Source organism: Rosa rugosa, chromosome 5 (assembly GCF_958449725.1).
Source record: "Rosa rugosa chromosome 5, drRosRugo1.1, whole genome shotgun sequence".
Taxonomy (NCBI): domain Eukaryota; kingdom Viridiplantae; phylum Streptophyta; class Magnoliopsida; order Rosales; family Rosaceae; genus Rosa; species Rosa rugosa.
In genome coordinates this window covers 45,450,321-45,594,499 of record NC_084824.1, presented here as the reverse complement: position 1 = coordinate 45,594,499, position 144,179 = coordinate 45,450,321, and the positions used below count along the sequence as shown (strand labels likewise).

General features: G+C 40.5%; 4 protein-coding genes, 2 long non-coding RNA genes and 4 pseudogenes across 23 annotated transcripts; 6 read left to right on the top strand and 4 right to left on the bottom strand.

Annotated features, from left to right (window-relative positions):
* Window positions 1-39,570, bottom strand: part of LOC133710969 (uncharacterized) — a 62,105-nt pseudogene extending 22,535 nt beyond the window's left edge.
* Window positions 11,124-37,688, top strand: LOC133710967 (disease resistance protein At4g27190-like). 3 transcript variants are annotated; one of them, XM_062137120.1, is made up of 10 exons: window positions 11,125-11,310; window positions 11,543-11,646; window positions 11,785-11,927; window positions 26,461-26,599; window positions 28,258-30,656; window positions 31,283-31,621; window positions 31,726-32,193; window positions 34,140-34,919; window positions 35,163-35,327; window positions 35,762-37,688. In XM_062137120.1, exons 5-10 carry the CDS (start codon window positions 28,266-28,268, stop codon window positions 36,719-36,721), a joined length of 5,103 nt encoding a protein of 1,700 aa, XP_061993104.1. In that variant the 5' UTR covers window positions 11,125-11,310; window positions 11,543-11,646; window positions 11,785-11,927; window positions 26,461-26,599; window positions 28,258-28,265; the 3' UTR covers window positions 36,722-37,688. The 3 variants fall into 3 exon arrangements, 2 of the variants coding, with proteins under 2 accessions (XP_061993105.1, XP_061993104.1); XM_062137121.1 differs by lacking the exons at window positions 11,785-11,927; window positions 26,461-26,599 and having other exon boundaries at window positions 11,124-11,310; XR_009846986.1 differs by lacking the exons at window positions 26,461-26,599; window positions 28,258-30,656; window positions 31,283-31,621; ... (2 more) ...; window positions 35,163-35,327; window positions 35,762-37,688 and adding an exon at window positions 13,891-14,323 and having other exon boundaries at window positions 11,138-11,310.
* An 885-nt stretch (window positions 39,571-40,455) lies between the features above and the next one.
* Window positions 40,456-45,241, top strand: LOC133711740 (uncharacterized; annotated as a pseudogene).
* Window positions 45,242-46,920: 1,679 nt separating this feature from the next.
* On the bottom strand, window positions 46,921-48,010 carry LOC133709114 (uncharacterized). The gene is made up of 3 exons (XR_009846151.1): window positions 47,735-48,010; window positions 47,318-47,469; window positions 46,921-47,032 (listed from the first exon to the last, which is right to left on the bottom strand). It is a non-coding gene; the product is annotated as an uncharacterized LOC133709114 (long non-coding RNA).
* Window positions 48,011-65,232: 17,222 nt separating this feature from the next.
* Window positions 65,233-69,908, bottom strand: LOC133713181 (uncharacterized). 7 transcript variants are annotated; one of them, XR_009847857.1, is made up of 9 exons: window positions 69,227-69,906; window positions 68,819-68,948; window positions 68,495-68,622; window positions 68,360-68,411; window positions 67,710-67,805; window positions 67,260-67,369; window positions 66,496-66,663; window positions 65,766-65,992; window positions 65,233-65,605 (listed from the first exon to the last, which is right to left on the bottom strand). It is a non-coding gene; the product is annotated as an uncharacterized LOC133713181 (long non-coding RNA). The 7 variants fall into 7 exon arrangements; XR_009847858.1 differs by having other exon boundaries at window positions 68,826-68,948; XR_009847859.1 differs by having other exon boundaries at window positions 68,838-68,948.
* A 2,639-nt stretch (window positions 69,909-72,547) lies between these two features.
* LOC133711739 (uncharacterized) lies at window positions 72,548-73,882 on the top strand (annotated as a pseudogene).
* An 18,436-nt stretch (window positions 73,883-92,318) lies between these two features.
* LOC133711738 (uncharacterized) lies at window positions 92,319-95,741 on the top strand. The gene is made up of 3 exons (XM_062137836.1): window positions 92,319-94,777; window positions 94,891-94,996; window positions 95,100-95,741. Exons 1-3 carry the CDS (start codon window positions 92,319-92,321, stop codon window positions 95,739-95,741), a joined length of 3,207 nt encoding a protein of 1,068 aa, XP_061993820.1.
* Window positions 95,742-106,116: 10,375 nt separating this feature from the next.
* LOC133712828 (glutathione S-transferase T3-like) lies at window positions 106,117-106,683 on the top strand. The gene is made up of 2 exons (XM_062138943.1): window positions 106,117-106,462; window positions 106,540-106,683. Exons 1-2 carry the CDS (start codon window positions 106,250-106,252, stop codon window positions 106,621-106,623), a joined length of 297 nt encoding a protein of 98 aa, XP_061994927.1. The 5' UTR covers window positions 106,117-106,249; the 3' UTR covers window positions 106,624-106,683.
* A 3,731-nt stretch (window positions 106,684-110,414) lies between these two features.
* Window positions 110,415-130,533, top strand: LOC133712444 (disease resistance protein At4g27190-like; annotated as a pseudogene).
* LOC133712445 (uncharacterized) lies at window positions 130,313-131,820 on the bottom strand. Of its 10 annotated transcripts, XR_009847409.1 has the most exons (5): window positions 131,589-131,728; window positions 131,474-131,509; window positions 131,299-131,354; window positions 130,583-130,665; window positions 130,330-130,438 (listed from the first exon to the last, which is right to left on the bottom strand). XR_009847409.1 is itself a non-coding variant. In XM_062138553.1 (4 exons), the coding sequence occupies exons 1-4, from the start codon at window positions 131,712-131,714 to the stop codon at window positions 130,408-130,410; spliced, it is 366 nt and encodes a 121-aa protein (XP_061994537.1). In that variant the 3' UTR covers window positions 130,313-130,407. The 10 variants fall into 10 exon arrangements, 5 of the variants coding, with proteins under 5 accessions (XP_061994537.1, XP_061994538.1, XP_061994535.1 ...); XM_062138553.1 differs by having other exon boundaries at window positions 130,313-130,438; window positions 130,583-130,620; window positions 131,474-131,714; XR_009847408.1 differs by having other exon boundaries at window positions 131,299-131,509.
* Between the last annotated feature and the right edge of the window lie 12,359 nt (window positions 131,821-144,179).

Genomic DNA, 144,179 nt, shown 5'->3' with positions numbered 1-144,179 from the left:
GGAACCGTAACCTGCTGGACTTCAGACTTCTGACTGGCTGGGAGTTGCTAGTCGACCAGAAACTTACTCGCTCCGTTGGTAAGAAATTTCCGTCAGACCGATGTTTCGTTTGTAATTAGTCGAGACTGACTGGCTTGATGTATATTTTCCCTGAAACTCCGCCAGGAAATAAGTCGAGTCGCGACGCTTTCGAAAAAGCAATGGACCGCGCCGAGGTGGACAATTATCTGGAGACCATGTACGCCGAAGGGCTGGCAGCCCAACAGACGCTGGTGAACCCCGAGACACTGGCGCTGAGCCAGTCAGAGGTTCCGGTAGTGCTGCCAATGCCACACCACTCCCATCTTGGTGAGGATGGCCTGCCGGTAGTGCAGGCGGGGGTCCCAGTGGCTGGCGGGAAGAAGGGAGGCGCTGCGGCTGGGCAGCAGAAAGATCGGATGCCTGCCAACAGGCGTGGCCCCCAAAAGGAAAAGGCGGTGCCGCCGGCGGATACTGTCATTGCAGCAAGGGAGGAACCGCCGGTGAGGGTGACAAAGACTGCCGCCGGGAACCAGAGGGCGCCGGAGAGAAAACGTCGGCAGGCTGACTCCCCTGACGAGGAAGAGGGGGAGGACATGGAGGTGATCGGCTCGCGCCAACAGAAGAGGGCCCGAGGAGCTCCGTCGAAGACTGCTGTGGTGGAGGGAGAAGAGCCCGCCGCCAACGAGCTAGACTCGTTTGCCGAGTACGCACCGTTCATGACAAATGGGGAGCGGGAGTTTCTCTTCCACCTATGCGAACGGCTAGGGTTCGGCGGCCTAGCGGGTATCTCACGCCCGACAGCAATTGACCAATCGCCCTTCAACTTGGCGTTTGGGCAAATATCGGCGGGACTGTACGACATGTTTGCGGCGGCGTCGAAGCAGCCCATGGTCGAGGGGGAGTTGCGGGAGGAAATTCAAAGTCTCCAGCGGGAGTTGGCGGAGGATAAGGAGAAGCTGGCCGAGGCAGAGCGGCGTCTGACTAAGGCAGAGAGTGACCTTGCCGATGCCCGCGGTAAGCTCCGCGTGTCCATCGAGCGTGACTTGGAGAGGAATGACCGCGTCTCCAAGTTGGAGCGGGACGTTGCGTTGCTGGAGGAGCGGATTGCCGCCAAGGATAAAAAACTTATTATCGTACAGCGGGAGTCTGCCGCCAGGGTGACGGAGTTGAAGCGGTTAGAAGGTGAGGTTGCTCGTCTGAGAGCTGAAGGGAATACCGCTGCGGCAGCCGCTGTCGAGGCATTCAAGCGGTCTGCGGAGTTTAAGAAGGCGATGACTGAGTCGGCGAAGGCCGGGGCCTTGGCAAACATAGATATGCTGAAGCGGAAGGGTGCCATCGACTTTGCCAAAGCGTCGCAGCCTGATGCGCCGCCAACCAGGAGTACGCCGCCGGAGAAAACTGTCGTGGCAGCCCCAGTGGGAGGCGCTCGGTCAGGGAGCGGGGAAAGTGGTGCATATCCGGCGGAAGACTCCCAGCAGACTCCCAACCCCACCCCATCGGAGGTGTCGCGCGCTGGTTTCTTGGCGGCGCACACCCGTGCGGATGGTACCATAGAGACCCCAAGTCCGACAGCGCGAGGGTCCGATCAGACGAGTCGAGCGGTCGTGCCGCCGCCCGCCGGAGCAGAAGATGCCGAAGAGAACCCCTGAGGCCAGTTGGACCGCTCTAGATTTTGCAACTTCCCTATTTCCTTTGTAGCCGTTGAGGCATATCATTTTGTAATGTTTTGCTGAATAATATGAAATTCTGAGTTTATGTTTGCCCCATGTGTTTATACTGTTAGTACTTTGAGTTACATTTTGCTTTTGTCAATCAATGACACATTAAAGGAATTAAAATTGGTCCAAGTGCACCTCGTAGCGGACGAGGTCCGCTGACGATCGCTGGCGTTGCCAGTTGCCCTCAGTGCTAGACTTGGTAACAATGGTTTGAATAATTCCTCGTTTCATTGATAGCTGATTGATCAACGTACAAAAGTGGGGTAGTACCCGTCGGGTAGCTTCCCTTAGCTAAATATTAAACAAAAATTTAGTTAAGTCAAGATGCTCTTGGGTAGCGGTCTGACTATTTGTAATAATACCGAAGGTGTTCAGTATTCCAAGGGTGAGCCGATTTGACGCCATCCTTGTCCATTAAGTAGAAGGTGCCTGGGCTCACGACTTCCACAATGTTGTATGGGCCTTCCCAAGTTGGGCGGAACTTTGTCGGAGGTGGAATGACTTCTTTCATTACCCAGTCCCCCAGTTGGAGGTTCCGGGCCTTGACTCTGGCGTTATAGAAACGCGACACCAGCCTTTTGTTTTGCAAGTTGCGCAAATGGGCCTTGAGTCTTTTCTCTTCTAGGAGGTCCCTGTCCATATTGATGCCGTCACCGTTGGTGTCTGGGCAGTAGCCCTCGACCCTAGCGGTAGGCTGAGTTACTTCAATAGGTAGGACCGCCTCTGCGCCGAACATCATGCAGAAAGGAGTTTCGCCGGTGGCGGTAGTTGGAGTTGTCCGGATGGCCCATAGGACTTCTGGAAGCTTCTCCGCCCATAAACCCTTGGCGTTGTCGAGCTTCTTTTTTAGCAGCTTCTTGATTATCTTGTTCGCTGCTTCGACCTGGCCGTTGGTTTGGGGATGGGCGACAGATGCAAAACTTAGTTTGGTGCCCAAGTTGGCGGTGAACGATATGAGTTCCTTGTTGTTGAACTGTGTACCGTTGTCTGTAATGATTGTGTGCGGGACGCCATTGCGGCAGTAGATGTTCTTCCAGAGGAAGCGAATGACCTTGGCGGTAGTAATTGCCGTTAGTGGCTCCGCCTCTATCCATTTACTGTTGTAGTCGATGGCTACAATGATGTACTTGAAATGGCCCTTGGCGGTTTGGAATTTTCCCATCAAATCAAGGCCCCACGTGGAGTGAACCCAAGGGCCGATGATTACTGACAGAGGTTCTGCCGGTGCATGTGGGAGATCTGCGAACTGTTGGCATTTGTGGCAAGACCTCGAAATTTTCCGGGCGTCATCACCCAGTGTGGGCCAGAAGTAGCCTTGTCGCAATGTGCGGTTGGCCAATGATCTGGCACCTGAGTGGTTTCCACATTCTCCGCCGTGGATTTCCACCAAGACGATCTTTCCCTCCTCTGGGGTTAGGCAGCGGAGGTTGGGGTAGGTGAACCCCTGGCGGTACAGCTTGCCATTCTGAATGTTGTAGCGGGTTGCTCTCCGCTTGAGCTGTCTTGCCTGGATCTTATCCTCTGGCAATGTGCCGTTGCGCTTATATGCAATGATCTCGTCCATCCAGCTGGAGTTGACTTCAATGTTGAAGATCTCCGCCAGGGTCTTTGTGATGCTTGGCCTGTCAAGGTATTCTACCCTTGTGTCCGCTGGACTCTGATGTGGCTGGGCGGTTGCCAGTCTCGCCAGTGAATCAGCCTTGGCGTTCTTTTCCCTGGGGATTTGTGTGATGTTGTGGAATTTGAACTTTTTTAGCAACGTTTTGACGTACCCCAAATATGCCGCTAACTGCTGGTCCTTGGCTTGGAAGCTGTCGTTGACCTGGTTAACGACTAGCTGGGAGTCGCTGAATATGTTGACGCTGTCAGCCCCTGAGTCAATGGCGAGGAGTAGACCGGCGATGAGTGCCTCGTACTCCGCCATGTTGTTCGAAGCTTTGAAGTTGAATTTTCACGCATACTCCGCGTTCAGTCCCCCGGGTCCTGTTAAGATGATTCCGGCGCCGCTGGCCTTGGCGCTGGCGGAGCCGTCCACATGCAGGTTCCAGTCTGACTGTGGGGGAGCTACCTCCTCAACGGTTACCATTTCTGTTCCGGGACTTGTCTCAACACCGGGCTCCGGCCGTCGCTCGGTTAGCTCAGCGATGAAGTCCGCCACTGCCTGGCCCTTCATGGCGGTTCTTGGCCTGTAATCTATGTCGAATTCGCTGAGCTCGATGGCCCACTTGCTGAGGCGCCCCGAGTGCTCAGGGTTCTGCATCACCTGCCGCAGCGGCTGATTGGTTAACACATGGATCGTGTGAGCCTGGAAGTATTGCCGGAGGCGTCTGGCAGCAACGATAAGTGCGAGGGCCAGCTGCTCCAAGGGAGGATATCTTGTTTCTGCTCCGTTCATGCCTCTGCCGGCGTAAAACACTGGAAGCTCATCTTGGCCTTCCCGCCGGACAATGGCGCAACTTACCGCCGACGCCGAAACCGCCAGGTATATGAATAGTGTTTCTCCTTGCACAGGAACATAAAGGAGAGGGACTGCCGCCAGGTATTCCTTTAAGCCCTGGAACGCCGCCTGGCACTCCGGGTTCCAGTCGATGACCTTCTTGTGCGTTGTTTTGAGGAGTTTGAAGAATGGGGCGCACTTATCAGTGAGTCGAGAGATGAACCGAGAAAGGGCGGTTAACTTGCCTTGGAGGCACTGGACGTGTACCTTATACTCAGGGTCCGCCAGGTCAAGGATGGCCTGGACCTTGTCTGGGTTAGCCTCGATGCCTCGCTCGCTGACGATGTATCCCAGGAATTTGCTAGCGGTGACCGCAAAGAAACACTTCTCTGGGTTGAGGCGCATGCCGTAGGCCAAGAGAATGGTTACTATGACCTTGAGGTTTGCCACATGTCCGCTGGCCTTTACGCTTTTGACTAACATGTCGTCCACGTAGACCTCGATGATTTTTCCCAGAGGCTCAGCGAACATGGCGTTCATCAACCGCTGGTAAGTTGCACCGGCGTTCTTCAGACCGAAAGGCATGACATTGTAGCAGTAGAGGCCTTTGTCGGTGGTGAAGGTGGTGCATTCCTGGTCGCTGGGGTGCATCTTGATCTGATTGTATCCGGAGAAAGCGTCCATCATGCTGAGGAGCTCATGTCCGGCAGTTGCATCGACTAGCTGATCGATACGAGGTAGCGGGAAGCTATCCTTTGGGCATGCCTTGTTGAGATTTTTGAAGTCGACACACATCCGCCACTTGCCGCTAGCCTTCTTGACCATTACCAGGTTTGAGATCCACTGGGGATAGATAACTTGGCGGATGAACCCAATGCCCTGGAGTTTTGCGACCTCCTCTCTGATTGCCCGGTATTTTTCCTCATCAAAGGCCCTTCGCTTCTGCTTGATGGGATAAAAGGAGGGTTTGATGGTCAGTTTATGAGTGATAATGTCAGGAGAGATACCTGGCATGTCCGCGTATGACCATGCAAAGACGGCGGCGTTATCACGTAGGAACTGAGTGAGCTCTGCCTCCACCTCTGGGTTTAGATGGGCGCCTATGCGGACTGTCCGCTCAGGGTGTTCGTCCGAGAGGCAGACAACCTTTAGTGACGTGTCAGGGTCGACCGGCTCCTTCCTTACATACTTCTCCTCTTCATCCCTAGGATCCTCAAAGATGTTTGGTGGCGGTGCCTCATTACCCACTGTCAGAATTTCATGGCGGCGCGTCGACCGCGCTATAGTTGTTGAGTAACATTCTCGTGCCAGCTGTTGGCTTCCCCTGACACAGCCCGTGCCGTTGGGCGTGGGGAACTTCATAAGGAGCATGTACCCGGCAATGATGCACTTGAGCTTGTTAAGTGCTGGTCGACCGATGATGGCGTTGTACGAACTGAAGCAGTCGACAATAATGAATTCTGTATGTACCTCCGCCATGCAAGGGCTAGTACCAATAACCAGCCGCATGTAATCTGACCCCAGCGGTTGTGTGACGTCACCGGAGAAGCTGAGCAGTGGCTCGTGATCCTGGAGCAGTTTTTTGTTCCGCTTGAGATGGTCGTAGCAACCATTGAAGATGACGTTGACAGCGGATCCACTATCCACCAAAATTCTCCCCACCGAGAATTTGCCCAGAATGGCATCGACCAAGAATGGGTCGTCATGGGGTAAATGCACTCCGCGCTCTTCCTCCTCCGAAAAGGTAATAGGTTCCCAACCTGATTTCGGGAGTTTGGCGGATCTTTCGTAGCGGATATTGCAGACTTCCTTTGGGTGATTAGCGCGTGCATAGCGCTTCCTTGCCCTGTGAGACATGCTGGTGATTGGGGCACCGCCATCGATGGTGTTGATGCGGCCCAAGGTCTCAACGTTGGCAATTACTGGTGGTGGCTGACGCACCTTGAACTGGTCCATCTTGCCATCACGGTACAAGGTCTCAATGGCCGTTTTGAGAGCATTGCAACTGTTGGTATTGTGGCCGCTGTCCTCGTGGTATTTGCACCACTTGCCGGTGTTCCTGGGCTTGCCCGTTTTTGGGTATTTTGGAGGGGGTGGCGGTGGGATCTGATCCTTGCACTGATTGTAGATGTCTTCATATGAGGCAGTCAGGACCGTGAAAACTGCATACCGCTGCGAGGACTCCGCCTGCTTGTTGCGGTTATCCCCATGGGTTGGGCGGTTTCCCTTATGGTATTGCTGGTCCTTCTGCCGCTTGCTCTGGTGGTGGCCCTGTTGCCACTCCCTTTTCTTGTCAGTTGATGGTGCTGAGGGGGTCTTGCTAGCGGTTTCCTGATGACTGGAAGATGGCTGTGTTGATTTTGGTGTTAGTGGTGGCGGTGGGGTTTCTCCGTATGTGATGAATTCCGCCTGGGCGTGAATGACCGCCTCACTCATGACGTGGTCATACGTCGCATTGGGATGATTGTAGTTGAGGTGATAGAGGAACGGTCCCTTGAGCTGTCCCTTCCTGAAGGCCGCCGACGCCATCGTTTTGTCTAGGTCACGGCACTGAGATGCTGCCGCCCGCCACCTTGTGACGAAGGCCTTCAGTGACTCGTCCTCCCCCTGCTTGACGCTGAACAGCTGACTTGTGTTGTGATGACCAGCGGATAATAAGATGAACCGGGAGAGGAAAGCATGGGATAGTGCATTGAATGAACTGACAGACCCCGGCGGACACTCAAAGAACCAGTTCATTGCCTCGCCATCCAACGTTTCGCTAAACAAGTGGCACAAGGTGGCGTCGTCGAACCCCTTGTTGTTGGTGACCTTCTTGAAGGTGTCCATGTGGACGAAGGGATCAGACATTCCACCGTAATGCGCCATCTTTGGGGTTTTTGCATATGCCGGTCTGACAGCCTGCAGAATGGCAGCGGTGAAGGGCCCGGGTCTGGAAGCGAAGAGCGGATTCTGAGTTGGCGCTGGGACGCCTGACTCCGCCCGGATCAACCTCTGCTCCAGCTGGTGCATCCTTTCCAATATCTGGGCGGTTGCATCGTTGGTGGAATCAGCCTGAACAACCCGCTGGGACAGCCCGCGCCTTGGCACATGCGGAATATTCGCGGTCCTTGCCCTAGCCTCCGAGCGGTTGGTGTGCGGGAGTGATTCCGCTTCTTGTTCTAACATGGGTTGGGGTATGGGCGGTGGTCCCATTCCCAATAACTCGGGTGGGTTCAGCGGCACCTGCATCTGTATGACCGGCCCCGGCCCCAACGTTTCGGTGCCGGGTCGGCTATGCCTGGTGCTATGTGACTGCTCGCTCTGTGCTGGGCGGGCGGTGGCCTCCAGCGTCTTCTTTAATTCCTCGAAACGTGTCATGAGCGTAGCCACCTGCCGCTGGGCCTCAGCCTTTTCCTTGCGTTCCGCCTCACGCTCCTTGTTTGCCTTGTGAAGATCCGCCAGTGCTAGCTCGTACATAGTGACGAGATCTTGGACCGGCGGGCGGCTGCTGCTCTGATTTGCCTCACCGCCGGGGTTGGCCGGGGTTGTGAATAGTGCGCGGTTAACGCCTACTGCTGGGTCGGGAGGTTGGGGGACGGCGGGATGGTCTGCCTGCCCTTCAGCGTTTCCCCCGCTACCGTTAGTCATGGTGATTGTGGTGGGATGGCCTTTTGTTCAAGGATTCCCACAGACGGCGCCAATGTTAATGTTTAAAAGTTCGGCGGTAGCTGAACCTTTGTTAACGCTGATCCGGTGGGCGGATCGATACTTATGGTGTTCTCAAAGCCTCCGCTACCTGTCAAGTAAAATACAAAGGGCGTCAGAGGGAGACCGCGTTGGGCGGTCTTCAACTCTCCGATGCCCAAGTTAGTCAATGTATTTATGTTGACAAAGTAACAGTAGGTAAAGTATTGAATGCGTAATTAATGAGGAGAGAGGAGAGGACCTTTTATAGGTGAGGAAGAGGTTGATCTTCTCTTTGTTTTCGATGTGGGACTGATATGCTTCAGTTCCCAGTTTCAGAAGCTTCTGATGCCATCTTGGCGCGGCGCGTGGCGGCGCGTTGGCGGCGATCTGGAGGTGGTCCGACGTTGGGGCTGTAGCCCGCCTGGCGGTGTGTCTGCATGTCATTCATTTGATTGGAATCAGTACCTTCGGCGGTACAATGAGCGTAGCCCGTTAGAGCTAATTATGCTTGCAAATGTACATGTATGTACAGTTTTTAATCCCTTATTTTAAGAAGGATTTTAATTGCACTCTCATATTGGAAGTGAAGGAATTTAAAGAGAAAATTGATGATAAGTCATATATAAACTAAAGAGATAAGGTACGTCCTTTGTCCTTTAATTCCGATCTTTAATTCTATTTGTTATTTTATTTATTTATATATATTTATATATCTATTCTTTAATACAACAAGCAAGACTGTGAGGACAGCTTCCTCCCGGCAAATTCAAAAAAATGCTGGGGACATAGAAATGGATAGACAAGTACACCAGACAGTCTATTAGGACTTTGGAGAAATATGGCATAAGTTCGTAATTTCATCTGCTTTTGTGTCATGGCACTGCAAGAGGGATTAAAGAAAAAATAAATAAAGAAAATAGCATTATTTAAAACTTGAAATTAAGCTGCTGGGAGCTGTTTTGCCAACCCATGCCCTATCTGATCTTCATAGCCAAATCCCACCATTTTATACGCTGATGGCATACAAACTTACCCACCCCCATAGAAATCCTTTAGTTTCATAAAGTGTTATACATAATCATGAGAAATAATATTTGAACAGAAGTTCACTCCGGTAGAGTTATGCTGTTCTTGCCTGCCTGGTCTCCACGGGCAAAAAAGAGACTGGTCTCTTTCTGACCCAGGTCACTCACCAGGTCAGTTTCCTGACTCAGGTGGTGACCCAGCATGCCCAGCTTCCAGCGTGGGCCAACTGAAAACGTGGCTGACGCCAGTAAAACAGTCAAAAAATAGGAAGCGATTGCAATGGCGTCATTTAGCTAAAGGTCATGGGAGTTACACAACTCATAAGAGCTGGTTGTTGAGTCATTTAGCTAGTTAGAGCAAGTCGAGAAAAGGCAAAGTCGAGAAGTCAAGAATTCGACCAGTCAAGTTACTGTTCACTGCCACTGGATATGGGTTTGCACCCGTTGTTTTTCTTGACCGGTCAAGACTGTTCATCTTTCACTGTTCATCAATTTTAACTATATACATGTTAATTGTAAGCCGTAGGATTGCCCATTTAATTGAAATGAAGGGCTGAGATTAATTGACCGTTAGGCCCGGATTTCAAATAGGACCAATGGCTACCTTCCACGTGGCATGCCGGCCCCCCTCTCTCTGTCGCTACGCGACAAGCGACTGGCTTCACCTTCTGTGGGTTGCGGCGCCACGCGTCGGCTTGTTGTCCTCTACTTCCCTCCCTCGGCGCGTCGTTGGTTGCTGAGAAGTGCTAACGTCAGCCACGTGAAGCGCTTGGCTTGTGTGGCATGTGAGCTTGGCCGGTCATCAAAATAGTCATGGAGATGACTATTTCCTTGGCTGTAGTCATGAAGGGCTGGGTTTTGCCCGGTCAAACTTCTTCCGCTGCAAACTGATTTCTCCTTCAGTCGGTCACCACATCAGCAATAACTTGACTATGACCAGTCAAGTTCACACCGCTGAACTTGCTCTTAGTCAAGCTCCGTAGCTCCGTATTTTATATCACGGCGAGCTCTACAAGTACATCAAACTACCATGATTATTAGTTGCTAATAAATAACAAATACTAGTTGGTAACCATGAAGACTTGAAATTTTTTATTTACAGAAGCAACTGATCATAATCCATAGAAAAAGACTTCTACTATAGGTATTAGTTCATAACTTCATTTTGGGATTCCCCGACTGCTTTATATTACCAACTTATCATGCATGTGAAAAAAACTAAGTGAGAAATTACTGTCAACTTCTTTAATTCCGAAGAACTGACTAGCTTTGTCTTACAATATTTAGTGTCATTCACAAACTGAGTGCTATCTCATACTTTCATGTATCTCCATGAATGCTACAAATCCACATGATCTAAAATAATAAGTTCTCAGATACAAAATGCAGTGCACTGGCTTTCACTATATATAGAATTGTAGATAAAGGTTGGAGGCAACTTACAAGAGCTGGTTTGAGACTTTGAGTTGTGTAGCTAGTAAGTCGGGCTGTACGCATCTTATAACATGGCAACTTGGCAAGCTCTACAAGTAGATCCAAACTCAACTGGCATGATTATTAGTTGCTAATAAACAATAAATACTATATTTTCCTGTTTATTTAAGAAAAATTTGTACGCAACTGATCATAATCAATAAAAAAAATGAGTAGAGAGAAATTAATATTTGAATGCTACAAATTCACATGAACAAAAATAATAAGTTTCCAGATACAAAATGCGGTCCACTGGCTTTCTCGTTTCTCCATGGCATTGGAGCTAAAGGTCGTAGGAGTTACAACTTTACAAGAGCTGGTTGTTGAGTCATTTAGCTACTATTTTATAAAAATGGCGAGCTCTACAAGTACACCAAACTCAACTAGCATGATTATTAGTTGTTAATAAACAACAATACTTGCTAGTTGGCAACAATAGTATTAAAAAGACTTCAAATTTTTTATGTAACGAAGCAACCGATCATAATCTATAAACGAAGACTTCAACATAATCTGCAAAAGGAGACTTCAACTATGAGTATTAGTTCATATTGAGATCCCCTGTACGTGACTGCTCCATTTTACCGACTTATGTGGAAAAACTAATTAATAAGAAGTTGATGTCGAATAAAACAGCCATAGAGCAATGTGAACATCAAGTAAATATAGCCCTAAAGTGCGTGTCAAGGTGGCAATTGTCAAAGCATGTGATTCAGAAGTATATACAACCGGCTTTTTTAATTCTGAAGAACTGACTAGTTTTGTCCTGCAATATTTAGTGTCATTCACAATCTGAGTATACTCTCATACTTTCCCGTATCTCCATGAATACTACAAATACACATGAACTAAAATAATTTCTCAGATACAAAATGCAGTGCACTGGCTTTCTCTATGGCATCGTAGCTAAAGGTCGGAGGAATTGCAACTTACAAGAGCTGGTTGCTGAGTTGTCTAGCTAGTCGAGGTACGCATCTTATAACATGGCAACTTGGCCAGCTCTACAAGTACTTCTAAACTCAGAAGTTGGAAAAACATATGATTCAAAAGTTGAGGACTCATTTTTTCTTCTTGTTTTTGATAATAATATATATATATATATATATATATATATATATATATTTTTTTTTTTTTTAAAAAGACTTTGTATTGCAATATTGCCGAGTACTCTCTCATACTTTTCTCTGTCTTCATGAAAGCCTTTGTTCTTGATCTAAGCTAAAGCCCAAGAAAACAGCTCCCATGCTGAAAGAGCGTTACGCTGATTGATTTCATGTATCCTGCTGATTCCGGTCAACAACAGGTAGTTTTTGGTAGCTTTATTCTCTTTCTCAAATAAGTCTTGGTGTTCCAAATTTCTACTTTGTTGTCACTTGATTTGATTGTCCATTTTGCTTTTAGTTTCTCTTTAATTAGCCGGAATCTGCCTTTTACTTTGTAGTTCAAAGGTGAAAGAAGAGTCCTAATCTTGTTTACGATCAAGGTAGTTTAAGTTCTTAACAATTCAATTGGAAGAAGATGTCCTAAATTCATAATTCCACCCGATATAAAATTCACAAGTCATATATAAGCCAAAGAGATAAGGTACATTCTCTAGTTCCGATCTTCAATTTTATTGATTATTTTATCTTTTTGAGAGTCATGGAGATCCAATTTCCTTCTTCAATTTTGCTCTGCATCATAAATTCTTGCCCTTTGACTTTTTGATTAATCATTTATACTCATTTTTGAAATGTTGATGTAAAGGACATCTTTCTATCGTATATTCCTAATTATATGTAGAATATGATCTCAAAACTTTTACGATGTTAATGGTGGGTTTATTACCACCCAAACAGTTACTCATTAAACCACCATACATGCTAATTAGTCTTTACAAGTGTTTTTCAGCTTCTAAAAAGGTTCATTACACCATACGGAACTTACCAAATACCCTCACCTTCATCTCTTATCTTTTGACATTTGTTTCCTTTTCTATTATCTCTATATGCATTATATCTATGTATCTTTCAAGGTTGGGTGATCAAATCAGTAACATAAAAAGGAATTGGGTGACTGAAATTGTCTACTAGTTCTTAAACAACTCTTTTCTCTTTTGTTTGGAATTTTGATTTTAGTTTTGTAAACACGGTTTGAGGTGATTCATGTGAGTTTTGTTGATCACTGATCAAGTCCGCATGTTTTTTTTTTTTGAAAGTTGGTATGTGTTTCGCATTATTACTAGAATTAATTATATTTTATCCCAAAATAATGAGGTTGTTTTATCATTTGATTTTCATTTGAATTGTTAGACATTTTCCTACCTGGAGTTAAATACTTTGTAAAAAAAATATGTATGTTGCTTTTGTGTCATGGCACTGCAAGAGGGATAAAAAAAATATTAAAGAAAATACCATTAATTAAAAGTTAAAAGCTGCTGGGAGCTGTCTTCCCAACCCATACCCTATCTGATCTTCATAACCAAATCCCACCATGATTATATGTTCTCAGATAAGATTTGATAGCATACAAACCCACACACATAGAAATGCTATAGTTTCAAAAGAAGTCTCATACAAAATCATAAGAAAAATATTTGAACAAGAAGTTCACTACCCTCCCTTAGAGCAAGTTCAGCGGTGCTGTTCTTTGCCTGGTCTCCACCGGCAAAAAAACAGACTGGTCTCTTCTTGACCAAGGTCAGTTTCCTGACCCAGGTGGTGAGTGGTGACCGAGCATGCCCAGCTTCCAGCGTGGGCCAACTGAAAACGTGGCTGACGCTAGCGAAACAGTCAAAAGATAGGACCCAATTGCAATGACACCTATTGCGCCGTTTCTTGTCTTGTAGTGCAATATTAACCTTCTCCCATGCACGTGGCTTCTTCTCATTGGATGGGCTTCAATTTCATGCTGCTACGTGGCTTCGTCCCAGAATGAATATGTATATTCACATGAGGAGTGAGGACTAATGAAATGGCTGTGCATGTTAATTGTTGAGAGCGATAAATACAGAGAGCATTCTTTGAAAATTAACAAAATATCAAGATACAGCTTCATTAAAATATTCTAAAAAGTTGTAAAAAATTCTACATAAATACCTAAAAAAATTTTAAAAAATTTTAGGTAAAGAAAATTTATTTACATCAGTAGGTTTTCCAAAATGTTCATCACTACTATTTATTTACATAATATATCTCTCATTTACAATATATAAATTAATAAAATATTGAACGAACAATGTCCTGATCCAGTGATCGACTCAGACACAACGGATGAAAACATACATAAAATAATAAATAGTGTTCTGACTAAGTGACCCAACGGATAAACTTGCCCTTATTTTGCGAGGTGCATACCTCAGTCCTTATCGTGCATTAACAAGAAACATAGTGGCGTCATAGTGGTAGCCCTTTCATTAGCTGGAAAAAAAAAAAAAAAAAAAATTCATCATAGCTTCATAGCAAAAGTCCACCTTTTTCTAATCTCATTGCAACAGATATAACCAAAATCTGTAGAAACATAAATCTTTTCACAAAACCCATATTTTTATTTTCTTTTTTTACCTCAGGCTCGTTCAATGTCTCTAAAGTGTCTCCCATCCCAGTCAACCGATTGCTGCTCCCATCACATGTTCCCAGCCTACAAGAATCGACGATCTGAGGCAGTGCATCATAACCTCATAACCTACCTCAACAAGCTCTCCGACCGAGACTTTGGCCATGGCCACAACTGACCTCGTGTCTATTCCTTATCAGGATGTTGGCATTTGCATCGTTCTTTTTGAAGCTATTCATGGACGCTAGCCATTGGCGGATCCTGTATCCAAAATTGGGATGTGTTGAAATTGTTTTCTTTCTCAACATATAGAGAATTAGTGCAGAGCCAAGAAACTGAGTTGATAATTTCATGATACTTAACTTACTATTTGTTTGGATAATATAGTCTGCCAGAAAAGACTTCAACTATACTTTAGCGTATTAATTAAATGTACATTTAAGTTAGATTGTTTTGTGTAGTAGGAGGCACTTGTAGTCGTTTTCTTTCTCAAATTAGGGTGCATCCTAATTTTACTCTCATTCGGAAATCTCTTTTATTTGCCTACATTCGGAAATCTAAGTTCATAATTTGAACAGTCAAAAGTTAAATCAATCATTAAAGACTATCTATAAAATATCAATGTAATAAAAATTGTTAACTCATTCAATTGTATCAAACAAATGAACGCTTGATTATGAGATTGTTAACTTCCACTAAAATTGCTCATTTGTTTGATGTAATCGAATAAGTAAATGATTTTTGTTTACATTGATTTTTTGCAGAAATGATGTTTAATGATTGATTTAACTTTAAACTGTTAAATCATGGATTTTGATTGCCGAATGTATGCAAATATGAGAGAGTTTGGAGAAATAGGTCCAAACCAGTTTGGAAATCTCTATCTCTCTCTCTCTACCTACCTACGGTGGCTATGTAGGGCCCAACTTATGAGAAACAGTATTGAAAATTCTTCGGCAGTATCACTCTTAAAACTAAACTGCCCAAATCCTGTAAAAACGATTTCAACACTTGGCAAAAATTACCAACCCCAACACCTAGTGCCAATATGCTCCCCAAATAGTAGCAAAACGATTTCAACACTTATAACATCACAAATTACCAATCTCAACATCTAGCCCAACTTGGGAGAAACTGTACCAAAAATTTGACAAAATCACTCCTAAAAATGGACTATTGAAATCATGTAAAAATGATTTCAATACTTCTAATAGCACAAGTTACCAACCTCAACACTTGGACAGGTTTCGGTGACCTTGCAACCAATGGCGGAGCTAGGATTTTGAAGTTAATGGGGCAAAATAAAATAATAATAATAATAATATCAAATATAAAATTCTCTAAATGAAATTTACATCTTATCTATTTTAACGAGATTTCATATTTTAAAATTATTTCATATTAGTCTTATAACTTATACTAGTAAAAATGTATTCCTTAATATGAAATAATATAGAAAATTTTGTTTTTGAGAATTATAGATAAAGAAGATAGGTGCAATGAAAACTAAAAACTGGCTACGACAATTCACAAAAAATTAGCTCACTTTAATATATATAGAGGCATAAATTACATGACGATTATTATTAGGGAAAATCGTCCAAACAGTGTCCAGACTTTTTATTGTGAAATTTTAATTAAAACTCTCAAGTACACAAATCGTCGTTAGTATAGTGTGCAAGTACAAGGTCGTTCCAACTGATGATTGATAATCAAATTAAATCCTAACCTAATTAATCCAAATACAAAATCACATAAACAATCAAGCTAAAGAAGATATGGCTTTTGGATTTTCAAATAAACAAATAATGGGAAAATTAAAGAAAGAAACAAACAGCAAAGTTTATAAATTACAAAAATGATAGAACCTAGAGTATCGAAATAAACCACTAACAATCCTATTTATGTTTCAATACAATTAACGGATTCTTTTGTTTCTTTTGATGACAATTCCCGTATCTAAGTCTAGGTACGGCACTTAGACCATAGCTTTCCTTAAGTGTATGATTCCCTCCAGGTACGGCAGAGGCCGTATATCCTAGCATGCAGTTTATCTAGATACGGCATAGATTTAACACATAGGACTCATTACGTTCTAGAAAACAAGGGAATCATGCAAACCATTACTTCAGGTATGATAATAATGTAATTCACAACACTTAATCACAAGAAGCTAATTTGAACTATATTGCAGGTACGCCTCAAATTCATCTTCTAATTACTAGATGCAAAGCCCTAAGGTGATCAATCAAAGAACTTAAACATAAAGCGTCAATTCAAATAGTGACTAAGAATTCATCATAAAAAATTTATAAATCCATCAATATAACATCAAAGTACATAAAATATCATGATAGGGCACCATCCTAATCCTAGAAAAAGGTTTAGCAAAAGATAATTAAGTAAAACATAAAAAGAATGGAAGGGAAAAGAAAGGGAAGATAGATGAGCCGTCTCCACTCCTTAGGCATCTTCAATGTGCTCTGGACACGTTCTCCTCATGTAAAATTCATGCTCCTTTATCTAGGAAAGATTTCTGCTCATCTTTGGCTTCATGTTTCCTTGTAAAACTTGGGTTTAGATTCCTTTCTTCATTTGGAATTGGAAAACCTTGAAATATCTCTTGTGGAAGTAAGAATAAGTTCCTCATTGAATTCTCATCTGAATTAACTTCCTTGAAACATTAGGATTGATGATCTTGTACTACGGAACTTGAGTTCTCCACAAATGTTTGTAAATTCCCGAGCAGATTTCCTGTTCTGACCTATCTTCGCTCAAACAATCATAACTTTCCATGCATATAAGACTCATTGTCTAGTTTGATCTGGTACTTTCTCAGTAATTCAGAGAAGTTGGATGTTCTGCACAGGCAGATTCCCAGTCTCAGATTGCACATTGCCGTTCAATCCTACTTGGCTTATTTTGGCTTCTTTTCTTCTTTCTATGGAACAAAACCTACAAAAACACTAAAAAATGTAAATGAATCATAAATAAGGAGAATTAAACATAAAAACCAAGATTACGAGGCATAGAAATATAGGATAATATGAGCACATCACTTTTCTGAACTTTAAATTTCATACCTATACTTCAAAAAACATCAAAATGGTACCTGAATGTTTGAGCCCGACCCAATTTCCATACCTAGCAACAGAAAAATTGTTAACCCTGTTAACTTTCAAGGGGTAAATCCGGTATTTCATGTGGTTTGAGATCAGATGCGGAGCTCTATAGGGAACCCTTTACCTGGTTTTGCCTCTCAATCTCCTCGAGCCACCCCGAAACTCCTCGTCTGGCTCATCTTCTTCGTCTCCGTCACTTACATCGTCTACACCGTCAATGTCGTCTCCACCTTACAGACTAGCGGTATCCGGATTAGACTCATCTGCACATCCTCTTCATACATTGAAGCTCTGGCCACATCATAAGGCGCCGACGAGTCAGTCATACTCGGATTTTGTGGGTTTGAAGAACCAAATTGATGCAGCTTGAAATTCTGGGTTTCAAGAATGAAATTGAGCCCAAAACCCGACTCCACCGCTCTTCAATGCTATGTTTATATACTCACAGTTCTAGGTTTGAAGAAACAAATTGATGTAGCTTGAAATTTTATTCATGTCCCAAGTCCCAACCCTCTAGTTATGGAGGATCGCGAAGATGTGTATGCATATGATGATCCTGAAGATTATTATCCCTACGATGATGAAGAAGATGACCTAGATGAAGCTTACTTAAGCAATTCATCAAGTATTAGTATTGGTAATCAAATGTAGGAAGATACTGGGTATGTGAGCGCTGGACTGCAAGAAGCAAGGCATGTCCACAAATAAAATATCCAGGAAGCAGGAGCTAGTTCTTCTCGTGAACCTAGAAAGAAACAGGCTTCAATGGATAAAAGTGGGAGATAGGCAAATAAGGCACTTAAGCGAGTATCAACCATCGCCAGCCACCATCAACCACCCCAACCCATCTTCTTGCATCAATTTTATCAATTGGGTGTGAACAAATTGGACTCTTTCTCTCTCAAATTTCTGGGATTGCAACTTGAGATTTGTTGTTTTACAATCCACATTTTAAGGTTCCTCTCTCAGTGGTATGATATTTGAACCTTCAAATAATACTTCATGTTCAATCTAGGATTGAATTCAGTTAATTGGTTGAATTTGGGGTCAAGATTCAGTTAAAGGGTTCGATTTGGGGCTAGGTGTTCCATTATAAATGGAAAAGAGGGATATGGAAGATATAGTATCAACTTGGTTTGGCTTTTTGGTGAAGCTGCCTTTTGGGGTTATGGGAAGGTCGTGGAGGGAAATAATGGTCTGGCTAGGTGGAGAAAAGGGTTGTTGATGAACGCTGAATGAAGACTTGAGAGAGGGCCGAGAGAAGATAGAACAAAGAGAGTAATTGTATTTTCACTATTTTGAATTTTGATGAAAAGAATCAGAGTCGATGTGGTGGCCAATAGGTGGTTTCAGAGGCGGCCGGGGGGGGGGGGGGGGGGGGGGGGAGGTAGCAAAATGGGGAAGGTGTTTATAGTTTTGCTTGTCACACATGAAGTACCAGATTTACGTACCCCTTGAAAATTAACGGGATTAACGATTTTACTGTTACTAGGTATGGAAATTGGGTCAGGCTCAAACACTCAGGTACCATTTTGATATTTTTTGAAGTATAGGTATGAAAGTTAATAGTCCGAAAAAAGTCCAAACACTGTTTGGATGATTTTTCAATAGACTAGCGCAAGGGCAAGTCTGTGACTCTATGAGTAATAACTAGTAAGAAATGGAATCTAAATTAGTATGCTAGTTAAATATGTTTAATGTTGACCAGTGAGTATATATAATAGGGGGCTGAAATTTGCACACCCTATTTTGCATCCTACAAACCCCTTGTGGTGCTTTTACCAAATGACCCCTATACTTTTCTGTCTCATCCTCTCCCTTCCACAGCCTAAAACTAAAACTCTCCCTCCCTCCCTTTCTCCCTCCTCTCCAAATCTCAGACCCTCATAGCAATGGCAGCTAGCCCACTCGACTCAATCCTTACTGCCTCAACCATTCTCGATCGGAAAAGATTGGTACCCAAACTTATCGTCGGCGCAAATATCACAGACGGACCCGGTTGTAAAAGGGTTTGTTCTTCGCTTTTTGAAGTGGGTTTTGGTGGGTTTGAATCGGAGGATCCGAATCTCCTCCTCGTCGCCATCGCCATCGTCGGGTTCATCGGAGAGGTCGATAAAGGTGGGTTCTTTGGTCAGGGAGGGAGATGATCTGGGGGCAGATGGGTTTTTGCGATCGTCGTGGAGGGCGATCACGACTGCTGAGGAGCTGTGGGTTTGAATCAGAGGATCCGAATCTCCTTGTCGTCGGGTTCATCGAAGAGGTTGATAAAGGTGGGTACTTTGGTCGTGGAAGGAGATGATCTGGGGGCAAATGGGTTTTTGCAATCGTCGTGGAGGGCAATCGTGGCGGCTGAGGAGCTGTGGAGAATCGGAGGGAAGATGACGTCAGCGTCGACGTTGTCGTCGTCGACAATGATGTTCTTCCTACGACGTATTGAAGAACATCAGTGGGCTTTCGATTCGGAGTTGGCCGAAATCTTTGACGAGTGGAACAATTTCATTATATACCTTTTGATTATTGATTCCATCACAAAAATCAATTTCATTCAAGACATCAGACACATGATATGCAGCTTGCAAGGGTCATCATTAGGTTAAACAATCATCATCATTCTGGGTTCTGTGGATGGAAAGAGGAGGGAGGGGGAGAGAGAGAGAGAAGGGTAGTTTTGGAAGAGATTTATATTGAGTTGATAAGAAATATTAAAAAAAGGTAAAGGGTGTGTAGAATGCAAAATAAGGTGTGCAAATTTCAGCCCCCTTCCCCATATAATATATTAAGAATCATGGTTTGGTTGCTGTTTGGAATGGGTTCTATGACTTCTATCATCTATGAGCAAAATTGTCACTGGTTTTGGTGTCTCTCGAGGAGCTCGCTCATTTCAACTACTCCTTTTGAGAGTTGCTTACGTCAACCTAATTATGGGTTTCAACTCATGGGCTAGCAGTGCGTGGGATTACCTTATTGCCCTCTACAGTTTGTTTCCATTGCAAGCTTTTTTTTTTTTTTTTGGATAATTGAGGGCCAAAAGGCCCAGAAACAAAGAAGAAGAAACTACACATCATAAACTACATTTCTAAATCTAGGACTTTCACACAAGTCGTCAAGGAAGGAAGGCATCACTTGTGGAGGAGGTTGCTCCATGAAATGCACTCAAATGTCAGTGTCCAAACCAGCCTTGGAAAGCACATCAGCAACCTGGTTAATTTCCCTCTAAACATGTGTTATCTCACAACTCCATAACTGTCTTCTCAAAGAATTGTAGCAGTCAATGATGGTTTTTAGAGGATGTAGCTCATCCACTCCATGATTGATTAAACTCACCAGGACCTCATAATCACACTCAACCAAAAGATGGTGGCATTGGGAGGCAGAAACCATCTTTAACCCAAGCAATTAGACCCACGCTTTAGCCTGCAAAACAGATCCACAACCTAAATTTGCGGTGAAACTAGAAATCCACCAACCTGTGTGATCCCTTAAGACATCACCAGCAGCAATATTACCATTTTGTTGCCTAGCACCATCAACATTTAATTTGTAAAAATTTGTAGGGGGCTTAATCCAAAACATACCAATAAAAGTTTTCTTGGATTTCCTTGTAATAGTATCATTTGCAGACATCCATTCTTTAGCTGCATCAATAATCACCTTGCCCGGATTAAATAGGAAATGAAAATCATTGTCAAAGACTGATTTGTTCCTCCATTTCCATAAGTACCAACATGTATACACAAAGATAGTACACCATTTCAGATTGCCATAGCAGGGTTTCTTGTAATGAGTATTAGCAAAAAACCATCCAAACCAATTTAGCTGCATAGTTCTTGAAATAGAGTCCAGGCATATGATTTGACTCCATACTCTCTTAGCAACAGGGCAATCACGGAGAAGGTGAGTAAGGGTCTCAGGTTGATCATGAAACACAGGGCAGTAACATTTTGTGGTCAACCTCCTTTTGCTTCTTTCAACATTAGTGAGAATCTCACCATGACAAAGCAGCCAAAGGAAAGTCTTCAACTTAGGAAGAATAGGAAGTTTCCATAGGAAATACCAAGGGAACTCCTCATAGTGTTCTTCATTCAATATAATATGATAAGTAGATCTCATAGTGAAGTGACCATTACTGGTACCCTTCCAAATTATCCTATCAGGACAACAACCCTCCAAACTAGCATGTATTTTGACAATTCTATTAATAACATCATCACTAAAATACATCTTGAGAAAGTTCAAATTCCATTCCCCATCGCTGCAACACTCATTAACTTTGGTGTCAAGATTGACATTAGTCGTATCAGCAATAGTTTGAATCAAAGGTCTATTTCCATTGCAAGTTGCATCAGCATTATCAGTATAATATACATTTGGTCAGAAAAATCTACTAGGTCACGCGACACATTAGGCCCTTTACTGCCTCGGCCTCTGCTTGCAAGTTGCAACATAGGTGGACGGGCTTCGATGACTTCTCCACCAAGGCAACGGTTCACCTCGCACACAACTGGATGTTAAGCTGAAACATGCTTGAACAATAGTGACTTTACCAATCATAATCAACAGTACGATGATATACGAAAAATCATGAAAATATATTTGAAAATATATCTTCCCAAAATCTCACAATAAGGATTTAATCCATTAACATAAGCATTACTATTGTGCGAAATAGTAATAAACTTCCATGATCCATTAAAAAGTCTGAGAATTCATGAATCATAACTAAAATTCAATCCCCAAATATTTATTGATTCAAATAGTCCAAATCATACTCAAAGTCCAATTATAAAGCATTTATCGGAAACCATAAATCATCAATAAAACTCAATTACGAAACTCTTGTCGAAAATAAAATAGTGTTCATGGAAAATTAGTATTTCTTGAATCAAATTCAATTCAATACAGAAGGGACTTCAGCAAAATAAATTCAAACACAAAATTATCAACATTTAATTATTCCAATAGAGAAACTAATAAAAAAAAAAATTATTTCAGAAATATAGAATCGCAAGCAATTAATTTAAAATAAATGTCCACTCACATAATTACGCTTAGCCATCTGTCAAAAAACTGCTCAAACAAGGGCTCTACTCGACGTCCTATACAATACACTAATTCATAACACTTAACAGGAGGGTTGAAAATTAACTTAGAATATAAAATGAAACCCAAAACTCTATGACGATAATTCGTCGACCGGCTTGAATTACAAGGGCTTCATCGGCTCTACAATTCTAACAACCTAACACAAAACAATGCAATCCAACGGTCGGATCATCACGAATCTCGATAACCAAATGATCTAATCTTGCTAAACCAAACATATGTACAAGTTCGTAACATCGTGCTCTACCTAACGAGCCAAAATGCTCGACCTGAGAAGGCTTCACGGGCCTTCACCTGCCGACGCTAGTAGTTGCGTGTGGACCACAAGCGCCGCCGGCAGAACCCACATGCGCCACCACCTGAACTCCAAACTGATGATAAAGACCTATATCAATATTTTTGCCGTCACATAATTAGGAACAACATTCATACCTACCCTGAAGTCTAATTTTGCTTAGAATGACAGGAAATCGAAATCTCCGGTGGCGAAAAATCTTCAAATTCGAACTTTGCCTTCCTTGGGTTAATCGTGATGTGTGACTTAGTTGTTTGTAGAGAATCTCAAGACAGACAAAGTCCAGTTGGTCTCCCATTCCAATTATGCCAGAGTTGGTCGGAATTTGGAAAAAAAAGAAAGAAAGAAAAAAAGGGTCAAAAAAGGGTTGAAACTTCTCTTTTTCAATCCGTCATGTATGGTGAATGAATGAATGCTAGGCTTATTTGGTTGGAAATATGGTTCGAAGACGAAGAGAATGAGATCTGTTTCATGGATTGAGGTGGCTGAAATCATCGCCATGAGGCCAAGAAGTATCAGCAGAATCTAAACATCTGCTCGACTTTTTAGAAATGGAGAGTTTCAACATTAGTAATTTTTCATTTATAGAAATTGGTATTAGGAAAGGTTTTTTGGAAATTACAACTGCCACGAACTTTAACCTTTATATCTCATTCGTTACAACTCCTATGTTTGCATTGTTTGTGTCAACGGACTCCATTTAATGTGATCTACAACTTTCGCAATAGAAGTTTTCCCAAAACTTGGACTGAAAAAATGTCCTTTTCTAGAGGCCCTAAATGGCTAAATGTGTTAAGAAACTCAAAAGTGAATTTTTTTTTTGTCGTTTACCGTACAAATGACTAGCAAACAGGTAAATATAAGTACAGAATGTAATACACACCCTCCCTCCTCCTCCCACCCAAAACCTCAATTAAATTAGGTCTGTATTAATAATTTCTCCTCACAAATAAAGGAATAGGTAACTTTCAATTTTAAAACGTAACTACAATTATAGTTGTAGGCTCTTCACTTGTTTGGTGTAAAGATCTTTTTGTGTCTTCCGTGTGAGGAACTACTAATCTTCTTATTTTCTCCAACACCATTTCTTATAACAAATTGGGCATGAGTAGTGTAATGAAATTCTCTTTAAATGAATCTTTAATTAAGTTTTAGCTATATGACTCTCTAGTATAAAGAACGAGAGAGGCTTTGTATTATTTTTGCTAAACTCAAAACATTCTTGTTTAATTTTGTGTTTAATGTGTAAGAACCCTTGAACATCTTTTCTTAATTTAAAAATAATATATGCTTCGAATATTGCAAATAAAATCAAAATTTTAGAAAGAGCAAAAACACTACGTCCCGAGAGAGAGTTTTTCTCCTCATCCTTTCTTGTAGCCGTCAAGCCGATCCTCATTTGTTGACTACCTTCTTTCCCGATCTCTTTTCTCTCTTCCTTCTCTTCATTCTCCCTTGCTCCAAATGGCTGGTATGGATGATGCCACGTCCAAACTTGCGGCGACATTGGTTATTAGGGGAGACGAGTTCCACAGTGAGGATGCTGTGGAGGATTTGACCGAGCCAACCTATCACTGGTTGGTGGGCCATTTGGTCTCGGTGGAGCCAATAAGGACGGCGGCACACCATTTCATGGCCCAAATAAGCCAGGTTTGGCCCTTCTCGAATCATGGTTTGGTGATTCGTGAACATCCGAATGGTAGATTCTTCTTCCGCTTTGTTAATCCGACAGACAAACAACGAGTTTTAGCAAAATCGCCATGGTATTATCAATCGGCGACCTTGGTTTTAGCAGATTATGATGGAGTGGGTGGGGTGATGGATGTGTCTCTCAATCGGCTGCCGATTTGGGTTCAGATCATCAAATTGCCGCAGGCCTTCATCACATCAGCTTGGGCTCGGAGGATCGCTGGGTGTCTAGGTCGTGTTGTTCATGTTGATGAGAGGTAGTTGTGGCGCTATGAGGAGGTGAAGGTATCGGTGGTGGTGAGTCTGGATCGTGCCCTTTCAATGCATTCAGGTATTTGTTTCTGGTTCAATTGTCGAGGACCTGGATGTTGAATACTTGAATGTGAGAGGGTTGTGTTTGGTCTGTGGTTTGTTTGAACATGGGGTGGATGGTTGTGGTGGTCCTCCGTTAGAGGATTGGGGTCTGAATATGAGAACGGTTTCGTTTGGGAGTGGGACGAAGGGTATTGTTCTGCCGGTGGGATCATCGGCGGTGGTGGAGACCGCACCTCGACCTAGAGGGGTGGGTATACCCATCGGGTTTTGATGCTTTGCTGACACCAAAAAGTGTTGGGGATTATTCTGGGGATGGTCCACTGCTATTGAAGGGGAGGGTGAACCCATTGCTCCTAGACACTAAGGAGGTTGTTGAGGAGGTGCAGATCATGGCTGGGTCTGCTCTTGGGAAGCGGGGTGGTGGTGGAGCTGTTGCTTCTCTGTTGAAAAAAGGAAGATTGGGCTCTGGTATTGATCTTGGGTTGATAGATTCAGGTGGGTTGTCAGTTGGGGGTGTGCCACCGGTACCTGTTAGCCCGGATTCTTCTGGACAAAAGGAAACACTAGATGAAGGCTGCATCCTTCGGCTTTGGATCAAAGGCCTCCCCTACCAAAAGCCTGCAATTTGAGGTAGGGAAGCCTTCATCCCCTATTAGTGGAAAGCTGGGTGTTGGGAAGAAGCACAAACCTAAGATCCTCTCAGTTGCTAAGCATCGTACATTGATCTCCAAGCTTGAAGAGGAGGCTACTGCTCTTTCAAGTTCTTCTTATAGCTTCAGCTTTTGTTATTTTTCCTTTCTTTGTATTTTAGTAATGGAACGGAGCTCAGTAAGAAGGGTTTAGGGTCCAATTGAGGTCTTTTTTTGAGTATTTCCCTACTCTCTTTCCTTATCGTTTGAGCGTGTTGTGTTTGTCAGCACAGAGTTATGTTTAGGTTCTCATTTTATCGGGGCTACACATCTGGCAGTTTCCTATGTAACTTTGTTAGCTGGAGTAATGAAAGTGTTCTCGTTTGTTCTAAAATATATATATATATATATATCTTATATAATTAAGTCAATTCTTGAGGGAATGGTTAAATTTTTGAACTACCATATATGCCCTCACATAATATAAGTATTAAGAAGTATTAATAAATAAATTATTTCTAGATGAGGATAGGATAGTTAATTGACTATATCAAATTTCAAAAAATTGCAATACCTCTCACGAAAAAAAGAGAAACTTCCCTAAAATCGGGAGAGATAACTTTTTTAATTTAAAAAAAAATAAAATAAAAGCTAATTGACATGTGCGAAGCACATGTTAAGGGGCTAGTATATATATAATATAAATTTAAAACCAACTAAAATAAGGGAAAATCTCACAAACAGTACCTGACCTATCGGCCACTAATAACTTTCGTACCTCAAGTTCAAAAAATATCAGATTGGTACCTGAACTTCTGACCCCGACCCAATATCAGTACCTGGGAACAGTAAAATCATTAACAGGGTTAATTTTTGAAGGATAAATCTATCATTTCACTGTTTATCATCTCCAAAACTGTCCCCTCTCTCTGCAATACCAGATTTCTTCTTCTTCTTCATACCTCATCACCACTATCAACCAACCTTTCACTTCTTCAATAGCCACCGTCCCATCCACCACCAACTCCTCTCACCTCTCACCTCTCCTTTGGTCGATTTGGGTTTGTGTGTGTGAGGTATGAAGAAGATAATGAAAAATCTGGGTTTGCAGAGTGAGAGAGAGTTTTGGGGATGATGAACAGTGAAATGACAGATTTACCCTTCAAAAATTAACTCCGTTAACGATTTTACTGTTCCCAGATACTGATATTGAGTCGGGGTCAGAAGTTCAGGTACCAATCTGATATTTTTTGAATTTGAGGTACGGAAGTTATTAGTGGTTTGAAATTCAGGTACTGTTTGTGAGTTTTTCCCTTAAAATAAAGTAAACTGCCGGACAAGTATATTAAAATTGGCTCATAAATGTAAAGATCCTCAATGGACTTGCTTTTACTTTTTACTTTTCTTAGCTAATTCTCCTTAACTTGCAGGTAAATTGTCCCCATACTCTGTTCCAAGCTAAGGAATTTGAAGAGTATCCTCTGTCCTTAGAAGTTTGAAAAGTGGATATCTAAGTACTTTATTCTCTCTTTTTGTGCGAAGTACTTCATTCTCTCTTGAGAGACAAAGGTACATTCTTATTTTCTTATTTTATTTGCTATATTTTTATTCCTTTTTGGACAACTCTTATATCTTTGTAATTAAGGAATGCTTATCTTATACATTCATAATCAAAATCTCTTTTTCTTCTCAAAATTTCTTTTTAAAGATCATGGCTACAAATCAAATAGCTTTCTCATTTTAACTATATTTGAACATTCCCAAAATAAAACAAAATGAAATGAAATAATATTATTGAATAAATTAAACAATTTATTTTACTCGTTGGCCTTTTACTCTCTCACAATATATATTTATATACCATTACATTGCTTTTCTTTAACTATTAGGACCATATTAGCGTATAAATGTAGGAATGGCTCCTTGCTTGAAAATGTCGAAAATCTAAAACACAGTGTTGCGTAGTAAATTTCAATTAAAAAACAAGAAGAAAATACTTGCAAATAATTCCCTTATAGCCTACTCAAGTGGGTGGACTGATTTGAATAAAAAACAACATGTCCTTATGAGTTTAAAACCCTAATTAAATACCTGAGTATGCCTGTACAATGGACTAGGCTGAACCGATGCCCAAATATATGACTACCTAAGAACTACCTGGCATAGGCCTTTTCATTTCCAAGTGTCTGAAAGTTTAGAAGTTTAGCGGAGAGAAGAATTTCTCGGAGGTTAGTCGGATTCTAGATGATTGTAAGGATTATATGTCTTCTTTTCAATCTGTTAGGATTCGTCATATCTACCGTGAAGCTAATGGTGTTGCAGATAGGCTTGCACACCTAGCTAGTTTGTTTTGTATTGATGATGTGTGGTTAGAGGAGACTCCTGCTATTATTCAGGATGTTCTCTACGAGGATTATTGTAATAGTACTTATGTAGCTCGGGGTTCAGGTTATATGTCCCCCCCCCGATGCAAGTTTTAAATTCAATAAATGGAACCGGGCGTGGGGCTGAGCCTCCCAGCTAGGCTGGGTTCCAAACCCCTTTAAAAAAAAAAAAACTAAAAAAAAGTTTAGAAGTGATCATTCCTGTCACAAATATGTTAGGCTAAGCACCTGCGCATAGGCCGATAAAGTGTGGGCTTGCATGTGGAATGTAGGGCCTGCTTTAATTATTTTCTATACCACAATCTTATTAGTTACATTATGAACAAAAATTTGAGTTATACCTAGGTTCTTTTAAATTAATGTCATTTGAATTAAAGAATATCTTTGGTTCTACATATCAATTTATTTTTAGTTTTGCTATAAAAGGTTGGGCATAGCGATCTGACTGTAAGATGCTTTACAAGAAAAATTCAAAATTAGAGTTGATAAGTAAGAGACTTATCATCATAAATGCTCTCAAAATGTCTTAAAACTTTGTGAAGTTGATATCAGATCTGGGATTTATTAACGAACTGAACTTACTAGACCTCTTAAGAAAGTAACTGGAAGGGTGATAAGAGAGGAAGAAGGTGACGGACAATGGAAGCATGGTTTAGGTGTGTGTGTGTGTTCTGTAAATGGGGATTAAAAGTAGCCATCCTTATAAGTAAAAAAAAGTTACTTATTTTCATCAATAGAAAAATTGTGGGTTTTTGAATCTTTTTTGTTTTGTTTTTTGTTCAAATGTAGTCTAAGGCCTTTTATGTTTCCTATTAATTTTATCTGATTATTTTTTCCATTCAGTAACAATCATGGCGTTTCTTATTGATATTGGTACCGGAATTGTTGGAAAAATTGTGGAGTTAACTGTTGCACCAATTGGACGCCAAGTGGGTTATCTAATCTACTGCAATGATAATGTCAAAAAACTAAAGAAGCAATTGAAAAACTTGGTTGATGCGAGTCAGAGTGTGGAGCACAAGGTCAGTGAAGAAAAGAGAAACATAGGAGAAGTTGAAGCCGAAGTCAACACATGGCTGACAGATGTCCAAAAGATCACAGAAGAGGCAAACGAGATCTTGAAAGAAGGACATAAAGAAAAGATGAAGTGTCTTTATGGATTATGTCCTAATTTAGTGCTTCGTCACCAGTTAAGTCGAAAATCAACAAAATTAGTTCACGACATTGCTGAACTCTATGGAAAAAGGGATTTTAACACTTTTGCACATGCTACCACCCCACATGATGTACCCACTACAGATTATGAGGCCTTCGCTTCAAGAACTTTAGTGGTGAACCAAATAATGGATGTGTTGAGAAAACGTCCTGATATCAACATGATAGGAGTGTACGGGCTTGGTGGTGTGGGAAAGACCACACTCGTCAAAGAAATTTATCGGCAAGCTACAGGAGACAAAACATTATTTGATGATGTGGCTATGATACTGGATGTAAAACAAAATCCAAGCATCGAAAGAATTCAAAAAGAAATAGCTGAGAAGCTAGGTCTTGGCCTTCCTGAAAGTGAGACTACTATTGGAAGAGCACGTCGTCTATTTAGCCGGATAAAAGACCAAAAGACTCTTGTAATATTAGATGATGTGTGTAAAAAAATTAATTTGGAGGATGTGGGACTTTCTGGTGTGGCGACTTGTAAAGTATTGCTGACATCAAGAATGCAAAAAGTATTATCTAGTGAGATGCATACACAAAAAGTGTTTCCGCTTGATCTTTTAGGGGAAGAAGAAGCTTGGAATTTGTTCGAGAAGAAGGCAGGTGATGTTGTTAAACATCCTGCCATAAAAAAAAAAGCAACCAAAGTAGCCAAAAAATGTGGAGGTTTGCCGGTTTTAGTTGTCACTGTTGCAAGTGCCTTGAAAAATAGAAGTACATTACATGCATGGAAAGATGCATTGAGACGTTTGAAAAGGTTTGACAATGAAGAATTCACAGAAAAGACATATTTGGCTCTAGAGTGGAGTTATGGTCAGTTAAATGATGAGGAGCTTAAGCCATTGTTCTTGCTCTGTGGAATTAATGCTAATTCTTCGAAAACTATCCCTATCGATTACCTTTTTAAATATGGCATTGGTTTGGGTATGTTTAAAAATCTCAATACGATGGGAGAAGCATGGGATGCATTAAATTCATTGCTTGAGAAACTTAAGGATTCATGTCTATTGCTTGACCATGCAAAAAGTGGCTATGTCAAGATGCATGATCTTGTGCATGATGTTGCTAAACGTATTTTATTAAAGGATCAGAATGTGTTGAGAGAAGATGGTAATGAGTTGAAAGAATGGCCAGATAATAAGGATTTCTGTGAAAAGTGTACTAAGATCTGCCTCCAAACATCCAATATCCCCAAACTTCCTGAAGTTTTGCAATGCAAAGAACTAAAATTGTTTTATCTTAACACTACTGATGATGTTCTGGACTACTCCCTGGAAATCCCATGCAACTTTTTTCAAGAAACGACAAAACTCAGAGTGTTGGATTTAACTGGTCTGAGTATCCCATCACTACCTCCATCTCTTCAGTTCCTAAAATGTCTGAAGACATTGTGTCTAGATTGGTGCACCTTGGGAGATATAGCTTTAATTGGCCAACTACAAAACTTAGAAATGCTTAGCTTTCAAGGATCCAAGTTTAAAGAGTTGCCCAAAGAAATAGGGCACTTGACTGGTCTACGATCATTGGATTTGACTCATTGCTCTCAGCTCGAACTAATTTCACCTAATGTTATATCAAGTTTGAAAAGACTAGAAGAATTGAAAATGGGAAATAGCTTTAACCGATGGGAGGCCAAAGGAGCCATCAGTATTGAGAAAAATAATGCAAGCCTTTCAGAGCTCAAGAAATTGTCTAGGCTAAGCGCCTTGGAAATACATATCTTGGATGCTAATATTCTTCCAACAGGTTTGTTCTCCAAAGCATTGAAAAGGTACCGAATTTATGTCGGTGATGTGTGGAACTGGAATGATGAGGATACAAACCTCAACACACTAAAGATCAAGCTCACTACCGGCAATGAATTGTACCAATCTGGTGTAAATATATTGCTGAAAAGAACTGACGAGTTACACTTAAATGGGATGGAGGCTGGTAATAATACTGCGTATCAATCATATTTTGACGGATTTCAGCAAATGAAACATCTCCACGTCCACAATGCTGAATTTAGAGATATCATTACTGGGGAGGTACGCTTTTTAGTTTCAATTTGACTCGTTTTTCTGTCTTTTTTTTTGGTCCAATCAAGTTTATCTTTCATTAGAATAGGCATCTTCTTATGAAAATATTTAGTCAAATTCTTTCTTTTTGCAAACACATTATTGTTACACTACGGATATTAAGTCCAGGAGAAATGCACTTTTTTTGGTCTTCCTCACTCCATTTTCGTTCTTTTAGTTTCTAGACTTCCTATTTAACCATTTTCTTTCTTTTAGTTTCGAACGAAACCTCCTATTTAGTTATTCAAAAAATATACATGTGTTGAGAACTTTTCATAGATGCAAATTTTTGTAACTTAATATGTATTCTTTGAGTTTGAAAAGTTTCTATTCAGTCAGTCAAAAAGGACACATATGTTGAGAAATTTTCATAGATGCAAATTTGTGTAACTTAAAATGGTATAATACGTACTCTCCTGAGCACACCTATCCCAACATTTTTTTATAGCCGGCCTATAATGTGTTGCTGTATTTTTTTGGCTAAATAGAATATTTATATAATATCGATCCGTAATTACAGGCAGTGAAGTTATTAGTCTACATTTTAAATTATAATATTAATTCAGTATCATAATCAGAATTAATTTGTGTTATAGGGTGTTTTTCCCAACTTAACAAGGTTGGTGGTGAGTGACCTACATGGTTTGAAATGCTTATTATCATCTTCCATGGCTAGAAGTCTTGTACAACTCACACATCTTGAGGTATCTAGATGTCAAACCATGGAAAAAATAGTATCAACAGACGAATCTGATGAAAAGCATATGAATGACATGTTCTCTAAGCTACAACATTTGGAGCTAAAAGATCTTCCAATCCTCACAAGATTGTGCTCAAGATTTCCATATTTGGAGATTTCGCAACCAAAGAACTACAATGAAATTGAAGAAATGGACTCAAGAGAAAACCTTGGGAATGCTTTCTTTGACAAAAAGGTGATCGAATTGTTTGTCTTGTTTATGTTTCTTTCATCATTTATTTCTAATCTGTTCACTTAAGAGAAACATGCATCTTATAAGATGAATGGTTCTGTATACAGGTAGTATTTCCAAGCTTGAAGAGATTGTTCATCAATGGCTTGACCAAGTTAATGACATTATGGCACAGCCAACTTTCTCCAGAGAGTTTCAAAAATCTAGAGACCGTAGACATTCGCTCGTGTCAGAGTTTGAAAAGTGTTTTTCCATCCTCAATGGTCAAACGTTTACAGCAGTTAACACATCTGAACGTGGTCAATTGCAGAGTGGAGGAAATCCTTGAAAATGAAGATGGACTACCAATAACACATGAGTTTGTGTTCTCAAAAGTAAACTCTCTCGGATTTGAGGATTTGCCCCATCTGAGGTCCGGAATGCATGCTTCCAGGTGGCCGTCACTTGAAGCTTTGAGGGTACTTAGTTGTTGTAAAGTGGCATTTTTGGCCCAAGAATGTTCAAGCTTTGAGAGAAACTGTGAGCTAATGAATCCTACTCCAACTAATAACCAAGCTCTCTTTCTAATGAAGAAGGTAAGCTCATCTTTACTTGGCACTACATTGCATGCGGCCATTTGTTTTTTTATTTTTTGTTTTTTTAAGCTGTTAAAAGATTTTTAATTTTTAATCACTTTTTTACTCTTTTGTCTTTTCCAATGAAATGGTTTTACTTCAATAGCACTAGTTGGGTTTAATTTCACAAGACTTTCTAGATATATACATAGCGTTCGTTTTTTCTTTTTTTTGATCAGGTAAATAATATTTCGTCAGTCGAACTCACAACCTCCAACTTACGAAAGGGAGACTATGCCACTAGACCAAATGATACTGGGCATGTTTGGCCATTTTGGGTCCAAACAGGGCATATACATAGCGTTCGTTGGCAGTGACTTTGTTAGAAATACGAATAATTTATTATATAATTTAGAAATACATTTTATATTTTTTTGCCAAAATGCTGTAAACACCTCCCCTCCCCCAACCCCCCCCCCCCCCCTCCCCCCCCCCCCCCCCCCCTCCTCCTGCAACTATAAAAGCAATCTCAAACGAGTCCACCTCATTTGGTGCGTTTCCAAAGATTGAAACAAAACATGGGACTTTTGGCTTAATCAATTTACATCTCTATCAAAAGGATAAATATTTTGACAGAATATTCGGGCTTTACAAGAACTTACATTTCCAAGCGAGTGATTCCAAGTGTTCAGTACTTCAGTCCCCTCCCCCCTCCAATGACCAAACTACAAACAGCTTAGGATCCTGGCTGATTTCTAATTTTTTTTTTCCTTTCGATTAAGAAAAATTAATATTTTGTCTTTCTATTGTTTTAGTGGAAGTGAAATGAAAATATATAATATATATACTACTATTAAGATAAGAGAGTCTGTCAGCCAAAACAGAAAAATTTTACCAAAATTTCCCTCAAATATTAAAAAAAATTTGAACTGAAATATTTGAGAAAGACAAAATGATCAATTCGCAGATAAAAGAAAAACAAAAGAAATTTAACAAAAAAATCAAAAATCAAAAACATGTTAAAGGAAAAGCACATTATGTGCCTTCGTCAAAGTAATTAACGAAGAGGGAATCGAGGAATTACAAATCACAGCTCAATCAGCATTTAGTATCATTATTGTATTTGATATTTCCATTGTAATTCTATCCCTATATAAAGGGACTATGAAATGAAATGAGTAGACCAATTCCAATTACAATTCCATTTTACTTTTACACGTTATCAGCATGCTCAGAGCAAATAGCCAAGAAAAAAAAAACCATAGTTTTCTAGTATATACTTGAGAGAGCCCGCCTAGCATTAGTTGTTGTGTATTATTTTTCATTTTGGTTTGTTTCTTGTTTTAATCCAGGATAGAATGACATTTTAATGTTGATCCTCCTCCATCAAAGGAGATAGAAACAACACTAGACCTTTTTCTCTTTCTTTCTTTTTTGGGTAGATCACTAGACTGTTGATACTAGAGTAGACACCAATAGTTAGTTGATAACTGAAGCAGCTAAAATCATTTTCCAAGTTTTACTTGAAATGAAAGTAGGTAGTTGTATTGTATGATGATATGCCCTGTTTGGGATTTGTCGTCCTTTTCTACTGTAGTTTTTAGTATTTAAGAGAACATATATTGTCAACTAAAACTGAAAGTTTTTGACAAAACATGAACTTGAAAAATTATAAGATTTTGAAAATCAATTGTATCATGAACAACAATTATGATAATTATGAAACAATTTTTAATTAAATAAGTAATTAAAAACAGCTCACTAACTGACTTTATTTCATTTTTTACTTTGACGGTGTTCTGCATGTGAGAGATCTAATAGAAAGTTTTGTCTCACGACATACAGAGCATGTGCAGTCAAAACTAGTATATATTCAATGAGATTATGCTTATTTATCAATTTGACATCTGTGTTCAGAAAGTACTCTGTGTTGTTTAACATTCATTAACACATTGAAAGCACTTCAGGATTCATTCCCCAACTTGAAACTAGTCAGCATGCGGGACATGGAGATTTGGGATGGTCCTTTCCCGGTAAAGTTCTTTAGCAAACTAGAAATTCTTCAAGTCGGTAACCAACACTGCGAGTCAGCTGCTGTACTTGAAAAATTCCTTGATCTCGACAAACCCAGTGTAACGAGTTCTGCTCATTCCAATGAAATATCTTTCCATGAAAAAAGCCGTAGTGGGGATATAAATGCAGTTGGGGCCCTCCCTCAGTTAAGTACGTTGTGGTTCTATGGCATGGAGAAGCTGATGCATTTAGGGGAAGATAACACCCAATCAGCAGGCCGAAATTTTCCAAACCTGAAAGCTTTGGTAGTACAGGAGTGTCATAGCTTAAGGAATCTAAGATCATCAGCGATATCCTTCAAAAATCTGACAAATCTGGAAGTATATGGTTGTCCGGGATTGGAATACTTGATAAATTACTCCACAGCTAAAAGTTTCACGCAACTCACAGTCCTAGCAGTTAAGGATTGTGCAAAGATCGTAGAAATAGTGGGAAGCACAGAAGATGACGATTCAGGAAATGAGATTGTATTCAGCTGCTTGGAATATCTTGAACTTTCTAATCTACCAAGATTGCGAGGCTTTTGCTCGAGAGATTGCATTGTCAAATTCCCATCTTTGGAAACTTCATCCATAAGCAAACGCCTCAAACTGAAGATTTTTCATAACGATGAAATGGTACGGGTAACCAACGAAGAGGTTGACACAGATGTTGATGCTGATGATGACGAAGCGGTAAGTTTTTATTCATGACAATTATAGACCAAACATCTTTTATTCAGGTTTCCAATACCTTAAACGTATGTCCACTATATAGAGAATCAATATGCCACAGTTTCCATATTAGTTCAATCTATATAACTGCACGTTGTCAAATGAATTTAGCAACTTAATTTCATTTTTGTTTCTGGTCTGACGAATTTCGTAGTTCTATCTAATGCATTTCAAATGTTTTTATAAATGATGGTAACGGTACAGGTAACAAAGGAAAAGGTCGACATAGAAACTGGTGTTGGTGGGGAACAAATTGATGTAGCTACAAAGATAGCAAACAAAGATATAGATACTGGTGTTGGTGGTGAACAAATTGATGTAGCTACAAAGATAGCAAACAAAAACGAAGACGCAAATGTTGATGGATCGGTAACTTTTCATTCACCAAACATCTTTTCTATTCCCTCTCGATTTCTTTGGTCTCCATTATACAGAGACAATAATATATACTATCACAACAGAGACTATAATCCATTTTTTCGTTCCTTTTACATGTACACATAATACACTCGTGTCAATAAATTTCAAAGTTCCCATATTGTTTTCATACACAAATAAAAAAATAATAATAAAAAAAATTCCATATTGTTCATAGTTTTCAACTTCTCAGATTCAAATGTTCTTTTCGGATATATGTCCATTTGATATCTTTACCACATTTCGCACCTGGAAGTAGTATATGCATGTCCTGTGGCACACAATAAACACCTGCTTCTATTATTATGTATAATAACACTGCTTGCTTCTACTTTGAAATTGATTGTAACATGATTTTGATGCCTAACCATTGCCTGACATCTTAGGAACATGTTCAGCCCGTTGAGACCACTGCGACTGATCAGGGGGTCAAAACACCAGTGGAAGAAAATCTGGCCATCATACCAGCAGGCGAAGTCACAACCCCTGTGTTCCCAGTCATCGAGTCTGCTCCTGTCGCCGAAGTACCTCATACTGAAGAAGTTAGGGAACAGAACCTAGAGCCTCTAGCTGAAGAAGCAAAGCCTGATGTTCATCAAACTCCCAATGCACGAGAGCAGCCTGTTGAGGAACAAAGTGATCCCTTGGAGCCTTCAGCTGCTGCTACAGGAACTCCAACACCTACCATTCCTGCACTGCCTCCTCCAAGTTCTCCGAAGTCATCTGAGACGAAACGATCCTTGAGAGAGAAACTTCAAGCTCTGTCTGCCAAAAAGGCTGCTAGCAGTTCCGGCCTGTCCGAGGAGGCGAGGGCCAAGCTCAAAGCTCTTATTGCTACTGCTGACTTGAAAGACCCCCACACCAGACAACAGCTCTTGGCAGTGCTGCCCACTCTCCAACTGTCTACTACCAAATGGATTGCTGAGCTTGCTGTTCAAGAGCTATCGAAGTTACCACTGGTCTTGGACAAAGAGGAATCATTATGCCAAGAATTGGCTGCTCTTAAAGCTCAGGGCTCCAAGCTTGATGTAAGGAGTCACATACTCCTCTCTGAAGGTCCCTTAGCTGAAGAAAACATCCAGAAGGTTCAGGAGCAGAAGGTGGTGCTACTGGCTCTGGAAGAACAGATCAAAAAGCTTGAGGTGCGAGCAACTTCAATCCGGGCTGAGATCACCCTTGGCGAAAAGAGGTATTCTGGTTTTGAAGCGTCCTTGGATCAGCTAGTTAAGGAACAGCAACTCAACCAGCTCTCTGTGGATTCAACAAGCCAAGAGTTGCTTAGGACTCGAGCTGTGAGTGACAGCTTAAGTACCGCCATCTTTACTTATCTCCGCCAGCTGTTGTAGGCCTCAGTTTTACATTGGGCGTATGTATTTATTAGGAAGAATTATACCTCATGCATTGCGGAAGATTACTATGACCACTTATAAACTGTAAAAGACGAGCATCTCCATCACTTATGTCAAAAATCCACATCTAAAGACACATAAAGAGTCAGATCTTAATCAATGATACATTAGCATTTTAATCTTGGTTATGCAATACTTTTTTATTTTTTGAAAAGTAAAAATGCCATCAATATTATTACATACCGGTTGAAGTAGCATGGGAAATAATAACAAATCAGAAGAAACCTCGAGCAAGAAATAAAAACAGCGAGAGAGCCAAATAACTATGATCTAAAGTACAAAAAAGATTGATGTTGAACAAATATTTAATTCTGCAAAAAACAAATAGGGTCATGTTGGACGCAAAACAAATAGGGTCATGTTGGACTAAGGAAGAAAACAGTCATTAAAAGGGATAAACAAAAACTTATAATTTGATAATTACTTTTGCAATTCTAAGTTAAATTAACAGGCCTGTGCTTGTAGAACTACTATCAGCAGATATAGATATGCTAAGGCAGCAGAAACAGTATATGGTTGGTTCATGGAGTAGATAAGCTCAAGTTGTCATGGTACTCATAGAAAGGCTTCTTTGCTTGATGAAGAAGGAAAAGCTCAACAAACAACTTATAACGACTGACTTACAATCATCAACTTATCTCCTATGGTCCCACCTATATAGTCCGACAACCTATATGTGTACAAAAGAAATAATTAACGAAAACCAAGAAAGAACACTGAATTACTCTTATTTTAATAGAATTGTCTGATGATGAACTCATTAACACTGGTTCGTTCACAAAAAAGTGCACTGAAAGTATAGAACCATCGTGAGCCTCTTTTATAACTGATTGAAGCCTTCTTTTTTTCCAGATTCCATATGCTTATGACACCAGAAGAACCTCCAGATGCTAGAAGAAGCTGCCCATCTAAAAAGGAAGAATACATGGCATAAGCTAGTTCGCAACTTCGCACATATAATAGTCAACACACTTCAAGATTGATTTCCACATATAAACAGAGAAAATGGATTATGTTAAACAGGAGGGAAATCAAAATTATGCCAAATGTTTTAGTGTTTGGAAAATGCCAGGACACTAAGCACAGAACAAATAGAGACAAACCAAATTGTAATACTTGTGAAATATAATTGTACATCACCCACTTTTGACAATATGCTAGTACTGTATAGTACTAAGAAAAAAAAAATCCAGCTGCATCATGTAAAACAGTACTGCACAAAGAATTAGTATTATAAACCAACAGCCTGACGTTCTTACCTGTGCTGAAAGATAAGGCAGTCACAACACCTCATGGTGAATCAGTAAACGTCAAATAGTATGTTGTTAACATGAATTTTTTTCCATCAGCACAACCAACTGCAACAACATCTAGCGAAGGAGACGAAACACAGCTGCATACAGAAGATTTCCATCCCTTGAACTCATACAGTTTTTTCTTTGTGCTGATATTCCAAAGCTGCAGAGAACCTTCTTGACTCCCAATGATAACCTGTGCAGATCACAATGAGGGTTTAATTTTAGATCGACAGGGAAACGAAGTCCACCTGAACTTTATTGAGGAAAGAGTTTGAGGTTAATTTATACTGAAAATATCACAAAACTTCTTTAAGAGAAAAGAAGTTTCCTTATTTAAGTAGGTATCGGGATGCATTATACAGCTAGGAGTAAAATTTTCGTCCAACCGCATCAAGATTCACATCAATTCCTTTAAATGTCCATATATACAGATTACCTTCAACATCAACACTTAGGATGTGCTCTCCAAACAATAGCAACAAATTGACCTTCGCATTATGGGTGTTCCGCGTAGCGACCTGTAAATGTCCATATAAAGAGGTTACATCCGTCCAAAGTTTCCAACAGAACAAATGCAAATGACTCCCTAAAATTTCCAAAATTTCATCTACGTAATAGCAGATCTATAATAATAAGTCACAGAGTGACAATATAGGCCATTGGTTTGACACCACTATTTCCACTAAATTGCATTTCAATCACTGTCAAAGTGGATCTTTTCAAGCTTTACTCTAATTTTGATTTCAAAGAAACAACGCATCCGTCTCGCTCATATAATATCTCATCTACTATGGTTAGCTTGAGAATGCAAAGATTCAATTCCCGAGTTAAGACGCTCGCAAGGAGATTAATTTAGTCACAGTCCTCCCTATCCAAACACACTCACAGAAAAGGAGCTGCCAACCAACCTGAAGAGATCGTTAAAAGAGCTATATCAGTCCCATACGCAGCAAATGTGTAGTCCCGATACGAAGCAAGAGCTCGAATCTTTTTCGGCAATTGCAGAACTTCAGAAATGAAAGCAAACAGAGTTCACATAACCACACAAACTTGATCGAAACACCCTAAAACCACACCAAAACGCAGTGAAGTTTTATCTAACAACATAAAAAAGTATTCTCCTTTGTAATAAAGCTTGGAAATTTAGAAACTCGAAAACCAAAACAAGAGAAAGGAACTCACCGACGAGGACCAGAGTGAGTATTTAATCAGAATCAAAATTGAAAATTTACAATAGGAAGTGAAAGATTACATTGTAAATTTGGAAGGCTTTGCCGACGCCGACGCCGACGGTGACGAAGGCTTCAGTGCCGAGGCGCTGAACGGAGAAGGGGACGGAGGTGGTGGTGTAGCCGATTGCTCTGAAGGGCTCGAAGATTCCCATATTCTCTCTGGTTCTTGGTATTGCTTAGGGTTCTTCGGGAGGTTTTGGAAGGACGAATTGAGGAGACGCCGAGGGAGAAAGAGGGAGAAGATACAGAGAAGGGTTTAGGGTTTAGGGAAGAGGAGGGCTTTCGGAGACCCAAGCTCCGAACCCATTCATTGATGAGGCCCAAATAGGTATAGAGGTTGAGAGGAAACGATAACAAACAAAAGGCCTAAAGGCCCGCATCCCTGTAATAAGCAAAAAAAAATATTTTTTTTTCAATTGCGCGTACCATACTATTCTAAATAAAAAATTGCGGGTACCATACAATCGGTGAGCTGTGTGGTTTGTTGGTTATTTAGAATAACTAATACTATGAGACATCATAGGTTTGGGTGGAGAGAAAATTATTTACTTTTTTTTTTTTTTTTAGAAAATGTCTATCTATTGAACATTTAACAAGATTAATAATAACTACTGAGGGGTCAGAAAGAATTATCACCGTAAGTAAATCATTTTTGCAAGTTTTTAAGCGCAGCCAAAAAAGCCCTTACAATAGACAGAGCGAGAGATATATAGATTATGATGAGATGATCAGTTTTCATACTTAGATCAATATTAGAATTGATCGGAGTCACTGAAACACAGTGAAAAACCGCTAAGAGAATCAAGCTTATGAGGGTGGATCAGTCATGATCTAGTGAATATATCATAGTGTGTGTGTATTTATTTAATTTTTTGTTAGAATGGCAATAGTTTTTTCCGGAGAATGACAATAGTTTTTCGATTTTCAGTATAGTGATAGTAATTCTTTTAGAAAATGTGAGTAAAATCTTATCCAAAAATATTCGGGCTTTGTATCAACTATCCAGTAGCCAATAGCCATGTACCTAAAATCTCCCTTGGCGTTGTGGACACCATCCTACCACACTCCTTATATGCAAAGCCACTTCTCCAATTTCAAAAACAACATTGTTCCCGTAAGATTTTGATTTAGGCATGAACGTATGAACACCGAATGGTTAAAATCAGAGCCAAAGAGGCCTACATTGAACGAGCACTCATCCCCGGGTGAGGACGAACAGATAAGACGACAGAGCCGCTAAATTGGTGTAAGGAGGGATTGCCCATATCTGGATTCCATTAACCGCCAGGTTTTGGATTTTGATTTCGAGAAGTCTTGCTCTCTGTCACTATCAAACTTGAACGTATACGCATCTTTAATTTGTGGCAAATATTATCAAGGAAGAGGAAGAAACTCTCATGCTAATTATTCACATAGCCTCGAATTAGGGCACCATATTTACATCAATCTCGTAACCGAAAAGTTTTATTGCCTTCCCGATGGATACGAAATCAGTAATCCATCATTGGAAGACATTCGGCATGTTCTGAACCCTAGGTTTAGTGAGGAACAAGTTAAGCAGATTGATAAAAACGTTATGGAGAGGACTGATTTCGTGAATGTCACTGTTCAAAGTTTGGTGAGGTTTACGCCACTTTGAAACTTCTCGCTCCTAAGAACTATATATGAAGGTTGCAAGTCTCCGCTTGTTCATCGATTCGGGAGCTCACAAGGAAGATATGGAATGGGAGAAACTTCAAAGGACATGTGAGCCCGCATGAGTTTCTGCAGGCGGTTATGGAAGCTAGTAAGAAGCGTTTTGGAGTAGGGTTGCAGTCTGATCCAGTTGAGTTGATCATGTCATGGCTGCTCAATGCACTTCATGAAGGTTTGATTAAAACTAATTCAAAGAAAAACGGCAGCACTAGGATCATCCACGGGTGCCTTCAGGGGGAGCTAGAAGTTGTGAAGGAGATGAGTGGCAGAGCTGAAACTTTCAGAATGCCCTTCTTAATGCCAGGCCCAGCCCTGGGAAGTTCAAGGCTCGGGGCGAAGAATAAAATTGGGCCCTTTATATAAAAAAAAATAAAAATTAATGTTTCATATTGATGAAAAAAATATGATACAACGGGGGGGGGGGGGGGGGGACGTAAGACCAATACCCCGAAAAATAAAACATCACTTTATATCAATCAAATCTCGAAGACTTCTTCTTGCATTTTTAGATGCAAAGTCATCAATTATGTGCTCAACCTCAACATTTTTCAACATATTCTTTTCAATACTCAAGATTGCCAAAGCATTCAACCTATCTTGAGTCATCGTTGTCCGCAAATAAGATTTTAATAACTTTAATTTTGAAAAACTTCTTTCCGCAGATGCTACTGTAACAGGTACAGTCAATAAAATCCTATAAGCAACCAAAATATTTGGAAACATATCCATTTTTTTTGCAAACTCCATAATTTTAATGGAATTCCATGGTTTTCCTGTTTCATATGCTTCATTTGGTAGCATTTCCTGCAATATTTGTAACTCAGAAAGCAAATATTTTGCATCAATATCAGACACCTCACCATGTTTCAAAGCAAGTTCAAGTTTCAAACAACAATTTTTTATTTCTTCATCATCCAATGAAACCAACCGTGATGCATCAAATAAGAAGCCAAATACATATTCAAAACTTTCCATTTGTTCAAATCTACTCTTCAATTGAGAAAGAGCCATATCAACTAAGACAAGAAAGTAATCAGTTCTAAAATCTTCTTGAGCTGATTGTTGTTCTCTATCTGTATCAGGAATCTCATCAAAATGTCTCTTTCTTATAACCCTACGCTTCACAGGAAATACAGACTCAATTCCCATTTCATTTGCAATTTCTTTAGCATCAATTATAGCAGAATTAAATCCATCTTCTCTATATTTTTCAAAAAATGAAATCAACCCTTTTAAACTTTTAATAGCAACATCAAGAATCATATCTCCAGCCTGCAAATTTTTGCTTACCATGTTTATTTTGTGCAAAATATCATGCCATATAACCAAACTTAAAATGAAATCAAAACTTGAAAATTCACCATCTAATAATTTCCCAACTTCCCAACTCAAATGATTATCATATGCATCACCAACTTCAGCAAGTTTGATTAAAGCTTCTTTTATTTTGGGAAATTGACTTTTTATTGCTTTCACACTTTCAATACGACTTTCCCACCGTGTAGCCGACAAAGATTTCAAAGTTAATTCATCTACATATTCAAGTAAAAGGTTCCATCGCTTTGTTGAATTAGCAAACACATTGTAAATGGCCTGACATGCTCCAAAAAATGATTTTCCTTTTAGACAAGAGTTTGCCATATCACAAAGTACTAAATTAAGAGAGTGACAACCGCATGGCATATAAAAAGCTCTAGGATTTATGTCAAGTAACCTTTTCTGAACACCTTGGTGTTTTCCTCTCATATTGGAACCATTATCATAACCTTGTCCCCTCACATCATCAATATCTAAATCAAGAGAGCTTAGAGCAGCTTGTAGTTCATTAAAAAGACCCAAACCCGATGTATCTTCCACATTTAAAAACTCCAAAAAATACTCTTCTACTTTTATTGGGCAACTTGCAACATCTACACATCTTATTATCAAAGTCATTTGCTCTTTGTGACTAGCATCAGGGGTGCAATCAAGAATCACAGAAAAATATTTAGCCTCTTTAATCTTCTTTATAATCGCACTCTTGACACTTGATGCCAACATAGCTATCAATTCATTTTGTATTTTATGACTAAGATAATGATAATGAATATTTTTATTTTGAATGAGTCGAAAATGATGCTTCATAATTGGATCAAACTCTCCTATTGATTCAAGAAAGCCTAAGAAATTTCCATTTGAATCCTCATAGATTTTTTCATTTGTTCCACGAAAGGCTATATTATTCATAGCAAGACGTTTAATAACACTAATTACCCTAACCATGACTTCTTTCCAATGCTCTGTATCTTTCTTGATTTGCTCTTGTAATTCTTTATCAATTGTTTGATTTGTGCTCAATCTCACTCGTAGCTCATTCCAAGCTCTAAGGTTAGAGAGGTGTTCACGACTCTTTTCATGTTGTTTAAGCTTATCCCCCAAATGTTTCCAATCATTAATTCCTTCATTTGCTAATTGACTCCTAGAATGAGCTTTTCTTACAACTTTACAACAAAAACAAAATACTTTATCCAAATCTTTTGAATAAACCAACCATTTTCTATCGGAAAGTTCACCATTACTCATCTTTTGAGAAAAATAATCCAAAGAGAACCCCCTATTTAGATTATCCTTAGGAAAAACAATATTGGTTTCTCTAATAGGACCTTTTTCAACAAGCAGATCTCTCATTTTTCCATCTAAACTATCCCAAACTCTAGGATCATATATATTCAAAGGCATTGTACCTTCTAAAGGTTCACTCACACAATTTATTTCAATATATATTCTCACTTTCAAGCACATTTGTTAATTTCTTCCATATTTTCTGTTTGATCATTTTCATGTTCACCTATATCTTCAACTCCTTCGGCTACCTCATTTTCATTTTCACCTATATCTTCAAATCTTTCCGCTACCTCATTTTCGTTCTCACCTATATCTTGAACTCCTTCAGTTACCTCATTTTCACCTTGATTTTCCGAAGAAACACCTCTTTTCTTAAAAAACTTATCTAAAGAACCTCTTTGGGAGCTTATAAAATCTTCTTGCTGTTTTTTTCTTTTTCTTTTTTCACTACCAGATGCGTATTTCTTAGGAAACATTACTCTAATAAAAAATATAAGGACAAATATCAATCGAACAATAGAACCTGGATGTGAGAAATCTAATACGTTGTCTACGCAAACCGCCCTCCTTGAGTCCTTGACTTTGTTCACAGTTTCACACCAATGACACCACAATGCTGTAAACAATTGAAAAGAAAAATCAAAACCCATGGCCGATGCACAAAATTCCATTGCTAAAGTTCAATTGAACAAAATAGTATCATATTTCTAACCTGAATCACTTGATTTACGACTTTCCTTCTCACATCATTGTGGTGGTCTGGTGAGTGATACAATTGGTCTGATAAAGCACTAAACTGGAATTCTGGAAAACAAAGGAAGTTAGACATTGAATCAAACACACACATAAAAGCAATCAAGAACTGCACCATTCCAATCCTCATCTTCAATTTCCAAAGCAACCAAACAGAAAAAAAAGAACAAGAAGTGAAAATCGGAGAGTGGGGTACTACCGAATCAAGATAGTTGCGGAACAACTGCACAGATCGTCGACGAATTCGTCCCAGGAAACAAAGCCCAAGATTTGTGATTTGTGAACAAGTAAAACAACGAGATTGAGAGGTTGAGAGATGGAGATTGAGATTGAGATTGTGAGAGAGTCAGAGCAAGAGACTGAGATTTAGATTGAGGAATTGCTAGCCTATTTATAGAGAGATTGTAGAGAAGATGAATTGTCTTCTCCATAAATTGGTAACGGGTATATTGCTCGATTTGCTCCATGATTAATGAGACTTGGGAGCTGTGAATTGAGAGGAAGAAGAGAAGAATTAGAAGATGAAGAGTTGAAGAGAGGTTCTGCCGAAGAGAAAGAAGGGAAATGTGTCAGATGCGCGACTTTCTTTTTTTTTTTGAAAGGATGCGCGACTTTCTTTAGGGATTTAGGTTTTTTTTTTTTTTTTTTTTTTTTTTTTTTTCTCTCTCCCAAAATTTGGGCCCTGGGCTATCGCCTTGCCTGCCCTGGGCCAGGCCCGGGCCTGCTTAATGCTTAGATTGGATTTGCCACCGCCGCCTCTTTTCATGGATGTGATAGAGAGAAACATCATACCGCAGGTCCGGCTGTCTAATGTTTTAAGGAAATGTGGGAAAATTCTAAGGTGCTGGGCTGTTTGCTATACAACCATTTTTTAAAATATTTTAGACTGTTGGATTAATAATATATTATATATCAAATGGCCTTATATATTTAAAAGGTTGGTAACCTGTTTACCCTTAACTAAATCATTAGTAATTAATTATAGAATCTTTTTCTCTAAAAAATAAAAAAGTAATGAGTCTTTTATTACTAATTAAGTACATCATTAGTACTTTCCTTAATCAATTATAACTGAGGTCTACTTTGAGTAATTTATCATTAAATCAAATAATTACTTATATGATGACAATATGTTACCTTATAGGCGTGGAAATTTAATTCTATTAATCTATTATGGTACTTATTCCACATACGATCATATATTATAAAAATAAAAAAAATGGGAGAAATGACAAAAAGTGTTGTAAAAAATGTCCTCTTTTTGGTAATTACAAGGCCTAGGAGGCTAGGACCACATTTACGAGTTGGGTGGTTCTAGTTGGACCTCTAAATTTGATATTTGGACCTCCAATTTTTTTTCAATTATTAATAGATTTTGTCAAGTCATATGAAAAGACAAATAAGGACAAAGTTAGAAAAATGAAAAAAAAAAACTCTTCTTATATACCTTCCCCAAATATAACATTCAATTAAATTGTTTTTTTTTTTTTTTCCAAATTTCCTTATATTGTCATATAGTTTTATAATTTACCTAAAACAATTAGGTAAAAATAATAATTTCTATACATGGCCTACATTTAATACAAAAGTAAATTCAAAACAATCTGATTTCAAATTTCCTTAAATTATATTCATTGAATATTATGATATAGTTATTACTCGATCTTTTAACCCAAAACCCATGAAATCCTTCTTTTAGTAAATTCAAAGGAATTCCAGGAACATATCAAGATCGAGAACCAACCCTCTGATTAATTTTGGTGGAGGAGAGATCTACTCATAAGAGAACAATATCATGTGATTTAGATTCATTCCTTTTCTCATGGTTGAATATAGAGATAAAAAATAGAGTAACAGATTATTGTATCTCACGTTCAAGGGTGTTTTGGTAAAAATAAGGAGGTCCACTTAGCTTTTTAAGTATTCTAAAAAGTAAATTAGAGGTGTACTAAGTATAGGAGGTCCAAATAACAAATTTGGAGGTCCAACTAGAACCACCCTTACGAGTTTATGAATCATTTTATAAAATTAAAAACGAATGTATTGTACAAGTGATAAATCTTCGTATTTCATACCAAATAGAACATTCACTACAAAAAAAAATTGCATTAGCCACGGCGCCATGCCGTGGCAAAAGCCCCTTTTGCCGTCGCAAAAGAGTATTGGCGACGGCTCTGCGTTGGCAATGCTTCCGACGCGAATGGTGGCGTCGCCAATAGTATTTGTGACGGCAAATGCGCCGTCGCAAGATTATTAGCCACGGCAAACCATTTGCCGTTGTAAGAATTTTGCGACTAAAAAATGCCGTCCCAAATACCAATGGCGATGCCACCAACTGCTACTGAAGTTTTTTGTCGTCGCCAAAAGTCATTTGCTACGGCAAAAATGCCGTCGCAAAAATATTATTTATGAATAAAAAAAAATTGGCATGCAAATATGCATGCCATTTTTTATTTTTTTGGATAAAAGCTATACAAAAAGGAATAAAGCTAATATAAAAGGACATGTTACATTTTAATTTTCCTCATGAATGAAGCTTCAACCAAAGTTTACAAGATACTTGAGTTTTACAAGTTAGTTATTTTGCTCTACTTCAAGATAAACTTTGCAGGAATCTTCCTCGATCCACTTCACGAACCAATTACTCTAGTGTTGTTGCAAGCCTCCTATAACAGAAAGTTAGAAATCTTCAAGCATTCATTAAGGAAAAATAAAAAAAGCTAGAAAATCAATGGGAGATACATGCAACACAACACACCAATACATTATTGGCAGTTCAATTACTAAGGCCTTTGGTAAAGTATTCCACTCACAAAAATCGACTAAACTACTGATTGCTTCTAGGAGAGTGATGGCACATGAAGCAATTGAAGAGGACAAAGGCACTAGATTGACCATATAATATAACTAAAAGCATATATACAAGACAGATTTGTGAATGGCATACATACCTTTGCTATTTTCACTAGCAGATCATAGTTATCACGTCCATAAAAAAATGGCTTCTTACTAAATATCTGTATAGAACAAGGCTCAAGCATAAGCATCACAAGACAGCAGTTCAATTCTTGACATGGTATCAAATTATGAACCTCCTTGCCATCTGCCAGTCATGGATGAAGGCAAACAGATCACGATCCATGGTCCATGCAATACTAAGATAAACTTTCTCTTTGCATATAAAGTAATAGTTGTAGATAGAAACGTCATTGCAGATATTGAAGTGCACCCCGACCAAAGTAAAAGATCATAAGATCATACTGTCAGGGTTGATTGGGGATGATATAATATACCAGCAAAAAACTACAATAATATAGCAGTATCTAATATATTTGATGACAGGGGGAAAAATGTGGAGAAATACTTACCATTCCAGGAAACATACAACCAAGACTCCACAAGTCCAAAGAATAGTCATAATCTTGTAAATCAACAAGAAGCTCAGAACCTTTGAAATACCTGCAAAGTGTGCCATCAGGGAACAACATAAGATAATGAACAAAAACAAACTACATATACCAAAATTGAAAGCCAATAGGTTTCAAAGTGCTAGTTCAAATGTAGGTGTAGTCAAACCATAAACAAGAAACGTGAGTAATCCTGAAGGAACACGAAAAATGAACGACTGAGACCCAAGTTCATGAGGAAGAACGAAAAATGTGTCTGCCCTGTGACGAGAGGAAGAGAACGAGAGAGGAAACCAAATCTGGATCTGTTTTATCGTTTTTCTTTCTTATTTTTTTTCCCTCATACTCGCATCTTATTACTTAAAACAAGCTGTCTGCCCGTCTGTCGCAATTGATATAAGTACATGCAACGACATGTATATGCAGTTGCAATTGATATATATAAGCCCAAACGACGGTAATGCAAAGCCGTCGCATCTTATTCAAGTATTTTCGACGGTAGTAATTGCAGTTGTTAAAGGAGGACCATTAGCTACGACAAATCTGCACCGTGGCCCTTTGGTGAAGCCATTTGTTGGATCATAATTCATGTACATATTTGTGCCCTAAAACAAGAAAATTACTTGTTTTAAAGTCTAATTTAATGTTGACTAATCCAATTTCATGATTTTCCTAATATTGTACTTTACTTAATCTTTGTTTTTATTTATATATATTTATTTTTCTTATCATGTTAGGAAATAATGGAGAAGAGAAAGTGAGCTAGACATTTTCCTACTCCGGCTAGGAGAAAGTGAGCTAGACAAGAAAGGAGGGGTAACCGCCTGACCAAATGAACTCCGAATGAGTTGAAACTTTTTAGTTTCATCCAAGACATCTCAATGATCATTTGTTATGAAGAGTGCCAGAGCTAGTTTTGAGTGTAAAGCCTTCAAACAGTCAGTCCAATCTTCTGAAAGACGAAAACTGGAAAACCTGACCTGTAGGTATTTCAGAAGCATTTACGGCCGAACCACAGTGAATTTAACTCTGAGATTTTACCAGGATGATCTAAACTCATGGAGGAACATTTGATATGAAGAAGTCAGAGGCCCATTCTGAATTCTTGGTGGAGATATAATTGAAGGAATAAAGGGGCAGAAAGTGACCTAAAACTAGCTCAACATTCATCATGTTCATGTTTCCACCCACATAAAGAAAGCTAGATGTTTTTCTCTTTTTCCTTGGATATATTTTTCTACTCCATTTTCTTTAATATATCATCATCACTTCCATATTTCTGCACCTTCATGCTTTGCTTTCATTTCATCATTACTCCATCTTTTCCATATTTTACAAACCACTTCCATACTCCACTTTCATTATTTTTATTTCACTCATCATTTCACTCTTCTTTTTCTTCCCTATATAAACACCTTCTCTTCTCACTCTCAACACCACCCATTCCACCCCATTACATCTGTTTTCTCTCTTCATCTCCTCTACAAAACTTCTATCACCACTACCATCAATTCATAACCTCCATTACCACCACCACAACCTTCATCATCTTTTCCATCTACCCATTCCATTTCATAGACAAAAAGCTTCACTACTCCACCACTTCACCACTTGATCATCTCTACACCTCATATTCCATCATCAACCTTTGAAGAAGAAGGAGAGGAGTCAAGCATCACTTGAGGAATCATCACCACCATCACCATTTTCACCATGTCAATGCCTTCATGAGTTCATCTACACCATCCTCAACTTGATTATCACTAGTCGCTTCTCTATCCCTACTTTTTAGTTTGATGTTCATGATACGCTAAAAGCAAGCGCGCGATTTAACCTTATAAAATGTCATCGTTAGTATAGAATAAGTAGGGATCGTTCTAGCCCGGGATTGAGGGTACACCTGTAATTGCAAAAATAAATAAAGAATTAAAATAAATACAAAGTATAATATTTACAAAAATAATACAAAGAATAGAAATATATACATGTTAATGTAAAAAGGGGGGATTAGGATTTTTAAAATCAAAAATTAAAATAAATAAAATAAAGAAAATGTAAAAACACATTTACAAGGGTGGAATGCAAGGAACAAAGATCAAAACCACAATTATATGAATGAAATCCAATTACAATTCCTATAGTTGATTATCTATGTCATGAGAAATAAGTTGACCATGTGAAACGTTAGTAAGCAAACGATTTCCCATATTTTACTTTCCTTGAATATTTAATCTAAGTGAAAGCACCTAAATTAAATCTATTGAACATGCAATCATAGTCTAGAAAGCTAGCTAATCAAGAACACATTCAATGCATGAAGAACAAAGAAAGGATGTCAACCAAAGTGCACAACCTAGTTATGAATAAGTTCACCTATTTGCAATCCTCCTTAATTGATTTCGACTTTTGTCCAAAGCCTTTACTACTTAAATCTAGCTTCAATTACATGCATATATCCTAAGTTGGCCGCCAAAGAACACATACATATAAAATTTTCTATAATCCAAAATCAATTAAGCAATCTCACATAAGCAACATAAAAATCAACACAAAGTGTAATACCCCGGAAAATCCAAATTAAATTCCGTGGATTTTTAGAAATGATTTCACGATAGTGGGAGCGAGTACGAGGCTCGGAGAAGTTGTGGAATTAGTTCGAACGATTTTATTTTCGAAAACGAACGTTTTTAGGGGGTCAACAAAGTTGACTTTTTATACGTTCAAAATTTGGGAAAACTTCCTTCATGAAAGTTGTAGAGCTCGTCGATACGAGTTCGTGGACATGTGGAACGCAATATTCGGAGTTCGTATGAATAAGTTATGAATTTTTGAAAATTGGGAATTTTCTATAAATAGGAAATTTTCTGATTTTTTATTTTCATTTAAGGACGAAAAAAAGTTCTTTTTGCGGAAAAGCCCCCGGTTTCCTCCGTTCTCTCTCTTCCTTCGACCTTCAGAACCCTCGGGTTCCGACCGACCCGACCCGGCCAAACGGTGGTCCTCCGGCATCCTCCGGCCACGACCCGGCCTTCCCCGAGCTCGCCGTCGCACGCACAGCCTCCCTCTGGCCTCCCCTTGCATCGCCGCTGCCCCCAGACGTGGATCGAAGCCCCCCCCCAGCCTAGCTTTTGACCCGATCGGATCTTGGCCGTGCCGGCGTTGCACGGGCCGATCCTCCCCATTTTCGTGATCTCCTCCTTCCCCTGATCATCCTCATATCCTCCTTGCTTGACGATTTGGAGTGTGGAGTGAAAGATCACGAGTTGAAGATTTCGACGTCCCTGATTCAATCTGGAATCTGATCAGACGCACGAGATTAATCCAACTTCAACGCTTGATCTAGGACGATCTAGGCCAAACCAGACTTAGCTCCAGGTATGGAACTCGATCACCCTTTCATTTTGAACCAGTTTGTAGTTGGTCACTTTGCCATCTGAGGTGGTTGACCGGCGTTGACCGCCGCGTTGACCGCCCACTGACCACCGCTTGTGGCGGCGCATCAGACCATATTTCGAGTTTTCATTATCTAGGCGATGATCTATGCATCCATACGAGCGTTTTGATATATAACATGGTCATGTTAGAAAAAGTTGATAAATAGTGGATTTACGTTTTGACGTTACTATTTAACGTTTTTACGTTTATCTTCGGTTTACGATCTGTGAAGATCTGACCATCGGTTTTGCTTCAATTTTGGATATGTTGATCGTATGACTGTCCCGGTGACCTTGTGAGGTCACGGGCGAAGATCCGACCGTTGGATCTTCGTATAATTGAGAAATAGTGATTCGGAAGGCGATTCGTGAGAATCTGACCGTCGGATTTTCATATAATTTTGTGGAGATGTTAGTAAAAGCGATTCAGGAAGATCTGACCGTTGGATCTTCGTGATAATTTTGGAGGATGATCCTAAAGGCGATCCGTGAGGATCCGACCGTTGGATCATCATTAAATTCAGATCCGACCGTTGGATCATCGTTTAATTTGAATCTGAGCGTTGGATCGTCGTTTAATTACATATTTGAGTTGTTGGCTAAGTCAAGATCATTATTGGACTAGGTGATTGACGGTTTGAGTTGGTGGACGATTGTGGATCGTATTTTGAGCTGAATTGAAGACGCAGCGGGATTATCGAGGTGAGTAAACCTCACGTGGTTCATATTACGAACCCAATACAATTAATTGCTTTATTTTGTTGCAATCATATGAACTATTGTTGGTGTTACTAGACATTCCTGTGTGAATGTCTGTATATATATTATTACGTGAAATAATATGTATTGTTGGAGTTGTGTTGAGTTATTGTTGAGAAACAATATATTGTGAGAGATATTGAGTTTATTGTTGAGAAACAATATATTGTGAGAGGTGTTGAGTTTTATTGTTGAGGAACAATAAATTGTTGTGATCTGTGGAGATCACTAGGTCACGAGGTGACCATGGCATCTATTAGTGAATCACGCTCTCGTACCGGGCTGGTGGTTATTAATAGTATTAAATCGTAATCACGTCTGTGGCCGGACGAGTGGTTACGTTCAGTTAGAGCTCTAGTCTGTCTGCCAAATGTGGAGTGAACTTATGAGTGAAATTGAGAGTAACTCATAAGTGTCAATATATATATGGTAACCTTATGAGGGAAATTGAGAGTAACTCATAAGGGACTATATATATATATGAGTCTGTCTACCAAATGTTGGGAAATCTTATGAGCGAATTTGAGAGTAACTCATAAGTGTCTATATATATATATGAGAGTGAGTGATCTTATGAGCTAAATTGAGAGTAACTCATAAGTGTCTATATATATATATATGAGAGTGAGAAAGTAACGTGGGTTTGTGGTAGTCTTGGAATCTAATAAATCAACAGTTCTTTCTTGTTTACTCATACTGGCTGTAAAAAGCTTACCGGGTTTTGTGTTGTTGCAACTCCCGGTACACTATTCAAATTGTGTAGCGGGTAATCCTACAGGACAGGAGAACCAGGACGGTGATCGTGCGGTTAGAGCAATTGTTAGAGTTTTACAACAATTGTAAGTTGTGAGGTGTGTTATGCTCATTTGAGCTTTATAATATATTGTGAGAGTGAATTGTAATAATGAACTCGAAGTTTCGAGATTTGGTTTTTTGTAATTGTAATTATTCAGGTTTCGGATTTGAATTTATTATTCAAAATCCGGGGCGTGACAGTTTGGTATCAGAGCGTAAGGTGCATATTTGGTGATGTGTCAATACCTTCCGAGTGATGGCCCGTCTGCAGCGGATCCCCATCGTGTGCTCTTCGGTATTGGCTAAGTCATTGGGTATGCGTGAGTGTTGGGAGTTGTTTAGGCCGCTAGGTCGTTTAGGGAACGTGAATACCTTCCCTATAGTATTGACTTGGTTAATATGAATTTGTATTTGACTTATACTGTGTTTTAAGTGTTATACATGTATTAGCCAAGCATACTATACTCCTTAGGTGATGGAGATTCGAAGGGGTTGTACTTAGAACCTTACAGTTGTCTTGTAGGTTCGTATTGGAATAAGTTCAGTGGCCGCGAGTTACAATCCTTGAGGAATAGGAACCTCTTGATTCAACTCTGTTAAGTCAACGAGGATTGTTTTATGGAAATGAGGTTCTTTTGATTGTTGAAGTGTTTGGTTGAAGGCATGATGTGGATCTATGCACGTACCTAGTGTGGATACGAGTATTGATTGATAGAAGTTTACCTTCTTAAGTTAGACGTACATATGTTTTTGGATGAGATGTACATGTCAAATAATAGATATCTTGTTTTGTAATGAGATGTCCTTGTGGAGTTTGTTAGTAGGGTTGAGGTTAGGGAAGAAATTATTGTGGTTACTTCTTCCTTGTGCTTGTAAGTTGTTAAGCAGGGTTTAAGGTGCGAGACAAGAATTTTATTTTGTGCTCGATGGTTAGAGATGAGAGACCATTGTTTTGGGTTGTCGTTGAGTACTATAATTCCTTCAGAATCAAGATTGTTGGTAGAATTGGAATTAGTAGTAGTTTTGGTGATTCGGAATTTGAATTGAGTTCGCGAGATGTGTCTTATATACGTGGTTGATGTTGCTTGCATCATTTTGGAACGATACGTTACGATTCACAAGGAAAACTGGATCTGAAATTTATTCATTTGAACACCATGGGTTGATGACCTGACCGTGACTTGTGAATATAGTTTTGTTCAAGTGAATGAAATTGAATTTTGAGGCCTATGTATGGTGCAAGAAGAAGCATGGAGGACATGTTAGAGTCAGGCAAGGGTTTGCCTTTGGTGATTGATTTTAGGTGATATAGTTAAACGCAATTTCAGATATTGATTTTAGTGACTTTGTTAGGTATCCATAGTGGTTCAAGTGAATTACTATGTGATATGGAGTTTGATTCGATTTCTGAATCGCTAAATGTTAGGGATTGAATTGTGGTGAGTTTTTGTTGAAGCAATTGATAGATCGAATTATCGAGATTCTATAAGAGTTGTAAGAGTAACTCTAAAAACGTGGGTTTTCCTAGCTAACTCAGGATGTGTTTAGCTTTATAAATCCCTAATCCTATCGATGAAATTGTTGTGTTTGGTTTGACTCAGAGGATACTAGCTAGACCTCGATGCGACTTAATTGATTGTTGGATTCTTTTTGAGCGATTGTTTTTATTACATCATTATGAAAGATGTGTGCAGTAGAGTTGTTTATGGTTTTGAAAATAGTATTGGGTGACCAAGGTTCGATCCTTGGTGTTGTTGTTGGTTAAACAAAAAGAAAAGAAAACATGCACACCATCTTATTGATTTTACATTACAAAAAAAAAAAAAAAAAAAAAAAAAAAAAAAACGAGGACTATGCTATACTAAGCCTAGTCAGCAGCTCCGGATGGATTGAGGCTGAGCTCAAGAGAAACGTTTGAGCCACTGTGGTAACCGCCTGAGCCACCAGAATAGTAACCAAAAGCGCTACCTTCCTCGGAAGTAGCCTTCAGGTTACCAAAGACGTCCTCGCCGTGCACGGGGAACAGAGGAAGAGTTTGAACCTCCTGGTGATCTCCTCCTCGTTGTTGCAGGGATGTTTGTCCTCCTGTTGTGCCAAAAGAGTTGTACTAGTATTAGTGTTGAAGTGTGAGGAAGAATATGAAACAGAATTTAAATCAAGAAATCCTTCATTACCAGTAGAATAGGTGGAACCAAAGTTGAGATCAATGGATCTACCATCATCAGTAGAACTAGTGGACCCAAAATTGATGTCAATGGATCCACCAGCTGGCCCAAAATTGATGTCGATGGATCCACCAGCACCAGTAGAACCAGTGGACCCAAAATTGAGATCAATGGATCTACCAGTACCAAGAGAACTAGTTCTCATGGGCACTGGAGCAGCCTGATTACACCTATTCATCTGCTTCTCTCGAGCCCTGACGTTCTGGAACCAAAAGTAAATGTTCTTACCCTCAACATGCCCATACTGGTTCAGCTGGAGACAGATCTCGTGAATCTGCTCTGTAGTTGGGCACTTAAATCCCTTGACATAGTAAAGATCCTTGAGGATTCTTATTTGTTCTGGAGTAGGAATCCACCTGGTACGGCTTCGCCAGAAATCCATGTTGGCACTACTTCCAGCTGCTTGGGTGTTTCCTCCCTCCTCTGTTGGTTGCTGTTGTTGTGGTTCCATTTGTTGCGGGGTTTGGAGCTCCATTAGTTGCAGAGTTCGTGGCTCTTGGGTCATGGGGTGAGAGGATGTGGAAATCGAGGAATACATGGTTTAGTGTTTGAGGGAGATTTTGTTAGAAGGATTGGAGTTGTTGAACTGGTGATTGGAGATCTGAGATTCTCAGAGGAAAGATGAGATCGAATCTTCAAATGGAAGAAAAAATCTGAGAAAGAAGGATTGAAGATTTGGAGGAAAAGATTGAAGATCTGAAAGTTCAGAGGAAAGATGGGATTGAATCAACTAGATGGGAGAGAAGATCAGAAGAGAAGGATTGAAATTGATGAAGAAAGGATTTGAGTTTCGAGAGGAAGGCTGCAGAGTTTGAGAGAGAATGGCTGGGGAAAATTTCTTTTCTTTGGTGTGAACAGTTTTTCTCCAGGATGCACCTATTTATAGAACGAGGTGAGCAGATCTCCACCGTTGGATGGACGATCTCTGAGATTCAATCCACGCGTTGGATTAAAGTCGCCCCGAAACCCGGAAAAGCTGTTGGCGCGTGGAGAGCGTGTAAGGGGACCGAGGGAATCTCGAGGCGCTGTGGCAGACAGCTGTAGCCGAAAGCAGATTTGACTGCCGTAAATCACGGAAGGGATAAGCCGTGACACAAGTGGGCCGTACTTGGGCCTGTCTCGGATCAAGGCATCACTGTAGCTGTGGGTGGAGGCCTGATGGGCCGAGTTTCAGAAACAGTTTTGGACATGATGGGCCGAGTTTCTGAAACAGTTTTGGATGAGTTGGGCTGGATTTCTGTAACAGTTTTGGATACGTTGGGCTGGGTTTCTGCAACAGTCTTGGATGTTTTGGGCCGAATTGTTTAAACAGTTGAAACAGTTGGTTTAAATAAAAGGATTTGTATGGATAATAACGTGAGCAGCCGTGCTCGAGTGGTTGAGTGTACAGTTCGTGTACAAGAGGTCTGAGGTTCGAACCTCGCCTCTCGTTTATTTTTATTATGTTCGTTATGACATAATAAGTATAAAATTTGTACACATTATATTAAGCACAGCTTGTGCTCCAGTGGTTGGGGGACAAAGGTTTCGTGCGGCAGGTTGAGGTTTCGAACCTTGCCTCCCCCGTTATTTTATTTATGTCGCTTATGACATAATAAATATAACACGTGAGCATATATTAATGAAGGCAGCTCTTGCTTCAGTGGTTGGGAGCAAAACCTTCGTGTTTGAGGTCGGGAGTTCGAACCTTACCTCTTACAAATATTTTTGGATCTCGTATATGCTTGATATACGGACGTATATACGGTATGTACGGTATACATACGTATATACGGTCTGTACGGTATGTATACTTATATACAGTTGTACAGTATGCATACGTATATACGGTCTGTACGGTATGCATACGAATATACAGTTGTACGGTATGCATACGTATATACGATCTGTACGGTATGCATACGTATATACGGTATGTACAATTTCATACCGTAGCCGAGCTGGAAGTTGGTGGGCCGATTGGTAGGCCCAAATAGTAAGCCCAAATAGTAAGCCCAAATGGTAGGCCCAAATGGTAAGCCCAATTGTTCGGCCCGAATAGTAGGCCCAAATGTTAAACCCAAAGTGGTTTGGGCCGGTTCGAAATGTGGATGGTCCGATTTCTTCAGGCCCAATTGGCCAGCCCTAGTGCTTAGCCCAAGGATTGAGCAAGCCCAAGTCATCATCATTGGATGACATAATTTATTGGCGTGCTTTTGGGGATGATTTGTTTTGAGTGATGCATCTCTATGGTTGTGAAGAGTGGTGCATGCTTAAGTTTTACTATGGAGATTTACCGTGATGCTAATTGAGTAGCGAAACACTTTGTGGGAGTGTTTACTGTGCTTGTATGCCAGTACAGAGTGATGATCTATGTGATGATCTATGTGAAGATCTATGTGAGGATCTATGAGATGATCCATGTGACGATTTTGTGTATGTGATGTGGAGTGTTGTTGAGCAGTTGTTGTGTGAGTTTACGTTTGTGATGAAAGGATTTAGTGGCCATAGGAATGTATTTTTATACAAAGGATTGTGGCTCTGTAGATTACTACAGATTTGGAAGAGATGGAGATTATATGGTTAGGTCAACCTTAATCGAGAGGAATTGACTTACGCTCAAATTTCGGGACGAAATTTCTTTAAGGAGGGTAGACTGTAATACCCCGGAAAATCCAAATTAAATTCCGTGGATTTTTAGAAATGATTTCACGATAGTGGGAGCGAGTACGAGGCTCGGAGAAGTTGTGGAATTAGTTCGAACGATTTTATTTTCGAAAACGAACGTTTTTAGGGGGTCAACAAAGTTGACTTTTTATACGTTCAAAATTTGGGAAAACTTCCTTCATGAAAGTTGTAGAGCTCGTCGATACGAGTTCGTGGACATGTGGAACGCAATATTCGGAGTTCGTATGAATAAGTTATGAATTTTTGAAAATTGGGAATTTTCTATAAATAGGAAATTTTCTGATTTTTTATTTTCATTTAAGGACGAAAAAAAGTTCTTTTTGCGGAAAAGCCCCCGGTTTCCTCCGTTCTCTCTCTTCCTTCGACCTTCAGAACCCTCGGGTTCCGACCGACCCGACCCGGCCAAACGGTGGTCCTCCGGCATCCTCCGGCCACGACCCGGCCTTCCCCGAGCTCGCCGTCGCACGCACAGCCTCCCTCTGGCCTCCCCTTGCATCGCCGCTGCCCCCAGACGTGGATCGAAGCCCCCCCCCAGCCTAGCTTTTGACCCGATCGGATCTTGGCCGTGCCGGCGTTGCACGGGCCGATCCTCCCCATTTTCGTGATCTCCTCCTTCCCCTGATCATCCTCATATCCTCCTTGCTTGACGATTTGGAGTGTGGAGTGAAAGATCACGAGTTGAAGATTTCGACGTCCCTGATTCAATCTGGAATCTGATCAGACGCACGAGATTAATCCAACTTCAACGCTTGATCTAGGACGATCTAGGCCAAACCAGACTTAGCTCCAGGTATGGAACTCGATCACCCTTTCATTTTGAACCAGTTTGTAGTTGGTCACTTTGCCATCTGAGGTGGTTGACCGGCGTTGACCGCCGCGTTGACCGCCCACTGACCACCGCTTGTGGCGGCGCATCAGACCATATTTCGAGTTTTCATTATCTAGGCGATGATCTATGCATCCATACGAGCGTTTTGATATATAACATGGTCATGTTAGAAAAAGTTGATAAATAGTGGATTTACGTTTTGACGTTACTATTTAACGTTTTTACGTTTATCTTCGGTTTACGATCTGTGAAGATCTGACCATCGGTTTTGCTTCAATTTTGGATATGTTGATCGTATGACTGTCCCGGTGACCTTGTGAGGTCACGGGCGAAGATCCGACCGTTGGATCTTCGTATAATTGAGAAATAGTGATTCGGAAGGCGATTCGTGAGAATCTGACCGTCGGATTTTCATATAATTTTGTGGAGATGTTAGTAAAAGCGATTCAGGAAGATCTGACCGTTGGATCTTCGTGATAATTTTGGAGGATGATCCTAAAGGCGATCCGTGAGGATCCGACCGTTGGATCATCATTAAATTCAGATCCGACCGTTGGATCATCGTTTAATTTGAATCTGAGCGTTGGATCGTCGTTTAATTACATATTTGAGTTGTTGGCTAAGTCAAGATCATTATTGGACTAGGTGATTGACGGTTTGAGTTGGTGGACGATTGTGGATCGTATTTTGAGCTGAATTGAAGACGCAGCGGGATTATCGAGGTGAGTAAACCTCACGTGGTTCATATTACGAACCCAATACAATTAATTGCTTTATTTTGTTGCAATCATATGAACTATTGTTGGTGTTACTAGACATTCCTGTGTGAATGTCTGTATATATATTATTACGTGAAATAATATGTATTGTTGGAGTTGTGTTGAGTTATTGTTGAGAAACAATATATTGTGAGAGATATTGAGTTTATTGTTGAGAAACAATATATTGTGAGAGGTGTTGAGTTTTATTGTTGAGGAACAATAAATTGTTGTGATCTGTGGAGATCACTAGGTCACGAGGTGACCATGGCATCTATTAGTGAATCACGCTCTCGTACCGGGCTGGTGGTTATTAATAGTATTAAATCGTAATCACGTCTGTGGCCGGACGAGTGGTTACGTTCAGTTAGAGCTCTAGTCTGTCTGCCAAATGTGGAGTGAACTTATGAGTGAAATTGAGAGTAACTCATAAGTGTCAATATATATATGGTAACCTTATGAGGGAAATTGAGAGTAACTCATAAGGGACTATATATATATATGAGTCTGTCTACCAAATGTTGGGAAATCTTATGAGCGAATTTGAGAGTAACTCATAAGTGTCTATATATATATATGAGAGTGAGTGATCTTATGAGCTAAATTGAGAGTAACTCATAAGTGTCTATATATATATATGAGAGTGAGAAAGTAACGTGGGTTTGTGGTAGTCTTGGAATCTAATAAATCAACAGTTCTTTCTTGTTTACTCATACTGGCTGTAAAAAGCTTACCGGGTTTTGTGTTGTTGCAACTCCCGGTACACTATTCAAATTGTGTAGCGGGTAATCCTACAGGACAGGAGAACCAGGACGGTGATCGTGCGGTTAGAGCAATTGTTAGAGTTTTACAACAATTGTAAGTTGTGAGGTGTGTTATGCTCATTTGAGCTTTATAATATATTGTGAGAGTGAATTGTAATAATGAACTCGAAGTTTCGAGATTTGGTTTTTTGTAATTGTAATTATTCAGGTTTCGGATTTGAATTTATTATTCAAAATCCGGGGCGTGACACAAAGAAATCACAACTTTTATCCAAACATAAGAATGGGCTTAAACTTTGCCCTTAACATTATTTGTTAACTAAAATTCATAGTTCTACAAATCCAAACAAAGAAAACCAAAAGAAGTTACAAGGAAAAAGATAGAATTACACCGTGAGTTGGAGTGGATGATGAAGAGCTTGAAACGTTGATCTTGAATCTTGAAAGCAAGACTTCACTATCACGGCACAAGGTGGATGATGACGGCTAGGAGGCTTCATGGCTTCTTCTTCTCTTCTTCTCTTTGCTTGAAAATGCAGATACTTGAAACTAGAGAGTGGAAAGGAAATGAAACTAAGAACTAGAGAAAAATGGAAAGGAAATGGAGAGACAAAGAAGATGAAATGGATGAAGGAATGTTTAAAGGAAAATGGAGAGGAAATGGAGAGACAAAGAAGATGAAATGGATGAAGGAATGTTTAAAGGAAAATGGAGAGGAAATGGAGAGACAAAGAAGATGAAATGGATGAAGGAATGTGTTTTTCTTCTTTGTTGTAGCCTCTATTTATAGGCTACCAAGCAAAACTATTTGGCTTTAAACAAATGATGATGGGTTAGGTTTGAGCATTTAAACATTAATGGAATTTGTTAGGTTTGAATATTTAAACACTAATGGAATTTGTTAGGTTTGAGTCACTTTCTACTCATTTTTCCTTCAATTAATTCTCCACCAAGACTTCAGATTTTTCCAGTGAGTTCTTCATATGAAATGATCCACCATGAGTTTAGATCAGTGTATCAAATTTTCAGAATTTATTTCCATGCCATTTGGCCGGAATCGCTGCTGGACTCCTTACAGGTCCAGTTTTCCAGTTTTGCTTCTGCATAAAATTGGGCTGACTGTTTGAAGGCCTTCCACTTCTATTTGGCTCTTTCACTCTTCATAAGAAATGTTTCTTAGGATGTCTAGAATGGATCTGAAAGGTTTCAGCTCATTTGAAGTTCATTTGGTCAGGTGGTCGCTCCTTCTTCCTTGCTTGGCTTGGTTTCTCCTAGCCGGAGTAGGAAAATGTGTAAAGTTGACATTTTTAGTGCATTTCCATTTTTCTCCATCATTTTATGGACCTAACATTTATTTCATCATCATCTACTCCAATGTACCTAAAAAATAGAAATTGAGTTAAAAAAACGATTCGTTAAGGAATTAACTAAGCAAAATATGAGGAATTAGCTATTAAAATACCACATTAAAATGCTCCTATCAGTTCATAAATATGTTGAAGCTTATAAATTTGATTATGAGTGAGTAGTTAGTTTGTTAGGGCTAGGGTTGAAAGCCCTAGCCAAACTTATAATGAATTAATGTTTGAGTCTTATTTGATGCATTTTCCATGATCATCTTCACATGCTAATTCAAGAAGTGAATGCTTGTATTTGAATCTAGCTAATTTGAATATTTTGCATTTGTCATGTCACGCCCCGGATTTTGAATGATAAATTCAAATCCGAAACCTGAATAATTACAATTACAAAAAAACCAAATCTCGAAACTTCGAGTTCATTATTACAATTCACTCTCACAATATATTATAAAGCTCAAATGAGCATAACACACCTCACAACTTACAATTGTTGTAAAACTCTAACAATTGCTCTAACCGCACGATCACCGTCCTGGTTCTCCTGTCCTGTAGGATTACCCGCTACACAATTTGAATAGTGTACCGGGAGTTGCAACAACACAAAACCCGGTAAGCTTTTTACAGCCAGTATGAGTAAACAAGAAAGAACTGTTGATTTATTAGATTTCAAGACTACCACAAACCCACGTTACTTTCTCACTCTCATATATATATATAGACACTTATGAGTTACTCTCAATTTAGCTCATAAGATCACTCACTCTCATATATATATGTAGACACTTATGAGTTACTCTCAATTTAGCTCATAAGATCCCTCACTCTCATATATATATATAGACACTTATGAGTTACTCTCAAATTCGCTCATAAGATTTCCCAACATTTGGTAGACAGACTCATATATATATATAGACCCTTATGAGTTACTCTCAATTTCCCTCATAAGGTTACCATATATATATTGACACTTATGAGTTACTCTCAATTTCACTCATAAGGTCACTCCACATTTGGCAGACAGACTAGAGCTCTAACTGAACGTAACCACTCGTCCGGCCACAGACGTGATTACGATTTAATACTATTAATAACCACCAGCCCGGTACGAGAGCGTGATTCACTAATAGATGCCATGGTCACCTCGTGACCTAGTGATCTCCACAGATCACAACAATTTATTGTTCCTCAACAATAAAACTCAACACCTCTCACAATATATTATTTCTCAACAATAAACTCAATACCTCTCACAATATATTGTTTCTCAACAATAAACTCAACACAACTCCAACAATACATATTATTTCACGTAATAATATATATACAGACATTCACACAGGAATGTCTAATACACCAACAATAGTTCATATGATTGCAAAATAAAGCAATTAAATATATTGGGTTCGTAATATGAACCACGTGAGGTTTACTCACCTCGATAATCCCGCTGCGTCTTCAATTCAGCTCAAAATACGATCCACAATCGTCCACCAACTCAAACCGTCAATCACCTAGTCCAATAATGATCTTGACTTAGCCAACAACTCAAATATGTAATTAAACGACGATCCAACGCTCAGATTCAAATTAAACGATGATCCAACGGTCGGATCTGAATTTAATGATGATCCAACGGTCGGATCCTCACGGATCGCCTTTAGGATCATCCTCCAAAATTATCACGAAGATCCAACGGTCAGATCTTCCTGAATCGCCTTTACTAACATCTCCACAAAATTATATGAAAATCCGACGGTCAGATTCTCACGAATCGCCTTCCGAATCACTATTTCTCAATTATACGAAGATCCAACGGTCGGATCTTCGCCCGTGACCTCACAAGGTCACCGGGACAGTCATACGATCAACATATCCAAAATTGAAGCAAAACCGATGGTCAGATCTTCACAGATCGTAAACCGAAGATAAACGTAAAAACGTTAAATAGTAACGTCAAAACGTAAATCCACTATTTATCAACTTTTTCTAACATGACCATGTTATATATCAAAACGCTCGTATGGATGCATAGATCATCGCCTAGATAATGAAAACTCGAAATATGGTCTGATGCGCCGCCACAAGCGGTGGTCAGTGGGCGGTCAACGCGGCGGTCAACGCCGGTCAACCACCTCAGATGGCAAAGTGACCAACTACAAACTGGTTCAAAATGAAAGGGTGGTCGACTTTCATACCTGGAGCTAAGCCTGGTTCGGCCTAGATCGTCCTAGATCAAGCGTTGAAGTTGGATTAATCTCGTGCGTCTGATCAGATTCCAGATTGAATCAGGGACGTCGAAATCTTCAACTCGTGATCTTTCACTCCACACTCCAAATCGTCAAGCAAGGCCTATATGGGGATGATCAGGGGGAGGAGGAGATCACGAAAATGGGAACGATCGGCCCATGCAACGCCGGAAAAATGGAATTCCGGTCGGGTCGGATTCCTCTTGGCTGGCTTCTTCGATCTCCATCTGGGGGCAGCGGCGGGGCAAGGCGACACCGGAGGGAGGCCGGGCTTGGAGCGGCGATCACCATGGTGTCCGGGTCGTGGCCGGAGGACGCCGGAGGAGGAAGGAAAATCCGGGTCGGGTCGGCTAAGACCCGTTGGGTCTGACGGTCGAAAGAAGAGAGAGAACGGAGAGAGCTGGGGGACTGTTCAGCAAAAATGAAAATGTTTCGTCCTTCAATGAAAAATCAGATATTTTTCCTATTTATAGAAAATTCCCAATTTTCAAATATTCATAACTTAATCATACGAACTCCGAATATTGCGTTCTACATGTCCACGAACTCGTATCGACGAGCTCTACAACTTTCATGAAGGAAGTTTTCCCAAATTTTGAACGTATAAAAAGTCAACTTTGTTGACCCCCTAAAAACGTTCGTTTTCGAAAATAAAACCGTTCGAACTAATTCCACAACTTCTCCAAGCTTCGTACTCGCTCCTACTATCGTGAAATCATTTCTAAAAATCCACGGAATTTAATTTGGATTTTCCAGGGTATTACATGTCATTACATGAACAATGTTTAGAGAATAGCTAGCTTTGGACATTGAAAGCATGATAGCACACTAGGTGTGTATGTGAGGGTAGTGAGTTAAAATCACCTAGATTTAGGATTGGTTTGTTTGCTTGATTATCTAAACTCAAATCTTCATGCATCTAGGAGCAAGGAATTGATACTTATCCGGTAATATAACTTGTTCTTGGGTAGTTAGTTTCGCACTTATCCGGTGGAAATTGATAAAATAAAAGGAGTTTAGGCCTTAGTAGTCTTATCCGGATGCTAAGAGGCACTACTACACAAAAGGCTTCACACGACGGTTTAAAACTGTCATCTCACGTTTTCCATTTCCGTGGTCTATCGAGGCGTCATCTGATGAAATGCCGTCAGACGACGGTTTTCAACCGTCGTATACCGATCATTGGGTCGACGGTGTGCAGCTGACTCCGTCGTCTGATGGACCGGCAGATCTGTCGACATGCTGTCGACAGAAATTTTCCGTGCTGTGACTTTTATTCATACCACGGTTTTATTTTTAAGACGTTGTGCAAATTGTATCCACACGACAGTTCTTCCAACATAGATGTGGTGTGACGACTTAAAAATTCAATGCATATGTGCTTTCACACGACAGATTTAACTCTAACCGTTGTACCGTGACGTTTGAGACAATGGTTTTTGCTAGTACTTGTTGTCTTTGTGTGTATCACACGATGATATTAGTAAGAACCGTGGTGTGAATTGTAGAAATTTTGTTTGATTCCACCCTATAATCTTCATCAGACGACATATTTTCCATTTTTCCTACTGTGTTTGATTTGGTAATGGTAAGATTCAAATGAAGCTGGAACCAAAAATTGACCAAATGAACAGTGATTCTCTCATAATAAATAGCTATTATAATTCCATAAATAGATCCGATAATGGTAATTGTATCCGCAAAATAGAAAGGATCGTCTATGGATCTCTAATAGCAAAATACATCCACAAATGTGGCTAAAATAGTCTCATCCTACATAATCACATCTATACAAGACATACAATTCAAGCCAATCCAAAAAGGACCAACATCTAGCCTAAATGCACTTGAGACCTTGCATATATACACCCAAAAAAAAAACCAACACTTCATAGCTTCATCAGCAGGTTCTTCATCACATAATTTGCAAGCTCATTATGCACTTCATCAAGTTCCGCTTGACCATAAGTATGGTTGGCTCTCCTATCCCACTGTTAACAGTTTCAAATCGAAAATTTAAACTCATACACATTCAACAATAACACTTTGGAAACCAACAGCAACCATAAAACTTTTATGTGCAAACTTTGTCACTGTCCTCAGACTTTACTATATGAAAGAATGCTTTTGAAAATGAAAATTTATGGTTACCTTATCTGCAAATGACAAAGTTGTATCATGGATGATATCCCTCTTGTATCTCATCACAAAATAGCCGCACTGTTTCTAGCAATATGTGATTGACAAAGGTAGCTTATGTTCTTCAGTGACATTGTCTGTCAATGAGAGAACTTGTAATCAACCATCCATCTATAAGTCTGCAAAAAAGTTGTGTGAACCCATAACATGATCTTTGCTTGCATTTTTTCTCTTTGTTCCTGCAAGGATTGTCACACCACTTAAACACAATTATACAACACAGAAGAAATGCCTCCACCAATATGATATGATGTAGACTTGGAGCAACATAATCAAATAATTAGATCCATGTTGCAGAAGGCATAAGCAACAATATCCTCTGATTGCTGGCATTTCCACAGGGCAATCAAGTTCTAAATTATTTTAACTAGCGCATTTAATTTGTCGCAAATCAGAGATGGAAATGGAGCAGATACAAAAAAGTCTGAGTATGAGAAAGCTGTTCCTCAAATTTTGGAGGATCCATTTATAAACTTAGTCAGAATATTCTGATAAATATTCTAACCACCAAAGTGAGGCCTAAATGATGTAGAAGATATCAATCATCTGTAACTATATTAACTTAAAAATATATTTACAGTGAAGAGATTTAATGAAAGGGCCTAAAACTTATCATTGTGGCACAGATCAAGGGCATCTATGGACACAATATGATTATTTATTTATATATAGTGCTGCATACCTTTTCTGGTCTTTGGAGTATTAATATCTATATCCATCTCATCACTATCACTGTCCCCCACAGTTGCTCGAGTCCTTGAAGTATTTCCGGAGCCTTGCAATATATCATCCATATCCCACAGCTGCAAGGATGAAAATCAGGAGAGAGCATAAAACTGCTAGACACCACCTAAAGATATGATATTTAATCAATACTAGAAAGTAAGAGAAAAGTAAGAGACAACAGAGGTTGTATCACAAAACCATAAAGATGACTTATTGACAAAATCCTTAATACAGACATCCTGATAATTTACCTATTTGTGAATCTTCAATAGCATTCCAGACTCCATATTTATTAAGTGGAACATCCGTTTTATCAGAACAATATATATAAAATGAGCAGAGACCATATTTTTTATTTTATCAAGTCCAAAATAAACTACAAACTACAACTCAACGAAGGCCATTTAAATATCAAAGTTACATTAACAAGGATATGGTTTTGATATGATTATGATCAGAGCATCTTTCAACATGTTTTGCTGAAACTATAGCCTTCATAGTGAATGTTTTATTTGTTCTAAACAAAAACTCAGTTTGACAATCATTAAGTGAAGAACAAGTGATTATAGTGCCTGCATATTACCACAAAAGTTCCCATACTAAATCTAAACAAAACATAAAAGTGACATAAGTGATTAATTCTCAGCAAATGCTCAATCCAGTTTTATAACTTCAACCAATATATGTAAATGTGACAGAGAGGGTGGACTGTATGCTAACCTGGTACTTGTAGTATTGCCCATCTTTAAATCTGAACACCAAGTTAATTTGTGTTTGGGACCTTCCTCAACTTTAATTGCTTTCTCATTGCCCATATATAAGGTACCTCACTAACAAAAGGCAAACAAGCAATAAAAGAATAATAGGCAAACAACGATATGTGTATATATTTGATTCCAAAGGATTTTATATATAACAAAAGAATAATTCGCAAATGCTATGCTTTTCTTTCTAGTAGATACTACTTCTCAGATGCAGAAAATAATGTTGGAACTTTATCAATTAGAACTTTGAACCATTGAAGTTTGAGAGTATCTAGTTTCCTAATACCTATCCAGACAATCTTTTCAATGTCCTAATCATATCATTTCGATTCAATTGAAAGTGAAAAGGATGCATTTAATTAGTTTCCAAGTGTCCAAACACAGAAGCACAAGACGAGATACTTACGTAATCACTGCTGGTAAATCTAAACAGAGTCTCAAGACCACCATCTACCTCTCTGTCCACTGTCACTACCTACTTCTCCTTATCTAGCACAACCTACTGGAAATGTTTAGTCATAAAAAGTAATTCATAAACTGTGTTGTATGAAAATAGGCCAAAGAATATATATATATCTCATTCATTGAAACCTCTTATTCAACTCCAAGAGGAATTAGAATACGGAAAATAAAGCAACACTAAGACAAAAATATTGACTTTACCTTCATGTAGATTTGTATTTGTTTAGCTTCAGATACAGATTCAAAGTGGACAAACATTCTAGTTTTTTTTTTTTTTTTCTTTCATAAGACAAAAAATGACAATTTCGGAGGATAGGGGAATGATAGATGGAAACAGACAATTAGTTCTAGTACACCCCAACCACACCACTATTTATTCCAGGTGCTTGAAATACCTAAGTTCTGTGATTCTTATTATCAGATCTGACCAATTCAAACTAAGACTATCAATGAAAAGAAATGTCTTAGTAACCTTAACTTCCTGAACTAATTAAGCAAAGTCATCGACTTTTTCCCACATCAATATAAAGGATTATGAACAAAGCCCTTCAATTAAAAACCAACAATCAGCAGCATGAGCAAGGGATTGTATACCTGAAACGAGCATATGGGAAAGAGTAATGAAAAGTCCAATCCTAAGTACGACCTGCAATTTCAGCAGAAAAAAAAAAAAGTTGTTAAATTTCCACACCTTCACCAAAAGAAAAACCAGATCTAGAGAGGTATTACCATAGCCCATTGCCCAGAACCAAATAGCCTGCCGAAATCCTTGCTAAACCAGAAGAACAGCGTGAGAGAGTGGCTCAATAAAGATACAACGGATCGAGACGCTTTGGGAGAAGTCTCCATATGTGTATCTAATTTCAAAAGAAATTGAGAGAGAGTGAGAGAGGGCAAAAGCTAGAGTTTGAGGATGGTCAATCGAGGGCCTTCTATGAATTTTGATCACAAAGGAGAGCACTAGGAAGACCGAGAAGATGTAAGGAGGCCCGTATGAAGGTAAAATGAATAATAAACATTAGTAACTCTAACTCAAACCAAGTCACAACTTACAACTCACAACAAAATATACCAATATGCAGTAAATATATAGATGAAAGGTTCTGCGCTTATGCCAAAACCAACATACATATGAAACAGCCCAGATGTTGTTGACTGTGCCATGCACTCATCATTGCCCAGCCTGCAATACAATCATATAATCATCAGTTTCAGATATAACTAAAATACACAATAGGAAGCTTCCCACCAAAAACCATGTTTTGGAGAAGCCAAGCAACAAATAGAACTTCCTACTCAAAACCATAACCAGATTCATTTCGCCTAACAATCCCACAGAAATTCCAACAATTTAAAAAATTTATCTTAGTGATTGGAGAGAATATATGACAACCACCACATAAAATCCCCCAAACTAAAAACCCTAGAAATTTCAATTGAAATTAAATTAGGGATGTTTACCTTTCGGGAGGGATCAGCTTTGGAGCTAGAGCGCTGCGATGAGGTTGTTCGTCATCTGTGCTAGGCACCGACTAGATCCTCTTCACCCGTTCATGGGGTCGAAGGAGTTCACCCTTCAGGTTCTTTTGCTCCTACGTAGAGAGACCAAAATGGACTGTGAGAGAAAGAGATTCGAAGAATTGGAGAAGAGATGGCTTCCAATCTAGGGCTCTCTCCAGGCTACCCATTAGGTTTTCAATCTAGAGGCAGATATGGTTTTGGTCGGGATTTGTCGAAGAGAGAGAGAGCTTTGGTTGGGGTTTGTCGAAGAAGAGATAGGGTTGGGGTCTCTGGAGGAGATAAGGTTGGGGCTTGTCAAGAAGAGGGGGGGAGACTTGTGTCAAAGAAGAGAGAGGGAGAGGGTAGAGGACTCGAGGTCTGTCGAAGAAGGGGTTTCTCAAGGAGATAAGGTTGGGGTTTGTCAATTCTTTCGTTCCCAAAATGAAGTATCGGCCGGCTAGGTGGCGTGGTTTTGAATAACATTAAGAAGCCCTCGTTTAATTCATGGACAAGCCCTCAGAGGCTCAGACAATGGTTTTTCATATCTGTTGTCTGAATGCCACTTGAAAATTTTCAATTTCACCTCCTCATGCTGCCTGGTGGGAGGGAAATAAATTTGGGGGGAGAATGGTGGGAAATGTTGGAGGGAATGTCGGTGAGCATGTTTTGACTTGCAAATTTATAGATTCACACCACAGTTTTAAAGAAACCTTCATATAAACACTACATGCTGAGGAAATTTAAATGGTGCCAATTGGTGCGAAACTTGCCGCCTCTATAACAATTTAACCTCACACCACGCTTCCATTTATAAACGTTTTCTGAAGCAATACATAATTCCAGCATGAAAAACACCCGTTGGTTGAATTCATATTAGAAGACGGAAATTTTACAACCGTCGTCTCAATAATGAGAAATTATTCACACCACGGAAAACAGTGTTACGTCGTATGAGAGGTGTCGTGTGATTCATTTTCTGTAGTAGTGAGGGTAATTGGATATTTGGGATTGCATTACTTATAGTTTGAACATCAATGCATGCAAGGGAGGCTATGGTGAACAACCTAAAGCTCTAACTTCCATCCATTTTATCACATCTAGTTTAACATAGCCTAGTTTACATTTCAAGTTTCATTTTGTGTTAATTTGATTCGAAACCATTTTCAAAGCCAAAAAAATCAAACCACTACACCATCTTGCATAAATTCACCATGAACTTTGGTTCACTTGTGAGCTCTTGTTTATGACTTGTACATTTGCATATTCATCTAGCATCCTTTAGGTTTTCCCTAGCTAGAGTGGGTTTTCCAATCCCTTGGGTACGATATCCCCTACTCATAATCCCTACACTATAACTTGACCCTTATACTTGAGGGTGGCTATTTGGCTAACACCATTGCAATTCTTTTTTGTAGTGATGTGTCCTCATTCACATAATAGAGTTCTCGAATGTGTAATTGGGTGATACCTTGTGTAATCTTCCTCATTGAGAAGATAATTACATCTTTGACAACGCTTATTACAAATATAAGGACAAATGATCAAAAATATTGTAATAAATGTCCTGTTTGTGGTAATTATAAGGTTTAAGACAACATATACTAATTTATGAACTATTTTACAAAATTGACAACAAATGTGTTGTACAAGTGGCAAATCTTCATATTTCATACCAAATAAAGCATCTGTTCTCATTCACGTAATAGAGTTCTCGAATGTGTAATTAGGTGGTATCTTGTGTAATTTTTCTCATTGAGAAAATAAATACATCTCTACAATGCTTATTATGAATATAAGAACAAATGATTAAAAATATTGTAATAAATGTCTTGTTTATGGTAATTACAAGGTCTAAGACAACATCTACCAATTTATGAACCATTTTATAAAATTGACGACAAATGTGTTATACAAGCGGTAAATCTTCATATTTATACCAAATAGAGCATGTGTCTTCATTCACGCTTCATTCACGTAATATAGTTCTTGATTGTGTAATTAGGGTAAACATTTTGGTATTTACTCCATTTAGGACAAAATTTACAGGTATATAGACAAAATTACAAATTGATGACAAATGTGTTTTTAAATTGGTAATATTTTTTAAAAAAAATTGTCATGTGTTAAAATTTGAATGGGTAACCTGATGACCAAGTCATCAGGTTACCATCATATTAAATTGTTATATATTAAAAAAATAAAAATAAAAGGTATGGGATACGGGAGGGTACTGTAGCATGTCTCTTGAGTTATGAGGTGATAGATTTGTAATTGCTATGCGTCTGCATGTTTTGATTGTTCTGTTTTTCTTTGATAACATTATTCTCTTAGAGTTTGATTCAATTTTTATTTTTGTCTCTGTTTATGTAATTCCCTTTAGCTCCGCATTTCCATACATCGGAGCTTTTAACTTCATATTCTGCATGACTGCATTTAGTTATGATACGTTTCTCTCATCATTTTACCAAAACTTCAAGATTGTTAAACACAATGTAATTCATTTGCACCCGAAGCTATTGGTAAATGTGGGTAACAGGTTATGGCTTATCATTGAATCAGTCTAATAGCTATCGTCTACTAGGACCTTATGTCTTATGTTTGATATTGTTATGGTTTTATACATGCATGCTTTTAAGTTTTAACTAGTTGTTGGTTTGACAATAATATGAAGATGTTACTCTTCCTTTCACAATGTAGTTAAACCAGTTCAAAATGAAAGTAACTGTGATGATTAACATTTCTTCTTTGATTAATGATCGATCCTACTACTTGCTGATTTGTACATATATGATATTGTTTTTTTTCATGCTTCAAGGTGGTGCAGAACGAAGAAATAGTATGTAGAGTTGATACTCGTAGGCAGCAGATGATTAGATACTTTGAGGTATGTCATTGTACTTAAGGTGTTTTCTTTTGATTCTTTTCTTCTTTTACAAAATGAGCTCAAACGAACCGACTATATATGAGTCGAAATCAATTGGGATAGAGCCAATTTACAGCCCTATCCTCAATCTTCAAAGTGTAAATTATAGTAAAAGGGATGTATTTGAATGCTACAAATTCACATGAACTAACGTATATAAGACCATCTTCAACAGATGGGTCTTTTGCCATCTGGACACAGGTTACCTAATGAGTATTTTTGACCGACCAAACCATTCTCCAACAGATCTGCTTTTTACACGTGGATTTGACATCCACCTCTCCTCTGTCAAAAATGACAGAAACCATTGAAGCTGTCTTTTAATTTTTTATTGTTTCTTTCTCTCACTCTCTCTCACACTCTCTTTCCCTTTCACGGCTTTCTTCCTCTCCTCTCACCCAGAACAAAATAGCTTCCACTAAAAAATCACCCAGAACTTCAAGCTTCAATCTTCCTCTTCTCAAGATTCTTTTCTCTTCTTAGGATCATGGATCAAGAGAATTCAGCTTCATCTTCAGATGGTGCAGATGAGGAATTTTGGGATCTTGCCAATTCATCATCAGACGAAGACTTGATGAATCTGCAGATTGAAGCTCTACAAGAGAATGGGAGAAGAAGACGCCGGGGCTCAATTCCTGGTCGCATATATAAAGATAGACAACGACTGCAAGGCCACGAAACACTGTTCAAAGATTATTTTGCAGAAAATCCTGTTCATGAAGAAGTTGTATTTCGGAGAAGGTTTCGGATGCATCGAGCTCTTTTTCTTCGAATTCTAGCTGCAGTAGAAGCTCATGACTCATATTTTGTTCAAAAAAGGGACTCAGCAGGACGTCTTGGGCTATCATCTCTACAAAAAGTTACCGCTGCAATGAGGATGCTTGCGTATGGAATTGGGGCAGATGCTGTGGATGACTATCTTAGAATCTGTGAAAGCACTAATTGAAGCTATGAAAAGGTTTGTCCAAGCTGTTATCTCTGTATTTGGAGCTGAATACTTAAGAAAGCCAACTTCTGATGATATTTCCAGATTGCTATTGATTGGTGAGAGTCGTGGATTTCCTGGAATGCTTGGTAGTATCGATTGTATGCACTAGAAGTGGAAGAATTGTCCGGTTGCATGGAGAGGTATGTTTTCTCGTGGAGATCATCGTGAACCTTCATTGATTCTTGAAGCTGTTGCTTCACACGATATTTGGATATGGCATTCTTTTTTTGGATTACCAGGCTCTCATAATGATATTAATGTCTTAGAGCATTCGCCTTTATTTGCTGACCTCCGTGAAGGTCGAGCCCCTCCAGTCACTTATAAGATCAATGATCATGAATACACAATGGGATATTATCTAGCCGATGGCATATACCCTTCGTGGGCCACTTTTGTCAAAACCATTCCATGTCCACAAGGAGAGAAAGCAAAGAATTTTGCTAAAGCTCAAGAGGGATGTCGGAAAGATGTAGAACGAGCATTTGGAGTGCTGCAAGCAAGTTTTGCAATTGTTCATGGACCGGCTCGTTGTTGGGATCGTGAAACACTTCAAAAGATCATGAAAGCATGTGTTATAATGCACAACATGATTATTGAAGATGAACGAGTTGAGCGTATTGCACACGATGATCTTGAAACTCTTGCAAGGCAATATGCTGAACCAGATATGGAAATTGATGATGTTCTTGTTTCACGTAATCACTGATAGGAGCATTTTAATGTGATATTTTAATAGTTAATTCCTCACATTTTGCTTAGTTAATTCCTTAACGAATCGATTTTTAATTCAATTTTTATTTTTAGGTACATTGGAGTAGATGATGATGAAATAAGTGTTAGGTCCATAAAATGATGGAGAAAAATGGAAATGCACTAAAAAGGTCAACTTTACACATTTTCCTACTCCGGCTAGGAGAAACCAAGCCAAGCAAGGAAGAAGGAGCGACCACCTGACCAAATGAACTTCAAATGAGCTAAAACCTTCCATATCCATTCTAGACATCCTAAGAAACATTTCTTATGAAGAGTGCAAGAGCCAAATAGAAGTGGAAGGCCTTCAAACAGTCAGCCCAATTTTCTGCAGAAGCAAAATTGGAAAACTGGACCTGTAAGGAGTCCAGCAGTGATTCCGGCCCATAGGAATGGAAAAAAGTTCTGAAAATTTGACAGCATGATCTACACTCATGGTGGATAATTTCATATGAAGAAGTCACGGGAAAAATCTTAAGTCTTGGTAGAGAATTAATTGAAGGAAAAATGAGAAAAAAGTGACTAAAACCTAACAAATTCCATTAAGTGTTTAAGTATTCAAACCTAACAAATTCCATTAGTGTTTAAATATTCAAACCTAACAAATTCCATTAATGTTTAAATGCTCAAACCTAACCCATCATCATTTATTTAAGGCCAAATAGTTTTGCTTGGTAGCCTATAAATAGAGGCTACAACAAAGAAGAAAAACACATTCCTTCATCCATTTCATCTTCTTTGTCTGTCCATTTCCTCTCCATTTTTCTCTAGTTCTTAGTTTCATTTCCTTTCCACTCTCTAGCCTTCTAGTTCTGTATTTTCAAGTAAAGAGGAGAAGAAGAAGGAGCCGTGAAGATCATATCCTCCATCGTCCACCTTGAAGGCTTGCTTCCAAGATTCAAGATTCCAACGTTTCAAGCTCTCCATCTCCATCTCCAACTCACGGTGTAATTCTATCTTTTTCCTTGTAACTTCTTTTGGTTTTCTTTGTTTGGATTTGTAGAACTATGAATTTTAGTTAACAAATAATGTTAAGGGCAAAGTTTAAAGCCCGTCTCTATGTTTGGATAAAAGTTGTGATTTCTTTGTGTTGATATTTATGTTGCTTATGTGAGATTGCTTAATTGATTTTGGATTATAGAAAACTTTTATATGTATGTGTTATTTGGCGGCCAACTTAGGATATATGCATGTAATTGAAGCTAGATTTAAGTAGTAAAGGCTTTGGACAAAAGTCGAAATCAATTAAGGAGGATTGCAAATAGGTGAACTTATTCATAACTAGGTTGTGCACTTTGGTTGACATCCTTTCTTTGTTCTTCATGCATTGAATGTGTTCTTGATTAGCTAGCTTTCTAGACTATGATTGCATGTTCAATAGATTTAATTTAGGTGCTTTCACTTAGATTAAATATTCAAGGAAAGTAAAATATGAGAAATCGTTTGCTTACTAACGTTTCACATGGTCAACTTATTTCTCATGACATAGATAATCAACTATAGGAATTGTAATTAGATTTCATTCATATAATTGTGGTTTTGATATTTGTCCTTGCATTCCACCCTTGTAAATGTGTTTTTACATTGTACATACATGTACATTTACAAGCATAATTAGCTATAATGGGCTACGCTCATGGTACCGCCAGAGGTACTAATTCCCGCCAAAGGAATAACATACAGATACACAGCCAGGCGGGCTACAGCCTGAGCCTCGGATCACCCCCAGATCACCGCCGACGCGCCGTCACGCGCCGTGCCAAGATAGCATCAGTAGCTCCTAGAGCTGGGGACTGAAGCACATCAGTTCCACATCGAAAACAAGGAGAAGATCAGCCTCCTCCTCACCTATAAAAGGTTCTCTCCTCTCTCCTCATTAATTACGCATTTAATACTTACCTACTGTTACTTTTTCAACATAAATACATTGACTAACTTAGGCATCGGAGAGTTGAAGACCGCCCAGCGCGGTCTCCCTTTGACGCCCTCTGTATTTTACTTGACAGGTATCGGAAGCCTTGAGAACATCACGAGTATCGATCCGCCCATCGGATCAGCGTTAACAAAGGTTTAGCTACCGCTGAACTTTTAGACATTAACATTGGTGCCGTCTGTGGGAATCCTTGAACAAAAGGTCATCCCACCACATTCACCATGACTAACGGTAGTGGGGGAAACGCTGAAGAGCAGGCGGACCAATCCGCCATTCCCCAACCCTCCGACCCAGCGGTAGGCGTTAACCGCACACTATTCACAACCCCAGCCAACCCCGGCGTTGAGGCAAATCCAAGCAGCAGCCGCCCACCGGGCCAAGATCTCATCACTATGTACGAGCTGGCACTGGCGGACCTTCACAAGGCAAACAGAGAGCGTGAAGAGGAGCGCAAGGAGAAGGTTGAGGCCCAAAGACAGGTGGCTACGCTGATGTCACGTTTTGATGAACTGAAGAGGACGCTGGAAGCCACGGCCAATCCAGCGCAGAGCGAGCAATCACGTATCACCAGGCGTAGTCGACCCGGCACCCGCACATTGGTACCGGGGCCAGTCATACAGATGCAGGTACCGCTGGACCCACCTGAGTTATTGGGGATGGGACCATCGCCCATCCCCCAACTAATGTTAGAGCAGGAGGCGGAATCACTGCCACATACCAACCGCTCGGAAGCTAGGGCGAGGACTGAAGGCACTCCGCCTGCGCCAAGGCGCAGACAGGTCCAGTGGAATATCCAGGTTGGTTCCACCGGTGATGCAACCGCCCAGATATTGGAAAGGATGCAACAACTGGAGCAGAGATTAATCAGGGCGGAGTCAGGCGCCCCAGCGCCAACTCAGAATCCACTTTTCGCTTCCAGACCTGGGCCCTTCACCGCTGCAATTTTGCAGGCTGTCAGGCCAGCGTACGCAAAAACCCCAAAGATGTCACATTACAGCGGCATGTCTGACCCCTTCGTCCATATGGACACCTTTAAGAAGGTCACCAACAACAAGGGATTTGACGACGCCACCCTGTGCCACCTATTCAGCGAAACGTTGGATGGTGAAGCAATGAACTGGTTCTTCAAGTGTCCGCCGGGCTCCATTGACTCGTTCCATGCACTGTCACACGCCTTCCTCTCTCGGTTCATCTTATTTTCCGCCGGACATCACAACACAAGCCAGCTGTTCGGCGTCAAGCAGGGGGCAGACGAATCACTGAAGGCATTCGTCACAAGATGGCGAGCGGCAGCATCTCAGTGCCGCGATCTAGATAAAACAATGGCATCGGCGGCCTTCAAGCAGGGACTCCTCAAGGGGCCATTCCTCTATCACCTCAACTACAGTCATCCAAATGCGGCATATGACCACGTCATGAGTGAGGCGGTCATTCACACCCAGGCGGAATTCATCACATATGGAGAAACCCCACCGCCACCAGCAACACCAACAAAGTCAACACAACCATCCTCCAGTCAGCAGGAAACCGCTAACAAGACCCCTTCAGCGCCGCCAACTGACAAGAAGAGGGAGTGGCAGCAGGGCCACCACCAGAACAAGCGGCAGAAGGACCAACACTATAACAAGGGCAACCGCCCAACCCATGGGGATAACCGCAACAAACAGGCGGAGTCCTCTCAGCGGTATGCAGTGTTCACAGTCCTCACAGCCTCGTATGAGGAAATCTACAATCAGTGCAAGGATCAGATCCCACCGCCACCCCCACCAAGGTACCCAAAAACGGGAAAACCCAGAAACACCGGCAAGTGGTGCAAATACCACGAGGACAGCGGTCACAATACTAATAGCTGCAATGCTCTTAAAACGGCCATTGAGACCTTGTACCGTGACGGCAAGATGGAGCAATTCAAGGTGCGCCAACCGCCACCTGTGATCGCCAACGTTGAGACCTTGGGCCGCATCAACACCATCGATGGCGGTGCTCCAATCACTAGCATGTCTCACAGGGCAAGGAAGCGCTATGCATGCGCTAATCATCCAAAGGAGGTCTGCAACATCCGCTACGAGAGATCCGCCAAGCTCCCAAAGTCAGGTTGCCTTCTCAGAGGAGGAGGAGCGCGGAGTGCATCTACCCCATGACGACCCATTCTTGGCAGATTTTCAGTGGGGAGAATCCTGGTGGATAGCGGGTCGCTGTCAACGTCATCTTCAGCGGTTGCTACGACCATCTCAGGCGGAACAAGAAATTACTCTAGGACCATGAACCACTGCTCAGCTTCTCCGGCGACGTCACACAACCGCTGGGGTCGGACTACATGCGGCTGGTTATTGGCACTAGTCCATGTATGGCGGAGGTACATACGGAATTCATAATTGTCGATTGCTTCAGTTCGTATAACGCCATCATTGGACGGCCGGCACTCAACAAGCTCAAGTGCATCATCGCCGGATACATGCTTCTCATAAAGTTCCCCACACCCAACGGCACGGGCTGTGTGAGGGGAAGTCACCAGTTGGCACGAGAATGCTATTCAACCACTATAGCGCGGTCAACGCGCCACCATGAAATCCTGACGGTGGGTAATCAGGCACCGCCACCAAATATCTTCGAGGATCCTAGAGATGAGGAGAAGAAGTATGTAAAGAAGGAGCCGGTCAACCCAGAAACGTCATTGAAGGTTGTCTGCATCTCGGACGAGCACCCTGAGCGGATAGTCCGCATAGGCGCCCAACTAGACCCAGAGGTAGCGGCGGAACTCACTCAATTCCTACGTGACAATGCTGCCGTCTTTGCATGGTCATATGCAGACATGCCAGGTATCTCTCCTGAAATCATCACACACAAGCTGACCATCAAACCATCCTTTTATCCCATCAAACAGAAGCGGAGGGCCTTTGATGAGGAAAAGTACCGGGCAATAGGAGAGGAGGTTGCCAAGCTCCAGGGCATTGGGTTCATCCGCCAAGTCATCTATCCCCAGTGGATTTCCAACTTGGTTATGGTAAAAAAGCCCAGCGGAAAGTGGCAGATGTGTGTCGACTTCAAAAATCTCAACATGGCATGCCCAAAGGATAGCTTCCCGCTACCTCGTATTGATCAACTGGTTGATGCAACCGCCGGGCATGAGCTCCTTAGCATGATGGACGCTTTCTCCGGCTATAATCAGATCAAGATGCATCCCGGCGACCAGGAATGCACCACTTTCACCACCGACAAGGGCCTCTACTGCTACAATGTTATGCCTTTCGGTCTGAAGAACGCCGGTGCAACGTATCAGCGGCTGATGAACGCCATGTTCGCGGAACATCTCTGAAAAATAATCGAGGTCTACGTGGACGACATGCTAGTCAAGAGCATAAAGGCCAGCGGACATGTGGCAAACCTCAAGATCATAGTTACCATTCTCCTGGCCTATGGTATGCGCCTCAACCCAGAAAAGTGTTTCTTTGGCGTCACCGCCAGCAAGTTTCTGGGTTATATCGTCAGTGAACGAGGCATTGAGGCTAACCCGGACAAGGTACAAGCCATCCTCAACCTGGAGGACCCTGAGTATAAGGTACACGTCCAATGACTCCAGGGCAAGTTAACCGCCCTTTCTCGATTCATCTCCAGACTCACTGATAGGTGTGCCCCATTTTTCAAACTCCTCAAAAAGACTAACAAGAAAGTCATCAACTGGAACCCAGAGTGTCAAGCGGCGTTCTAGGGCCTGAAAGAATACCTAGCGGCAGTCCCTCTCCTCTCTGTCCCTGTGCAAGGAGAAACACTGTTCATATGCCTAGCTGTATCAGTGTCAGCGGTAAGCTGCGCCATTGTCCGGCGGGAAGGCCAGGACGAGCTCCCAGTATTCTACGCCGGTAGAGGCATGAACGGAGCAGAAACAAGGTACCCTCCCTTAGAGCAACTCGCTCTCGCACTCATCGTTGCCGCCAGGCGCCTCCGCCAATACTTTCAGGCCCACACAATCCATGTGTTAACCAATCAACCGGTGAGGCAGGTAATGCAGAATCCTGAACATTCGGGCCGCCTCAGCAAGTGGGCCATCGAGCTCAGCGAGTTCGACATTGATTACAAACCAAGAACCGCCATGAAGGGCCAGGCAGTGGCGGACTTCATTGCTGAACTCACTGAGTGTCAGCCAGAACCCGGCGCGGAAACGGAGCCCGGAACGGAAATGGTCACCGCTTAAGAATCAGCTCCCCTGCATTCAGACTGGAACCTACATGTGGACGGCTCCGCTAGCGCCAAGGCCAGCGGCGCCGGAGTCATCTTAACAGGACCCGGGGGACTGAACGCGGAGTACGCGTTGAAATTCAACTTCAAAGCTTCAAACAATATGGCGGAGTACGAAGCACTCATCGCCGGCTTACTCCTCGCCATCGACTCAGGTGCTGACAGCGTCAACATCTTCAGCGACTCCCAATTGGTCGTTAACCAGGTCAACGACAGCTTCCAAGCCAAGGACCAATAGTTAGCGGCATATTTGGGGTACGTCAAGACACTGCTCAAAAAATTCAAATTTCACACCATCACACAAATCCCCAGGGAAAAGAACACCAAGGCTGATTCACTGGCGAGACTGGCAACTGCCCAGCCACATCAGAGTCCAGCGGACACAAGAGTGGAATTCCTCGACAAGCCAAGTATCACAAAGACCCTGGCGGAGATCTTCAACATTGAAGTCAATCCCAGCTGGATGGACGAGATTATCGCATACAAGCGCAGTGGGACATTGCCGGAGGACAAAGTCCAGGCGCGACAGCTCAAGCGGAGAGCAACCCGCTACAACATCCAGAATGGCAAGCTTTACCGCCAGGGATTCACCCATTCCAACCTTCGCTGTCTAACCCCAGAGGAGGGAAAGGTCGTGCTAGCGGAAATCCACGGCGGAGAATGTGGAAACCACTCAGGCGCTAGATCCTTGGCCAATCGTACAATGCGACAAGGCTACTTTTGGCCCACACTCGGTGATGACGCCCGGCGGATATCGAGATCTTGCCATAATGCCAACAGTATGCCGATCTCCCACGTGCACCGGCAGAGCCGCTGTCAATCATCATCGGCCCATGGGTTCACTCTACGTGGGGCCTCGACTTGATGGGAAAATTCCAAACCGCCAAGGGCCAGTTCAAATACATCATTGTTGCTATCGACTACAACAGCAAGTGGATAGAGGCGGAGCCACTGACGGCAATAACTACCGCCAAGGTAATTCACTTCCTCTAGAAGAACATCTACTGCCGCTATGGTGTCCCACATACAATCATTACAGACAACGGCACACAGTTCAACAACAAGGAACTCATCTCTTTCACCGCCAACCTTGACACCAAGATGAGCTTTGCGTCTGTCACCCACCCCCAAACCAACGGCCAGGTCGAAGCAGCAAACAAGATAATCAAGAAGCTGCTAAAAAAGAAACTCGACAACGCCAAGGGTTTGTGGGCGGAGAAGCTTCCAGAAGTTCTATGGGCCATCCGGACAACTCCAACTTCCGCCACCGGCGAAACGCCTTTCTGTATGATGTTCGGATCAGAGGCTGTCCTACCTATTGAGGTCACTCAACCTACCACTAGGATCGAAGGCCACTGCCCAGAGACCAACAGCGACGGCGTCAACCTGGACAAGGACCTCCTAGAAGAAAAACGACACAAGGCCCACTTGCACAACTTGCAAAACAAGCAGCGGGTATCGCGTTTCTACAACGCCAGAGTCAAAGCTCGGAACCTCTAATTGGGGGACTGGGTAATGAAGGAAGTCATTCCACCGCCAACAAAACTCCGCCCAACTTGGGAAGGTCCATACAAAATTGTGGAAGTCGTTAGCCCATGCACCTTCTACTTAATGGGCAAGGATGGCGTCACAACGACCCACTCTTGGAATACCGAACATCTTCGGTATTACTACAAATAGTCATACCACTACCCAGGAGCATCTTGACTTAGCTAAATTTTTGTTCAATATTTAGCTAAGGGAAGCTACCCAACAGGTACTACCCCACTTTTGCACATGCTGATCAATCAGCTATCAATGAAACGAGGAATTATTCAAACCATTGTTACCAAGTCTAGCACTAAGGGCAACTGGCAACGCCATCAATCGTCAGCGGACCACATCCGCTACATGGTGCACTTGGACCAATCTTAATTCCTTTAATGTTTCATTGATTGGCAAAAGAAAACTCTAAGTCAAAACCCTAGCGGTACAAACATATCATGGCAAACACCAAAATTCAAAACTTCATTCCATATAGAAATGTTCATTACAAAAATTTGTTACGCCTCAACGGCTACAAAAAACAAAAAGAAGAGGTTCCAACATCTCAGTGGTTAGCCTCAGCATCTTCACCTTCGGCATGCGGCGGCGGGTGTGCGCGGCTTGTTTGGTCAGACCCTCGAGCGGTGGGACTTGGAGTCTCTATGGTACCATCCGCCTGAGTATGAGCCGCCAGGAAACCAGCACGGGATACCTCCGACTGGGTGGGAAGAGGAGTCCGCTGGGAGCCATCCGCCGGGCGTGCACCACTCTCTCCGCTCCCCGAACGAGCGCCTTCAGGTTGGGCGGGGACCACACCCTTCCCGGCGGGGCATTCTGAGCTGGCGGCACGTTGGGATGGGACGCCTTCGCCCAGTCGATGGCGCCCTTCTGTGTCAGCATCTCCACATTGGCTAGGGCCCCAGCCTTCGCCGCCTCAGTCATTGCCTTTTTGTAATCCGCCGATTGTTTGAATACCTCAACAGCGGCGGTCGCGGCGCTGCTCCCTTCAGCTTTTCAAGCGAGCGACCTCACCCTCCAGCCTCTTCACCTCGGCTAGTCTGGCGGCGAACTCCCGCTGCAGAATGTCGATCTTCTTATCCTTAGCGGCCACCTGCTCCTGCAGCAAGGCCATGTCCTGCTCCAACTTGGAGACGCGTTCATTCCTCTCCAAGTCCCGCTTGATGGCCACCGCCAGCTTGCCGCGGGCGTCTGCGGCATCACAGTCCGCCTTTGTCAGGCGCCGTTCCACCTCCGCCAGCTTGTCCTTTGCCTCCGCAAACTCTCTTTGGAGACCCTGAACCTCCTCCCTGAGCTCCCGCTCAACCCGGGGCTGCTTCGACGCCGCCAGGAACATTTCATGCAGACCAGCTGACAATTGACCAAAGGCCGAGCTGAAGGGCGACTGGTCAATGGCCGTTGGGCTCGAAATCCCCGCTACGCCGCCAAACCCCAGCCGCTCGCAGAGTTGGTAGATGAATTCCAGCTCACCGTCGGTCATGAATTCTGCATAAGCGGCGAACGAGTCCAGGTCACTCGCGACCGCCTCTCTCTCCTCGACCACGGGCGCCTCGAGCGGAGCTTGCCACGTTCTCTTCTGCTGGCGGGCCCCAATGGTTTCCACGTCGTCCCCCTCTTCCTCATCGGGGGAGTCAATCTGCCGGCGCTTTCTCTGGAGCACCCTTGTGTTCCCAGCAGCGGGCCTCGACCCCTTCGCGGGAGGCTGCTTCCTTGCAGCGGTGACGGTCTCCGCCGGCTGCACCGTTCTCTCCTTATGAGAGCCGCGCCTGTTGGCAGGTGCCCTCTCCTTCTGCGGTGCGGCAGTAGCAGATCCCTTCCTCCCGCCATCCGCATTGGCCCCCGCCTGAATGACCGGCAGGCCGTCACCACCAAGGTGGGAGTGGTGCGGCATTGGTAGCACCACTGGAACCTCGGACGGGCTCAGCGCCAGGGTGTCGGGGTTCACGACTGTCTTCTGGGCCGCCAACCTTTCGGCATACATGGTCTCCAGGAAGTTATCGATCTCGGCGCGGTCCATAGCCTTATCAAAAGCGTCGAGGCTCGCTTTGTTACCTAGCGGAGTTTCTAAAAAAAAAAAAACCAGTCAGCCCGAGGCACTCTGATCGATGGTACAATGTGGCGGAGATTTCTTACCAACGGCGCGAGTCAGTCGTTGATCGACCAACAACTCCCAACCGGTAGGAAGGCGAAAATCCAACAAGTTGCGATTCTGCCAGCAGCCTCTGATGCGTGCCACGCGACACTCTTCTTCATGCGTCAGGTTATACCGCAATCCCGCTGCACAAACACAATAATCGTTAGTAAAAATACAAGTCTACGCATTGGAGAAACCGCCAGCTATGTTCAGCGGAGACCGTTAAACAACCTCGGATATGTTGAAACTCCGACTTAATCCTAAACGTCGGCCCCCCCTCGTTGGACCCAGCTTGATACTCCCACCCCTCTGTGGCAACGCAGAAGGTCCCCCGCGAGTAGGACATGGAATCCCTTAGGTTCTCAATCAGCTTGGGCACTCCCTGGCGGCGGCTCAAATTCACCTGCCCTCTGCAACCTTAGCGCTTCACATACACCAGCTCGTAGAAATGAAGCACCTCCGGCATAGTAGGTCCCTCACAACCGGACAACCGCCATAGTGAGTTCAGCGCCAGCATTAACCGCCACATATTGGGGCAAATTTGCCCAAAAGCAAGGCCAAATTCGCACACCAAGATCAGAAGATTTGGCACCAGCGGGAGTGTCACTCCTTGGCGGAATATCGCCTCGTGCACGGCGGTAAACCCCTCTGGAAGAACCGATACCTTCTCGTCCACCGTCGGCGGACGCAGTTTCACCGAACCTGGCAACCGGAACATCCGCTTCACCCGATTGACGGCGGCAACATTCATCCGCCCTCCTGCCTCGTCAACAAGGGTGCCGTCCTGGAGGACCCACGCTGACTCAACATCCTCCCCCGCCATCTCTCCCCCGCCAGCGGAGCCACTGGCAGCGCTGTTACTCGCCAACCGCTCATCACGCCTATTTTTGGCAGCGGCGGCCTCCCCTGTCCTAGAACTCTCTGGACGCGAAGCACGACCCATGGCTACTTCCCAGGGTATGGTCTGTAGCGGCTCAACCTCTAGCGGTTCTGGCAGTGAGTTTCCTGCATGGGCAGACGGACGCAACGAATCAATAAATATTCTATTCGCCACGCTGAACGACACGTCAGACCCGGAATCCTCACTGCTCGAAATCTCTACGACGTTAGCCATCCCAAACCCTAAAACCCAAATCAGTTAGCTCAAACAAAGATCTAGCCTAAGCCTATATCAGTTATAGCCAAGAACACCAAGAACAGTTTACCCAGAAAAATCCAAAACAAGCACAAACACACTCAACCCAGATTCGACCATCTAGCAAATCCCTAAACACCAACCCTCTGCCACACACCATAACCCACCCCCAAATCTCACTTCACACCTCGGAGCACACTAAAGAAGACCAAATAACACCCCAAAAACAGAAACAAACAAAAAACCCGGCAACCAACAGATCCAATGAAACAGTGAAAGGAATCAAAACACCAACCTTAGTGACGAAACCCCGGTGTGATGGTGAGCAATAGTCTTCAGTGCGGAAAATCTTCGTTTCTCCGGGAACGATATCTCCAAACTCCGGCAGTCTCGGACGAACAAAGCGCGAGGACGACGAGTACGAGTTTAAAGCAAAGTGTCAAATCTCGCTGAGTTCCCCCCCTTTTATGTCAACATCAACGCATTCTAAACCGTCCACTCAAAAACGACATCGCGCACCAGCCGTACACGTGTCCCACGTCTCCACTTACTCTCCGGATTAACCGAGGTGTCGCCTCGGTTACGGAATCCATAATTACTAGCATTAATGGCGAGAAGATGGCCAGGCTTAGGAGACAAGCCTCCATACGCTAACCCTCTAGGGGTTGGACACGTGTCGACCACCATCAGACGAAGCGTCTAATGGAAGTAACCACTTGGGAAGAATTCACCAACCGTCCGAAGTGACGAAGTCTCCGCTGAGTGAAACCCCGCCAGCGGAACTTCTCCCTTGACATCTTCCAAGTGACGAAGTCTCCGCTGCGCGAAAACCCCGCTAGCGGAACTTCTCCTTTGTCATCTTCCAAGTGACGAAGTCTCCGCTGCGCGAAAACCCCGCCAGCGGAACTTCTCCCTTGTCATCTTCCAAGTGACGAAGTCTCCGCTGACCGAAACCCCGCCAGCGGAACTTCTCCCTTGTCATCTTCCAAGTGACGAAGTCTCCGCTGACCGAAACCCCGCCAGCGGAACTTTTCCCTTGACATCTTCCAAGTGACGAAGTCTCCGCTGAGCGAAACCCCGCCAGCGGAACTTCTCCCTTGTCATCTTCCAAGTGACGAAGTCTCTGCTGAGCGAAACTCCGCCAGCGGAATTTCTCCCTTGCCATCCTGCAAGCGGGGCGTCTTCCGCTACACACCTCTAGCGGAACCCCCTGTTCATCTTGCAAACAACGTACTTTGTTCAGCGCAATACGCTCAATAAAATACCGCCAAGCACGTCTACTGGACGCTGCTTCCTGCTACAGTCAGCGGGGGGACATCCGCCAGCGGCGGATCCCGAGGCCACGCCTCACTCTGACAACGACCGCCACGCGGCGTTACGGTCAGACGGTCCCTACGGGACACGGGGACTTGTCAACAGTCTACGACGGCCCTGATCAGGCACGTTGACCCCCGTCACTCGGGTACTAAGATTGGGCTCGCTACCCAACACCCTCTGCTCCGTGCAGCTCCCCCTCAACAAACAATTTGCCGACCATCCGGAGGTCTATCTTAGCCGGGGAGTGGGGGACTCCCTGGGGGGCCTAGCAGGGGCCCACCCGAAAGGGTATAAAGCGTTTGCTCAGTAAATCCATGGTTGACAACGCACTGACGCTAATTATGCTGTTGCAAGTCTAGCGGAAGACAACACTTCAAACCGCCGAACAACTCCCCAACCAAGATTGCCCTCCTTGACTGGGGACTTGGGGGACTTGTACATACATGTACATTTACAAGCATAATTAGCTATAATGGGCTACACTCTTGGTACCGCCAGAGGTACTAATTCCCGCCAAAGGAATAACATACAGATACACAGCCAGGCGGGCTACAGCCTGAGCCTCGGATCACCCCCAGATCACCGCCGACGCGCCGTCACGCGCCGTGCCAAGATAGCATCAGTAGCTCCTAGAGCTGGGGACTGAAGCACATCAGTCCCACATCGAAAACAAGGAGAAGATCAGCCTCCTCCTCACCTATAAAAGGTTCTCTCCTCTCTCCTCATTAATTACGAATTTAATACTTACCTACTATTACTTTGTCAACATAAATACATTGACTAACTTAGGCATCAGAGAGTTGAAGACCGCCCAGCGCGGTCTCCCTCTGACGCCCTCTGTATTTTACTTGACAGGTAGCGGAAGCCTTGAGAACATCACGAGTATCGATCCGCCCATCGGATCAGCATTAACAAAGGTTTAGCTACCGCTGAACTTTTAGACATTAACATACATTTTCTTTAATTTATTTATTTTAATTTTTGATTTTAAAAATCCTAATCCCCCCTTTTTACATTAACTTGTATATATTTCTATTCTTTATTTTATTTTTGTACATAATACTTTTTACTTTATTATTTTAATTCTTTATTTATTTTTGCAATTACAGGTGTACCCTCAATCCCCGGCTAGAACGATCCCTACTTATTCTATACTAACAACTACATTTTGCAGGGTTAAATTGCACGCTTGCTTTTAGCGTGTCAATCACACAATAGAGTTTGAGGAGTTTATCAGCAATCATTTGCGAATTCGTGACAAGGGAACACATACTATGCTCCAAGCAGATCTAGTTGAGCACTTGTGGCAACATCACTTGGCTAATATCAGTAAGTACATATTGTAATCTGCTTGTTTTGGGGCACTTTGTGTTTGGTGGTTCATCTATAATGATATTTATGTTGGAGCTTGTTTTCAAGATATAATGACATAGTGGTCTATTTGTATATTTTGTACTTGACTCTGAGAATGACTCATTTACTTTTATATTGGCATAGATAATTGAGGCAGTGGAGTGAGAGGCGAAGTCATTTTAGCTTCAATTGATTCTCAAGAGGGATAAACAATGGTTTGCCGACAATTGGCGATGATTGGTTTTCATTTGAATAATGTTGGATGATGGTGGAGGATATCTTAAAGCAGATGGAGTTATTTTGCAAGGCTGTTGTTGAGGTACATTAGTTGAATGCTCATTTGTATAGAGTGAAAGAAGTATAAAATGCAGCATCCACCAAGAATTTTGATTTTGTTGGTCTTGCACCTAGAAATGTTGAACATGAATTAACAACAAAATTAGGTAATTTCTCTTTAATATTAAAGTTGATTAAACGAAGTTTATGTCCTTTTTATCTGCTTAGATTCCTTATTGAGATGCATTGAATTTCACTTTCTTTCTTTTTTCAGCCATGAAGTTTTTTCTCATCTCTTGAAAGATTTTTACCCTCCCCAAGTTCTTTTTCTTTTTTATTTTATAATTCATAAGCAGGCAGAAGGTAATAGAGGGTAATAGAAGATGTTCAGATGTAGTTGTTGGATCATAATTCATATACATATTTGTGCCCTAAAACATGAAAATTACAGGTTCTAAAAGTCCAATTTAATGTTGACTAATCCAATTTCATTATTTTTCTAATCTTGTAATTTACTTAATATTTGTGTTTATTTATATATATTTATTATGTTTTCCTTATCATGCTAGGAAATGATGGAGAAGAATAGAAATGCACTAAAAAGTCAACCTTAGAACATTTTCTTATTCCGGCTAGGAGAAAGTGAGCTAGACAAGGAAGAAGGAGCGGACGCCTAACCAAATGAACTCCAAATGAGCTGAAACTCTTCAGATCTATTATAGACATCCTAAGAAATATTTCCTATGAAGAGTGCAAGAGCCAGATAGAAGTGGAAGGTCTTCAAACAATCAGTCCAATTTTTTGCAGAAGCAAAACTGGAAAACTGGACCTGTAAGGAGTCCAGTAGAGTTTCCAGCCCAACTACTATTCCAAAAATTCTGAAATTCTAACACGATAATCTACACTCATAGAGGAACATTTTATATGAAGAAATCGGAGGCCCAGAGGAACATTTGATATGAAGAAATCGGAGGCCCATGATGAAGTCTTGGTGGAGAAATAATTGAAGGAATAAAGGGGCAGAAAGTGACCTAAAAAAACAGCTCAACATATTCCTACCCACATGAAGAAAGCTAGATGCTTTTCTCTTTTTCCTTGGATATATTTTTCTACTCCATCTTTTCCATATTTTACAAACCAATTCCATACTCCACTTTCATTATTTTTATTTCACTCATCATTTCACTCTTCTTTTTCTTCTCTATATAAACACCTTCTCTTCTCACTCTCAACATCAACCATTCCATCCCATTACATCTTCTTTCTCTGTTCATCTCCTTCATAAAACTTCCATATCCACCTCCCAAAATCCAAACCCACAATACCCAATCTACTCCATCTCCTCCATCATCACCACCCACAACTACCATCACCACCACCATTACTCCATCACTACCACTCAAAATTGGCCAAAGGAGCATCATATCTTCATCCACTACACCAATTTCGGAATCAGACAATACATATCAGACGACAGCAAACATTTTAACTGTCGTCTGAAATAATCAGACGACAGCAAGAAAAATTCTGTCGTCTAAGTTTTCGAATCCAACAATAGTTTTTTCTTGGCTGTCGTCCAAAATCATTTCAGACAATGGTTCATTTTTTTGATGTTGTCTGAATGAATCAATTCAGACAACAGCTATTATGTGATGTTGTCCAAGGTTCAGTCATACAATGGTTTATTTTTGCTGTCGTCTGATTATTTTCAGTCACACAACTGTTTTAGTTTATTTTAGGTGTCTGTTGTTTGATATCTTTTAAGTCAATGGCTACGGAAAGATGTTGTCTGATTTAAGTGGTTCAGACAATGGTTTTTAATTTGTCTGTTGTTACATGAGTTTCAGACAATGCACCTTATTTGATGTCGTCTGAGTTTTCGATTTTTTTTTTCGATACAATGAATAGGTGACTTTAGTTAGGGTTTGACTTTTACTTTTAACACTTATACTCTTTCAACTCGTTCCCTCTCCATTCCATCGAGCAAAACACCCAGTCCGCCTCCAGCTGAAAATCACTCTCTCTCACTCTCATCCCTCAGTCCCGCTCTCAGCCCAGCCCTCAGCCCCGCCCTCAGCCCGCTCTCAGACCACGAACCCGTCTCTCTCGATCAGCCCCGCCCTCAGCCCTCCCTCAGTCCCGCTCTTAGCCCCGCCCTCAGCCCGCTCTCAGACCACGAACCCGTCTCTACTAAGCAGTTTGAAGGCAGATCCTCTCAAACTTAACCTCCATCAACAACAGCTTCATGGTCTGGAACCCGCCGGAGTTCGTCACGGATTGTATGGATGATGGGGAAACCATGAGAAAAGAGAAGAAAAATTAGTGTGAATCCTGAAATCCTATTCGATATCATGTCCCAGTAGGTTGTTAAGAGATTTCAGGCAAATAGGCTTGAAGTGCGAAGTGTTGGATGTGTTTTTTTTTTTGGGTTGCCCAAGCTCGATCTGCTCCGACTCATTCACCCTGCTCCCTCTGAACTTTAGGTACTCAACTTTGTTTGATTTTACTCTCTAGGTATTGCTGAATAGCCATTTGTGTGATTAAAGTCTGAAGCTTTTGATAAACTTTAGAAGAAAGATTGAAACTTTGGTTGCTGTCATTCAAATTTTGCATATTTTTAAGTTATATGCTTAGCTTTTGATAAACCCATTTGATATATTAAAGAAAGAATGAAATTTTGGCTGCTGTATCATTCACATTTACAGTTCTGTTTTATAACAGTAGGTGTAATTAGCCTTTTTAGCCTATTGATGAAGTTGATTCCATCTGAAGCAGAAGAGCTATCTTACCCCCACCCCACCCCACCCCACCCCACCCCACCCCACCCCACCCCACCTTTTTTTTTTTTTTTCCAGATTTTGCATATTTATTACGGACCATTTAGTTCTAGCATTTGGTTGGGCTTAATTGTTTACAGTTGAGATTGGTTGGGAGTTTATGGATCCCTAAGTAGTAGTAACAGTTTTTAAAAAGGGTTTATTTGGCTTTATCAAATTGAAGGAACTTTTGTGGTTTCTCTTTATGTGCATAGTGGCCTATACTACTTGCTTGTCATGATCGTTGTGCTATCATTACCAGTTGTTCGAAATATTTGTCTGATGATCATGAGTTTTCAGATTTTATTTTAAACTCCTCATGGAACAATTTAAGATTGTGAGGTGTTCTGTTTTCAAGAATGAGTTCTTAACATTGTATTTCTAAATCATTATATTACTGATTGTTCTATTCTGTTCCATCGATGATTATAGACTTTAGTTTCAAAGAGTTCAATCAGTTCTATTCTTCATGGATAACCAGCTGTTATTCCTTCTGTTTTTCCTATAGAATAGAAACTAAAGAGTTTATTTGTTTGGATAATAATAATAATAATTGTGCTAGCAGACTCTAAAGGAAAAACTAAATGATAAAAGAAATTAATTACTTTCTGAGTTAGTTTGTCGACTTGATTGTTACCCTATTCGAAATCAGACGTGCACAGCTTATGGCCATCTTTGTAGCATCATGGAAATGCTCTGTCTCCTATTTGGCTTTCAGTCTTTCGCTATTCTGTTTTTAATGGGGGTTTTGGCATTATGCTTTACTACAGCCACAAATATAGAATAAAATTACATAGGGTTTAGAATCTTGGGTTTTTGAAGTGTTACTACAACCAAGATTACAATTTCAACATTTTTCACAATTAACTACTGCTCTTTCTCTTTTTTTTTTTGGATATAAATTTCAGTCATGAGGACATAAATGATATTCAAATTTGGTTCGACATAGATATGACTTGGACTTTGATTCAGTTGGCTTCCCTTATTTTGTTTTCCAATTTGAACTTTTTCAAAGCAATACTCAATTATCTGAAATGGTTGGGACAACAGGGTAGTTAATTAGTTAAAGATAGGTCATGAAATGGGGTTAAAGGGTGTATGTCGAAAGAACGATAAACATATAGCTGTACTAAAGTATATTGTACTAAGAAAAGATTGATTAAAGACCGTGGACTTTACTTTCAAAAGTGTTAAAGTTTTGAACTTGGAGATAACTTTTGTATGTATTGTAAATTTGTCATAGGTAAATTTGATGATTGAAAAGGAATCTCGGCGGATGATTTGTGGAGGCTGGTGGAGGTAGATAAGCTTATTGCTGTGGCAAACTAGCTTAGATAAGCACTTTTGGTGAGTATTGCTAAGTTCTCTCTTATTTTGTACTAGTGTAGCATATAGGTTTATAATATATGTTGTTGTGTTTGTTGATGTGGTTGTTGATTTCGTTATCATTAATATGATGCAATTTATAATATACATGTTCGTTGCTGTATATTTGTGATGATTGCAATGGCTGCCTAAGTGCTCTATGATTCTATGACATGCATATATATAGTACACTTGTGGTTGCGATGAAATGTTAGGTATATTAAGTTGTTTTGTTTTGTGGTTGCATCCTTGGAATATTTATATGTTGTCTGCTTTCATTGTAAGATGGACAAATCATGGATGCATGCTGATAGGAGATCGCGAGCTTTTGAGTTAGGGGTTGAAGAATTGATTATGTTTGCATTAGAGAGTGGTTGTGATGTCAATAAGGTTTGCTGTCCTTGTATGAGATGTGGTCATGGTAAATCTTGGAAGGCTAGGGTAGTAAGGGATCATTTGGTTGAGTTTGGTATTGATAAAACTTACACAAAATGGATATGGCATGGGGAACTCTCGTCAAATGAGAGTAGCGCACCCGAAGGGAATTCTGAAACTGTAGAAATGGCAGGTAATGACACTGTGGGGGGGTCTGATGATCATGAGTTTTCAGTAGACTCTGATGAGTTTTTAAGGTTTGTTGAGGATGGCGACAAACCTCTTTACCCTGGCTGTACGCGTTTTACCAAGTTAAATGGACTTGTTAAAACTTATAACCTCAAAGCAAAGCATGGGTTGAGTGATGCTTGCTATTCTGACATGTTGATATTGATTGGAATATTGCTTCCAGAAGGTAATGAAGTGCCAAGTTCTTTTTATGAGGCCAAAAAGAGTTTGTGTGCGTTGGGAATGAATTATGAAAAGATACATGCGTGTCCTAACGACTGTATCTTATACAGGGATAGTAATGTTGATGCCACTAGCTGCCCTACTTGTGGTCTCTCTAGGTGGAAGTTGGGAAAGAATAAAGTAGAAAAAGTCGGGGTTCCAGGGAAAGTGTTGTGGTATTTTCCACCTATACCTAGATTTAGAAAGATGTTTCAGTCGACTAGTACAGCTAAAAGCTTGACATGGCATGCTGATGAGCGACTGAAGGATGATAAAATGAGGCATCCGGCTGACTCCCCTACTTGGAAGTTAGTGGACGATAAGTGGTCTGCTTTTAGTTCAGAGCCTAGGAATCTAAGGCTAGCGCTGTCGTCTGATGGTTTCAATCCCCACAGTTCCCTTTCTAGTAGATATTCTTGTTGGCCTGTCATACTAGTGACCTACAATCTTCCCCCATGGCTCTGCATGAAAAGGAAGTACATGATGCTCACCTTGTTAATCTCTGGACCTAAACAGCCTGGAAATGACATTGATGTCTATCTCCAGCCCTTGATAGATGATTTGAAGATTTTGTGGGATGGGGTTGAAGGGGTATATGATGGTTATAGAAAAAAGTACTTCAAACTTAAAGCAGTGCTCTTTTGGACCATTAACGACTTCCCTGCATATGGGAATTTGTCAGGCAGCATTGTGAAAGGGTACAATGCTTGTCCTATTTGTTTACAGCATACCAAACCTCATAGGCTGGCTCATGGTCAAAAGATGTCGTATATGCGGCATCGGAGATTCTTACCACGTTACCATCCTTATCGAAAACAGGCAGCAGTTTTCGATAACACTGAAGAATGTGATCTCGCTCCTATTCCATTAAGTGGACATGAGGTGCTGCAAAGAGTAGAAGGTATGAACTGGCCTTTTGGTAAAGAGCACCCTCATCCTCCATATAAGGGTGCTGAAGATGAGAGTAGACCATGTTGGAAGAAGAAATCTGTTTTCTTCGAACTTGAGTACTGGAAGTTTCTTCCCGTTCGACATAATCTTGATGTAATGCACATCGAGAAAAATGTTTGCGATGCATTAATCGGTACATTGTTGAATATTCCTGGGAAAACCAAAGATGGGGTGGCTGCTCGTTTAGATATGGTGGCAATGGGTATAAGGGCTGGTCTGAAGCCTAAAATTGGGGGGAAAAAAGAGAAATTACCTTTGGCAAGCTGGAATCTCATGTTAGAAGAAAAGAAAACAGTTTGCAAATCTTTTTTTGGCATGAAGCTTGCTGATCGGTTATGTTCTAATGTGAAGAGTTTAGTGTCCATGGATGATCTACGGCTTGTTGGTATGAAATCACATGATTGCCATACCGTCCTCCATCACTTGCTCCCCATTGCAATTCGTTCAGTATTAGAGAAACCAGTTAGATATGCTATCATTAAGTTCTGTCTCTTCTTCAAGGCCATATGCAGTAAAGTCATAGATGTAGAGAAGCTAAAAAAAATTCAAGCTGACCTTGTCGAAACAGTTTGTGAGCTTGAGAAATTCTTCCCACCGTCCTTCTTCGATATCATGATTCATCTTTCGATCCATCTTGTTAGAGAAGTTGAGCTATGTGGCCCTATTTTCTTTAGATGGATGTACCCCTTCGAAAGGTACATGAAAACATTAAAAGGATATGTTAGGAACCGTAACCATCCAGAAGGTTGCATTGCTGAATCATACATCGCCGAAGAAGCAGTAGAGTTTTTGGCAGAACGTAATCTAACTGAACCTACTGTTGGACTACCATCTAGCAGTACATCTGACCAGAAGGGGACGTGCAGACCTTTGTCAGGTGCCACAATGATCTGTCCAAATCAAAAGAAGTTGCAGCTAGCACATCTTTGTGTGTTGCAGAATACGAATGAAGCAAGGCCCTACTTTGAGTAAGTCATGTGTTCTGTTTATTTTTTTATTTTTTTACTGTGTCATTTCGGTACAAATAAATACATGTAGTTGGAGTTTACTAAAGGTTTTGCATTTTTCTTGTCTTTTGTAGTGAACATTTGGAATGGTTGAAGCATGTTTATCCAAATTTAAAAAAAAATAAGAAGTGGCTAAAGGAGAAGCAGAATAAAACATTTGCGAAATGGATACAAGACAAGGTAAGTACAATGATCTGTTTATTCCAGTACCTTTTATAGTTTGGGTAGATATTAAGTATAAATGACAGTTTAACTAACCATAATGTTATTTCTTTGCATGAAGGTTGCTGCCATTTGTATTGATGATCATATTAATGTTTCGGAACACTTAAGGTGGATTGCTGATGGTCCTAGTTCAGAAGTACCAACATTCAGTGCTTACAAGATAAATGGGGTTAATTTCAACACCAAGGATCGTGATGATGTTCGAGCAGTTCAATGCAGTGGTGTTTCATTGTTCGCCAATGCAATGCTAATCCCTAGTGCGAAGGATAAAAACCCGGTTAATGATGATACGACTTTTTATGGAGTCGTTAAAGATATATGGGAGTTAGACTATCATAGCTTTAGGGTTCCTGTATTCTACTGTGATTGGGCTGACATTGATAAGAGCATTAAGATAGATGATTTGGGTTATACATTAGTAAATTTGAATAAGTTAGGTCATTTTAATGATCCTTTCGTGTTAGGTACAGATGTGAAGCAAGTCTGTTACATAGATGATCCTCTTAACGCTAATTGGTCTGTGGTCATACGATGTCCTGATAGGGATTACCATGCAGGTGATGATGAGGAGGTTGGAGTCATTGAACTTGAGAACGAGCTGTTTGATACCACAATGCCTTCGATCGACACTACAGATGTAGATGGTGACCAAACTAGCAATTATATGCGGGATCGTGATGAAGGAATATGGATTGACTGATGAAATGTGTCAACTCTTAGTTTAGGGTTTATTATTGTTATTGTTGGCTATGTACTTTATTTATTTGAATTCGGATGAATCTTTTTTTAACTTGATTTGTGAATCGTTGTTTTTACTTGATTTGTTTCGTTTCTTATCAATGATAATGTTCCCTTATCTGTTAAGCTTTCTGTTTTCAATATTGATTTTTTTTTTCTTTAAACTTGATAATTTTACAATAAGGTCAATATATATTGCTGTACTATATATGATCTAGCATGCCCCATTTATATTTAACTAACCCTCATGTGTTTTTGGTTGTAGATCATGGCTCCTTCAAAATCTAGGGCTGCCACTAGAGCAAGGCAGAATATTATCAATGCATTGAAAGTGACAAGAGCGAGATCTGCACCAGAACAAGCATATTCTGGTCAGTCAAATGCATCAGAAAATAAGCCATCACCAAAGAGAGCAACGACATCGTTAAGGGTCAGCAAGTCATTGACGAAGCATAAGAAGAAAAAGTCATCTAAGGCATCCAGCCCAGAAAAAAGCGGCTTAAAGTTGCTGAAGCGTGGTTGTGTTACAATGCACAGGATTGTGAGAAGGAAAATTCTTGGGGTAAAGTTGAAAGTCTTGTTTAATCAGAAGGGGTCGCCTTATGGTGCTGCAGCCAAAGAAATGCAGTCATATATTGGGGTACTAGCACGTACTAAGGCACCAATATGGAGACCTTCTTGGAAGCAGGTCCCAAAGGATCGAAAAAATAAGATTTGGGGGTGTGTCGAGGTATAAAAATACTGATCCTTCTTCTCTTGATTAATATAAAGACTCCATGTTCATAGACTGGTTTTAATTTTTTCTTTATCATTTGGTTAGATGGCATTTGAGGTACCTCCGGAGGCAAGGAGAATGGTCCTATCTTCAGCTTCACAGAAGTGGAGAGAATTTAAGAGCAAGCTGACTAGACAGTACATCATCCCACATAAGGATGAACCTGAAATGTTAGAGTATCCCCCAGCTGATTACAACTTCATCGAGAAGTCTCATTGGGACATCTTTGTAGCTGATCGATTGTCTGAGGAATTTCAGGTACAGTTTGTTTGTATTTTCATATTTTCAGAACTTGGATAAATTATAACTACTCATGTTATAACTATAGTGAATTGAGTTATGATGGTCATTACTTTGATGGTTTATAGGAAATGCAGAAGGTGCAAAAGGGAAAGAGGTGTAAGAACAAGTATCCTCATCGCATGTCGCGTAAGGGATACGCAAATCTGGAGGCTGAATTGGTGAGCATATGTAGAGTGATTTACTTTTATATCTTGCATGCTGAGTTATTGTTAAGGTTAAATGGTTACTTATAGTTATATTATTTTGTAGTCTGAAATTAATCCTGATTCGGAAATCGACCGTGCAACAATGTGGATAAAGGCACGGCAGGATAAACACGGCAACTTCAAAGATGTTGAGGTAGAGAAGTGTGCCGCAGACATAGTAAGTAAAGTGTTATACTTGTTTTAGCTTATCTAAGCCATTTACTACAACTATATTACAAGATATACAACTTTAAATCAAAAACTGATTTAAATTAAAAAAAAATTCTTCTTTTAGGAAAAGCTGAAGAGACAAGTGAGTGACGGTGAGGTGACATCTTGTGGCACTGATGATGTATTGACAAAGGCTCTAGGTAACCCTGAACACCATGGAAGAGTGCGTGGTGTGGGGGCTCAAGTCAAGCCTGGCGTATATTTTAACCTACCGAGGCAAAAAAGGAAAACTGTTGAAGAAAGAATTAAGGAAGGCTGCAAGAAATTAATAGAGGAGGAGACAGAGAAAATTGTGGCACGAGAGAGAGCATATTGGGCTGCAACAATAATGAGGTTGGAAGCAAAAGTTGATGGGAAAACCCTTGTCATTGAGTCCCCTACGGCAGGCCAGAAGGACCTTGGTTCTGGACAAGGTAGTTGCTCCACTTTGCGGGAGAAGTGTGCATTACAAAAGATTGAGGACGCTGCTGGTATCTCTGCAAAGAAGCAGTTACACTTGGTGGATGACATTGCGAAGGAAGTGGAAGAAGATAAGGTTGTACAGGTTCCGGTGGAAGAACCAGCTGCTGCAGTAGTTCATGAGAAGGCTGTTGAGTTGGTTGAAGTTACACAGCAGGTATATATGCTCTAATCTATGACGTAGATAAATTAATTAAACTGTTTTGATGCATGTGTTTGATTTGTATATTAATAATCAGTGTTGATATGTCGAGTTGTCCTAGATGGCTGAATTGGTTTCTCTTGAAATATGTGTGATTGCATAAAACAGGAACTTAAAGAGTTCGAGTGCAGATTGGCTTTAGGGTCGATCGACAATATTGTTGCTATTGCAACCATTGTTGAAGTGGACACTAATTGCGAAAACTAGACACTTCATGGTGTTGCTTTGGAAGAAGGGAATGTGCGAGTGTCGATTCTGCGTCCACTTGATCCTCAAGCTAAGGTTCCATTCCCAGTCAACGATGAGATAGATACTGTCAAAGATGCTGTTGGGACTTACATTGCTTGGCCGAGGGACCTCATACTTCAATCCCCTCCCGACACTATGAAGGTAAACTAACTGAAACTGCAACTGAAGCATGCATGTTCTTCCATTGTTCTTCCATTGTGTATTTAGTAATAACTCGATATGTTATCATGTAGAAACAACCAAATAAGTCCAGTAAGGGTTTGAAGAAGAGGAAAATGCAATTAGGCAGTCCTGAAGAGGAGAATATTGACATGAAGAAGCTACCAAAAGATTACCCTGCACCTTTGAAGTGCTTGTGGATTTGGACAAGGGACAATTTGGCAAATGGGAGGACAATCTCCTTCAATTTGGAACAGAAAGTGTTTGGCATCGACAGGAAGCATTATCTGTTTAAGTCAGACATTCATGCATTGTGTACAATGACTGAACTATCAGGTGGAGTAATCTCAATGTATATATGGTAAGTTGGAAAAATCAGTAGGCTCCAATGAATTATTATCTCATAAATGTATTCAATATGTATACTCTTATTTGTTTTCAAATGTATTAAGGTTATGTGCTTTTACAGCTACTTGCATGAAGTCTTGAAGAGAGCAAAGATGTCACACATGGTTAGCTTTGCGGACCCTTCACAGATTGGAGCAGCTGGAAGTGGAAATACAACGGAAAGATCGCATTTTCTAGCAAATAGGTTCACAACTGCACAGAAGGGCCAGATTTTTTTGTTGCCGTATAATGCAGGGTGAATGACTTTTCTTTAACTTGTCTAATTAATTACTTCAAACATGTCGTTTAGTAAGTAATATATATATATATATATAATAAAAAAAAATTGCAGCTGATAGTAGTTTCTTGGTATAAAATTATAAGAAACCATTGGATGTTGACTGTTGTCAATCCGGAGGAAGAAACTGTCTATTTCATGGATCCATTGCGGCGTCGACTAGTTGGTGGAGAATGGCAAACTGTTGTAGAAAAGTAAGTCTGACCAAGTCTCTGATTTTGATAAAATACTGGAATGATGATTTTTATGTTGGTTTGTTTGTCGCCGATTGATTAAACTTACTGCTGTCTTCTATTTTATTGTTGAAGTGGGATCAAAATTTACAATGCTCAAAGAAATAGGTCTGGCCGGAAATCAATAGTGTGGCAAAACATGGGGGTATGCTAGTATTCATAATTGTAGGTTCAGATTTTGTACATGCTATGGTTAGTGCACTGCTGAGATTTTGTAATGACTGTTTTTAGGGTATTCCGGCACAACAAAATGTGAAGGACTGTGGCATATTCATCATGCGGTACATGAAGGAAATAATTGAGGATAAGAACCTGGGTTTTGCTTCAAAGGTAAAGCCTTAAATTTTAGTTCGACAGCTTTATAACTTAATGTTCTTGTTGCTGCATGATGTTGTGATGTTGAGATTGTACTATGCCTTTTGTTTCAGTGGCAGCGACGATCCGAATTGTTCTACACCCAAAAGGATGTTGATGTTGTGAGGTCAGAATGGGCTAAGTTTGTGATGAAGTATCATATTGCATAGCTGTGATGGTTGTTCAAGGCATGGCTCTTATTTTGGTATTTTGATCACCTGCCTACTGCTAGCTGGTTTTAGTTTTTGCTTTAGTTATAGGCATGGTTAATGCGCAGTTGAAGGCATTTTTGTTTTGGTATTTTGATGAGCCTCCTGCTAGCTAGTTTTAGTTTTTGCTTTAGTTATAGGCATGGTTAATGCAATGTGGACGCGTTTATGTTTTCCGGGCTTTATGCAGTTATAGCCACTTAGGCAATGTTAATTCTTATGTAAATGTTGGGATGAATATTGCTGATGAATGAAATGGCTTTTGGAATCAAGGATGTGTTCAATTGTACAGAATGTATGTCTTCTCTTATATCTCAGACAATTCAAAACCAACAGCAAACCATTGTCTAACAAATGAACATGATGAAAAAAGAAAGAAAAATCTGTTGTCTGATGAAAACGAAGACCACAGAGAATTGAAAAGCTACAATTGTATGAATTGATAAACTACTACAGCATCTTGGGAGGCCATATGGTTGAAAAGAGACTTTAAGGATCCATGAAGCAAGAAAGCTGTAGTTCAAGAAAATCTCAGACAACAGTTTATTTTAGGATGCAAAAGTATGAAGCAATGATACACAATGGCTTTAATAGTTTTGCTCTTGTCTTGTTTAAAGTCAGTCAATAGCATTCAATTACTTTGCAGATGTACAAGCTTCCTTCAGACAACAGTTTTTTACAAATCAATGTTCTCTAAATTTTCATCACACGTCCATATTCTTCTAGGATCTGTCAACTGAAATTACTTTGCACAAGAGTTAAGTTGCAATTGCTGTTGTTCTTCGTGGTATTCAGACAACAGACAATTGTGTAGTCGCTGTCGTAGTAAACTTTATCAGACGACAGTTTTTGGTATTATTGCTGTTGTTCTTCGTGGTATTCAGACAACAGACAATTGTGTAGTCGCTGTCGTAGTAAACTTTATCAGAAGACAGTTTTTTCGTATTGTCTGATTATGTATCAGACGGCATTGAGATAGACAACAGCAAACTGTATAATCAGACGACAGTGAAAAACTGTCGTCTGATTGAAAAATTGGTGTAGTGATCACCATTCCATTTATCATCACCATCAAGAAGCTTATCATCCATCCATTCCACCATCAAGGAGGATTCAAGGAGCATTGAAGGAGGAAAACAAAGAAGGAGTTAGCCATTGATTTGTCAAGCTTCAACTAGTTCATTCTTTCCTTAACTCTTTAATTTACCTTGATTTACTTTATAGATTTGATGCTAATTTGTATGACTATGAGTGAGTAGTTACTTTGTTGGGGCTAGGGTTGAAAGCCCTAGCCAAACTTGTATGAATTGTTGTTTTAATTTACATTTGATATTATTTGTGATTTTCATCTTCATATGTTAATTCAAGAAGTAAATGCATTCATTCAAACTTAACTAATTTGAATGTGTTGTGTTTGTCATCTCATGAAAAAATGTTTAGGGAGTAGTTAACCTTGAGCATTGATAGCATGATAGCATCCTCTATGTGCATGTGAAGGTTGTGAGTTAAAATCACCTAGATCTAGGATTGGTTTGCTTGCATGATTATCTAAACTCAAAGCTTCATGCATCTAGGAACAATGAATTGAGACTTAACTGATAATAGGATTTGTTCTTAGGTAGTTAATTCTAGACTTATCCGGTTGGAATTGATACCATTAAAGGAGTTTAAACATTTGTAGTCTTATCCGGATACAAAGAGGGTAATTGGGAAATTAGAATAGCATCACTTGTATTTGAACTTCAATAATTGCAAGGGAGGTTAGTGGTAGACAATCCAACCCCTAACTTCATCCATTATATTACTAGTTTATATTTGAGCATTTAGTTTACATTTTAGCATTTAGTTGTTTTCAATTCAAAACTATCTTAAAAAAAAAACCAAAATCAAATCACTACTCCATCTTGCACATACTCACCATGAGCCTAGATTTTCTTGTGAATTTAGGTTTGTGATTGTACATTTGCATATTCTAGCTCTCCTTAGGTTCACACCCTAGCTAGTGAAAGGAATCAAATCCTCGTGGGTTCGACAACCTTTCTTAAATCCCTATACTATTACTTGTACCCCTTATACTTGAGGGTGGCTATTTGGCTAACAGTAGTCATGGGTAATAGAGGGTATTGAGTATGAAAACTCTTCTTCATTTTCTTCTTCTAGGATAATACCTTGATCATAGGCTTGTAAATGGAGAAGAAATCGTGTAAGGAGTGGTCTAGACATGGAATCAGAGAAATCAAATGTGGTATTCTTCTATCCACATCTATTAATCCTTTTTGTTGCATTGGCAGCTTTCCTGATAAGAAAAGAGTGCAGGAAGATGACTTGGATAGTTCTCATGAAGCATCAGACCGTGTAAAGCTAGTAAGATAGCTCTCCTGTTCACTCTCTTTTGCCAATTGTATTTCAAAATCAGAAAGAACGTTAGGCATCATTAGCATAATGATCTCATTATATATTATTTGTTTGACTACCCCTTATAATCAACTCTTAATTTAAGATTTTAGGCAAAGTGCCAGGAACGTTAGCATATTGGCCCCTTTATCAATGCAGCTGGTTTGAAGACAACTGGTGTGAGCAGCTGTTTAGTTGTTAACAGTCCGATTAGGTGAGAAATTACTCAACTTGCTTTTATTTCCAGCTGTTTGGTTGTGAGAAATTAGTTGTTGTGCATTAAATAGGTTTCAGCTTTCTCTGTTCATAAAGCTGTTTGGTTGTGCATTAAATCAGTTTCTATTGCTTTCTCTGTGAGCAAAATGGAAACGACAGTCCGATGTGATCAATGTGCATGTTTCTTTTACTTTCTCTGTGTGCAAAATAGATTCAATAGTTGTTGTGCATTAAATAGGTTTATATTGCTTAAGCTGTATGCAAAATGGAACAGAAAGTTGATGAAATGCAGTTTATTAACTGAATGGTAATAAAAGAATACATGTGTGTTCTGAAACTACAGGTTGTGTTCTGAAACTGCAGATTGTGTTGCTTTCTCTGTGGCTATTTACTTTCAGTACAAGTTTGATGTCATTAGTAGATGCTGCTGGTTGCTATATGATTTTTTAGTTTGTATGAACATGACCCTTGAGTCTTGTAGTTGAACAATGGGTTATACATGTTGTAGTGATGCTGGTTGCATTTATCTGAACTGGTTATGATATAAAGTATCATTTACTTCTATGGATACATGCTAATTGTACTTGACAATAACTCTGTGGTTTAGACTCACATAAACTGCAGTTTATTTAATTTCTCAGTAATGTTAATTGTATTTAGACAATAACTCTGACATTGACTCAAGGAAACTCTTAAAATAACGTTTATATTGTTTCATGTGCATTATTGATCATATCTTTCTCTTGATTTGCTTTTGTGTGCATTAACTTCCCTAAAACACTCAACTCTGTTAAGACCTTCAGACTCCAACTTTTTGCAATTTACAATAACTCAACTTCATTCACTGCTGCCTATTACTCTATATAACCTTCATTAAGTGGTTTTCATCTGTTCCCCAACTGAACTTCAGCATTGCACTTGTGGTTATTTATGTTGACTTCCCATATGGATTCTCAAGCTTCACAGGTACCCAGTGTGATACCCCGGAAATTCGTATTTATTTTCCGAGGATTTTCCGGAATTTAATTAGTGGTTGTTGGAAGGTTTCGTGGCTCGTGGACGGAGCGGAAGTGTTTCGGACGAATTTTTATTTGAAAAGGATGACTTTAGGGGGGTTGCAAAGGTTGAATTTTGATACGTTGAGATTATCCGAAAACTTCCTTCACGAAAGTTGTAGAGCGCGTCGATACGAGTTCGTGGACATGCGGAACGCGGAAATCGGAGTTCGTATGAGAAAGTTATGACCAGCGGAAGAAGTTTCCGTTTTGGTATAAATAGAAGTTTCCCGAAAGAGAAACTTACTATTTTCATTTAGTTTCCTCTTCCGGAAACTTTCATTTTCTCTCTCTCTCTTCTCTCTCTACCTCACCTTCACTGTCTGAGTTTTTCGACTGACCCGACCAGGATCCGGCCTATCCGACCCGGATTTTCCGGTGAGCTCCGGCGACGGCAGACCACCAGACGAACCCAGATCAGTTCGCCTCCTCCGTGCGCTCCTCCCTGTGGTGTTCTCTAGCGGCGATAACCACCGTGTACGGCGCAGGCGCAGCAAGGCGGTGCAGTTTGGGGTGTTTCGACCCGACCGGAAAACGCAGCTCCGGCGACGGCAAGGCTTCGGGCCAAGCTTGGGGAGCTCAGAGCAGCCTCCTTGATCGATCCTTGGTGGTTGTTTGGATCGATATACGTGGAAACCAGTTCAACTCAGTTTGAGCAAGGATCCAAAGCTTGTGAGGTACTTGACGAAGTATTCTTTGGACGGCTATTGTGATTGACTGCTTTGTTCTGTATTGAAGACGCAGCGGGAGTTTCGAGGTGAGTAATCTCACAAGGTTCATTATGAACGGAATTACCATTATTGTTTCGGCGTTAATTATTTAACTGCAAACTATAGTTGGTATTAGTAGGCATTCCTGAGCGAATGACTACGTATATATATATTTACGTGAAATATATATATTCTTGTGGATAATGTGTGATGAATAATATGCATGATGGGTTCATATTATTGTTGAATGGGACTTTTTATAGAAACAATATTGTGGAAAAAGATGTTTTCTATTGTTTGAAAAGTATTGAGTTTGATGTTACATTTTGGAGTCAAGCGTGACTCATTTTAAATGTATTGGTCCTTGTACCAAGGGTCACAGATGGTGAGCAGGGATGGGGAAAGCCGGAACTAGATGGTCGTAGCGTTTTTAGGTCAGGTGTGACTTACTTAACGTTGACTTGAGACCAGATGGGGTCTGAAATGCATGGGTCACAGATGGTGACCAACGGTTGGTTCTAAGACCAGACGGGGTCTGAAAACCAAGAGTCACAGATGGTGATAGGTTGCAGATGGTGACCAATGATTTATCTGTGTTATGAGCCTAGTTACCATATTGTCTTGGAGTTATGGGATTAACTGTGACTATAGATAGTATTAGTGGCATTTCTGAGTGAATGATTATGTGTGTACATATATATATTATGGGATATATATATATATACATATGTATTCATGTATTGGTGGCATTTCTGAGTGAATGATTATGTGTGTACATATATATATTATGGGATATATATATATATATATACATATGTATTCATGTATTGGTGGCATTTCTGAGTGAATGATTATGTGTGTACATATATATATATATATATTATGGGATGTATATATATACATATGTATTCATGTATTGGTGGCATTTCTGAGTGAATGACTATGTGTGTACATATATATATTATGGGATATATATGTATATATATATACATACGTATTCATATATTAGTGGCTTCGTGGTGAATCTGTGTTGATGTGTTGTGTGTCTAGGTTAGACTGATTTGTTGTTGGTACATCATGGGGGTAGCGGGGAGCTATCTGATGCTCATGAGTACGTGTTTTTAAAAGAGAGTTTCGGGGATTCTTTCTTTTAAATGTCCTGGGAGGACTTGTGAATCATATTCTATTTGTTAGGTTAACGATAGGTATGATTGAGGGTGTGCTGATGTGTTTCGTCCAGGTTGGACTGATTGGTGTGCTTATGTGTTTTATCCAGGTTGGATCGATTAATCATATTTGAATTGTTAGGTTAACGATTTATTTGATTTTGTCACGGTGTGACTTTTGTGATTTCCTTTTTGGAAAAGAGTATTGTTTTGGGAAGCATGGTATGTTTTCCTTATTCTCGAGTCGAAAGGTTTTCCTCGTGTTGGCGTGAGTTGTGCGGGCTTTTATCCCGTAATTTGGTGTGAGTTGTTTTGAGTTACTCATACGGGCTTGCAAAAGCTTACCGGGTTTGTTGTGTGACAACCCGGAGCACTATTCAAACGGTGTAGGGGTTAATCTTGCAGGTCAGGGAAATCGTGGCTGAAGCTGAGGTATCTTGTTGGCAGCAGAACTGGTAGGAAGCAATTTGATTTGCTTTGCCATTGTTATGACTTCCGCTTTGTAGTAAACTCTGAGGAGCTTTTACGTTTTATCTTGTTGTTGACAATTTAATTCGTAAGCTTATGTAATATATGACTCTGTGGGCGGGTCAATATTGACATAGTGGGTTCAGGGCATCAACATGTATATTGTATAAAGGGAAAAAGTTTTCCAGGTATTTGGTATTGATGGCTGAACTTTCACGCATGTATAATTATGGGGTTATATATCGATTTTTAATTGTGTTAAAAATCAGAGGCGTGACACCCAGTTTTTTCACACAAGACTCAGATCATGACGAAGTTTATGAGATCTCTCAAATGGCTACCAAAAGGCCTCCAAGAGGTCCCGGGTTTAATGTAGATGAGGATTGACTCCTTATCAGTGCTTGGTTGAATACTAGTATGGATTCAATACAAGGCAATGATCAAAAGCTGCATACTTTTTGGGGGAAAATTACAGAGTACTATCATCAGTACAAGTCCTTTGACAGTGATCGTTCACAACCGATGCTGACACAAAGGTGGGGAAAAATACAAAAGGTGGTGAACAAATTTTCAGGGTGTTTTGCAGCTATAAATGAAATACATGAAAGTGGGAAGACTGAACAAGACAAGGTAAACACTAAATATAGCTACTGAAGTCTGATGGTATAATGTTTCAGCTTTTTTTAATTGCTTTTTACTCTCTTCAGATTGCAGATGCGAAGAAGATGTTTGAAGCACAAGAAAAGAGAAGGTTCACACTTGATCATGCTTGGATTTTGTTAAGGCACTAACCAAAGTGGATACAACTAATGCAAGAGCTGGACAGCAAGAAAAGTAAGCAAAGATCTAAACCTTCTCTTCATCTTCAACTACCGGCACTCACATAGTTATTGAAGAAGAAGAAAACACTTGCTTTCCAGTGGCTAGACCACCGGGTAAGAAGGCTGAGAAAAGAAAGCTGAAAGAAACCACTGATCAATTGGTGGAAATAAAAAAATTACAGCAAGAGAAAAAAGAAAGAGATGAAAAAAAAAACTAGAAATTATGAAGGAGAAAATTGAAGTTGACAAGGAGAAACTGCGAGTTAGGAAACTTGAGGCTGAGAATAGGAAAATTGAGGCTGAGATGAGAATTATGTCTATGGATACATCTACTATGAATCCGGAGCAGAGGGCATATTATTCCAAACTTCAAATGAAAATTTTGCAAGGTGATATATGAAGTTTGATGTAGTTAATTCCTCCAATGGTTTTTGAAGACTAGCTAGTTGCTCTTTTGAAGAAAGCCTTCTAGTTTTTTTAGGTTGGATCAGTTTGTTTTCGTGACAGTGAAGTTGTGTATGTTTATGTGATCAGTATCATATCTGTTTTGCTATGTAATCTGCTTTCTCAAATTCTTCCAATCTTAAGACCATGAATGCAAGTTGTGTATGTTTATGTGATCAATGTGCATTATGTTTTGCTATGTAATCTGATGTTTTGCTGTGTAATCTGCTTTCTCAAATTCTTCCATTCTTAAGACCATGAATGGAACCATTTGCGTTGTATGATCCTTGATTTACAAGATACAAAAAGAAAGAAAGGAAAACAACTCTTCAAATAGAATTTTATATGCTACTTATTTAATCAAGAGAAGTTTGTAGGCAAACCGACCATAATGAATAAAAAGAGATCCGAGAGATCAGAAATTTGTATAAGAGGCATCTCGTCATAATATGTTAAAAAAAAAAAAAAAAAAAAAAAAAAAAACAGACTTCAGTTATTGGGATCCCTTGTACGTGACTGCTTTATATACTTAGCATGTAAAATAACTAATTAAAAATAAGAACTTGACGTCCACTAAAGCAGCCATAATTGTTTACGTATGTGAACAACTGGAAATTAGGTGTGATTCTTAAGTGGTAGACTTACCTTATCATCAGTGAAAAACAACAATCAAAACCAAATCATGCCAATTTCCTTTATCTTCTATTTAGAAAATCAAATTTATTATTGTGGCCAATATGAAAGCTACTTTACTCATTTACTCATTGCTGGCAGATTTTTATCAAAATGATTGAGAGTTTTTCTATTGGAACCTCTAAATTTACTCACTTGACCTCTATGCTTTTTACACCTCTTATCAAATTTTCAAATATTAAATTTACTCACTAAACCTCACTAAACTTTCTCAAATAACCTCACTCATATGATTTGCAAACAAATTATTATCTTTAAAATAAAAAATTTAGTCATTTCAATTATTTAATCACTCTAAAAATCTTAACTAAATATACATTTCTTAATCAAGTTTTTTTTTTTTTTTTTTTTTGAGAAAATTTCTTAATCAAGCTTGAGTTTCAAAAATTAATGTCTAATCAATAAGAAAATGTCATGAACTATTATGTTTATATATATATATATATATATATATATATATATATATATATATATATATCTTGCAAATATAATGGATTGACTTAGATTCAGGTCATAAATCATAAGAGGATTTATTTTGTTTTCCCTCACCAATATGCGTTCAACATATATATCATACATTTTTATGTCATATGATCTTAATCATATTTTTACTTCTTATTAAATATATATGAATGTTTTAATGAGTATGTAGTGAAATTGGAAAATGAAAATAGACAAGGAAAATAATAAGAAATACAATCTAATATTATTGAATTGGAAAGTCTACATAAAATAAATATAATATTTTTTTGGGGCCGTGACCACTTACCCAATTTTAACTTAAAAATTGCTCACTTGCTCCACTAAGAGTTTTTTTTACCCCATTTACCTAATCTAACTTCTACTGACATAATTACCCTCATTTTAATCTCTCTCTCTCTCTCCCCCCTCACCGATTTCTCTCTCTCTCTCACCCTTCCCCCCCAGCCGGACGGCCAGATGCCAAGCCACGACGCCTTCAGCACCATCTTCTCCGAGATCGGTGCCGGCAAGCATGTCCCAGGCGTAATCTTCGCCGAACTCGAGCCCACCATCTTCTTCTCCGAGATCGGTGCCGGCAAGCATATCCCAGGCGTAATCTTCGCCGACCTCGAGCCCATCGTCCCAGTCGCTGCTGCTTGTGCTGGAAGCTCCCGGAGGCGCTGGTCCCGATGTGGGAATTCGGGTCGGATAGGAACGTCGGCGTCCACCCCCGACTTGTAAGAATTCTTGCTCACCTCGGTTCTTGTGCTCGGCCACAGAGACATTGCACCTCTCTTTGCATATCCCAGGCGTTGCAGGTCCTCGTTCGTCTGGGCCGAGCGACGGCACTGCTGGTGTCGCCGGAGGAGTGACATGGATTACTCCGGTTGCTGCATTTTTTTTTTTTTTTAAGTATTGTTGTTCAGTTTTTTTTTTTTTTTGCAAGGAATAGCATTTTTTTTTAAATGTCTATTGGATTGGAGGCCAATGATCTACTATCTGTTCAACAATGTAAGTAATCTGACATTGCAATGTAACTGTGGGGTTTGTTTGATGGTCTACTGGGGGGCAGTAGACACATTATTGGCCCCCAGTAGACTTTGATACGAGGGACAGGGATCACTATAGTGTGGTGTTTTGATAAGTTACATGTTGTTTTCTGTGTATTAAAGTCAAATTATATGTGAATCCTACAAAAAGGTGCATTTTTGGTGGTCTATTGGGAGGCAATAGAGACATTGGACTTTGTATTGGGAGGCAATAATATGATTATTGGGAGGCAATAATATGATTATTGGGAGGCAATAATACGATTATTGGGAGCCAATAATATGATTATAAATTGATCAATTGTGCCTGTAGTGTATTCATTTTGGTTTTGGGAGTTCATACAATTCACTGGAAGGCAATAATATGATTTTTGGGAGGCAATAATATGATTATTGGGGGGCAATAATATGATTACTGGGGGGCAATAATATGGTTACTGGATATTATTAGGGACTGGTCGCTGGTCGTCGGATTTCGGTCACCGGTCGCCGGATTTTGGTCACCGTTCGCCGGATTCCGGTTACCGGTCACCGGTCGTCGGTCGTCGGCGCCCTGCCACTGGTCACCAGAGGCCGGCAAGGTGGAGGATGACTTCTCCCTCTAAGTGAAAAAGAAGGAGAGGGCAAAAAAGTCTAAAAAAAAAATAAAAAAGAATTAATTGGGTAAAGGGGAAATAATCTCTTAGAGTGTTTTGGGTAAATGGGGTTAAAAAACAGTTGGTGGAGCAAGTGGGCAAATTTTAAGCTAAAATTGGGTAAATGAGCATTTTCCCTATTTTTTTAGTATAATTATTGTCATTAATAGTCATTTTATAGTAGGTTATATATGTCATTTAATAATTCATAATAAAGTGAGGTTAAGTGAGTAAATTTGGAAGTCTTAATAAAAAATGATTAATTCGCCTTCAATATTGACGGGACTGTCTGTAAATTTTCTCAATTTCATATTGTAACTGTATGAAAGCAATAATTCAAGTTGGCAGAGAACGTGAGCGTGATTCACGAGTTGAAGACTCATGACTTACAGCTGTCCACGTACGGCTCCACTCTTCCTAACCTGCGCCTATATGTTTTAAAAAATATCCGGTAAATCTTTCTTTATAGATGGCTCATTCGAGAGAAACATTCCGCCGATTAATCCGTAGTAACTCAGCTTTGGCATAACTTGGTATTATTCACAAGCTGAGTACCTGGTATTATTCACAAGCTGAGTACCGTCTCATACTTTCCTGTATCTTCATGAAAGTCTTTGTTTTTTGATCTAAGCCAAATCCCCAGAAAAACAACTCCCTCGCCTCATGTGCTGAAAGTGTTAAGCTGATTGTTTTCATTTATCCTACTGATTGCGGTCGACATCAGGTATTTCTTGGTTGCTTTAGTTGGAATTTTACCTTTTACTTTGTAGGTCAAAGGAGAAGACAGATTACCTACATCTTGTTTATAATCAGAGTAGTTTAAGTTTTTAATCCCTTATTTTAAGAAGGATTGTAATTGCACTCTCATATTCGAAGTGAAGGAATTTAAAGAGAAAATTGATGATAAGTCATATATAAACCAAAGAGATAAGGTACGTCCTTTGTCCTTTAATTCCGATCTTTAATTATATTTGTTATTTTATTTATTTATATATTTATATATCTATTCTTTAATACAGCAAACAAGACTGCAAGGACAGCTTACTCCCGGCAAATTCCAAAAAAATGCTGGGGACATAAAAATGGAGAGACAAGGATACCAGACAGTCTGTTAGGAGAAATATGGCATAAGTTCGTAATTTCATCTGCTTTTGTGTCATGGCACTGCAAGAGGGATTAAAGAAAAAAAAAATACCATTATTTAAAACTTAAAAGCTGCTGGGAGCTGTTTTGCCAACTATCTGATCTTCATAACCAAATCCCACCATTTTATGGATTTGGCTTCCTGCTAGAATTATAATTTGCTAGAAAAAAAAAACTGCAAGGGATGAACTTGAAGTGACTTCTTGATGCTTCTTGATGTGACATCATCTTGTCCTTAAATCTACATTTGACGGCTGTGAGTAAAATTCAAACACATTATAGCAAGTCATATTTTAGCAGAAGCCTTTATACGCTGATAGCATACAAACCCACCCCCATAGAAATCCTATAGTTTCAAAAAGTGTTACACATAATCTGATAATCATAGAGAAATATTTGAACAGAAATTCACTCCGGCAGAGTTATGCTGTTCTCGCCTGGTCTCCACGGGCAAAAAAGAGACCGGTCTCTTCCTGACCCAGGTCAGTTTCCTGACTCAGGTGGTGACCCAGCATGCCCAGTTTCCAGCGTGGGCCAACTGAAAACGTGGCTGACGCCAGCAAAACAGTCAAAAAATAATAGGAAGTGATTGCAATGGCGTCATTTAGCTAAAGGTCGTGGGAGTTGCACAACTCATAAGGGCAACTCCAACCATGAGCTCTATCTGGGGGTGCTATTTTCATTTTAGCACCCCCTTAGTGCACTATTCATGTATCCATCAATTCTCATCTCCAACCATGAGTTCTATTTGGAGGTGCTATTTTAACTATTCCTGACTAAAATATAATATGAGTATAATTTGAATGAATATTATATTAAAAATATGTTAATTTAATTAAATAAGGTAAGAAAAAATCATTTAACAATTTATCATAATATTTAATAATTATTCTTATTATTTAATGAATAAAAAAATGTTTAATTTTTTTTATTAGTGTCGGCATATACGGTGTGAGGAAATAGAAAAAAATGGGTTGGTATTTATAGAATTTCATATAATTTACTGTTCTAACGGGTATATTATTTTCCCTCAAATTTCTGATATTTTTTTAATTTTTTTTGGAACAAAATGGAATTAATAAGCCTTGAATTAACCAGAGCCATTGATCTCTTTTTAACATCAAATCTGAGCCATCAGATTTGAGATATATGATTTCAGTAAAAAAAAAAAAAAAAAAAAAAGGAAAACATCAGACCGTCCATTTTCAAAATGGAGTGATCTGAGCCGTACATTATCAGACCGTTGTGTGTCCCAACGGTCGGTTTCCGACAGGCCGAAGCTTGTGGGGCCCAGTGGAGCAGACCACAGCAGGCGTATTACCTCTCTCCAGCGCGAGTTGGCGCGTTTCTTCGCTTCCTCGTTTCACCCTGACGCGCGTGCTGCCCAGCTCTCCTTCCGGCGCGTCAGTCGAGCTTCTGGGCTGGGCTGGAATTTGGAGTGGTCCCGGGACACTGTTCCAAGTCCTGGTCTTGGTTTTGTCACATATTTGAGACTGGAAATGGCTCCAAGTCTCATAATTATAGGACTAGATCCACCAAAAATTATGGGTTGGAGATGATGAGTTCTATAAAAATCCCAAAACTGATTTTGAACCCTAAAGGTTGGAGTTGCCCTAAGAGCTGGTTGTTGGGTCATTTAGCGAGTTAGTCAATTAAGCTACGTATTTTATAGCACGGCGAGCTCTACAAGTACATCAAACTCAACTACGATGAGTATTAGTTGCTAATAAATAACAAATACTAGTTGGTAACCATGGAGACTTGAAATTTTTTATTTACGTACAGAAGCAACTGATCATAATCCATAGAAGAAGACTTCGATCAACTATAAGTATTAGTTCATAACTTCATATTGGGATTCCCTCATTCCCTGTACATGACTGCTTTATATTACCAACTTATCATGCATGTGAAAAAAACTAAGTGAGAAATTACTGTCAACTAAAACAGCCATAATTGTCAAAGCATGGGATTCAGAAGTTGAACACTCACTTCTTTAATTCCGAAGAACTGACTAGTTTTGTCTTACAATATTTGGTGTCATTCACAAACTAAGTGCTACCTCATACTTTCCTGTATCTCCATGAATGCTACAAATCCACATGATCTAAAACAATAAGTTCTCAGATACAAAATGCAGTGCACTGGCTTTCACTATATATAGCATTGTAGATAAAGGTCGGAGGAGTTTTACAACTTACAAGAGCTGGTTGTTGAGTTGTGTAGCTAGTAGGTCGTGGTACGCATCTTATATATAACATGGCAACTTGGCAAGCTTTACAAGTAGATCCAAACTCAACTGGCATGAATATTAGTTGCTAATAAACAATAAATACTATAGTTTCCTGTTTATTTAAAAGAAATTTGTGCGCAACTGATCATAATCAATAAATAGTCAAATAACCGGCCATCTTGATAGTCTTTGCATCCGGATAAGACTATAAAGGCTTAAACTCCTTTAATATTATTAATTCCAACCGGATAAATCTAGAATTAACTACCTAAGAACAATCTCTATTACCGGATAAGTTTCAATTCATTGTTCCTAGATGCATAAAGCTTGGAGTTTAGATAATCATGCAAGCAAACCAATCCTAGATCTAGGTGATTTTAACTCACAATCTTCACATGCACATAGAGGATGCTATCATGCTATCAATGCTCAAGGTTAACTACTCCCTAAACATTTTTTCATGAGATGACAAACACAACACATTCAAATTAGTTTAAGTTTGAATAAATGCGTTCACTTCTTGAATTAGCATATGAAGATGAAAATCACAAATAATATCAAATGTAAATTAAAACAACAATTCATACAAGTTTGGCTAGAGTTTTCAACCCTAGCCCCAACAAAGTAACTACTCACTCATAGTCATACAAATTGGCATCAAATCTATAAAGTAAATCAAGGTAAATTAAAGAGTTAAGGAAATAATGAACTAGTTGAAGCTTGACAAATCAATGGCTAACTCCTTCTTTGTTTTCCTCATTCAATGCTCCTTGAATCCTCCTTGATGGTGGAATGGATAGATGATAAGCTTCTTTATGGTGATGATAAATGGAATGGTGATGAAGATATGATGCTCCTTTGGCCAATTTTGAGTGGTAGTGATGGAGTTATGGTGGTGAAAGATGGTAGTTGTGGTGATGATGATGGAGGAGATGGAGTAGATTGGGTATTGTGGGTTTGGATTTTGGGAGGTGGATATGGAGTTTTTATGAAGGAGATGAACAGAGAAAGAAGATATAATGGGGTGGAATGGTTGATGTTGAGAGTGAGAAGAGAATGTATTTATATAGGGAAGAAAAAGAAGAGTGAAATGATGAGTGAAATAAAAATAATGAAAGTGGAGTATGGAAGTGGTTTGTAAAATATGGAAAAGATGGAGTAATGATGAAATGAAAGCAAAGCATGAAGGTGCAGAAATATGGAAGTGATGATGATATATTAAAGATAATGGAGTAGAAAAATATCCAAGGAAAAAGAGAAAAGCATCTAGCTTTCTTCATGTGGGTGGGAATATGTTGAGCTGTTTTTTAGGTCACTTTCTGCCCCTTTATTCCTTCAATTATTTCTCCACCAAGACTTCATCATGGGCCTCCGATTTCTTCATATCAAATGTTCCTCTATGAGTGTAGATCATCTTATTAAAATTTCAGAGCTTTTGGAGTAGTAGTTGGGCCAGAAACGCTACTGGACTCCTTACAGGTCCAGTTTTCCAGTTTTGCTTATGCAGAAAATTAGACTGATTGTTTGAAGGCCTTCCACTTCTATTTGGCTCTTGAACTCTTCATAAAAAATGTTTCTTAGGATGTCTAGAATGGATCTGGAGAGTTTCAGCTCATTTGGAGTTCATTTGGTTAGGCGGCCGCTCCTTCTTCCTTGTCTAACTCACTTTCTCCTAGCCGGAGTAGGAAAATGTCTAGCTCACTTTCTCTTCTCCTTTATTTCCTAACATGATAAGAAAAATAAATAAATAAATAAATATATATATATATATATATATTTATTTATTTATTTTTCTTATCATATATATATATATATATATATATATTTATTTATTTATTTATTTTTCTTATCATGTTAGGAAATAAAGGAGAAGAGAAAGTGAGCTAGACATTTTCCTACTCCGGCTAGGAGAAAGTGAGTTAGACAAGGAAGAAGGAGCGGCCGCCTAACCAAATGAACTCCAAATGAGCTGAAACCCTAAATAAACACAAAGATTAAGTAAAGTAAAAGATTAGGAAAATAATGAAATTGGATTAGTCAACATTAAATTGGACTTTAGAACATGTAATTTTCATGTTTTAGGGCACAAATATGTATATGAATTATGATCCAACAAAAGTCATCTTGGTCTGCTTTCCGAGTGTGCAATACTTGCAAAATTCAAGATTGCAGCTCATTACACCTTCCAGCTCATCCCTCTTTTGTAATTCTTGCAACCCTCTCTGACTCATGTGCCTTAGCCGTCTATGCCAAAGCTCAGTCTTGTATTCCTCCGTACAAACTGCAGCTCCACCTACCACCGTAGAACCCGTAAGTTTATACATGTTATCTGGTTGTATCACACTCCTCATGTAGACCATTTCTCCCTTTCCTACCTTGAGCTGTCATTTTTCAAATTTAGACCAAAATCCAGCCCTATCCAAAGTGCTCAATGAAATCAGATTTCTGCTCGATTTTGAGAGATGTCTGACGTTTCCCAGCGTTCGGACAATTCCATCATGCATTTTGATCTTTACTATTTCGATTCCCATAATTCTACAAGGTGAATCATCTCCCATCAACACTTCCCCAGTGCTCCTCTCTTCATATGTGTCGTACCAATCTCTGTGTGCACACATATGATATGTGCAGGCTGTATCCAATGTTCAATATTTAAGCGTGTCGGAGTTGGTTATTACTGCGAGAAGTTCTTCATCGTCACTATAATTTCCAGTAAGACATTGGTTGACTTGGAGCTTTCTCCTAACATCTGCACCGTTTTCTCCTTCCATTGTTTGCAATTCCTTTTTCCAATGGTCGAGTGAACCACATTCGAAGCAACCATTCTTCTTTTCTTTGCCTTTTCCCTTGGATTTTGACTTGCCTCTTTCTTCAAATCCACCACCTCTATTTCTAGACCATCCTCTCTCCATGCCTCTAACATGAAGTCCCCGTGCTTGAGAACTTTCTTCTTCTTTATCCCTTTTGACATATGATTCCAGGTTCTCGCACACCCTAGAAAGTGTGATAGTATCTTTGAATATCATGGTTGTTTTGAAGTGCTTGAATGAAGGTGGAAGTGAATGTAGTAACATGACAGTTATGTCTTCGTCATCCATTTTTGCTTCAACCTTCTCCAAATTTGATATGCAATTCTGAAAATTGCATATGTGATCATTAAGATCATCCCCTTCTTCCATCTTGAGGCCAAAGAGATGTTCTTTCAAGAGTAGCTTGCTGCTAATAGTTTTACCCCTGTAGACGCTTTCAAGCTTCTCCCATGCTTCCTTTGCAGTCATATTCTCACCAATATGAAGCAGGACATTATCAGCAAGATGCAACTCAATGGAGCTCTTTGCATTCTTATTCTTCTTCGTATAATCTACTTCAGTCATTGTTGGAAGCTTATCTCCAATTGCCTCATCAACCTCTTGCTAAACCAAAACGTTCTTCATCTTCCTCTGCCAAAGCGTAAAGTTGTCATTGCCATTAAAGGGCTTAATTGACGGTTTCACATTTCCTGCTTTGACAGTGACTTTGCTTTTCACCATCGCAAAACACCTTGAGCCTAAGCTCTGATACCACTTATTATGTAAGCCCCCTTAGGATCTTTGTGTTTTACTAAAGCAAAATAAAAAAAAATAGATGAACTGAAAACAGAAACAAAACACAACAGTTTTATAGTGGTTCAGCCAAAACTTTAGCCTACGTCCACTTCGTGATCTCTCTTGAGAGATTCACTAGCATTATGAAGCATTTAGGTGCTTACAAGTACTTATTGCAGATCCCTCAAACCCCTCAGACTAGTTCTTATCTCTCTATCACCTTGACTCTAAGTTTTCTGCACTCTCTGTCTTGATTTCAGAAACCCACTGTAGCTCCTATATATAGGACATAGAAGCTGTTGATACAACATGGGATTAGGATTTCTAATCCTAATAGACTAAGCCTTTCTAAGCCTATATTACAAATCAAAATAGAACTCGAAAGACTAACTTTCCTAGAACTTATAGAAAAGCTGCGCACAAACCTCTTTCCTTTCTAGACTTGGATTTGACTTATGAATCCTACCTTTTCCAGATTGTATTAACGAGCCAAAAAACACAACAAGAGGAGGATGTGCACAGTGAATAGGGGCAACACATGATCTTTGAGGGTAAAAGTATCAAAAAAATTATGCACATGTGTATCTAACATATAGCAATGTGTAAATAAAATTTCCCAATATAAATTTAAAACTAGCTAAATTAAAGTAACCTGCTGGACATGTATATTAAAGTTGGCTCCTAAAATAGTTGTCTAACCACATTAGCTAAAATAAAAAGATCATTAATGGCATGAACTTGCTTTTACTTCTCTGAGCTGATTCTCATTAACTTACAGGCAAATTGTCCCTATACTATGTTCTAAGCAGGAGTTTGAAGAGTATACTCTGTCCTTGGAAGTTTGAAGAGTGGATATCTAAGTACTTCATTCTCTGTTTTTGCAAAGTACTTCATTCTCTACATAAAGATAAGGTATATTCTTATTTTATTTGCTATATTTTTATTCTGGTTTGGATAATTCTTATATGACCACATTTGTAATCAAAGAATGCTTATTTTGTACTTTCATTAGCTAAATCATTTTTTTTTTCAAATTTTCCTTTAATGATTATGGCAACAAACTCAAATAGCTTTCTCATTTTAACTATATATATTGAACATTCTCAAAATAAAATAAAATGAAATGAAATAATATTATATTGAATAACTTAGACAATTTATTGTCCTCATTGAATAACATTCTCAAAATAAAATAAAATGAAATGAAATATACGACTACCCAAGAATTACCAGGCCTGGGCCTTATCATCCCTAACTCTCGGAATGTTTAGGATTGATCATTTTGGTTAAAAATAGGCTAGGCCGAGCACCTGCACATAAGTCAATAAAGTGTGGGCTAGAGCCCGCCTTATTTCTATCTCACAAGCTTATTAATTACTTTATTAATAAAAAGGTGTCTTGACCCCAAATTCGGGCAAACATGAACTCACTTACTCTGGTAAAGAGATTGGTGTGCTATTTATTCCATTTAAAAGTAAAAAAACTATTTTGAACAAAATTATAAAATTACAAGCATGACACTCTCCAATAAAAATTTATTGGGTTTAGGGTGTTGGACTTCAGATTCCTGTCACTGGTCGCCTGACGTCAAAACTTTTATTTGGGTGCAAGAAACTTTTATTATGGGGGCAATAAACTTTTTATTGCGGGACAATTATAACTTTTATTAGGGGGCAATAAACTTTTATTGGGAGGTCAATAAACCTCTTAGTACTTTCAAAATCTCAAAGATCTTCATTTTTAACTGATTATTGACACTCAATAAATATAAAACTTCATAAAACTTTTATTGTGGGGCAATAATAGATTTTATTTGAGTTAAATACTGTTTACTCCCTGAACTTTAATCCAAAAAACACTTCAGTCCCTGTCCTTCTAATTTCACACGTTTACTCTCAATTTTGGACTAATAGGTCCATTCCGTTACTCTCCGTCCAAAAACTCCGTCAAATTGCTGACGTGGCAATCATTTAGCGTCAAAATGTCTATTTTACCCTCACTTATTCTTTATTTGTTTTTTCTATTTTCTCTTCTTCTTCCAGCTCTCTCTTTTTCTTCTGCTTATCGCCCCTAACCAAAGCCAAACCAGCCCACACTACTCACTCACACCTCTACCAAAACCCACCTAACCCCAAAGCACCAAAGTCCCGAGGAAGGTCGTCGTTGCAGGTTAGACCTTCGGAGCTTCTCCGATTCATTTTATTTCAGAGCTCTTTGATCAAGAAGATCGATATGGGTCTCAATCGATGTGGGAAATGGAGGAACCGGATCTCAGGGTCGAATCCTCGCGTCGTCTTTGCTCAGCCACCATCGAAAAATAGCCCCAAGCCCACCGGCCGATTAATCGCTAGAAAACACTTGTTGACCACCGAGAGGAAATAGCTCCACCTCCACCGCCTCCATCCCCACCTTCGACCACTCTGCCTCATCCTTTCTGACGCCGAGACCGCTGACCTCTCCTACAAAGACCCACCCGAATCAATTTCGAAGCTAAAAAAGAAGAAGAATTGAATCACCAGGGGCTCTATGTCGCTGAAGCTTCTGATGAGCATATGAACCATTTCATGGGCCTCCGAATTCTCGGTCTTCCGCTTGCCGGGTTTTCTTCTGAAGCAGGTCGATGTCGAGGCAGAAGAAGACTACTGTGGAGGTTTTGGTAAATGAATTTAAGAAGATTTGGGCAAGGAGCTGCTTGGCCTGGGATTGGGATTTGATGGTACTGGGGTTTTTGAAGAAGATTTTGAGCAACGTTTGGATGGAGCTCATGGGTTGTTGATGGAATCGTTTTGGTTTTCTTTTCTTTTTGTCTAATCGATCTGGGTTTGGGAGAAGAACTGTTTCAGTTTTTCTTTTTCTTTTTTATTTGGATTCGGTTCAAGAACATGATAATTTTCTAGGTTTTGATTTTCTGATTTTGTGTATGAAAAATTTAGCTGATTGTGTGTCCAGAAATAGAAGGACCAAATGATGTGAGAGTGTGAGTTGAGATCAGGAAATGTGCGTGGGAGGTGGTTGTTGGGAGAGAGAAGAGGTTGGGGGTTTTAGAGAGATGGGAAGCAATAAATAAAAAAGAGAAAATTAAAAAAATTAAAAAAAGAAGAAAAAATTAGGGAAAAAAAAATGAAGTGAGGGTATAACAGACATTTCAGCATGGGAGAGATTGCCACGTCATCAGCTTAATGAAGATTTTAGATGGAGAGTAACAGAATGGACCTATTGGTTCAAAATTGAGAGTATGAGGAGTAAACATGTGAAATTAGAAGGACAGGGACTGAAATATTTTTTGAGTAAAAGTTTAGGGAGTAAACAGTATTTAACCTATTTTATTTTATTGGCGGTCAATAAATCTCTTAAAACTTTTAAGAGATCTCCGACGACCTTCACGTGGACCTCCGGTGACCCCCAGCGGGATTTTGGCCAAGTCCGGTGAGATTCTTGCAAAGTCCAGCGACCAGAAACCAAGCATGACTCATGTTTTATTTCTACCTAATAAATCATTTATTGGTGTGCAATAATAAGTTTATTCCCACAGTAAAATTTTATTGCCTCCTAATAAAACCTCCGGCGAGGTTCTAGCAAAGTCCAATGACTGGTAACGGGACTCAAACAACCTGTGACTGGATACCGGTGACCGGCAAAGTTTTTGATGACTTTCATCTCTTCTATTCTCTCTATATGACAAAGGGAGAGAGGGAAAAATTGTCCCAAAAAAACACAATAAAAAAAAACTTAGGACTAGTTTGGGATTGCTGTGACTTAAAAAAAAAAAAAATTGTTTTTGTTGTGTTGTAAGAATAATTATATTAGTTGTGAATTAAAACAGTTTCGTGTTTGGTAAACAATACTTTTAAAATTGCTGTCAGTACATGAAACAACTTTATAGCATGTTTTGATCCACAACAGCTTCTAAAAGTAACATTTGAGTTGCTTCTAAAATCTACTGCCAGTGATCTATGCTTTTCAATTAAAGCTGCTTTTTATTTATTTATCAAACACAATAAAATCAAAATTTTTGAACAAAAGCATATTTTTTTTATTTTTTAAAGCGAAGCAATCTCAAACAGCACATAGTTGGGTAAGTGGGCTATGTGATCAAATGTTGGGGTAAACGGAGTTAAATTAGTTGAAATTTAAGTAAATAGACATTTTCTCTAATTTGAGTCATACCTAGGTGGCTAGGTTCTTTTTAATTGAATGTCATTTGAATTAAAGAATATATTTGGTTTTACAAATCAATTTATTCGTAAATGTGTTATAAAAGTTTGGGCAATACCGATATGACCATAGGATTCTTTACAAGAATAATTCAAATAGAGTATATAAGCAAGAGACTTATCATCATAAAAGATCTCAAATCATTTTAAATCTTTGTGAAGTCAATCTCAAATTTTAAATTTATTTACGAAGTGAACGTACTAGACCCCCTTAGAAAGTAACTAGAAGGTCGATAAGAGAGGAAGAATATGACATTCAAAGGAAGCACGGTTTAGGTATGTGTGTTGTGTAAATGGGGATTAAAAGTAGCCATCCTTATCAATAAAAAAAATAAATAAATAAAAGTCACTTATTTTCATAAATAGAAAAGTTGTGGGTTTTTGAATTTTTTTTTGTTTTGTTTTAAGTGTGGTCTAAGGACTTTTACCTTTCTTATTAATTTTAGGGGCATTTCATTTTACACCCAAATTTCATTACACCTACTAGATTAAGTCCACCCATGATTTTTTCCTAATATACACCAAAATCTGTTGATTAGGTTGATTACATAAATAAATTCTAATTAATTAACATAGAAAATAAAACATATTTTTGTCAGAAATTACTGAATATGCCACAAGCTCTAAATTAAATAAATACATGCACTTGATGAACTAGACCCTTGATTGAAGCTCTCGTAATCAATACTTAATTCGAGGTTTATATATGATTTCTCTATTTTGTGGTTTGGTTTTTTGTATATAAAAGGTATGTTATCTGTTTCATATAAACACTTGAATGGAAAGCAGACATAGGTTAATAACATATTATACAGTTGTTCTATTTGTAATGTATATATGTTATTTCCAATTACAATCTAAAAGTTTTATCTAAAAAAGGTACCTGATCATTAGAATACTTTTTTTTTCTAGATAATTTGATTTCATGTATGTATCTAACATATAGGAGGTTTACTTTTTATTTCTATATATTCGATTACAACCTAAATGTTGATAGTTTTTGTATAACATCTCTGTATTAGAATTTATTTTTATTTTTTTGTATCATACCTCTTTGTTAGGTTTTCTATTATATTATACCTATGATTGTATAAACAAAAGTATTATACCTACAATTGTGGTATACATCATTGCGTATTGATCTCTATTAAGCTTGAACATTTCTTTTATTTAAGCCCTATCGACACATACATATTTAGTAGGTACATTAGACATGTATTACTTGAGAGAATGTAAAAGGGCAAATTAGACATATATGAAAATAAGAAAAAATATTGATTATAGGCATACACTCTATATGGAAGGTCTATTAATGTGACTTGGGTGTAAATTAAAAGAAAAGTATGCATGGGTTTTTTCTAATAGAAGGTTGATTTTTTGGGTTTATATCTAATTTTCTCTTAATTTTATTTGATTTTTCTTTCTATTCAGTAACAATCATGGCGTTTCTTATTGATATTGGTACCGGAATTGTTGGAAAACTTTTGGACTTAACGGTTGCGCCAGTTGGACGCCAAATAGGTTATCTAATCTACTATAATCGGAACGTCGAAAAACTAAAGGATCAACTGGATGAGTTGGTTGCTGTGAGTCATAGTGTAGAGCGCAAGATTGGTGAGGAAAAGAGAAACATAAGAGAAGTTGAAGCCCATGTCAACAAATGGCTGACAGATGTCCAAAAGATCACAAGAGCGGCAAACGAGATCTTGAATGAAGAAAGTAAAGAAAAGATGAAGTGTCTTTGTGGATTTTGTCCTGATTTAGTGCTTCGTCATCAGCTAAGTCGGAAATCAACAAAATTGGTTCCCGACATTACTGAACTTTATGGGAAAAAGGATTTTGGTACTTTGGCACATGCTATCACCCCACAAGATGTACCTACTAAAGATTATGAAGCCTTCGGTTCAAGGACTTCAGTTGTGAACCAAATAATGGATGTACTGAGAAATAGTCATGATATTGACAAGATAGGAGTATACGGGTTTGGTGGTGTGGGAAAGACTACACTCGTCAAAGAAGTTTCTCGGCAAGCTACTGCAGACAAGGAATTATTTGATGATGTGGTTATGATATTGGATGTAAAACAAAATCCAAGCATCCAAAGAATTCAAAAAGAAATTGCTGAGAAGTTAGATCTTGACATTCTTGAAAATGAGACTACTGCTGGAAGTGCACGTCGTCTATTTAGCCGAATAAAAGACCAAAAGACTCTTGTAATATTAGATGATGTGTGGGAAAAAATTGATTTGGAGGCTGTGGGACTTTCTGGTGTGGCGACTTGCAAAGTATTGCTGACATCAAGAATGCGAGAAGTATTATCCCGTGAGATGCATACACAAAAAGAGTTTTCGCTTGATCTTTTAGGGGAAGAAGAAACTTGGAATTTGTTTGAGAAGAAAGCAGGTGATGTTATTAAAGAACCTGCCATAAAAACTGTAGCAACCAAAGTAGCCAAAAGATGTGGAGGTTTGCCAGTTTTAGTTGTCACTGTTGCAAGTGCCTTGAAAAATAGAAGAACATTACATGCATGGAAAGATGCATTGAGACGTTTGAAAATGTTTGACAAAGAAGAACTCACAGAAAAGACATACTTGGCTTTGGAGTGGAGTTATAGTCAATTAAATGATTATGAGCTTAAGCCATTGTTCTTGCTTTGTGGATTTTATCCTCATTCTCCGCAAACTATCCATATCCTTGACCTGTTCAAATATGGCATTGGTTTGGGTTTGTTTAAAAACCTCAATACAATGGGAGAAGCGTGGGATGCATTCAACTCACTGCTTGAGAAACTTAAGGATTCTTGTCTACTGCTTGATCATGAACATAGTGGGTTTGCCAAGATGCATGATCTTGTGTATGATGTTGCTAAACGTATCTCATCGAAGGAACAACATGTGTTGCAAGTAAGTGATGGAGATGAGTTTAAAGAATGGCCAGATAATAAGGATTTCTGTGAAAAGTGCACTATGCTCTCCCTCAAAATGTCCAGTATCCCCAAGCTTCCTGAAGTTTTGCAATGCACAGAACTAAAGATGTTTGTTCTTACACCTAATGTTGAGGATTACTCTTTAGAAATCCCATGCAATTTTTTTAAAGAAACGACAAAACTCCAAGTGTTGGATTTATCTAGTTTGAGTATCTCGTCATTACCTCCATCTCTTCAGTTCCTAAATAGTCTGAAGACATTGTGTTTAGATCGATGCATCTTGGGAGATATATCCCTAATTGGCCAACTACAAAACTTGGAAGTGCTTAGCTTTTTACGTTCCAAGTTTAAAGAGTTGCCCAAAGAAATAGGTCAATTGACTTGTCTACGATCATTGGATTTGACTGGTTGCTCTCAACTGGAACTAATTTCACCTAGTGTTATATCAAGTTTGACAAGACTAGAAGAACTGAGGATGGGAAATAGCTTTAACCGATGGGAGGATGAAGGAGCCATCAGTATTGAGAAAAATAATGCAAGCCTTTCAGAGCTCAAGCACTTATCTAAGCTAAGCGTCTTGCATATACATATCTTGGATGCTAACATTCTTCCAACAGATTTGTTCTCCAATGCATTGGAAAGGTACCAGATATATATTGGTGCTGCATGGAACTGGGATGATGCGGATGCAAACCCTAAACACACTGAAAATCAAGCTCACTACTAGCAATGATTTGTACCAATCTGGTTTAAATATGTTGTTAAAGAGAACTGACGAGTTACACTTAAATGGGATGGAGGCTGATAATAATACTGCCTATCAATTAGATGGTGAAGGATTTCAGCAACTGAAACATCTCCATGTCCGCAATGCTGAGTTTAGACATATCATTAATGGGAAGGTATGTACGCTCTTTAGTTTCAGCTTTGACGGGTTTATCTGTTCTCTTTTTTTTCTTGGTCCAATTGATTTTATCTTTCATTAGTATAGACATCTTCTTATGAAGATTTATTTAGTCAATTTCTTTCTTTTTGTAAATCATTGTTAGTTGTTACTTGTTACACTACAAATATTTCAATCCTGGAGAAAGACACAATTTTTTTTCTTCCTCACTCCATTTTCATTCTTTGAGTTTCAAAAGTTTCTGTTTGATTAATCAAAAAGACATATATTGAGAACTTTTCACGAATACAAATTTGTGCAACTTAAGGTGGTACAATACGCACTCTCTTGAGCACATCTATCCCAACATTTTTTATAGACTATAATGGTGTTGCTGCATTTTATGGGTATATGAATTAAAGTGAATATTAATACATTATCGACCCACAATTATAGGCAGTGAAGTTATTGGTGTACATTTGGAATTATAACTTATTTTGTTCATAATCATAATTGAATTTGTGCTATAGGGCGTTTTTCCCAACTTAAAAAGATTGGTGGTGAGTGACCTAGATGGTTCGAGATTCTTATTATCATCTTCCATGGCTAGAAGTCTTGTACAACTCACACATCTTCAGATATCTGGATGTCAAACCATGGAAGAGATAGTAGCAACAAACGAATCTGATGAAAAGCATATGAAGGAAATGTTTTCAAAGCTACAACATCTGGAGCTAAAAGATCTTCCAATCCTCACCAGATTCTGCTCAAAAAGTTATATTTCATTTCCATCCTTGGAGATTTTGCAACTAGAGAACTACAATGATGTTGAAGAAAGGAACCGAAGAGAAAACCTTGGGAATGCTTTGTTTGACGAAAAGGTGATCGAATCGTTTGTCTTGTTTATGTTTATTTCATCATTTATATCTAATATGTTCACTTGAGTGAAAACACGTATCTTGCTCATAGTAAATGAAAATTTATCTAAACAAATCTATTAATAAGATGAATGGTATTTATACAGGTAGTATTTCCAAACTTGAAGAGATTGTTCATCAATGGGTTGACCAAGTTAGTGACAATATGGCACAACCAACTTTCTCTAGAGAGTTTCAAAAATCTAGAGACAGTAGACATCCGCTCGTGTCAGAGTTTGAAAAATGTTTTACCATCCTCAATGGTCAGATGTCTACTGCAGTTAATGCATCTGAACGTGGTCAAATGCGGAGTGGAGGAAATCCTTGCAAATGAAGATGGACTACAAACAAAACATGAGTTTGTGTTCTCAAAAGTAAACTCTCTCAAATTTGAGGATTTGCCCCATCTAAGGTGTTTTTATCCCGGAATGCATGCTTCCAGGTGGCCGTCACTTGAAGCTTTGAGGGTACTTAGTTGTTGTAAAGTAGGATTTTTGGCCCAAGAAAGTTCAAGCTTTGAGAGAAACTGTGAGTCAATGAATCCTACTCCAACTAACCAAGCTCTCTTTCTAATTAAGAAGGTAAACTCATCTTTATTTGGCACTACATTACATGCACCCATTTGTTTCTCTCTCTTTTTTAAGCTGTTAAAAGATTTTTAATTTTTAATCACTTTTTACTCTTTTGTCTCTTCCAATGAAATGGTTTTACTTCAATAGCACTCGTTGGGTTTAATTTCATATGAATTTCTGGATATATATATATATATAGAGAGAGAGAGAGAGAGAGAGAGAGAGAGAGAGACCCTTCCACTAAGGGATCCCATTTTTGGTATTTTTTATGGATAGGGCATTAGACCAACTTTTCGATCATATTTTAGCATCTCAACCGTTCAGTTTTTAGGTCCTCATGTGTAGATCACCTCTGCAAATTTTCAGTCAAATCAGTGATCGTTAAGGTATCAAACTAGATTAAATCAATGAACGAACCGAATCTGTCCAACCTGAACCGTTCATACATATAATTGTAAATCGCAGTTTTGAATGCCTTAACGATAATCATTTTGGCTGAAAATTTGCAGAGGTGATCTACACATTAGGACCTAAAAACTGAACGGTTGAGATGTCAAAATATGATCGAAAAGTTGGTCTAATGCCCTATCCCAAAAAAAGGATCCCTCACTAGAAGAGCTCTATATATATATATATAGCGTTTTCGTTGGCAGTGACTTTGTTAAGAAGTACATTTTATATCTCTTTGCCAAATGTTGGTCTTCCTCCTTGTAAGTGAGAGGTCGTGAGTTCAACTCACAATAGACTAGTTGCTATATATGAATTGTTGATTTGATCAAAAAAAAAAAAAATTGATCGTCCTCCATCAAAGGAAATAGAAACAACACTAGACCTTTTTTCCCTTCGTTTTTTGGGTAGATCACGTACTAGACAGTTGATGATGCTAGAGTAGACACCAATAGTTAGTTGATAACTGAAGCAGCTAAAATCATTTTCCAAGTTTTTCTTGAAATGAAAGTAGGTAGTTGTATTGTATGATGGTATGCCCCCAACACCCGTCTGAGGTTTGTCGTATTTTTCTTCTATAATTTTTAGTATTTAAGAGAACATATATTGTCAACTAAAACTGAAAGTTTTGACAAAACATGAACTTTCAATTTTAAGATTTTGAAAATCAATTGTATCATGAACAACAATCATGAAACAATAAGTAATTAAAAACAACTCACTGACACACTTTATTTCATTTTTTACTTTGACGTGTATGAGAGATTTAAGGCCATGTTTGGTTGACTGGAAAGGAAAGGAATCACTTTCCTTTCCTTTGGGAAAGTGTTTCCGGAGGGGGGGGGGGGGGGGAACCAAATTCCTCCACTTTTTCCAAAGCAAGTGTTTCCCTTCCTTGGCTGTCCCCAAACGCAGGAAAGGAAAGTATTTCCTTTCCCAACACCCACTTTCCGGGAAACAAACATGGCCTAATAGAATTTTTTGTCTCATAACACAAAAAAGAATGTATAGTCAAGACTAGTATTATATTTAATGAGATCATGCTTATTTATCATTTTGACATCTGTGTTCAGACAGTACTCTGCTGTTTAACATTCACTAACACATTCAAAACACTTCAGGATTCATTCCCCAACTTGAAACTAGTCAACATGCGGGACATGGAGATTTGGGATGGTCCATTCCCAGTGAAGTTCTTTAGCAAACTAGAATTTCTTCAAGTCGGTAATCAACACTCCAAGTTAGCTGTGCTTGAGAAATTCCTTGATCTCGAAAAACCCAGTGTAACGAGTTTTGCTCCTTCCAATGAAATAGCTACCCATGACAAAGGCAGTGGTGGGGATATAAATGTAGTTGGGACCCTCCCGCATTTAAGTAAGTTGTGGCTTTATGGCATGTCGAAGCTGATGCATCTAGGGGAAGATCACACCCAATCACCAGGCCAAAATTTTCCAAACCTGAAAGTTCTGGGAATGAAGAGCTGTGATAGCTTAAAGAATCTAAGATCACCAGCGATATCCTTCAAGAATCTGACAAATTTGCAAGTACTTAATTGTCGGGGATTGGAATACTTGATAAATTACTCCACAGCTAAAAGTTTCATGCAACTCACACACCTGAGAGTTGAGGACTGTGCAAGATTGGTAGAAATAGTGGGAAAAACAAAAGATGATCATGATTCAGGAAATGAGATTGCATTCAGCCGGTTGAAAAATCTGAAACTTTCTAAACTACCAAGATTGCAAGGCTTTTGCTCTGGAAATTGCATTATCAAATTCCCATCTGTGGAAACTTTAGTCATGAGCAAACGCCTCAAATGGAAGATTTTTCAAAATGATGAACGTGTTTCATCACTGCAGATAACAGACGAAAATGTTGACACAGACGTTGATGCTGATGATGGCAAAACGGTAAGTTTTTATTCATGACAATTATAGACCAAACATCTTTTATTCAGGTTTCCAATACCTTGAACGTATGTCCACCATATAGAGACGATCAACATGCCACATTTTCCATATTAGTTCTACCTATATACGTGCACGTTGTCAAATAAATTTAGCAACTTAATTTCATTTTTGTTTCTGGTCTGACTTGGTTCTTTTCTAATGCATTTCAAATGTTTTTATGAATGATGTAACGGTACAGGTAACAAAGGAAAAGGTCGACATAGATACTGGTGCTGGTAGTGAACAAATTGATGAAACTACACAGATAACAAACAAAAACGAAGACGCAAACGTTGATGGATCGGTAACTTTTCATTCACCAAACATCTTTTCTATTTTCAATCTCTTAGGTCTCCATTATACATAGACAATAATAAATATTATCACAATGGACTATAATCCATTTTTTAGTTTTTTTTACTTGTATACATAATACACTCGTGTCAGATAACTAGAACTATAAATTTTGAAGTTGCCGTATTGTTTTCATAAAAAAATAATAATAATAATAAACAAAAATAAACAATAAAAAATTCCCATGTTGTTCAGTTTTCAACTTCTCAGATTCAAATGTTCTTTTCAGATATATGTCTATTTGATATCTTGACCACATTTCACACCTGGAAGTAGTATATGTATATCCTGTGGCACACAATAAACACTTTCCTCTATTATGTCTAATAACACTGCTTGCTGCTACTTTGAAATTGATTGTAACATGATTTTGATGCCTAATCATTGCCTGACCTCTCAGGAACATGTTCAGCCCCTTGAGACCACTGCGACTGATCAGGGGGTCATAGCACCAGTGGAAGAAAATCTGGCCATCATACCAGTAGGTGAAGCCACAACTCCTGTGTTCCCAGTCATCGAGTCTGCTCCTGTCGCCGAAGTACCTCATACTGAAGAAGTTGGGGAACAAGCATTCTCAGGCCAGAACCTAGAGCCTCTAGCTGAAGAAGCAAAGCCTGATGTTCATCAAACTCCCAATGCACGAGAGCAGCCTGTTGAGGAACAAAGTGATCCCTTGGAGCCTTCAGCTGCTGCTACAGGAACTCCAACACCTACCATTCCTGCACTGCCTCCTCCAAGTTCTCCGAAGTCATCTGGGATGAAACGATCCTTGAGAGAGAAACTTCAAGCTCTGTCTGCCAAAAAGGCCTGTAGCAGTTCCAGCTTGCCCGAGGAGGAGAAGGCCAAGCTCAAAGCTCTTATTGCTACTGCAGACTTGAAAGACCCCCACACCAGACAACAGCTCTTGGCAATGCTGCCCACTCTCCAACTGTCTACTACCAAATGGATTGCTGATCTCGCTGTTCAAGAGCTATCGAAGTTACCACTGGTTCTGGACAAGGAGGAATCATTATGCCAAGAATTGGCTGCTCTTAAAGCTCAGGGCTCCGAGCTTGATGTAAGGAGTCACATACTCCTCTGTGAAGGTTCCTTAGCTGAAGAAAGCATCCAGAAAGTTCAGAAGCAGAAGATGGTGCTTCTGGCTCTGGAAGAGCAAATCAAGAAGCTTGAGGTGCGAGCATCTTCAATCCGGGCTGAGATCACCCTTGGCGAAAAGAGGTATTCTGGTTTTGAAGCGTCCTTGGATCAGCTAGTTGAGGAACAGAAACTCAACCAACTCTCTGTGGATTCAACAAGCCAAGAGTTGCTTAGGACTCAAGCTGAGAGTGACAGCTTATGTATTTCCATCGTCACTTATCTCCGCCAGCTATTGTAGGCCTCAGTTTTGCATTTGGGTGTATGTATTTAGTAGGATAGAATTATACCTCATGTATTGTGGAGGATCACTATGACCACTTCTAAACTGTAAAAGACGAGCATCTCCATCACTTGTGTCAAAAATCCACATCTAAAGATGAATAAAGAGTCAAATCTTAATCAATTAAACATTGGCATTTCAATTAGTTATCCAATACTTTTTTATTTTTTGAGAAGTAAAAATGCCATCAATATTATTACATACCGGTTGAAATAACATGAGAAATAATAACAAATCAGAAAAAACCTCTAGCAAGAAATAATAACGACGAGAGAGCCGAATAACTATGATCTAAAGTAAAAAAAAAGATTAATGTTGAAGAAGTAATTAATTCTGCAAAAAAAATAGGGTCATGTTGGACAGAGGAAAAAAACAATCTTCAAAAGGAATAAACAAAAACTTATAATTTCATAATTACTTTTGTAATCCTAAGTTCAATTAACATGCCTATGCTTGTAGAACTACTATCAGCAGATATAGATATGCTAAGGCAGGAGAAACAGTATATCGTTCCCAATCATTGTTGGTTCATGGAGTAGATAGGCTCAAGTTGTCATGGTACTCATAGAAAGGCTTCTTTGCTTGATGAAGAACGAAAAGCTCAATAAACAACTTATAACGACTGATTTACAATCACCAACTTATCTCCTATGGTCCTACCTACAGAGTTTGACAACCTAATTGTGTACAAAAGAAAAAAGTAATGTAACGAAAATTGCGAACCTTCAGAAATGAAAGCAAACAGAGTTCGCATAACCACACAACTTGATCCAAACACCCTGAAAACACAGCAAAATGCAGTGAAGTTTTTATCTAACAATACAAAAAAGTATTCTTCTTTGTCATAAAGCGTAGAAATTTAGAAATTCGAAAACCAAAACAAGAGAAAGGAACTCACCAACGAGGACGGGAGAGCTTTCATTGCGCACTGCAACTATGGAGAGTATAAGAGTAATAGTCATCATCCAAAATTGAAAATTTACAGTAAGGAGTAAAAACCCTGTGAAAATTACATTGTAAATTTGGAAGGCTCTGCCGACGCTGACAGTGACGAAGGCTTCCGTGCCGAGGCGCTGAACGGAGAAGGGGACGGAGGTGGTTGTGTAGCCGATCGCTATGAAGGGTTCGAAGATTCCCATATTCTCTTTGGTTCTTGGTATTGCTTTGGGTTCTTCGGAAGGTTTTGGGAGGATGAATCGAGGAGACGCCGAGGGAGAAACAGAGAGGGGTTTATGGTTTAGAGAAGAGGCGTCATGATTATTGACTGATAAGACTGAGCGCTTTCGGAGCCCCAAGCTCCGAACCCATTCATTGCTCAGGCGTACGTAGTCATAAGCCCAAACGAAACAAAACGAAACAAAGGCCTAAAGGCCCAAATCCCTGCAATAAGCAAAAAAAAACTCTCAGATGAGCTGTTGGTTATTTAGAATATTTGACACCAAATGAGCATTTACTAAATTTTTTTACAGAGAACATGTCAATGTATTAATAATTTAACAAGATTACATAATAAGCAATTGGGCTTTGAAAGAATGCCATAGCTCCTATATTGGCATTTAGACTTCTACTTGTTTTTAAATATTTTAAAACCCTATCTATCTTACCCTTCTTACAAACTAGGGGTGGGTTCGGTTCCGATCGGTTCGGTTTTAGGCCGAAACCGAAAACCGAACTGATTTAGACTTTCGGTTCGGTTTTGCATTTTTCAGAAGTTGGAACCGAAAACCGAACCGATCGGTTCAGTTCGGTTTTTTTCGTAGTCACTTGTATGTTTTCTTGGTTGACCAATGGCGTGACGACCGCGAAACGTGCTTATTTTTTTACATCACGTTTGTAAATATTTCATCTATGGATGTGCGTTGACATAAGATAAAAATTTCAATTTTAATTACCAATACATTGGCCTATACCAATTTGCCTCCTAAAGTTGTATGACTTATATATTGTATTTAGATTGTTAAAGTTCATTCTAAAGCAACCATGAAGTGAAAAATGAATTTGGAGAAACCAACCGCTCGTTGGAGAGATTGTAATGTTTTATGGTGGTTGTAAAAAATCCAGCCAATTTGGTTCTCGTTTCGAATTCGATCAACTAGGTCAAACTTAATTACTGTTATAAACCTATATTTATATATCAAACACTCCAAAGAGAAACCTCTATAAATTCAAAGAAAATGAAAAAAAGGGACCGTTGGATGCGATTATTACAATAAATTATGCGTGTGGTAAAAAATTTAGCAAATTTCACAATAATTTTGAACCCGATCGGATTGGTCAACTGTAGTTATGATATCATTGATATGTAGAATATATATGCACATATTCTATATAGAAGTATGAGAAATTCCACACACACACAGAGAGATATATATATATATATATACACACACACACACACAAACACAGACACATAAATAAACTTTATAAAGTCCATCAACATATAAAATGGTAAAAAAAAAAAAAAAACTAAAGTTTCATGTTCGGTTCGGTTCGGTTTTAACGGAGCTGAAACCGAAAACCGAACCGAACATAATCGGTGCGGTTCGGTTTTTTTGTTTCGGTTCGGTGTTGTTCGGCTTCGGTGCGGTTTTTTTTTTCGGTTTTCGGTTTCGCGAGCCCACCCTTAACTTCAATTCCTCTTAACCCTGAAACAACTGATGCCCTTGCCTTATGGCATGGGTTGGTGTACTGTAGGACGTATGAATTTGGAAGTAAGAAAAATTGAGGTGAAGTGCGATATACTTAATTGGTTGGTTTCTCATAGTTGAGATCTTAGCAACCTTGGAGGAGTGTTAGACGCGGTTAGATTGTTAATGAGTGAGTTTGACTTAATCTCTTGGAAGCATGTGAAGAAACACTTCAATCTAGTGGATCACAGGTTTGCTGGATTTGAATTCTCATGCATTAGCACAAGCTATGCACTGTAAGGAGCAAGGTCCTCTGTGGCTCCATGATTTAGTTGATGGTAACTAGTTTGGTTGAGATATGGGGGTTCTCGTTTGAGAACAGATTATCCCCATTTTGAAGTACTCTCTTTGAGTTAATAAATTACCTTTTCAATTAAAAACAAAAAGTAGTCATTATATTTAATTAATTAGTTATGTATTTACTTTTTCTTACAAATTTGGATTTTAGAAAATTAGTGTATTTATTAGTCATTTTGCACTTAGGTAATATAGTCTTTTAATAATTCAAATGTTTGTAGAGTAAACTAAGAAAATGGTACGGTGGCAATAGCCGCACTCAACACTTTTTTCCTATATTTATTGTTCATCTCAAAATCCCATAATTTATTCAACATGGTTTAAGAATCTTTCAATTTCCGCATTAGTACAAGAAATATTACACTTACATTTTCTTAAAGTAATATGTTTTGAATGATGTGTTATTCTTTTCTTTTTTTTAGCAAAAGATTGTGTTATTTCTAGAGGATGACTGAAAATGAGTTTAATTTATTAGTTAATAAATTTTTTTCTTTCTAAGTGAGCTTTTTGGCTAGGCACCTGGTCATAATCTATTAAACCATAATCAATAAAAAATTCGAGAGAAATTTTTATAAGAGCCACCCGGTCATAATCTATTAAACCAAGAATTCAGAATTGTTATTAAGGAAGTAACAAATCATAATCTATATATAAAAAAAAAAAATTAAAACTTCAATTGGGATCCTCTCTACATGACTGCTTTATTTACTTATTATGTAAAAATAAAAATAAATAAGAACTTGACGTCCACAACATATATATGTGGAAAAAGCGAAACCCTGCCCCTTCTAGGGTGTACTTACATAGCCATTTTGCAACCATAATTAGCTACCATGAGCCACGCTCACGCTACTACAAGCGGCACCAAATACCGCCAAAGGGGTGACCTATGGAACCACCGCCAGCCAGGCTACCGCCCGGGCCCCGGCTCACCCCCAGATCACAGCTGATGCGCCGCCACGCGCCGCGCCAAAACAGCATCAGAAGCTCCAGAAACTGGGAACTGATGCACAGCAGTCCCATAGCGAAAAACAGGAAGAAAACCATGCCCATGCTACACTAAGCGGTACTGAATATAGCCAAAGGGGTGACCTACGGAACCACCGCCAGCCAGGCTACCGCCCGAGCCCGGCTCACCCCCAGATCATTGCTGATGCGCCGCCACACGCCGAGCCAAAACAGCATCAGAAGCTCCAGAAGCTTGGAACTGATGCATATCAGTCCCACATCGAAAGCATGGAGAAGATCAGTCCTCTGCTCACCTATAAAAGGTCCTCTCCTCTCTCCTCATTAATTACACATTTTTACTACCTATCCACTGTTATTATATCAATTGACTGACTTAGGCATCGGAGAAGAGAAGACCGCCCAACGCGGTCTCCCTTTGACGTCCTTTGCATTTTACTTGACAGACAGCGAAGATAACCAAAGTAACAGAAGTAGCGGTCCGCCCTTCGGATCCGCATTATCCTCAAGTTCAGCTACCGCTGAACTTTGAAGCATTAACATTGGCTCCGTCTATGGGAAACCTTTGAACAAAAGGTCATTCCACTACGACCATGACTAGCGGTAGCGGGGGAAACGCTGAGGAACAGGCGGAACAATCTGCCAACCCCCAACCCCAACCCACAAACCCTGCGACTGATATTACCCCAGCAGTTACTGTCAACCGTGCACTATTCAACACCCCCGTCAACCCCAACGCGGAACACCAGGAGCCACCACAGGTGCCGCCAACACAAACCGCAGAGGAAGATCAGCCAGGCGGCAGCCGACCTCCGGTGCAAGACCTCGCCGCTGTGTATGAGCTCGCATTGGCGGACCTCCACAAGGCAAATAGAGACCGCGAACGCAAGGAGAAGGCCGAGGCCCAAAAGCAAGTGGCCACGCTAATGTCAAAGTTTGACGAATTAAAAAGGGCGCTGGAGGCAAACGCCAACCCTGCACGGCGCGAACAATCGCGGAGCACTACGCGTAGTCGACCCAACCCAGGCGGATTAGTACCAATACCAGTCATACAGATGCAGGTACCGCCAAACCCACCAGAACTATTGGGAATGAGTCCACCGCCGATGTCCCGCCTCATGGTAGAGCAGGAGGCGGAGTCACAGCCGCAAGGTAGCCGCTCCGTAACCAGAGCAAGAACTGAGGGCCACCAACGTGCCCCTAGGCGGGAGTTGATCCAGTGGAACCTTCAGGCAGGACCCACCGGAGATGCAACCGCTCTAATTTTGGAAAGGATGCAACAGTTGGAACAAAGGCTAGCCCGGGCGGAGGCAGGTGCCCCAGCGCCAATCCCAAATCCGCTTTTCGCATCCAGACCCGGGCCATTCACCTCCAGAATTTTGCAGGCCATCCGAGCAGCATATGCAAAAACGCCAAAGATGCCACAATACAGCGGCATGTCAGATCCCTTCGTTCACATGTGCACATTCAAAAAGGTCACCAACAACAAGGGATTTGACGACGCTACACTTTGCCACTTGTTCAGCGAGACGTTAGATAGCAAGGCAATGAGCTAGTTCTTTGAATGCCCTCCAGGATCCATCATTCATTCCAAGCATTATCAAACGCTTTCCTCTCTCGTTTCATCTTGATGGCCGCTGGACACCACACCACAACTCAGCTGTTCAATGTCATACAGGGAATAGAGGAAACATTAAAGGCCTTCTTCACCAGGTGGCGAGCGGCGGCATCTCAATGCCGGGATCTGGATAAGACAATGGCACTGGTGGCATTCAAAAAGGGTCCATTTCTATATCACCTCAACTACAATCATCCAAGTGCAGCATATGACCACGTCATGAGTGAGGCTGTCATCCACGCACAGGCGGAGTTCATCACATATGGGGAAACACCACCACCACCACCAACACCGCCAAAGTCCATTCAACCTTCTACCAGCCATCAGGAGACCACTACCAAAACCCTTGCTACGTCGCCAACAGATAAGAAGAGGGAATGTCAACATAGCAATCATCACAGTAAGCGGCAGAAGGACCAAAACTATTACAAGGGAAATCGCTCGTCCCAAGGAGACAACCGAGACAAGCGGACGGATTCTTCTCAGCGGTACGCAGTATTCACAGTCCTCACCGCATCATATGAGGACATATATGACCAATGCAAGGACCAGATCCCGCCGCCGCCACCTCCAAGAAAATACCCAAGAGTGGGAAAACCAAGAAACACCGGTAAGTGGTGCAAATACCACGAGGACAGCGGCCATAACACCAATAATTGCAACGCTCTCAAAACAGCCGTGGAAACGCTATACCGTGATGGTAAGATGGAACAATTCAAAGTGCGCCAACCGCCACCCGTGATAGCCAACATCGAGCCCATGGGCCGCATTAATACCATCGCTCCCATCACCAACTTGTCTCACAGAGCTAGAAAGCGCTATGCACGCGCTAACCACCCCAAGGAAATCTGCAACATCCGCTATGAACGATCCGCCAAACTACCAAAATCTGGCTGGACGCCCATCACCTTCTCGGAGGAAGAAGAGCGCGGAGTACACTTGCCCCACGACGACCCATTCTTAATCGACGCCATACTCGATAAATGGTCAGTGGGAAGGGTCCTCATTGACAGTGGATCCGCTGTCAATGTCATATTCAATAATTGCTACAGCAAACTCCAGTGGAACAAAAAATTGCTTCAGGACCACGAGCCGCTCCTCAGTTTCTCAGGGGATGTCACTCAGCCACTCGGTTCTGACTATATCCGACTAGTTATCGGTGCTAGTCCACACACGGAGGAGATACACACTGAATTCATCATCGTCGATTGCTTCAGTTCGTATAACTCCATTATCGGGCGCCTGACGCTTAACAAACTCAAATGCATCATCGCCAGATACATGCTGCTCATGAAATTCCCCACACCCAATGGGACAGGATGTGTAAAGGGAAGCCAACAGCTGGCGCGCGAATGCTATGCAACAACTGTGGCACGATCAACACACCGCCATAAGATCTTAACAGTCGGTGGCCAGCCACCACCGCCAAACATCTTTGAGGACCCCAGAGATGAGGAAAAGAAATATGTAAAGAAGGAGCCTGTCAACCTAGAAACATCCCTAGCGGTTGTCAGCATCTCTGACGAACATCCTCAGCGGCAGTCCGTATAGGCGCTCAATTAGCCCCAGAGATAGCGGCAGAACACACTCAATTCCTACGTGACAACGCCGCTGTCTTTGCATGGTCTTACGTTGACATGCCAAGCATCTCCCCTGACATCATCACACACAAGTTGAGCATAAAACCATCATTCTATCCAGTCAAACAGTGGCGACGGGCCTTTGATGAGGAAAGATATCGTGCAATAGCGGAAGAAGTGACCAAGCTCCAGAGCATTGGGTTTATCCGCCAAGTCAACTATCCACAATGGATTTCCAACTTGGTCATGGTCAAAAAATCTAGTGGAAAATGGAGGATGTGCATAGACTTCAAAGGTCTCAACAAGGCATGCCCCAAGGATAGCTTCCCGCTACCCCGCATCGATCAATTGGTCGATGCAACCGCTGGGCACCAGTTGCTCAGCATGATGGACGCCTTCTCCGGATACAACCAAATCAAAATGCATCCCGGCGATCAGGAGTGCACCACCTTCACAACCGACAAGGGTTTATACTGTTACAATGTCATGCCCTTCGGTTTAAAGAACGCTGGGGCAACATATCAAAGGCTAATGAACGCCATGTTCGCTGAACACCTGGGGAAAATCATCGAGGTATACGTGGATGACATGTTGGTCAAAAGCCTTCAGGCCAGCGGACATGTGGAAAACCTCCGCATCATATTCACTATACTATTGGCCTATGGCATGCGCCTTAACCTAGATAAATGTTTCTTTGGCGTAACCGCCAGCAAATTCTTGGGCTACATCGTCAGCGAGCGGGGCATAGAGGCCAACCCTGACAAGGCCATACTCAATATGAAGGCTCTGGAACGGAAAGTGCACGTCCAAAGCCTCCAGGGTAAGCTAACCGCTCTCTCCAGATTCATCTCTAGGCTCACTGATAAATGTCTCCCATTCTTCAAAGTCCTGAAGACGACCCACACGAAAGTAATCAACTGGAATCCTGAATGTCAGGCGGCGTTCCAAGGCTTGAAGGAATACTTGGCGGCAGTCCCTTTATTCTCCATTCATGTGCAGGGCGAGACACTATACATATACCTAGCGGTATCCAAGTCAGCGGTAAGCTGCGCCATCATCCGACGGGAGGTCTAGGAGGAGCTCCCCGTGTTCTACGCCGGCAGAGGCATGAATGGGGCAGAAACAAGATATTCCCCTTTGGAGCAGCTGGCTCTCGCCCTCATCGTTGCCGCTAGACGCCTGCGCCCAAACTTCCAAGCCCATACAATACATGTCCTAACAAATCAGCCGCTGAGGCAGGTAATGCAAAACCCTGAACACTCAGGCCGCCTAAGCAAGTTGGCCATCGAGCTCAGCGAGTTCGACATTGACTACATACCACGAACGGCCATGAAAGGCCAGGCGGTAGCCGACTTCATCGCCGAGCTCACCGAACGCCAAGACACACAGATCACAGAAGCAGACGCCAGCGGAGAAATGCTAACCGCTGAGTAGTCAGCCTGGGACTTGCACGTGGATGGCTCCGCTTGCGCCAAGGCCTGCGGCGCCGGCGTCATTCTGACAGGACCAGGGGGACTTAACGTGGAATACGCGTTGAAGTTCAATTTCAAAGCCTCGAACAACATGGCGGAATACGAAGCCCTAATTGTAGGCTTACTACTTGCCATTGACTCTGGTGCTGACAGTGTCAACATCTTCAGCGACTCCTAATTGGTCCTCAACTAGGTAAATGACAGCTTTCAAGCCAAGGATCAACAACTAGCGGCATACTTGGGGTACGTCAAAACACTCCTCAAGAAATTCAAATTTCACACCATCACACAAATCCCACGGGAAAAGAACGCCAAGGCCAAGGTTGATTCGCTGGCAAGGCTGGCAACCGCTCAACCACACCAGAGTCCAGCGGACATGAGGGTGGAATGCCTCGACAGGCCAAGCATCACTAAAACTCTAGTGGAAATCTTCAACATTGAAATCAATCCCAGCTGGATGGATGAAATCATTGAATACAAGCGTAACGGAACGCTGCCAAACAACAAGGTCGAGGCAAGACAACTCAGGCGGAGGGCAACCCGCTATAACATCCACAATGGCAAGCTCTACCGCCAAGGATTCACACATACCAACCTCCAGTGCCTGACCCCTGAAGAGGGTAAGGCGGTACTTCAAATGATACACGCCGGAGAATGTGGAAACCACTTAGGCGCCAGATCTTTGGCGAATCACACAATGCGACAAGGATACTTTTGGCCCACACTCGGTGACGACGCCAGAAAGGTGTTCAGATCTTGCCACCAATGCCAACAATTCGCTGACCTCCCTCACGCCCCAGCGGAACCCCTGTCAATCATCATCGGTCCATGGATCCACTCAACATGGGGCCTAGACCTACTCGGGAAGTTCCCAACCGCCAAGGGCCAGTTTAAATACATCATTGTGGCCTTCAATTACAACAGCAAATGGATAGAGGCAGAGCCGCTGACGGCAATAACTACCGCCAAGGTAACTCACTTCCTCTGGAAGAACATCTACTGCCGCTACAGCATTCCCCACACAATCATCACTGACAACGGCACGCAGTTCAACAACCAAGAACTCATATCTTTCATCGCTAATTTGGGCACAAAGATGAGTTTTGCATCTGTCGCCCACCCCCAAACCAACGGCCAGGTCGAGGCAGCAAACAAGAATATCAAGAAGCCGCTAAAAAAGAAACTCGACACCGCCAAGGGTCTATGGGCGGAAAAGCTGCCGGAAGTTTTGTGGGCCATCAGGACTACCCCAACTTCCGCCACCGGTGAAACACCATTATGCATGATGTTCGGAACTGAGGCCGTCTTACCAATTGAGATAACTTAGCCTACCGCTAGGATCGACGGCTATTGCCCCGCGACCAATGGTGACGGTGTCAACCTCGACAGGGACCTCCTAGAGGAGAAGCGACACAAGGCCCATTTGAGCAATTTGCAAAATAAACAAAGGGTATCGCGCTTCTACAACGCCAGGGGCAAAACCCGGAACCTCCAACTAAGGGACTAGGTAATGAAAGAAGTCATTCCACCGCCAACAACACTCCGCCCAACTTGGGAAGGTCCATACAAAATTATAGAAGTCGTTAGCCCCGACACCTTCTACCTAATGGACAAGGATGGCGTTACAACAACCCACCCATGGAATACCGAACACCTTCGGTATTACTACAAATAGTCATGTCACTACCCAGGAGCATCTTGACTTAGCTATAATTTTGTTCAATATTTAGCTAAAGGAAGCTACCCAACGGGTACAACCCCGCTTTTGTACAACGCTGATCTTTCAGCTATTAATGAAACGGGGAATTATTCAAACCATTGTTACCAAGTCTAGCACAAGGCAACTGGCAAAACCAGCGATGTTCAGCGGACCACGTCCGCTACATAGTGTACTTGGCCCAATTTTCATTCCTTTAATGTTTCATTAATCAGAGCAAAAGCAATAAGTCAAAACTCTAGCGGTATAGCAACACATGCACTATCATCACAAATTGAACTCAATGCAAAAAGAAAGCCGCATTTATACATAAGGTTGGGACTACCCGCCCAAAAATTGTCAAAATACAAATAAAAGAAAGCCTCTGCGGTATAAAAAAAAAATACAAAAAGGGGGGAGTTCAAAGCTTCTCAGCGGCAGCGGTCTGTCCCTCACCATCAACAGGCGGCTGACGATCGACCAGGCGGCTCGTTTGGTCCGACTCACGAGCGGTTGGACTTGGCGTCACGATGGTACCATCCGCCCGGGTGTGCGCCGCCATGAACTTTGCCCGAGAAACTTCAGACTGAGTAGGAGGAGGAGTCCGTTGAGAATCATCCGCCTGGCACTCACCGCTCTCCCCACAACCCGAGTGAGCGCCTTCAACAGGAGTAAGGACCGACTCACTAACAGGGACCGCCTGACTAGCGGGAGCCGCTTTACTCACTGGGGTCTACTGACTCGACTGCCCAGCGGGTTGGGACAACCTCTCAAAGATAACGGCGCCCTTCTGCTTGAGGAGATCCATGTTAGCGACAGCCCCGGCCTTGGCGGCCTCCATCATTGCCCGCTTATACTCCGCCGACTGTTTAAAAGACTCAACGGCAGATGATTCAGCAAGGCTCCTCTCGGCCTCCAGACGGGCAACCTCACCTTCCAGCCTCTTGATCTCAGCAACCCTGGCGGACGACTCCCGCTGAAGGATATCAACTTTCTTGTCCTTCGTTGCCACCCTATCCTTCAGCAAGGCGGTATCCTGCTCCAGTTGCGAGACTCGGTTATTCCGCTCCAGATCTCGCTCAATGGCCACCGCCAGCTTACCACGAGCATCCGCGGCATCACAGTCAGCCTTAGTCAGCCGCTGACCTACCTCTAGCAACTCCTCTCGAGCATCCCTCAGCTCCCTCTGAACATTTTCGAGCTCGTCTCGTAGCTGCCGCTCAACCTTGGGCTGCTTAGAGGCCGCCAGGAACATCTCATGAAGACTGACGGAGAGATGCCCGAAGGCCGAACTGTAGGGCGACTGATCAATGGAAGTCGACCGCTGGACTCCCTCCAGTCCGCCAAACCCGAACTTCTCGCAGATGTGGTAAATGAACTCCCGCTCACGCTCTGTCAGAAACTCGGCATAAGCAGCAAACGAGTCCAAGTCGCCTGGTTGTACTTCCCCACCGGCGGCTGCAGGGATGGGACCCTGTCTGGCTTTCTTCTATTGAAGGACCCCTAAAGGCTCCGCCTCGGTTACATCATCAGCCTCTTGGGCGTCATTTTGGCGCCGTTTCTTTTGCACCACCCGAGTGGCGCCAGCGGCGACAGGATTCGCCCGCTGATGTGGTTCCAAGCCCGCAATGGTAACCGGCTCTCTAGAGGGCGCCACCATATCCTTCGTGGACCCACGTCGGGTGGCGGGATTTCTCTCCCTCTGCTGCTGCTTAGAATGAACAGCCGCTGGATGGCTCCTGCCACCCACATCCACAGTGGCACTACCTCCCGCCTACACCACTGGCACATCATCGGCGCCAAGGTGAGAATGGTGCGGCATCAGGAGCACCACCGGGGACTCAGCCCGGCTCACCGCCAGCGTCTGAGGATTCACTAGTCCGCTGAACCTCCGCTGCATGTTTATACATGTCCTCCAAAAAATTTTCCAGCTCCATAGCTTTTTCAAAAGCCTCTCGACTCCTTTGGTTGCCCGGCGGCGAATCTGGAACCACAACAAAAGTTGACTCATCATGCTAATATAGGAAAGGGGGGTGGCTTCTAGCGGAATCAACTTACCAACAGCGCGTGTTAGCTGGAGATCTACTAACAACTCCCAACCAGTGAGCAGGCGGAGGTCGAGAAAATTTCGATTCTTCCAGCAGCCTCGTATCCTCGCAAGGCGACACTGCTCTTCAACCGTCAAGTTGTATCGAAGACCCGCTGCAAAAATAAAAAAAAGGGGGAATGGGTTAGAATACTGACAACCAAGTGGTAAACATCCGCCATATTTTTTAGTTAGCGACAACTATCAACCTCGGATTAGCTGGAACTCCGACTTAATCCTATATGTCGGCTCCCCCTCATTCACACCAGTGTCAAACTCCCAGCCCGAGGTCGCCACACAATAGGTCGACCGCCAGGGCGACATTGAATCCTTCATATTTTCTATAAGGTTCACTTGACTGCTGCAACCCAGATGTTTCACGTAGACAAGCTCGTAAAAGTGTAGCACTTCCGCTACAGTAGGGCCCTCGCAGCCGGACAAGCGCCACAACGAGTTCAGCACCATCAGTAACCGCCACATGTTTAGGCAGATCTGCCCGAACGCCAGCCCAAATTCGCACACCAGAATTTGGAGGTTAGGAAGCAGCGGAAAAGTCACGCCCTGGCGGAATATAGCTTCATGAACGGCTGCGTGCCCCGCTGGCAGGATAGAAGCCCTGTCATCAGCGGTTGGCAGCCGCATCTGCACCACGCCAGGGAGGCGGAACACCAGCTTAATTCGAGTAACGGCAGCCGCCGTCATCGGACCACCCGCCTCGTCAACAGAGGTCCTGTCGGCAAGAACCCAGGCGGACTCAATGTCCTCATCATCTAACCTCCCATCGGCAGAACCACTAGCGGCGCTATGGCTCGCTAACCGCTCATCACGCCTATCTCGGGCAGCGGCTTCCTACCCCGCCCTAGAACTCTCCGGACGCCCAGGTCGACCCATCGCTATCTCCCAAGGAATGGTTTGTAGCGGCTCGGGCAGTGAGATTCCTGCATCAGCAGACAGACGCAACAAGTCAATAAAATTCATATCCGCCACGCTGAGCGACACGTCAGACCAAGAATCTTAACTGTTATAGATCTCTATAACGCTAGCCATCACAAACCCTAAAACCCACAGTTTGTCAGTATCAAACAGATCTAAACCCCACCCCCTCTCTTCGTTCTCACCCAAGAACATGAAGAACAACCCCTACCCCAGAAAACCCAGAAATACCAAAACAAGAGCACAAATCACATAAACCCAGATTCCGT

Coding starts and splice junctions, on each gene's coding strand:
- LOC133712828 (XM_062138943.1), top strand. CDS start 106,250: ATGGATTCAATACAAGGCAATGATCAAAAGCTGCATACTTTTTGGGGG. Junction 106,463..106,539: donor GGAAGACTGAACAAGACAAG/GTAAACACTAAA, acceptor TACTCTCTTCAG/ATTGCAGATGCGAAGAAGAT.
- LOC133710967 (XM_062137121.1), top strand. CDS start 28,266: ATGGCGTTTCTTATTGATATTGGTACCGGAATTGTTGGAAAAATTGTG. Junction 30,657..31,282: donor GAGATATCATTACTGGGGAG/GTACGCTTTTTA, acceptor TTTGTGTTATAG/GGTGTTTTTCCCAACTTAAC. Junction 34,920..35,162: donor ATGCTGATGATGACGAAGCG/GTAAGTTTTTAT, acceptor GTAACGGTACAG/GTAACAAAGGAAAAGGTCGA.
- LOC133712445 (XM_062138550.1), bottom strand. CDS start 131,714: ATGGGAATCTTCGAACCCTTCATAGCGATCGGCTACACAACCACCTCC. Junction 131,355..131,473: donor AAGCTCTCCCGTCCTCGTTG/GTGAGTTCCTTT, acceptor CTGTGTTTTCAG/GGTGTTTGGATCAAGTTGTG. Junction 130,666..131,298: donor GTTTGCTTTCATTTCTGAAG/GTTCGCAATTTT, acceptor ATTCATCTTTAG/ATGTGGATTTTTGACACAAG.
- LOC133711738 (XM_062137836.1), top strand. CDS start 92,319: ATGGACAAATCATGGATGCATGCTGATAGGAGATCGCGAGCTTTTGAG. Junction 94,778..94,890: donor GAAGCAAGGCCCTACTTTGA/GTAAGTCATGTG, acceptor TGTCTTTTGTAG/TGAACATTTGGAATGGTTGA. Junction 94,997..95,099: donor CGAAATGGATACAAGACAAG/GTAAGTACAATG, acceptor CTTTGCATGAAG/GTTGCTGCCATTTGTATTGA.